Source organism: Fistularia commersonii, chromosome 15 (genome assembly GCF_037954325.1).
Source record: "Fistularia commersonii isolate RoL2024-O1a breed Wild chromosome 15, RoL_Fcom_v1.0, whole genome shotgun sequence".
Taxonomy (NCBI): domain Eukaryota; kingdom Metazoa; phylum Chordata; class Actinopteri; order Syngnathiformes; family Fistulariidae; genus Fistularia; species Fistularia commersonii.
Genome location: NC_141298.1, coordinates 9,887,283 through 10,009,178, shown reverse-complemented (window position 1 = coordinate 10,009,178; position 121,896 = coordinate 9,887,283). Strand labels below are relative to the sequence as shown.

The 121,896-nt window shown below is 47.2% G+C and overlaps 5 protein-coding genes and 1 long non-coding RNA gene across 20 annotated transcripts in view; 3 read left to right on the top strand and 3 right to left on the bottom strand.

Annotated features, from left to right (window-relative positions):
* Positions 1-211: 211 nt before the first annotated feature.
* tspoap1 (TSPO associated protein 1) lies at positions 212-54,429 on the bottom strand. 15 transcript variants are annotated; one of them, XM_086160851.1, is made up of 34 exons: positions 53,466-54,334; positions 30,867-30,974; positions 30,515-30,643; positions 28,563-28,739; positions 27,576-27,731; positions 22,343-22,510; positions 19,452-19,535; positions 19,265-19,354; positions 19,070-19,192; positions 18,855-18,959; positions 18,691-18,741; positions 17,637-17,657; positions 15,823-16,003; positions 15,208-15,297; positions 14,526-14,731; positions 12,186-12,292; positions 11,991-12,100; positions 10,647-11,522; positions 10,306-10,332; positions 9,956-10,107; positions 9,360-9,842; positions 8,899-9,276; positions 8,655-8,810; positions 7,610-8,389; positions 6,709-6,802; positions 5,456-5,598; positions 4,769-4,937; positions 3,517-3,585; positions 2,998-3,030; positions 2,286-2,395; positions 2,136-2,207; positions 1,881-2,003; positions 1,673-1,707; positions 1,271-1,410 (listed from the first exon to the last, which is right to left on the bottom strand). In XM_086160851.1, the coding sequence occupies exons 1-33, from the start codon at positions 54,303-54,305 to the stop codon at positions 1,675-1,677; spliced, it is 6,444 nt and encodes a 2,147-aa protein (XP_086016977.1). In that variant the 5' UTR covers positions 54,306-54,334; the 3' UTR covers positions 1,271-1,410; positions 1,673-1,674. The 15 variants fall into 15 exon arrangements, with proteins under 15 accessions (XP_086016971.1, XP_086016984.1, XP_086016978.1 ...); XM_086160845.1 differs by lacking the exon at positions 1,673-1,707 and having other exon boundaries at positions 212-1,410; positions 53,466-54,429; XM_086160858.1 differs by lacking the exons at positions 1,673-1,707; positions 17,637-17,657 and adding an exon at positions 18,092-18,124 and having other exon boundaries at positions 212-1,410.
* Positions 54,430-69,158: 14,729 nt separating this feature from the next.
* Positions 69,159-81,802, top strand: LOC147226438 (scavenger receptor cysteine-rich domain-containing group B protein). The gene is made up of 11 exons (XM_086161040.1): positions 69,159-69,315; positions 69,391-69,423; positions 70,444-70,482; positions 72,277-72,579; positions 72,649-72,717; positions 74,251-74,565; positions 77,305-77,385; positions 77,567-77,632; positions 79,743-80,057; positions 80,516-80,596; positions 80,673-81,802. The coding sequence occupies exons 1-11, from the start codon at positions 69,198-69,200 to the stop codon at positions 80,987-80,989; spliced, it is 1,737 nt and encodes a 578-aa protein (XP_086017166.1). The 5' UTR covers positions 69,159-69,197; the 3' UTR covers positions 80,990-81,802.
* Positions 81,803-86,960: 5,158 nt separating this feature from the next.
* Positions 86,961-104,631, top strand: ywhag1 (3-monooxygenase/tryptophan 5-monooxygenase activation protein, gamma polypeptide 1). Its single transcript, XM_086161039.1, has 2 exons — positions 86,961-87,298; positions 102,907-104,631. The coding sequence occupies exons 1-2, from the start codon at positions 87,212-87,214 to the stop codon at positions 103,561-103,563; spliced, it is 744 nt and encodes a 247-aa protein (XP_086017165.1). The 5' UTR covers positions 86,961-87,211; the 3' UTR covers positions 103,564-104,631.
* A 7,655-nt stretch (positions 104,632-112,286) lies between these two features.
* On the bottom strand, positions 112,287-115,560 carry hspb1 (heat shock protein family B (small) member 1). The gene is made up of 3 exons (XM_086160842.1): positions 115,003-115,560; positions 114,066-114,129; positions 112,287-112,912 (listed from the first exon to the last, which is right to left on the bottom strand). The coding sequence occupies exons 1-3, from the start codon at positions 115,409-115,411 to the stop codon at positions 112,756-112,758; spliced, it is 630 nt and encodes a 209-aa protein (XP_086016968.1). The 5' UTR covers positions 115,412-115,560; the 3' UTR covers positions 112,287-112,755.
* Positions 115,561-118,391: 2,831 nt separating this feature from the next.
* LOC147226435 (uncharacterized) lies at positions 118,392-119,053 on the top strand. The gene is made up of 3 exons (XR_015107214.1): positions 118,392-118,459; positions 118,637-118,788; positions 118,929-119,053. It is a non-coding gene; the product is annotated as an uncharacterized LOC147226435 (long non-coding RNA).
* Positions 119,054-120,049: 996 nt separating this feature from the next.
* Positions 120,050-121,896, bottom strand: part of srrm3 (serine/arginine repetitive matrix 3) — an 84,729-nt gene continuing 82,882 nt past the window's right edge. Inside the window, exon 14 of the mRNA XM_086160841.1 lies at positions 120,050-120,572. Coding sequence (XP_086016967.1) covers positions 120,305-120,572 — 268 coding nt within the window. The 3' untranslated portion in view covers positions 120,050-120,304. The remainder of the gene's footprint in view (positions 120,573-121,896) is intronic.

Genomic DNA, 121,896 nt, shown 5'->3' with positions numbered 1-121,896 from the left:
CTGTCAGTCCGAGCAGCACAGGTGCTCTCCCTGTTAAATACTGCGAGCGTCCAGACACACACTACTCTGGTCCTCGAACGCAACGTTTCACAATGCTGTAGGGCTCTCTCGCTAACACACTTGTACACACACACACACACACACACACACTGACACAGACACCATATACGTCCTATGCTGCAGTGAGGTCAGTTGTGACAGTTGCAACATCGGGAGTTCCTGCGTTTGTGTCTGAGAAAGGCATCGTTTTTTTCAGTCCCTCCAGTGCACCAACCAACACAAACACACACACACACACACACACACACGCACGCACACACGCGCGCGCTCACACACATAAAACTCCACCCCCGGTTTCTGTTTCGACTGACGTTCTGATCGTTCGCATCCCGGCCACTGACGGCCGGGCCTCGGGCCGTCAATCATTCACCGCAAATGAACGAGATGAAGAAAACCAAACAAAACAAAAAGCTCCTGCCGGTTTTATCATCCTCTCTCGGGGTCTAACGGCGTCCTAAGTGCACCCGAGGGATGCTCACGCTGCGGCATCTCAAGCCAGATGACGCAGCTTCTTTTACTGTCCTGGAATTTTCCTTTTCTCCTCTTGTTACAAGTCGGATTCTAGCTTTAAAAAAAAAAAAAAAAAGACTCTTTTCCTTCCCGAGATGCTATTTGCTAAGCGTTCGCTGAGCTCTTTTGAAGTGCGATGGAAACAAATAGTGGTGCTTCTGTACAAAGCGGTGAATAAATAGTCTTGGAGACGTGTGAGGGACTGATAGTGCATTAGAGTCGGAACCGCTCGCTTCCCTTCAGTAAAGTGGCACCAGTATGTTAGCGTTAAAGCTAATGCTTCGCGGGCGGCGTCAGACCGGGGACGAGGCCTGCGTCACGTGCATCCTATGCTTCGAAGCCTCCCGCCGAGTTGTCTGTGGAGAGTGTGTGTGTGTGTGTGTGTGTGTGTGTGGTTCTGCACGGTCCCACATGCGCGTGGACGTGCTTTGCTGTGGCTGCAAGCGGACTCTTGATTTTAACAGCTGGTTCTAGCGGAGCTCTAAGGCAAATGCTTCGTTACTGGCGGCTAAAACTGCAGTTATTGGACGCGACAGCCGTGTGACCGCGGCGGACGGCGGGGGGAAAAAAAAAAGTGCTTTCGATGTGACAGTTGGGACGTCCGCCGCCTCAGTCTTTCTTGCCGGAGCCGAGCTTTTTGAACAGTTTCTTGCCTTTGGAGAAAAAGCTTTTCTTCTTCTTGGCCTGCGCGGTGCAGTCTGTCGGCGCCGGCGCCGCAGGGCCCGGGGCGGGCGAGGCCGGCGGCGGTCCCGGGTCCCGACGAGGAGATTCTTCCGGCGGTGGCGAAGCCTCCTCCACAGCTGAGGGTCCAGGATCCTCCGTACAAGGAGTTCCGGTTTCCTTCAGGGAGAAAATTAAAAAGGCTTCCAAATGTTCTTCTGGTTCATCTTTAATTCAGCGTTCACTGCATGACAAGCTACTTGGCCGTAGGGAGGAATCACAAGGACAGAAGCGGCATCTAAAGAGGAGGTCCTACACAGTGAGACTATGGTGGAGGTGGAGGTGGAGGTGGAGGTGGGAGGACGTCGACAGGACTGAGGAGGAGAGGGGGGGGGGGAGCTGCCGAACCCCCAACCGAGAACGAAAAAACCCCCCCACTTACGATCAGGTCTCAAAGTGAACGCTTCGTTTCTGCTTCTGCAAACAAAGGCCATGCGGGAGACGGCGGGGCGGAGAGAGGCGATGAGGCACGGTTAAAGAACCAGAGCAGAACAAAACAAGAGCCGTCACTCCAAGAGACGAAGATGCAGGACGTCGGTAACCCGGCGGAGGTGGCGCATGCTGGGAAAGGGGGGGCGTGTGGGGGATACCTGGGATTCTTTCTTGTGCCCCGGGGCGGGCGGCGGAGCGGGGGGAGGTTCTGCCGGAGCCTCTTCGGGCAGAGCCTGCAGGAAGTTGGACGGCACCAAACCTCGGTGTCCGTTCAGGTCTCCCTGGAGCAGAAACACACCCTCGGAACATCTTTTTTTTGTTGTCGTTTTTAAAGGGCCGCAGCGAGAATCTGGAGTAAAGTCGGTGACCCCTCACTGCTGTGTGTGTGTGTGTGTGTGTGTGTGTACACTCACGTAGAAGAAGCCGTCTTCGTCCATGTCGCCCAGCACGTGGATGACGTCTCCGGCGCTGAACGTCAGCTCGGCCTGAGTAAACAAAGGCCCGGTTAGGAAGCAGGCCGAGCGCCCCGGGGGGGGCGGAGCCTGCTCGGGGCGGCGTCTGACCTCTATGTCGGTGTTCGGGGAGCTCTCCCGCGGGTCGTAATCGAAGATGGCGACCATCTTGCGCGCCATCGGGGGAGGCTTTCCCGCAGGGGCGGCGGCCTGGCCGGGATCTGTGGGTCAAACAGTGGGGTGATAAGAGGAGGGGAGTGTGGATCCGGCGCCCGTCGGATCCATCAGCATGCAGCCGGTGGCGTCCGGCGTCCGACTCGCTCGGCCTCATGCGGAGCTGAGGGGGAGTCAAACCGCTGCGGCCGGAAGGCGGGTAGAAAACAAGAAGGGGTTAGCTGCCGGCTAGCTTTTGTCTCCATGGTAATGGTTGCTCTGCCTCATGCTGAGTGTTTAAAGACTGCAAATGTCTAAGGAAGGTATTATCCGGTAAGGAAATAAGAGTTAGGAGACAGGGGACTGCTGGCTGAGGCCTGATGAAGATTTTCGGTCAATGAGACCTCTGTCTTATTGGAAAGGGCGCCCTCTTTTATCCCCAAACTGTGCATTTTCCCCACCGTCAGCCTCAGTGACACAACAGTACCCTGCGGGTCCCGATGAACCTGAAATGCGCTCACGTGTTTGCGAACGGGTGAAAAGGAACGGGACGGATGGAAAGAAAAAAAAAAAAAGAATAAAAGGCATGCTGGCCTCCGACAGCCGGTCGCAGATCGGTCTGGTCATGCAGGGGGGGAGAACAGAAACGTGGTTGGCGTCAGCTACAAACCTGCGCTCTCCTCCAGGACCGCCGCAGACTCCACTGGAGGGGGGAGGGGGATAAAGAAATCATAAACACAGTCACAGGATCCGACGACAATCAAAACCGACGTCCGACCTCCAGGGTCAAAGGATGTTCGACGGCCTGCAGGGGGGCTCACGGAGGCGGAGGTCGGAGGGACGGGCCGTGGAATGGACACGGCAGAGGAGTACGGGACGGTGGATCGTATGAACATCCAATGGGAGCCGCGGGAAGCGACCGGCATGAAAAGTTTGAAGCCGCCGCGACAAATATAATCGTGAGAAATGTTTAAAACCGGAAAAAAAAAAAAACGTCCTCGCGCCGGCGGCGTTCCAACCGGGACGCGGGGAGGTTCTGATCTCGGCCCCCCGCGCTCGCGGAAAAAGCCGGAGTTCCCCGAACGGGACGGGAGCGGGCGGTTCGGACGGGGAGACAGAAAGAGGAGCCAAACCAGAGTGGAGAGCAATGGCGGGGAGGTGGGAGGCTGCCGTCTGCAGCGAGACACACCTTTCTTGGATCGTCTCGGTTTCGGCGGCGGGGCGCAGCGACGGGGGAGCTGTGCGTGTGTGCGAGAGCCTTTATGGAGTTTTGGAGAGGGGGGGGGGGGGAGGGGGGGGCAAAACCAAAATAAATCAATAAAAATAAAAATAAACAAAAAAAAGGAGAGGGGGCGCAGTTTGGAGAGAAGCAGACCAGACAGACAGACAAGACAATGAAAAGCCAAAGGAGAGCAATTTAAAAAATGACATCCAGTGAGCAGCCGGCAGCAGTGAGAACAAGTGGAAGTGAAAAAAAAAAAGGTTAGAACCATCCGCAAATAACAGCCCGCCGGCAGAAAGCAGGAAACACAAGTAAAGTGGCGGCGGCGGCTGGCGGACGCCGGCAGACACTTTGACTTATGTCACCGTGACGCCTGCATGGAGATGCGGAATGCGCTTGACAAATATGCCGATGGTTATGATTTTCCCAAAATAGCAGCACGGCGAACATGACGCGGTTCAAGATAAAATAGTGACTTGGGAGGCCGGATCACCGCTGTCTGCAGACGGAAGGGCCTCGTGCAAGAACCCGGAGCTCGGCAAACTCCCCCCGGGGAAGAATATTTCTGATAAAACCTCTGAACCACCCGGGCTGTTTAGTCGTCTCCATTTTTTATCACTATTGCGAAGAGTATTTAAATAACCGGCTTCTAGAAAAGGACTGAAAATTTGGGGAAACCTTGTTTAAGATTTTTTTATTCAAAGTGAGTGAGCGGACTGTGAACGGGTTCACAGTGTCACGGTGGTGTAATTATTCTTAATATTCGCATTTTTTCAGATTAAAAAAATATGCCACTTTGAGCTAACTGTGATACATTAGACAAAAATAAAGGAGGATTTTGACACATAAAAAAATGTGTCCAGACCTGCTGTGGTGAGATATGTCTATAAATACATTAAATGTAGAACGCGATTATATTATTATTAATATCATGTTATCATTATCTATCAAAAAATAGAAAATACTGCCAATCTCACAAAAAAGCTAGATGTCTGAGTAACTGGATTTTGCAGGAGACCCTCCTTCTCCACAGCTGAAGAACATAATTTATAATTTAAAAGGAAACATGTCCCGCCTGGACACCGATGCTGCTATTTTCACTTACCACTTACACATGAACACAGGTGATATCATGAGCAAAACATTTATATTTCATTTGTTTTAACACATCAGACACACACACACACACACACACACACATGCCAGCAGCACCACATACCTATCTTCTCCATGGAGGCGGCTGTGGACAAGAAGCCCTGCTGCAGCAGCTGCTGCCGCGTCTCCTCGTCCTCCACCTGGATCTCAGACACCATGTTGCAAGGCACAAAGCCCAGACGGCCCGCAGACTCCCCGCGGTAGAAGCCGTCTGCGTCCTTATCTCCGTAAACCTGACACAACAAGAAACAGGTTTAAGGAAAATTTAAAGACTTTTGGGGGGGGGATGCCTTCTCACCGCAAAGTTCATATTTGTATGACATATCAGGCCGATATTATTGATAATCCACTATTTCTCTGACATTCTTTATTTGTATTGGAGTCATTTCCACTGTCACTGTGTGTGTGTGTGTGTGTGTGTGTTTGCTTATGTTTTGGTAACAGCCCTGTTTCTACTGTTGGTGAGTAACTTCTGTATTTTTTTTCCGTGTAGGGTTTATTGCGTTTTTTGTTTTTTTTTTTTTGAAAAATTGAAAAGGGTCCACAAGTACCAGGTGGCGATATTCATTTCTGAAATGCTCTCTGTTGCCAAAATAAAATAAATGTTAAATAACACTGTTGTGTTAAATTGCCAGCAGAGGGAGAACAGGGGAGGCGGCTTAGGTGTGTTTTGTTAATGTTATAGCCACAGTTGCCAGCTGTGTGTGTGTGTGTGTGTGTGTGTGTGTGTGTGTCGGGCTGGAGGACACACTTTGATGATCTGTCCCTCGCTGAAGGGCAGCTCCTCCTCGGCGGCATCGGGATTGGGCGACATGCTGGCGGGGTCGTAGGGGAAGAGAGCTACAAAGATGCGGATGTTGGCGTCTGTTTTCGACTTTGGCGACTCAAAACCACCTGCAGACACACACACACACACACACACACACACACACAAGCAGAACATTGCAGTAATCTGCTACACATCTGGCATACCAGTGATATCGTTAAATGATGCTCCGAAGGGTATTTGTTAGTCTTTAGGGTTTAATTCAGTTTTTAATGTTACTTCTCTAACATCTGAATTTTGGCTCCGGCTGTGCGGGGAACAAACTCCCACGTCCCCGACCGACCGACCGACCGACCGACCGACCCGCCCGACGCGGCACCGCTCACGGCTGTGTCCTTAAACGAGGTAATCGAGCTAAACCACTGATCCTAAGCCGCGTGAGCCATTTGACAAACGCACACTCGTGCATGATCTGCGGCAAACCCAGAGCGACGGGAGGCGGCGTTTTGACCCCTGGTGTTAAAAAAAAAAGATATGTGATATAGACATCCATAACGATAAAAGGAAAACACAAAAAAGAAAAAAAACACGGTCTTTTTTATTAAGATACGCTTTGATACTATGCTGCACCAGAGAGGGGTCTCGCCCCTGCATCCAATTTGACAAAGTGAGAGAAATTTGAAGGGTGGCGGCGACTTAAGCTGTGCTGTAGCGAGCGGCTCGATCTCATTAGGGAGAATCAGCCCATCTGCGTCAGGAGTTACGGGCAGAGAGAGGGAAAGGGGGGAAAAAAAAACAAACAAAAAAAAAAACAACCACTTTCACATCATGAGCGGTCGCTCCCTTCCTCGAGCCGCGCACTTTTGGCGTGGCGTGCGCCAGAAAAGGTGGCGGCGGAGGGGCTGAAAGACAGGGGCCGATGCATTCAAAGACCGCGGGGTGTTTTCTTTGCTGGCTAATCGATGTTACTATTTTTAATGTCTGTCACTTCCTCCTGTCATGACAAGCCACTTTGGGCTAAGCCTGTTCTCAGCTTAGCACGCCGCACTCCCACTTCTCTACTGCGGCTCCAACAGCTCCTACCCAACCCCCCTCCACCCTCCACCCTTAATCTGACTCTCGTCATGTGGGAGAGAGGGAGGAGCCTAACTGACGGAGCACAGGTGCGCTTCCTATGAGTATTTTTAGTTCATAAAGAGGAACGTAAAAGAAAAAAAAACAGAAAACGAGCCGCTGACCTTTGAGCGGCCTGGTCTGCGAGCTCCCCGTTTTAGCCGTGAGATCGGCCTTGGGGCTCCGCGTCGCTCCTGCCTCCGCTATCTGGCCGGACTCCTGCGTGAAACAGAGAAGAGGCAGTGAGAAAACCGCGCGCGACCGAAATCGAGTCAAAAGAAACGACACGCACACCCACGGAGGATTTCACGCCCGAGGAGAAGTGAGCACGGGGATAGAGTGGGTTTGCACGTGGGAGAAGGGAGACGGGGAGCGGACAGGGCCTGCAGGGGGCCTCGCACCAGCACCCCGTTCGGTCCGCACCGAGTGGATTAAACCTGCAGCCGATCGGGTAATCGACACACCTCGCTGCCGACGGGAATCATTTATGCAGGGGTGCAACAGGAATGGGATTAGGGAGCCGCCGACGAACATCTAAAGTAAATAAACTCGCAGCAATCGAGTTACGGGGGCATTTGATCGGGTGACGATTAAAGTGGACTTGTCGACCGGTGACCGAACAGCAGGGACGGAGGGCTGGACGTCTAGGCCTCGGGAGTGCTAACACGGAAAAACAATTTGATTTTTCAACCTGCAGTCTGATATTTATGTTGCGAATAGGTGCTTTTCAGACATCCGAGCCAGAAATCATCTGTTGCTGCTCATGTGTCCTTCGGATTATGCGTTTACGCATTCATTGTCAGACTGTCATGTCTGTTCAGCAAATAAATAGCCGTGGCAAGATTATATCTTGTGTTTTTTTTTGTTTTTTTTTGCCATAAACAAAAATCACACCATCCCTCCGTCGCCTGCAGCCGTGAAGGCCGAGGGTGCTGTCTAAACGCTGGAGGTAATTCACATCCACTAAAAGGGAAAGCAGTCACGCTGGGGGAAATGTAGCTGGGACAAAGCTTCGGGGAGGGTTACCAGAGGATCTGCCTTTGGCCCCCGGCGGTGGGGGGGCCTGCTCTGCTCCGGCGGAGCCTCCTCCGCCCACCACTCGGAGCTCATCTGATCAATCACCGCCCCACCCTGGCCGTACTCCGCCGGCTCCTCGTTGTCGTCCGTGCCGTACTCCACGTCGATCTCCATCGCGCGGCCGACAGGCGACCTGACAGGACGTACTGTTTTGCTGACCGGGTGGGGTCTTGGCGGGGGAGGCCCATAGCCGGGGCCGGCTGCCGAGGCGACAGCCATCTGACTCCTCAGCATGGCCTCCCTCCTAAGGCGGTCCCCTAAACCTCGGAGCAGTACCCTGTCCTTGCGGGCCGGGACCCGCCTGCCGGCCGAACCCTCGTACGGGCCGGCGTCGTCGTCTTCGGGGTAACTGATGGAGTCGATGGGGTCTGCGTAGTGCACCCTGTGCTGCGTCTTAGGCTTGACGGGAAAGGATCCGTGCCTGGACAAAGGCTCTTTGGTTAGAGATCGGATGTCCCTGTTGGAGTGGTGATGCTGGGGGGGCACGTGGGGGTGGGGGTTGGTATGACGGGGGGCGTGGCGGTGGCGTTCCCTGACTCTGGACTGCGGGTGGTCGGGCCTCGGCCGCGGCTGTCCGCGGCGAGGCGGGGGCTCGTCCTGGCTGCTGTCTTCCTCCTCCGTCACCTCCGGGATGCTGAACAGCTGATTGCTGTGATACGCTTGAGGGGGCAGCTTGAGGATCCGCTCAAGGACCTCCTCGTCGCTGTCCGGGGGCTCCACGTTGCGCAACTGAAAGCCCGAGGCATGCAAAGATAGGCCGGCGCAGGCGGCGCGTCGTTGTCGGGAGAGGGATGGAGGGGGGTAAAAGTGCAGAGACAGACAGCGGAACGGGGGCCGAGCCAGTCGTGTGTGGAAGGAAGGAAAGAAAGGAAGAAAAAAATAAAAAAAGAATCACAATCCAGGACGACCAGAGGAAATAAAGGACGATAATCTCCGCCGCGAGAACGTTTCGCTCGGATTTCCCCGTTGCGAAAAAACCCCCGCGGACAGTTACCCTGTTTGCCGCCATGGAGTATCCTCTGGTGTGTGTTTCCCCGAGGTGATCGGAGTAAAGGTCTTCCTCCTCTTCCTCGAGGATGTCGGACAGGTCCGAGCGGCTGTTGTCGGCGTGGTAGTCACTGGACGGCTCCACCAGCCCTCTGCCATAACTCTGTGAACAGAAAAAAAGCTAGTGAATTTGAAAATGCCTGCGGGTCAGATACTTGTTACGCGACACCAGGGGCGTCCGAGGCGCCGACCTGCTGCTTCCTGCCGTACGCCAGGTCCTGGTCCTGTCTCAAGAACTCCTCGATGGAAACCAAGCGCTTGTTCTCCGGCTCGTCCTCGAACTCCGACTCCAGCGGCGGAGTGCTGGGGGGCCGGTGGAGCGGCGCGTCCTGAGCGTTGGGGAGGTCTGCGACGGGGGCTTTGGGCGGCGTGGGGATGCGCTCAGGGGTCCCGAGTTTGGCAGCGGGGTCCTCGATGAAGTCCGTTATGGACGGGAACGGGCGTATGGTCCCGGGGCTGTCGGCGTCTCGACGCTGCTCCGTCACGGCGGCCGGCGGCGTCGCGGGCGCCTGCGCGGCCGCTGCGATCGGTGGAGACCGGGCGGCCGAGGTCTCAGACGTTACATTCACCTAGACGGGAGAAAATCGGGTCAGCCGTCGTCCGGTAACCCCGGAATACCAGCTGCGCGTGTTACAGAGGCGAGGAGGATTACAGTTAGAGGGATGGTGGAGGTGGCAGGCAAAGAGGCCTCACACTGGACCAAGGCAGCGGCAGATGAGGGGTCGGCCCAGGCCTGCACGAGCGAGGCGGAGGAGAGCGGAGCGTCCGAGTGGAGGGCGTGAGGACGGTTGGCAGGAGCCTCCACCATGAGGCCCGCGACGTGACACTGTGACGGCAACGTGCCGGGCAGCATGGAGACTTTGGCAGCGGAGTTCTTGTAAGACGACGGTGAGGGCGGGTTGACCAGGCCGGCGGAGGCCCGGGGCGGCGGCGGCGGCGATGCGACCGGGGCGCCGACCGGCGGGCCGGTCATGATGGCCACCAGCTTGGAGGGCACGTCCACCGGCAGGGAGTCGCAGGACTCCCCGTGGGCAGACGTGGTGCGGACGGTCAGCTCCTGAGCGGCCTGCAGGGACTGGATCTGGGAGGGGCCCAGCAGGGCGCTGCCGGCCGTAGGGGAAGACACCTCCAGCACCTTGGGTTCGAGAACAACGTCACAAAGCTGCTTCAACTCCCCCTCCCAAAAAAAAAAAACAAAAAACAAAAAACAAAACTCAACAACTTTCAAACTTAAAAATGAGCCCTTGCCTTTTTCTTATCGGCATATATTGTGTACCCGGTGACACGGACACCGTTGGAGGTCCCGGCAGCATCGATGGTGACGGGCAGCCAGCTGATGAGGGCGATCCCCGGGGAGGGGCCGTGCTCCAGCTGCACATCCAGAGGAGCATCCGGAGGGCCTGCACACAGTCACACCACATTCAGGGGCGAGAGGGGGAAAAATAAGCCTATGGATGTATAAATATAGAAATAAGGTGACATTTTTTTAACTATGGAATACAAGGGATAAGACAGAATCATCAGGTTACAGACACTATTCTACAAATCAAACTGACATCTAATGTTCCTAAGGGACAATCAAAAATTAAACCATATACCTGTTCTCCCAGACTGCGGGCATGAAACTTAAGGGACATTTGGGAATTTAGAAAAGCACATCTCAAATTTTACAAATCACACTGATCACAAAAAAGAGGCATCTCTTAAAGTTTGTTCATATGGGAGACTCGTTATTTGGAGCCCTTGAGACCGAAATGTTTGATTTTTTTTTTGTCGGATTTTAACGTGACAAAACTGTTCAGGATGAACTCACGCACGCGTCACAGATGTATCTCGATTCAAATTGGACTCCGGAAGAGCTCTTTAATGCCCCGAAGGTTGGATTTTACAAGTTTTCCGATGCGGTTCTCGGTAACCGGACGAGAGGGAGAATCCTGACCTGCCATCAGCGTGCCGAAGGTGACGTTGGCGCTCCTGTGTTCACGCCGCTCCACGGGCAGCTCCCATGGCGTGCGGTGCGGCCGTGCCTCCACTTTAACCGAATACTGCAGGCTGGGCATGAGGTTGTTGAGGCACAGCGAGTAGCAGCCAGCCTTCACCAGCTCACACTCCTCCTCGTTCAAGGACACAATGTGCACATAGTTACTGTTGCTGGGCAGCCAGGTCAGGTTGGCAGAGGTGGCGGTGATCCTCTCGACGCGCAGCTGCGTGGGCGCCACGCACACGTCCCGACCCACCAGCATGCTGCATCGCAGCTGGTCGGAGAGGCCCTTCTCCGTCAGGCTCTGCACCGACACGCGGTAGGCCTTGAGGTTTATGTCCAGCCGCTCCAGCACCGCTTTGGTCTGGGCGCCGAAGGGCACGTTGAGCCGTAGCTCCTGGTCCACGTACACATTGTAGCTCCACACGTTGCCCCACCCGGCCGGCACCAACGGGGGGTCCCAGCCGATTATGATGCTCTTGGCGAGCTGCTTGATGAGGGTGAGCTTGCGTGGGTAAGGCACGGTGTCCACTCCCACCTCCTCCAAATCCAAGTCCAGGCCGTTGGTGAGGGGGGCTGGGACAGCCAAGGCTGACACTGAGTCTGAGGGGGCTGAGGTAGGGCCGGGGGCGGCGCAGGCCTCCGTCCTTTCCGAAGCGCCGGCGCCCGGGTGGAGGTGATGCTGGTGGCTGGCACTGTGCAGGCTGCTGTCGAGCAGGGAGTTGTGGGACGCGTCCGCGGTCTCGGGATGGTGAGCGCTCAAGACGTCGTCGTCGGACACCCGCTCCACGAAGTTAGAGGGGACCAGCCCTCTCCGGCCATCCATCAACTCGCCTGAGAGCGGCCGGAGGACGGGGATAAACGCAGATGAACCGTGACTCGAGAGTGCATCGACTGACGAGATTTCACAGATACATAAATTGTAGCAGTTTGCGAGTTACATTTAGCAAAACGTTGTAGCATCGGGTGTGTAGCAGGTAAGCTAAGTTAAGGGATAGAGCACCAAATGGAGAACTCCTCAACCTCCTCCGCCGGCATCTTCAGCCAATCCCAAGGTAAATACACTTCTTAAAACCAGTTTATTTATTGACTTTTATTGTTAGTCTCTAAACATTGTTAGCTATACTCAAGAATATTTATCTTATTCAAAAACAGGTAACAAAAGCAGGGAGCTGGAAGGGATTAATAGCGCTTCAATGCATTTCGACGGGGAAATTTCATTTGTTATAAGAGCAAATTGAGTTAGAAGCTCAGCCAAAGAATGAATTAAACTACACAGAGCGATGGATCAGTCAGAATTACCTTCATAGAAGCCGTCGTCGTCCATGTCTCCGTACACATAGATGTATTCTCCAGCAGTGAGGGGCAGCTCCACCTCTGGGTTGTCATTAGGGCCGTCGTAAGGGTTGTAGCTGTTTTAAAGTTTGTTCCCCCACGTTACTCCTCATGACAATAATGCACGATAATACACGATCTTTTTTTTTTTTTTGAACGAACCTGTATCGTGCAATAAAAACTTGAAGTTTCGCCGCTCCCCTGCTGGCTGTGTAAGGTGCCGGCGCCGCGTCGATGTCCAGCTCCTCCACCTCACTGGCTGTATCCACCTGTGGATGAGCAGTAACAGTGTGTCTTTTTTTTTTTTTTTAAATGAATATCCAAAGTTTTACTCTACTGCTACCTTGCAATGTCAGAAAACCATAATGCTGCTATTGTACCATATACCATTATGGTATTACTGACTGACCCGTGCACTAAACTGTACAAAAATAACAAAAAAAAAACCTTTGCCGGTACTCTCATGCTGTCAAATATCTGTCATTTTTTCACCTTAACACCAGTTTGTATCTGCGTGCACTTTCACAATGCTCACGGTTTAACGTTATAGTGTACTTTACTGCTAATTGGCACTCTGTTATTATTATTTTGTTAATGTAACGCTTTTCAAAAAGCGGGGCGGTGGGATGCCATACGTGCTTACGGTAAAGTATTAGCTCTATGGTGTAGGTTTTGTTTGCACTGAGCATGCACACACACACACACACACACACACACACACACACACACACACACACACACACACACACGGCACAGAGCAGGAAATATGAAGTGCAGTGAACAAACCCTCGAGAGACAGCGTGGAAAATATCGAACGGGGATGATAAGAAAGGCGACGAGAGATAATGAGACAGGTGAAAGTCACCCGAAAGCTAAGAGGAGGAAATATGACGAAGCGTATGTAGTTACCGTGACTACGATGGGAGACGAGGAGAGACTAAAATTGTTGGCAGTGGATGACATGAAGCCACATAAATCAAGGGGTCACCTAGAGACATTACAACCCTATTACGCTGATAAGACACTTAAGTTTTTTCAGCAAAACCATGCTGAATATGGGCAACAATCATCCCGCTTTGTGAAAGCTACTTCCGAAAACCAGCAAGCATTGTTGTGTTAATAAATGTTAATAAAGTTCTTCTTTGCTGCGAGTTGATCTATATTTCTTTCTTTTTCTTTTGTCGCAAAATAATCGAGAAGCACTGTGTTAATGTCATGTCGATGTAGGATTGTGAGAAACATCTTTTAAATTCCTCTGTATGTCCAGTACATGCGGAGAAATGGACAATAAAGCTGAGTGAGCAACTGTTTCAGGTCTTGAGAGGTGGCTCCCTGTGCTGGGACAGATTTCTCCTCACGGTGTTCTTACACAATACACAAGAGGATGGATATTTATAGCTACCGGGGGAACCTTTTTTTTTTTTTACAACTACTATTCTATAACCCTCATAATCCACAGTGAGCAAGTAGATTATCTCACTAAATATAAGCTTGATTGAATTGCGGCGGAGACGGGTCGGAGGAGGAAGACCGCCGCCCTGTCGAGAAAAGGCGGACCCTCTTCCCATGAGAACTTCTCTCCAGGTCCGCGTGTGACTCAGCTTGTTGGGTTACGGTCTGTGTTTGCGTGAGATGAGCGAGGGAGGCCTTTTTAATCCATTAAATCCACACAATCAATGTGCTCGCGCTCGGTTGTCTTGGTAATCTTGATGAGCGCTCAGCCCGTCTATGTAGAAACAAAGGAGGCATGAGAGCTGCAGGCCGGTGTCCAGCGTAGTTAATCCTGATGAAATTAACCGTGCCGACCCTTAAAAACCCTTAAAAGACAGTCCTTTTTTGAATTTTTTTTTTGGGGGAGAGAGGTTATAAGGCCTGGCCAGTTCTTGGCTTGTCGCCGCTCAAGGCCGCGTTAGCAAATCACCCCCAGATCTCTATTCTTTATAAGGACCCTTTAACTACTCCGCTATCAGTTAGTGCCATGAAAACAGCTGTGGGGAGAGGGTAAATAAAAAATAAATCAATGAAAATGAAAGTTATTTAAAGCTCATTATGACCTTTTTATTACTGTGCAATCAGTCTGGCGGAGAACGACGAAAACAGATGTGTACGCAAACAAAAAAGGAAACTTTTTGAAAATGAAAATATAACAAAGCCAGAATCCTGTGACGGAAGAGCAGAACTTGTTACGTTGAAATTTAGATTGTTAAATAAGCAAACACCAAACTGTTTGCTGACTTTTCAGAACGATGTAGATAAAAATCTGGCCAGAATACGGTGCCAACAAAAAAAAGGGCGTGAGCTTAAAAAAAAGAGAGGAAGTGGTACACGGGCGCAAGAAACGGGTGTTTTCAGTTTCCATGTGAAGATCAGGTGATGTGTAACGGTAGTCTCGGAACATCGTGAAAAATGGGTACGCGCGTGATTGGGCGAGGACCGCGTGGGACGGCAAGGGAAAGGACGAAGAGGCGGTCGCGGGGTTTGTCGGTGTTTCCGGTACCGTACCTCGTGCGTCGGGCTGGACTTGTGCGGGCTGAGGTGGGTGTCGGACTTGGGCGTGAGGTGCGTGGCCTCCGATTTGCCGGAGGAGGAGCCCGACTTGCTGACGCTGATGGTCGGCAGCTCTCGGTGCTTGGTGACAGGCGAGCGCTCCACCCGGGACAGTCCGGCGGCGTGCGGGGTGGCGCCCATCCGGAGCGCGGCGGCCACATCTGGCGGAAAAGACAGACGGGAGGGACGATGATGATGATGATGATGATGATGATGATGAGGCCGCTCTGTGAGCCGTAGCCTTCGCGCGGTGTCGACATGCAGGAGGCTCAAGGTTGAACCTGGCTGATTAAACAGTGGAGAGAAAAAAAAATCCTGCCTCCATCTGTCTGAGGTCAGGGGTCACGCTACCTTGTGGCGGCGTGTGTCACACCAACACCGCTAAGGGGCTTAACTGGCTCCACCGTCCACAGACATTTCTCACCTTGGCCCCACGAGCGGTGACCCCCCCACTCACACCCCTTCCATGCCACAACGTCCACAATCGCTCCGTTACAGTGTCGAACCGTGACGCGTCGGTGAGATGACGGGGTTAAAGAACATGCCGTGCGTTTTTTTTTTTTTTTTTTTTCCGATGATGGCGCCCAACACATATTATGAGCAACAGACACAGACGGAGTGCCAGGCGGATCATTACCCTCGGGGCAGGAGAGAGAGTCACCTCCCTCGAGACTCCAGAAGGCTATTTCGCCCAGAGACACCATATCCCATGAGCCTTCAGTGCAGTCTAGAACACATGGACAGCGTAAGACACAGAGGTTGGATGCATGAAGATGTTCTCGCCGGACTCGGCTGTTCTGCGGGGGCTTTTCGCTAAATGTTCGTCTTGAACAGGAAATAAGTCCGGGGGGATTTTTCTTTTTTCTTTATCTTTGAATTGCACTTATTTGTGCTTGCTGAAGTGATGCAAATTTGGAATCTCTGAATTTATCCGTCTCCCAGCTTTCAGCTCAACCCCGTGTTTTCACCGAGAGAGAAAAACCTTTGGCCTTTGTACATTCTGAAACCACAAATGTGTGTTCAGTGTTTCCCCGAAGCCTTTTTTCTTCCACGTACACTTAAAAACAAACAACACGCAATTAACTCCGGGTGGACGGAAAAATGTCACACACAGAACGGCAACATTACGCCCGGTGTTTTTTTTTGCACCGGTCAGACATTAATGTCCATTTTGGGAGCAAAATGTTGCTATCCGAGGCAGGAACCCCTGTAGAATCAGACTGTTGTGTGTTTTCACAGTGTGACGCTTCACCTCGTTCGGAGCTCAGCCCAACGCCGTTGGTCAGAACAGAGAGGCCGGGGTTGTTGAGGAGGCTGGAGCTCGCCAGGTCCACCTTCGAGGCCTGAAGCCGGAACTTCTCCAGCTCCTGGGACAGCAGGCCGAACTGTTCGCTCTGGCTGCGGCACTTCTCCTCCAGGTCTCGCACCTTCGACTGCATAAGGTTCGCCACAAAAAAAAAAAAAAATGAGCAAGGGAAATCACAAAAAAAAAAAAAAGAAAAAAAAAATCAACCCTCAAACACCTTGATGTAGGAATGTTTTTTAAATAAGTGATGAATTTCAGAGATTAAAAGTGACTTTTGCTTGAAGAGAAATGAGCTTTTTTGAATCGGCGAACGGCCAAACTTCCTCCGAGAGGGTGCTTTAGGGTGGATTTCTGTACAGAGTTTTTATTTACTATTTGTACTGCCACATCACTCACCAGAAGGCATCTCATTCTGTCGGTGAAACTTACCTTTCTTAGAATTTGCTAAAGTCATGCACTTCATGCCCATAGAGCCACGTTATTTCAAATTTGTGTTTGACACGTTAGCCTGCACGTGTGGTGTTAAATAGGTCAGAATGCTTGTAAGCATGAGGTAAGTGCGAAACTGTAAAACGGCAAAAAAGCACAGAGGCGGGCCGAGAGGAACGGGTGGGGGAAGGAAATAAAAGCGGGTGGTTTTCTTTTAAGGTGAGCGAGAATGAGAAGATGAAAAAAAAAAAAAAAAAGTTGCAGTAGACGAGAGGGAGCACATTGTACTTCTGCCCTGCTTGCCAGAGAGTTGTTCTCAGCCACGCCGGCTTTCTGTACGCCTTGGTTTTTTCACTTCAGGTTGCGGCGGGTGTTTCCTGTTAGCCTCTGCACAAAACCAGTCTCGATAACATTTCCTGTGCACTCTCACCTATGCAAAAGCTGCAGTCGGCCGTTATCTAGCGGCGCACGCTCTGCTGAGGTGGCAAACTACCGAAAAAAAAACCCCAAAAAAACGCCTATAAATCCGGTATTGGTGCGTGGCACCACGCAGGGATGCACTGAGGTCGACAGAGGAAACCTCGGAGTAATGAGATTAAATAAACTGGCAGGATAAACAGCGTAACTGTGCTGGGTGCGGCCGCGAGGAACGTGAATGACCTGATTCACATTCACATCGATAAGCTCGGGAGAATCAGCACGGAACGGGACTCTGCGGCCACCGCCATGTTTAAGCTCATTAATCCAGGTCGGTCGCTCCCACTGAATTCAATGACACGACTGTGTAACATCTTTTTTTTTTTTTTTGTGTGTGTGTGTGTGTGTGGTTACGATATAAATAATAGCGCAATAATGCACAATCTATCTGGCCGCAAACGACATCTGCATTCAATCTTTAATCCGACATTTAATCCCGGCCGTCATAGGAAAATGGATTTGCAGCGAGGGGATGCATATGACAATGCAAACAATGTCAAATCTGGCAAGTTTGTTGTTTTTTTTTTAAATGACCTAAAATGAGAATATTTTGAGATACGGCGATAAAAGTGCAGCTTTTTTGTTGGGTTTTTAATACACTGATGTCATTTTTTTTTTTTACTATATATAACAACACAATACTGCAAGCTAACACAGCGTGGAGGGTTTGAAACAGTGTTTGATTCGCCTGCAAACGCGCCAGTCTTCCTTCAAAGACCGAGGGATGTAAATCTCTACCTTTTGCAGAAGCTATAGGGAGGGTTTTATGGCGTGAGATTAATAATCTCGTCCGGGTGGGGGGTTCGGGGTCGGGGGGGGAGTGGGAGATCAAGCAGGCTAAAGGTTAAAAATACCTGCATGCAGTCCAGTGTACTCTGGTTAGCACAACATAGCACGGAGGAGGAAAGAAATACAAAAGTAAATACATGCTTATCAAACGTTGAGCAACTGCTGTTAAAAAAGACACGGCAGGTCAGGAGGAAGAGTAAAATACAACCATCCCGTCGAGGGGGGGGGGGCAGTATCACTAGAACGTCTCTCTCAGCCCTCCGCGCTAACCATCAGCTATATTTTATTCCAATTTTTTTTTTTTTTTTTTTGGAAAAACATGCCGAATCCTTCAATTCTTTCCAAATGGGGCTTTTAGCTGGCCGCACACGCTGGGAGGGAAAGAGACTTTCTCCTGTGATGGTTTTCAGTTTTAGAGAGTGCTAGAAAAGCCAGATAAACAAAAGCAAGAGGAAGGAAGTTGTTCTTTTTCTTTTTTTTTTTTTTTTTTTTTAAAAAAGCAGGGTCAACTATACTCTACCAGCTCCCTCCGCAACACAAGCTGAGTCAACTCCTAAAATAAAATACACATTGCATTTAGACACAGATCCTGAGAAATACAAATGCAAAACACAAACACACACTCTCAAGAGCCGGCGGCTGCTGATTCGGGATCATGGTCCTGCTGCTGCGGGACCCAGTGTGTACTCCTTCAGACCCAGCAGCCAATCAGACAGCTGGGTTGGAGGGTCGTGGGGGGTTCGCTTTAAATTTCAGGTGTGTTAAAACCCACGCTGAGAGCAGACTGCCATCTGTTCGAACAGTTACGTTTTACGGTGCAGCAGGTGTTTAGATAAGAAGACACCTTCGTGCTGGATGCGCATTCATCAGGCGTCTTTGGTCATATCAAATATTTATACTCCTCTGGCTTGGTGTTGGGAGATTGAAACCTACTTTATCAACTATAAATCCAGCAGCGCAGAGAAAGACGGACGAGGGGGAAGTTTCAAAGGGGTGACGGTGGGGGTGGGGGGTGGGGTTTCTAAATGCGGATTTTTATTTCACACAAAAGGGAGCAGCTCTGACCGTTCATTTATCATTTTGACCCCCCCTTGCTTTGGCGGTACGGCACACACTCACCTCCAGCATCTGCACCACGCCTTCATGCTCCCTCTTGGCGAATAACTGAGCCTGACGGTTCGAAAGAGAAGCGGACAAAAATCAGAACGAGCTGGCCGCGACGACTAAACGTCGCCTCCTGCTGGATGTAGGCGTGGGTTCGGGAGCGGGAGGGAAGCTCTTACCCGCTGTAACCGTTTGATTTCATCCTGCTTGAACTTAAGGATAGCCAGTGCCTGCTCATGTTCCAATTCCAGCTGCTGCCTTCGCTCGGCGACCTCTCGCATATGCTGCTCACGGGAAAGAAACACAAACTCACACACTCGACTGGCAAAGAACCAGCCGGGAAAATGTACGTGTGTGTGTGTGTGTGTGTGTGTGTGTGTGAGCCTGGCAGTACCTTTAGGACCTGCTCTAGGTTCTCCAGTTTGGCACGGAGTCTCTGGTTCTCCTCGAGAACTGAATTGCGTTGAGCGGTCACTTCAGAGAGATCTTCCCTCAGCTCCTCATTCTCAGCCCGAGTCTGCGGGAGAAAAATAACGGTCGGCTCGTCGGAGGGGCCCGTTTCAATCCGCCGCTCGTGACGGACACCGACCTGGTCGAGCAGCTGCGCCTTCCTCCTGAGGAGATCTGCCTCCTCCTTTAGTTGCTCATTTTTGCCCCGCTCATCCTCAAGCTGGCTCTCCTGCAACAAAACCCGACGTGACGTTAAAGATCTGCGCGCTCTGCGCTTTCTGGATGCTGACGGGAGAAAAAAAGACATGAAGAAGGGAGCTGCTCACCAAATCCAGACATCTCTTCTGGCGCTTCTTTACCTCATGCTCGAGGTTTTCACATTCTTTTCTCTTCTTGCTCAGCTCGCTTTCCTAGACGGGCGACAAGAGTGACGCAGACGTATACAATTTAATTTGCAGCACGGCCGACCCCGGCTTTAGTTTTCATATCGACCCCTGACATCATAGCAATGAGGTATTATAAAGCTTAGCATCCTTTAATTATTCTAAATGCAGCTTACATGAGGGGCCAGCATAGGAGAAATCAGCTTATTTCAGCAGGGCCATAGCAAGAGTGTGTGTGTGTGTGTGTGAGTCCACACAACGGACAAGCTAATTGCAGACCACCGGCGGTCGACCGCGGGAGCCGCAGCTCTACCGGCGGCATTGACAAAGCGAGACAATAACCATAATTAAACTGGTCTGATTTGCCGGACTGTGTGTATGCGGAGTGTGTGGCTCGGCAGAGAGGTGACGACTCATTTGTTGCTCGCGTTTTAATGGATTATATGTCTGACTACTCTGCCGTCGGGGACAAACATTAGTTTTCCCCCCCCCCCCCTCTACATTTCCTGAAACTGTGATACAGCCTGGAAAAACACACACACACACACACTCCGTGGGACAATCTCATGCTGCTCGCACAGCACAAACTGACAAATCTTGCTTGAGTCGGATGCGGGTCAGTGGACCGTCTTCAGTGACAAACTTCGGGCCGCTCAACGGTCAGTGAAAGATGTACGTCTTCTTTTTAAATTACAATCAGTAAATACAGTCCCAGTTACTACCCACATTATGTTCCGCTGCTATTCTACAATCATTTCCTGCATTTCATTTCTTCTTATATTTTGGATTCTAGTGTATAAATTGTACATGGTCTCTGTTCATGTCGTATCTATATGCAAATTGGCGTATTTTTCCACCCTGTATTGCTGCTGTGACAACTGAATTTCTTCCTGTGGGATCGATAAAGTCTAACTTATCTTAAATGGACACGAGCACGGTTCAGGAAAAATGCACAATGTATCAAAAGTACAGTGGCACCTTAAGATACCAATCACTTAGTATATATATTTTTTAAGATAAGAAGCACGATTTGAGCAAATATGGAAAAAATTTCAATATTTCAGCTTCAAGCATCCCTCAGCCACTTTGCCTGGGTAGTTGGTACAGTACGCAACTCTCATGCTGTGTTCCTATGGCATAAGTTTATATCTTTGTGCTTATTTTGTGTATCCTTTTAATAATCATAATTTTTTCAGGGTTTTTTTCTTTTGGGAGGAGGGAGGGATTGGTATGAATGAATTTGTTTTCTGTTATTCTAAATGGAGAAAATTTATTTAAGCTACAAAAAAAACAAAAAAAGATCAACATACTTCTCCACTTCTGGAACAAACCACTGTACTTGCAGTGAGAGAAGACCCGCTTGTATTTATCGCTTGTAATTGTATCAAATTTGACACTCTTGGATTTTCTGAAAAGGGCGCTTTTCAAATCAAAATGTCATCAGGAAACACACATACAGACATACAGTATCTGTGCGGGGATGATGTCCATGTTAAAACTAGCTGCTATTTGGTCTAAACTCGAAACGGTCTTTATCTCACGGATAAGAAGTTCATATTAGTGTAACTCTGTGCAGTTGAATGTAATTTTGCCGTCGAATTCGGAAACGGTTTCTGTTTCCAGTTGTTTTTCTGCTTCTGTATTCAAGGCATCGAATGACTGTGCAGAAAAATGGCACACGAGGGGGAAGATGTGCACGAGCGGTGACAGGAAACCAGCGTGGAGAACGCTAAACGCCGCTGGCATGTCTGTGACATCGTTTCCTTTTGACAACACTGACGCGGATCTGCTGAGGCCACGTGCAGTGTTTCACCTATCCTTATCTGACTCTTATTTTATGTATTTCGGCCGGTGCGATCTATACGGGAAAAAAACACCACTGCACTGAGTTAGGTGGGGATATGGTCTGTCTAATGTGCAATGCTTCGCTTTCCAGAGGACAAGATCAAAATAATCCTGTCATTACATAACAAATCTGACCGTACTCCTTCTCCACGCGTCCGTCGGAACACAGCCGCCACTGAATCCGGCCTTCGGCCTCACATGGAGCCGAGGAGAAAGTACGGCTGAATATCCGCGATCCAGAAACATATGTAGGCACTGGCGCTGAGCGGAGGGAGGGGGTGAAAGCTTCCAAGACGCGTCTGCATTACACAGCCCTCTCGGTTTATAGCCCTGAGAATACATTTTTCTGGACTCCGCTAAGCCGTTGGGCACCCAAGGTCAAAATGCTTCACTGTGTTAGTGATAATGTGACAAAGGAAAAATTGGCACGTGAAGCCAGTTTGCACTGGTCTGACTGGCGCCATTGAGGGCGAAATCCCATCATTTTGGACGTATTCAAGAGTCAGCGAAACATCCCGGCGAGTGAAAAACAGACCCCGTCTGGATCCTTTCGGTCACCTCCTTCTGCCTTTTGACTGAACGGGCACGGGAAAACACTGCGGCCTGCTGGTCGGGTGTAACATTGTCGTAATCAACTTGGAAAGTGAAAACAGAGAACCTCTCTCTCTCTGTCTCTTCTTTAAGTCAGTGCAGCTCCACCAGCAGTCAATCTCGCTCTCTGACTGTTTCTCTGGCTGCAATCGACTTAAACGCAAAAACAATCCGGCCAGATCATCCAGACAAGATGGTGTTTTCCTGAAAATAATTAAAATGTCAGTGATCTAAATGAGGCGGGCCGACCGGGTTCCGTCAGACGACGAGCGCTTCATTTGCCCGCCACTTTGGCGAGGCAGCTTTAAGAAGCGCAAAGTGCCGTAAATGTCGTATGATCTGACCCCCTGTGGACGTTAACGGCGAGTTGCGTGGGAGTTGCCGCCGCGCAAACTTACCAGAAACTGTAGGCGCTGCTCCTCGGTGCGATCGTCCGGGGAGGAGCGGGTCGGGCTGAGGCCCGGCGGGGGCGTCACTCGCAGCCCCGACTCATTCTCCTCTAAGGGAGTCTCCTCACACCGGGACGGAGCTTCATCTAATGCCACAAAAGGGGTTTCACCAACAACCTGGCGCGAGAGAGGCGAGAGGGAGTCCGAGGTGAATGCCGCTTGCAGCACAAATTATGGTACATATTACTGAAAACATTAGTGTCACAAAGGGCTGCTTTTAAAGGAACACCTCTGGTCTTGGTGGCCGAACTTCAAACCTCTCCTTGCACACGATTAAATCCCCCCCCAAACCCCACCGTGAGCAGGGGATTATCAGCAGGCCTCCTCCCCGGTGGTCCGACCACAATCGATGAATAATCCGGGGGTTATGGAGGCGGGGGAATCCCCGGAACGCCGTGGAATCTGCTCCTCCATAATCGGGCCGGACTTTTTTGGGGCGTCACGGCTTCCTTTTCTGGACTTACTGGGTGATGTCAACTGAGATCCAGGTGGGTACGGGGGTGGGGGGGTCAGCCTGAAACTGGTTAGGGGTTAAGAGTCGGGAATCAGTGTCTAATTTTAGAGCAAGCCTACTTATGCTCAAGAGTAGAACTGTGCTAGTGCAGCCAAGGCCATGACCCAATAACAGGATCAACGGTGCTCAGCCACGTGCTGCAGGAAGGGGGGAGGGGGGGATTGGGAGGGGGATCTCGCCTTCCTCACACTCTCCTTTACATCATTTTAAAAAAGGCAACCGCAGGTGGGCGACGGGATTCCTCAGGAGACGCATCCAGACGCTCTCAAAAAATTCACAAAACAAAAACCTGACGGATAAAAAAAAAAAAAATTCAATCTCGGTGACATTTCCATTTGGGTTTTGCTTTCTGTCACTTCAGGGAGTTTCAAAAAAAAAAAAAAAAAAAAAATCCCCGCATGTCCGTCATGTGGAATTGTGTTTGCTCCTGCCGGTTCTTTTCTTCATTACAATTGTTTGGAAACCGCGGCGATTCAAAATCAATCAGTTAAATATGATCCCTTCAAAATTCATCCTCTTGAAAGGAAGCAGCTCATTATAAAGATATTTTACAGACAGGCTGTAGTGGACTGCGACATCGGGACAACTCAAGTCCAAGGACACCGTTTGGAGGATTTCGTTGCGTGTGTTTCGACGTTTAACTCCATTACATGAGGCCCGAGCGTCATGGCGGACGCCGTCGACCTCCACGCACGGCTGACAGTTCAGCATCAAATCAGTCAAAGGTCTGGGGAGCTAAGCGAGACTATCCTTTATCTTTTGGAGCGCGGAGCAGATGGTGTTAGTAGTGGTGACGAAAGGCCAGCGAGAGGCACTAATTCCATTGGCCCCTGGACAAACGGAGCACGGGGACGGGACTTTTGAATCCGCCGAGCGGCTGATTTTTCTGATCGCCGTCTCTTCTCCGTGGATCGATGCACATAAGACGCTCAGTATAAAGCTGAAGGTAGATATTTCGCACTTAAGTGTGTCCACTTCCTTACGGCGACGAATCAGCCGTGGACTGGGTTGGCGCGTGCGGAGGCCCAAATAATCAACCCTTCCTGAATTCATCCAAAAAAATCCCTGCTTGAAACAAAAACAAACAGAGCTAGATGTGTTTTCCGAACAACACGTGTGATGGCCCGCGTCGGCCCGAGGCCTTTAAATGAGCGGCGCTTCGCGGTACGGCCAGCTCACAATGTCGGGTTCAAAGAATATAATCAGTTTCAGGCGACATGCGATATAATCCTGACATAGTTTTGACAAATGGGCACACAGAGAGTATATTACATAATGTCTCATTTAGACAATGTTATGAGGAATAAAGGAGCCGCCACCAGGAGCGTTAGCCTGGGCCACGCCGGATGACGGCTCGGGCGTCTGCGATGACGAAACAAACCGTGTCAAACTCTGCTGCAATTCACTGCAGCCAAGTGATAGCTGACCTCCAGGAGAGAAATGGAATTGACCTTATTAATTTTTTTTTTTTTTCCCAAACTGACACCCTTCGGAGAAGGTGCGTCGCTCTCGCCCACTTGGCACCACATTTCTCTAATAACTCGGACTCGGAAAGACGCCTATGAACAAGATCTGGAAAACGAGATCCGTGGTTCCAATGGACGATGGAAAAGGAACATTGCGCCGTCGCAGTAAAAATGACTGTTATTTAAGATAAATAATGTGCACATATGGGCCCAAACTGGTCTACCTTGAGTCATTCAGCGATAGAAAAGGACACTTTTTGCTGAGGCTCCACAAGAGGTCTAATGGAATCAGCTGTCAAAGAGTCTAATGGGCCTAATAGCCTGATGTGTTGAGTTAAAGACATCAGTTAGAAGTCTAATAAAGTTAAAGCGCACACTTGGTGGTGGGTGGCTCATCGCAGTGCCAGACGCCGGCATAATTAAATCTGTTTTCCGTCAACACCGTGGGAAAAAAAAAGTTGATTCTGAACCATTCCTGAAGCCTCCTTCCAGGACAAGAACGATCCCGTTCTGAACCTTGTCGCCACATAAGAGCTCCTCTGGTGTTTTTGTCAGGCAAAAGCGGATTTCTGATCATCTTTGAATCCTGCTAGACGTTTTGTTTGGAAACAACAATCAGCTGGCGCGTTCTTGGACACAGGCTAGGCTGAGCGTTTGGTGAATGAGATGTCAAGTCTAATAAGTCCACCCTAGATCCCTGGTGGACTGATGTTCTTCAGAAAATATATGATCTGTTTAACAGCGCTGGACAAATACTGACTTTTTTTTTCATGTAAAATGTTTGAGGGCGTATTAAGAGACACAATTATTAAACCGCTTTTGAGAAAACTGCACAAATAGTCAGATACAGCTATCTGAATTTAAATAAATCAAGTTTGTAATTTGCACACCGACAGCGGGGACGACCAGCCGCTCTCACACACACGCAGGAATATATTTCCCTTCATCAGCAGAGAACTAACCCTTAAACCCTTCCATCACCGCACTGATATGTTTATTTTCATTTCTTAATCACCATGCGTCGACGCTAGCCTCTGACGTTGTTTCGTATACGCGGCGTTTTGTTGTCATGGAGACGAAAGAGGTGAAGGATGACAAGTGATGGGCGCGCGTCTTATTTCGTTTATTGGCTTCATCAGGTTTTTAACAGACGGCGGGGAATTATTTCAACCAAAGTGAATCCCCTCCCGTTTCTGATCCATACTCCTCCGACGTGGGTGTGGGGGATTTATGATCTAAATAAAAGGCTTATCCCGCGATGCCGGCAAAAAAAAACCAGGAGGTTTAAAGTGACTTTTGGCAAAAAAAAAGGGGAAGGACGCGGCTGGCTTCGAAACAACAGGGCGCAATTGATATCGCAGCGAATGTGAGGAGAATATTTAGAATAAAACAGCCGGTGGGGTCGAGGTGCAGGTGTCAACCATCATCGATAAACCCGAGCAGGAGAGGCGGCCATGTTCGGAGTTTGTGCTCACCGGCGTGCGCTTCTGCAACGAGTCCGTGCATACGAGCCCGTATGGACCGAGTCTCCCCCTTGCGCGGCGAGATGCCGGCGTCCGCACTCCTCACTGAGTGGTCCATGTATAATTAAGGATCAAGTACAACCTGGGACCATGCGTACTAAAGTAGGGCCAGATCCCATTCAGCAGGCCCTGAATGCCATAAGCACATTGGTGTAATCCCTGCAGACTACTGAAACAGGTAACTGGATCACTTCTTTTAAAAGCACCTTAATGGATTGGCCCGGCCCTTGATTTTCTTTTTAATACAGAGCATATTGATGTTCAGCGAGCGCGCCGGCGTCCACGACACCGAGTGGCGCCTCCTAAACTCAGTGCCGGGGAAGCATTTGGACTGTTATAAAACAGGGTGTGTGACAGGCTGCCCTTGACTAGGCCTCGTGCATATCACCGTCCCCGGCGTGGAGGAAGTGGTCCGTTCCAGTCGAGGGCGGAATTTAAACCGGGATATTGAAAAAATAAAATAAAATAAAGCTTAGAGAAAAATCCCCTTAGTCGTCAATCATATCATGATGGCAACAGAAGGCTCGCGACATATAAATAATCTTTGCGCGACCGCGTTTACCGAAACACCCGCTTCCCGGAGTTGGTTTTCTCTCCCGTCTGATTCGTCGCAGCCCCCGATACCACCGCGGCTCTGAATCCTGCACGGCACCGGGCTCACATCCCGGGCAGATGCTCGTGAGGTTAGGTAAGGAGACCCGCCGCAGACCACCGACACACACATGCACACATGCGGACGACAAAACCGACAAAGACGACCTACCCCTTCCGTGCAATCTGTGGCAACGTCAAGGCTTCCCCTCGGCCCGCTAGTTATCCAGAGCAGGGCTAGATGGAAAAGTCTTTGGAGCGGCCGGAGTCTTACCTACCACCCAAAACCCTCTCACCGCTGCCACAGCAACAGAGAGCGGATTACTGGACTGTACCATTCTGTTGTTAGAGGGGATTAGAGTTCACACAACATGGCCCCTTTCTGGGTGCGCGCGTGCCACTGCGAGTGCGTGTGTGCGTCCCACAAATGAGAGATTACCACAATCGGCATTCTTATTTGAGCCTCGCCGGCAGAGAATCCACTCGACTTTGCGGGCGGGGGACAGAATATTACAAACCTCGTCGGTGCGGCGCACCGGTTTAAACTCAGATTAATGCACAGAAATAGTGCCTTTTTGACAACGACGCGACAGCGGGAGTGGCGCCTTCCTTTCTGCAGCTGCCGAAGTTCCGACAGGCCTTACGTAACCCTGTCGTACATTGGCGGGGTAATGTGCCTTTGTGCGCGTGAAAGGGGGTGCTTCTAAGAAACGCCGGGCGAGGGGATCAGTATTAAACATGGAGGGGGATCAGAGTGTGCGACTTTGTTATGTTTGATCAGGCCCAAGTTCAAGACAGGGAATCATCTCATTATGGCTTGTGGCAGATTAGTATCAGATCCAATGGCAGGCTGTTATATAACGCGGCAAAACTGAACGCACGCCACCATAAACATACACTCGAGCTTAGGGTGCAGTTTTTTGCATATCCAGGCAACGAGCACTCGCCTCCAACCCGCCATGGGGCTAATACATTAGCTCAGTCTGTTTATAAATAGAATACGCTGCGTTTACTTACAAAAAAAATCATTGCCTTGAAAAATTAACACAACAAATCTGCCGTTTTTGTTTGTTTTTTTTCGACTCTACCTCCGCCTCCTCGGTGGTTCCCTCGGGCTCAGGACTGTGGCCGCGCTGCAGGGTGGACGACGTGACCGACAGCTGCCTCTGCAAACGCAGCACCTCCTTCTGAGATTCCCTGAGGAGCTTCTCAAATTCCAGCCGAGTGGAAGGCACCGGGGAACCCTGGAAGACATGATCGTTTTTAATGACATTTACGGTCAATAGGGCACAGAAAAAGTCAACCACTAATGATTGATATCATTATTCATTTTTCTCTGGAAATCCAAAACACCGTATAGATGTAAAAATATTATATGTATCAGGCCTTTGATGATCACATTACAATACACATGGATGTGTGATATTTAAAGGAAAAAAAAAAAAAACACCTTAAAATGCCTTCTTATTATGACACTGAATATGTAACAACGCAAATACACCCCTATTCATGCGCTGGACTACCTGACTGAGTGTTGAATATCAGACCGGGATTGACATCCTTCATATTTATGACGTCGCAAATCCTGCACGTAAGCCCACCTCTTAAAGTCAGATTTTCAGTGAAGCTTTCGACCGGAAAAAAAAAAAGGAATAAAACATGTTATTGGCCGAGTATCCAATCACAGTGGAGCAGACGCCCCCCCCTCCCTGTCGCTCCACGGTGAAAAATTGTGCCGGCGTCACTTGTCACTAGATCCACATCCACCTCGCAGCTCTTACTTGCAAAAGGGCAGACGTTCACATTGAGGACAATCGACAAATAATCAAAAGCAGGCACTTAGAAAGGCAGCCTGCTCCTGCACTGTCATCCAGACATCAGCAGTGACGCAGCCATTTCTATCAAGGGCTTAGGAGGGTGTGTGTGTGTGTGTGTGGGTGTGTGGAGGGAAGGGGGAGGGAACAGTGCCGGTGGTATCCACTAGAGGGCAGCATTGTGTTGTTATGAATCGAAGCTGTTTGAAGAGACAGTGAAAGTGAGGGATGCAGAGATATGGACGAGATGGACTGAAATACCCTGGCGGTGCCGAGCCGCGCCTCCAGCTCCCGGCACTCCTGTTGCAGGGCGGCGATCTCTTTGTCTTTGGACAGCAGCGCGTCGGCGTGCTGGGCCAGGTCGCGCGCCCGCTGACGGGCGAAGGCCCTCTTGTACTGCTCCACCGAGCCGGGCCTCATCAGCGACGGCGAGTTCACCTGCAACACAAAATGTACGATTTTTTTCGTGAATCCTGAAGCGTGCAACAAGTCAATTGGAGGCTTCTAACCCCTTCGAGTCCCCTCTGAAGCAGGAATCAGTCAGAACTTGAATGACAAAACATCCTTTTTGGAATCTCCTTGTCATGGCAGATGGACTTTCTTGGGAAGTGAGGAGTTTCCAAATATAACCGCCAGGGTTTTGGTCGGGTCGAGGTTACGGCAGCTCATTACGTGAATGGTAGAGTTGATTGGCAGAAACTCGGTCTAAGGGGGTTGTTATGTCATTCGTCGGGGACAAAGGAGCAACTTTTTCGACAAGATTTCGACAAGAAATCACACCGACCCGGATGACAACCTCCACAGATAATGACGAAACATGTATTCCATTCATGTTACACAAGTGTGTTGCTTTTCTGTTATTGTTGGTTTGGGCCTCCAATGCGATTCAAGTTTCTCATATGGGCCCTTGTAATGATTAACTCCCCATCCCTGCTCTCGAGGATAGGTGGAGTAAATAAAATGGATATTTGTCTTCATTCGCGTCCTACTCTTGACCCCTCTCACTTTGATGCAAGGTGCTCAAAACATATATTTATTATTATGCTCTACACCGGTTGATAATCTGTCAGCATTAAACTGGCCATTAATTAGAGAGAGTCCTCAACTTGTGTTGGAATTCTGTTCCTACGGCACAATCTAATGCCATTTTTGCAAGAAGTCACGAGCTTTCTATACAGTCTTGTACATAAGCAGCTATGTTGAAAGGTGCTGGAGACACCAAGGCAGGGGATTCTGGAGAGGCCAATGTAAACATGGCGCTGCAGGATGGCATATTCGCTCACCCCACTTGCCGGTTACTTCCCGCACGAAATTGGTTTGAAAGTCGCAAATGGCATATGTCGGAATAAAAATGTTTCAATAAAGTTATGGGACATGGCGAGGTTGCCATGACACCCCGTAGGTGGAAGACGTTATCAACCGATACAGGCTGTAGTCTTATCGCTTGTTCTCTATTGTATTATAAAGAAATTTCATGGAGAAATGAAAAAGCTTGATTCATCAACATTATAATGAACCATTTACCCGAGCCGCTCATTCTACACTATTTCATTTATGGTAATGTATTTACACAATTACTAATGCAAAATTTGAAAACAAACCTCACTCGTTACATCACAAAGAAGCACATGACATGCTGTTACTCGGTAAAATGAAGAGGCTTGTTTTCCGAGAAACAACAGAGCTTCTGTTTACTGTATCGAAAGATCTGTTTTAAACAGGGAAAAAAAAACAAAAAAACTAAAGAGGTTGTTTTTGAAGACGGTCTAGTAAGCAAAATTAGGATTGTTTTAGAAACAGAAATTGTCGGGTTAAAAAAAAGACCTTTACATTTTGCTGATAAGTGGGCCCTTCTCATTTTTTAAACATGAGATTTAATGGTGCTGGTCTCAGCAGCGAAAACCCAAACACTCCCCGGTGGATTAAAACTGTCCTAAATGTAAGTCGCTCAGACTGCTCTTGCAGTTCGTTCTATGGAGGCGGTGAAGTGCACAGGAGTGACTTGGAATCTTCCAACAAGGCTCGCATTCATCACACCGTGAACAATCGCGAGTCTCTCATTAACGGACGCTGTGCGACGATGCGGCAAAATGAGTGGCGCCGCCGGATAATGAGCCGGTCCCGACGTTCAGGTCAGGGTGGTGGGTGGGTGGGTGGGTGACGCTCGCACCGGCCTGCGGGGCACCAGAGGCCCTCCGTGCGCAGGGGCGTACCACTTTGAGGTTGGCCTCCTGCAGTTTCCGAGCCCTCTCCTCCAGCCTCTTCGCCAGGACAGCCAGCTCAGTGTTCTTCCTCCTCAGCCGCCTGACCTTCTCCTCCGTCTCCGGGGCGCTGCTCTTCCTCTGAACATATGGAGAAGGGGGGAAAAAAATAGCATCACAATGCCGACAGCAGAACTATTCAGAGGAGAAATGCAACAGCAGCAGCCGAGTATCCTATGCCTCTGCAACCGGTTGAAATTAAGAACATTCATGCTTTTATAGCTCATGAACACAAACACACTCAGATGTCGTGGGCTTTCATGCAACCTGGACAATTTTACACCCCTGGTATTTTTAGTCTTACCAGCAGGCCATTTTCCTCCCTCAGCGTTGTGCACGTCCTCTCCAGCTCATCGAGCGCTCGCAGGAGTTCCGAGTTCTGGTGCAGCAGGAACCCGTAATCTGTGCCGTTCTGTGGAGGGTGGACGAAGCGGGGAGGGCAAAAGCACGGTGAGATGAGGGGTTCGATAGTCGCGGCTGAAACGTTATTTTGTGAAAATAGGGTGCGGGTGTTTGTTTGGGGCTGAAAATGAGGGGCTACAAAAAAAAAAAAAAAGGCCTCCGTCTGCTGTAAGCCGGTGTTTACGCAGAGCGATCTAACGCCGGCTGACAGATGACGGCTCGCTGAATAGACTTTTCATTAGACCAGTTCAATCGGCCGACTGGCACTGAACGGCTATTATGCAGCGCTAACTCAGCATCAGAGGAGGCAGAGCGCCGCTCCCCGTCGCCTCGTGGGGGGGGGGGGGAGGCAGGAAAAGCGCCGATTGCTTCTGTAATGATTTGATTCCGGCTATTTTTCTTGCTAACGCTCTACATGCTGGTCATCATCCTCCATCTAACCCTACCAGTGGTCCCCAACCCGGTTGTTGCAATGAACCTGTTCAAATAGGTGTTTTCTATTGAATGCAGCTCTTTTTGCTGGCACTCCAGGACCCTTCTGGTGTCTCTTCTTTCTAAATTAGCTCTCCAACAATGACATTTGCTTGCGGGCCATTTTAGCGAGGGTTAGTTTGGCGACTTATGCTGTAACTTCTCAGTTACAGACTTTAAACTGAGGAGCCTCACTGGAGTCGCAGTGACGTAACAATCAACAACCAATAGATGAGATACGACAAAACCGGAAACCAAACAATCACCAGAGCGGTATGAACGGCACAGGACGTCCCCATCAGTATGGACTGACACTCGAAAACTAAACTCTAAAAAGCACTCTTCAGATGTGAGCCTGTTCTGTATATTTCCTGTGCATCTTGTATTTGCAAGTGTTATTTGCAGTCCTTATGTCCTCTATTGTAAGTCGCTTTGGATAAAAGCGTCTGCCAAATGTAATGTAATGTGAGCAGTTGTGAGATGATAGTTTTCCACCAGTCTTTTCCAAATCTTTTCAAAGTCTCCAGATGTGTCTGTCTCGATATAAGTTGACAAAAACCCTGAGATAAGTGCCCTAGCAAAGGCTGCTGCCGAAAGTGGCAATTTTTCAAAATGAAATACCCGGAAGACGAATGAAAATAAAATAGATTTAATTTTAAATAACTTTATTCCTTCTTTGTGGCCTGGTACCAGTGAATGAGGACCTCCTGCCTGGAAGGTCCAAGCTAAGCGTCCTTCCACCAATACATTCCCTGTCCCATTAGCCAGCTGGCCATATCTGTACAAAAGGCTGAACTCAACCAATGGGTTTGGATTGGCCCATTGCTGCGTTGGACTCTCATGATATCCTGGTTCAGCTCACAGGTCTCTGGCATCTTTTTTGGGGATTTGGCTGCATCTGAGAACCTCCAAAGTAGGTTATCGCTGCAACTGTTCTAAGGTGCCTCTTGTTCTGCTCACTTTTGTAGTTCTACCAAACTGGACAGGAATGGAAAATTCGAAAGTCTCCTTGAGGACTTCTGACAGTGCTGATCTTTTCCCGTTCAAATTGGATTTGATGCTCCGAACACAAATAACAAGCCGTCTCTTTAATCGGCCAACCGAAAACCAGCCGTGGCAGAGAATCGATGGCGTGATCATCAGGGACTTCATCATCCATGAAACTTCTGACTGGTTCATTGATTTTTTTTTTCCTTCGGTCTGCTCTTTACATAGAACTAGAAGAATTCGGCACTGTGTTGCGCTCCACCTCCTGCATACTTTATACATCTCGCATGTAACACAAAACAGATGGCAAGGTGTGCACATCACGGATCAAACAGTTAAAATAATCCAGGTCCTGTAATAATCCCATTAAAGATCACATGACAGCACATAGCGGTCAGTCCACTTCAGACACGGAAATCTCCACTCGCCCTTCTGACATTAATACAAAGGAGAAGAAAAACAGAGGTGAAGGTGATGGGAGGGTTTCCGAGTCACCAAGTCTGATGCCCGGGCGAAAAAAAAAAAAAAGTCGGAAATAAACTTCTGGAGTGGCAGCGTGCTCTCGTCATCTCAATAGTTAAATATAAGGAAGTAATCTGAGCTCCTTATCTTGGGTTTACGACAGTATCACGCGTGTTTGATAGAATGCCAAATCTCTCAATCTTTACGGTGACATAACACAATCAAGAACCAATAGATGGAGATCTAACAAAATTGGAAAAAGGAAACCTGGTAGACAAACAATCGGCAGAGTGTCATCGGCAGCAGGGACGCCCCGATCAGTGTGGCGTGTCCAGACAGAGGAGGGGATGATGGAGCTGTGGGCAGAACAGGCCGGCCCGGACGATGCCAACTCTCTGACATATCACCACTGAGCGGAGAAGGAAAAGAAACAGACTGAAATAGCAGAGGCTCTACAAATACCCGGGGAAAACGTTGCATGGTGGGAAAAAATGCTGAAAGAATCTTGCTTAGTCTTCTAAATAGTGACCATGGAAGATTCACAGTCTTTGTGAAATCTCTAAAAACTAGTCTTTAGATGTGAAAGGTTTTTCCGTGAGTCTTTTCAACGGTCAACGGTCTCCCTGTAGCTCCTGCTTGACGCTCAGCAGGACAAAGTGCACAGACGTCTGTCTCTACAAGTCCATCCAAACTCAGGGGACCTCGTTACTAACCTCGCTTGTAACGACGCAACTATATCAAGCACCCCGATGGCACAGGGCGGTGTGAAAACCATGCGACCGTCGCCTTGCCGGAGCTCGGGTTGCCACGGAAACCAGACGATGGGGTATCCGATGGCTCCGGGGGCGGGGGGGGGGGGGGGGGGGGGGTTATCGCGGACGAGCGTACCTGTTCTAAGCCGGCCCTAATGACCAGCTGTTTAGCGGCCGAGCAGCTGAGGCTCGCCTGTGTTCAACCTCCAGCATCGTCGCAAACACGAAGGCGTCGCTTAGACCCCGACGAACCGGAGCCAAGAAGACCAGATGCTTTCAAGGTCGACGCCGTGCGAACTCGCAGGGACGATATTATGACAAGGGACGCCCGTGAGGGAAAATAAAAGGACGACTCGGAAGCTACTGAGGAGAAAAGCAAAAGGACAATAAAGCGAGTTGAAAGATAAGGTCCAACATTAAATATTCATCAATCGGGAACTTCACTGTGTGAAGTTCTTGATTGCTGAGGGACAAAGCCGAGCCCATGCAGCTATAAATGTAACAGCACATCGTCAGGCGATTCCCACCGTGGCCTCCCAAATTAGCCTGCGTTCTGCTGAATGCCCCGAAGCGCCGCTGTGATTGTGGCCTGCCACTGCCGGCGGAGAAGGAGATGCTTCGCAGACAAAGTTTGCAATCAATGTTGGATTAATGGGAGCAAGTGCTCTAATATGAATTGACTTGTCTTTTTTTCTTTTAATTGCGAGGAAACGGTGGATTTAAAAAGAAAAGCTTCAAAACGACGGCTGCCTCGGTTTGGAACTGCCAGTAACATGGAGATAATTACGGATTTCTCACTTCTATCCCACCCCGGGTATATTAATAGAAACAGCACACACATCTGAAACCCAATACTGCGCTTTGACTTTTTAAGTACAGCAACAGCAAATTCAATTTCAAATCCAAGAGCACATTAGCTCTGCTGCCAATTTCTTTCTTTTTTTTTTTTTTTTTTAAATGTACTGTATCATTTGTGTTCCGTGTGCTCTGATAAAGACATTACCCTTCCCACTTAATTCTGTTTTCAACATGAGAATTTCATCCACACAATGGCTGTCGCGCTTCATTCCCAATTCAACCGAGAACTACAGTATTTATTTCAAACCATTTAGTGTTTCCGCCGCTCCGGTCGTCGCTGCGGACGCCTGTCGACATCGATGCCTCTGACCGTGAAGATAATCTCTTATTAGTTGGGACAAACGGGGACATTGCGGATCAGGGAACATACAAAAATGTTCAGATTAAGACAAAGCAAATAAAATCAGCCGCAGTGTTTAGCATACATCGATTACGCTTTGGCAGCTGGCCACAAGATCCACGTCGGCGGCCAAGTATCGACTCCGTTAATCGCTGTTTGAAACGAGTTTAATCTTTTTTTTAGCCGCGTATCAGCTGCACGGGGTGGATTAATTCGATGGAGCTCTCTCTCCACAGTCGCTTTCGTGAAGCACATCTTTAATGGCTAAAAGACAGGGTCTTCTGGCGACTGCGCGTCCTTGAGCGCTATTTTGCCATCAGCGAGGAGGAGTCTGCTCGTCCGGCCTCTTCCTCACAGGACCGGCGGGCTAAAGCCCGATCAATCACCTCAGAGGAAGCCCGGCCAAAGCAAGCCAGCCTATTCTAATTCTAATGATGTTGGAGTCCGTCCACGTCTCGTTGCGGTTCCCTGGGAATCATATTGAGACGTACCGAATGGTCTCCTCCGGGTATGAGGTAATGCGTGGCCTCTTGCAAACTTGAAAAACCGCGCTGCTCCCACTGCCACAAAGAGGCTGCAGGTGGTGAGCTCCGCTCCGGCATTAGCATTCAGCCGCGTCGCCGCTCCCACAACGGCGGCGTTATCATACGGGCCCGGGCTCAGTGAGCGGGCAGATGGATCTCGGCGGCGGGAGGGCCGGGGGCTCCAGCCGAGCGTCTGCCGGAGGGTGGGGGGGGCAGAATGGAGGCATCTCCCTCTGCTCTGTTTGAAACACTGACGCTGTTTCTGTCGCAGTGAGAACTTCTCGCGTTGATCATTGTTTGCGAACTGAAAGGCTGAGAGGATCGTTTTTGGGAGACGTTTTTCTTTTTTACCGTCCCTCGCCGAAGGCACAATCGGCCTCAGTCCGCACCTCCTGAGCACAGAGCTCTTGTTTGTGATGCCTTTTTATATTTGGGATCAGAGGGATCACAATCAGAGGGAAAATGCAAGCCTTTTGAGAGTGTTTTAGCTTAATAAAAAAAAAAAAAGCCTCCATATCCAGTGTGCAGTCTTGGTGTCCTCGAGTTCTTTCCCAGTAGAAGCATCAAATTTAATCATTCACTCATTATCTATACCACTGGGGTGTCATTGGGCTAGAAGCAGGCTTCACTCTGGATGTTCGACCATTCACCCTCTCCTTCACACATCCGGGCAATTTACAGATTTGTTACGTTATGTTTATGGAGCGTGGGGGGAAACCGGAGAAAGACGCAGGGAGAATGTGCAAAGTCCCCCTGCTGGAATTGAAACCAATTGACCTTCTTGCTAGGAGGCAGGAGTGCTAAGCACTGCACCACCGTGATGCCCAATCTAATTTAAAATAATCACATTCATAGCAAACTACAAATCTTGGTAAAAAATCAGGAAACAAATTTAATGTCAGGCATAGATGAGTTGGATTTTTTTCATTCTTGCGCTATAAGGCGCACTTAAAATCAGTACATTTTCTCAAAAATCAGCTGTGCACCTTATAATCTGATGAACCTTATGTATGAATTCTTGTGCTTACTGACATTCAACCAATTTTATACGGCCCACTGCGTTCAAACATCTGTCAAAATGTTTTAGTGCGACTTCGGAAAGCGGTGAAGCCGCTCCGCTTGATTGATTGTCGGACCGTTCCCACCTGACACGGGGACGTATTAAACTCGGTCCTTGGTCGAATATGGGTTGCAACGTCAGACAACATTAGATAATTAATTATGTAGTGCTGGAATGCAACGTTGTTCCAACTTCAGGTGTCCGCTATTGCTGGAAATGATAAACCAATCAGAAAACAGTATGTAGTACGCTTACCTCCGCCACTTTTTGTAATTGTGGTATGCACTGTGCTTAAACATAATATTACTGTATATCAGTGTGTATGAGGACCCCTGAAATAGCACCTGTTAAAAGACATCCTTATAAAGCAGAATTCAAACTCAAGGCGATCAGTCACGCAGTAGATCATGGGAATGGAGCAGCCGCGGAAGAATTCAACATGAATGAATCAATGGTACGGAAGTGGAGGAAGCAAGCGGATGAACGGCAGCGAGTAAAGAAGACCAAACAAGAGTTTCCAAGGGAACAAAACGAGATGAATGAAGTTCGACTAAACTGACTGTTTTGAATTGCTTTATATATCGTATGTTTTATCACGCGCCTTAATCACACGGTGCACCATATCAACGGAAATAGACCTGTTCATTGATATTGCACCTTATAATGCAAAGCGCCTTATGGTCTGCAAAATAGGAAACTCCATTTTAGTGTTCTTCCGTGTGATCCGTTACTATTTTTGCACTGACTGGTGGGAGTTTCATGTCTTCACTGATCGCCAGTGTCCGGAGAGCAGGTCATCTCTTAAGTAGGATGACTAGTTATTGCAAAGTAGAGCTACTCTTCCACTATCCTTTCACACAAAGTCTCTAACCTACTTTGAGTCTGCTCTGGCAGCCGCTGTGGAAAAGAAAAAAAATGGATGGGAGCGAGTGGCACTGACATCTCTGAATAAGGGGATCGGAGAGGAGGATGAGAAAGGGAGAAAAAAAAAACACATTCCAGTCCTGCACGGTTTCCACTTTCATTACTTTACTTCCTATTGAGCAAAATTTCCCATTAGGGAGACATCATTGCAGCCCCTGTCAATCTCAATGCTGCGGGAATTATAGGTCAAATAAGCAAGACGTTGCTCACAAATATTTACACGCGTCAATGGAGCTATCAATGCGGAGGAAAAAAGAGAAATGCACTAGAAAGGAAAAAGGATGGAGCCGCAGAATTGGGCCTTGAATTCTCCTGGCCTGTGGTGGCTATTACACTCTCAAAAAAAAAAAAAAGGTTATTACTGAATTATTCAGTTGATTTTTCATACAACTAAAAAAAAAGAAGCATGAAATACATCTTGTGTGTGATGTTTAAAACCGTGATGCCTGCAGATTTAGGGATGAAGCGGATACATTTGAAACGACTTCCAAGCAAAAAGGGAAAAAATTAATGCTCAATTTCAAAGCAATGTTTAACGCGAGCGAAACTACTTTAGCTGCCTGTCCACGACCGCGGAAGATAATTAATGGTACGGGGGGGGGGGGCTTTTTCTTTCATATTCATAAGGTCACATGAGCAGATGATCCTTTTGTCTGGCGTCCTCGACATTTGGAAACGCGTTGTCTGATTTCACGGAAAACCGTCGAACGTCAGCATTTCTGGCTGACAGCGAGAAATCCCCGGCGATGAGCCTCTGCGCGGGCGGGGGGGGGGGGGGGGGGGGGGGACAAAGACGGGGACGCGCACAAAAGGCAAACAGACACAAACGCGCCACGGTGCCATTGTTAAGTTCTTTTTCAGACAAGACGATTAAGGCGGGCGTGCGGCGCGGCTTCGCCCACACAGGTTACGGCATAAACAAACGGCTGATTGCACCGTGTTCTGACGGACTCTAAAAACCTTTATATACCCCGGCTCACTTTGTTTTGTTGCAAACAATAAAAAACAACTATAAACAAGCCGAACACCAGTGAGCGGCAGGATGTGGATGGCAATCTTCCACTCTCCGTTTCCCTTCAGGAATCAGGTCACACACTTTTGGGTTTGGATTTTGTGCTCCAGCTCCTCTACGGATTTCACTGAACCAGCGTGGATGAGGAAAACTGCTGAATCTGATGATGTGCCTAAATTAATCCGGGCCTTGTCTGCTCAGGTGGTGGGTGGGGGCCTCCAGCTGTACATACCACTCCTTAAGCACCACTTGTTTGGAGAAAAGACTCCCTAATAAAGATTTAATTGCCAGCGGGGGTGAAAGACCGCCCTCAGCGGATCATAACGGACGCTACGATTTCAGTGGGATATTTCAATCCGGGTCCTGTCGATGATTCTCTTTGTCTCCCGCGCCGAGCGCTCTCCGCTGAGCTAACGCAGCCCGTCTGTTCAAGGGGAAAATGAAAGATCCTCCCAAGCATTTCCTGCAAGATTTCATTGTCTCATTGTCATTCTGCATCTTCCTGGTTTACGTTTTGAGCGTCGGCGTCTGGAAAACAACAACAAAGCAACAGGAAATACGCTAGAAATCCCTCTATAATGAACGAAGAGGGGATTTGAAATGATCTAACCCACATGCTAGGAGGTTTCTGTTTTTTTTTATGATCCTATAGATGCACGCGTTTCTTTGCTCTTCTCTGTTTAAAAAACATGAACAATTTCAAAATTATTCATAAGGAAAGCAGCACAAAGCCCCTGGATAAGCAGTTTTTGTCTGGAGGTGTTTTATGGACAGCGGCTCCTCTCCCTCTACTCATATATAAGTCATGAAGAGGCACTATTAAGTGTCCTCTCAAATCCCCCCTGTATTTATCAGGCCTGGTCTCCCCAGGGGTACCTGACGGTGACAGATTGAGGGGGGGTCTCTCTTATGGCGTTCGAGAACAAAGAAGCGAAACAAGACACCCCCTCCCACCCAGGGGCATCCAGGAATCTACACCCCCACCACCATGCAAACATCCCCCCTGGGTGAGGTTAAAATAGATAAATAAATATAAGATTCAGTCTGGAAAAGCTTGTTAGTGGGTTTTGTTCAGCATCTACAATGGGATGTACTGTACTGTATGTGCACTGAGTTACATTCACACATCTTGTTTGCAGCTGGACTCCATATTGCTTTTGTTTGGTGCAAATTAATGTCAAAGGTCAGATCTGGATTTTTTTATCTTTTTGTTTCTTTTCTTTCAGAAACATTTAACATCCCCGTGAATGTTCCCGTGAGCGCCAGCGGACCCGGAGATAATTGAAGTTTTTAGCCCATTGCGTGAGCAACCGTGAGCCGTGGCCAACACTGAAACCGCACATCTGCTAGCGTTCCGTTGTGGAAGAGGAGGCTCGGGCTTCTTGCTCATACCGCTGCCCCACACGCACCGTAATTAACATTCATACGAGCGTAGCCGCAAATATAAATGTCATATCTCCTAAGGCTCGGGGGGCTTATTACGCCTGTAGACGTGCGCCGAAACATGTGGTGCGTTAAAAGTCAAAAAGACCGGGAGCGGGGAAAATAATTCAGTTTACGGTGGTATCAGCAGAAAACGCGGAGATGGGAGACAAATTGTTATGGAGATGATTTGTTTTTATTCCGCTACCCTCCACGGGCCGAACCCTGACGGCTTCAAAAGAACATAACCCTTAATCCTATCAAAGAAAATTGCATATGCATACTAAACCCCCACCGCCGCTGCCGCCCCGCATCACAGCAACAACTGCATTTGTGGTGTGGACAAAAGACACACTTGGAAAATGGCTTCATTGAAACTGCAAAGACGTTTAAAACCGCATCAGTCAGGATGGCCGCGAGGGCGGGATGACTTTTATTAGGCCTAAGATAGACTATTCTGGAGAGTCACAATGTCCTTTAGAGACGCCGTGTCACTGACATCTTACCATCGCTGCTAAGCAATTGGCTGCAACAGTTGTTCCACACGACATCATATGCAGAAAAACACCACAAACAAAAAAAAAAAAAAACTGACAACAAATAACAACAAGGCTATGAGTGTTGGGAGGCTGTGTCGCCAAGTGACTGGTGAAAAACGAAGCGAGTGATTAACACATTCATCCAGTTCCACTCCGGAGATTGGGCAGACCCCCCGCGAACCCCGCCGTGTACTTCCCCAAATGGAAGTGGCCTTGAATAATTGAAAAAAACGCCCCCGACCAGCCGCGCGGGGACCTCGCCGCCGAAAAGAAACACTCCTCCAAGTCAGTCACTGTCAAGACAGCGGATTTCCACAGCTGGCATCCCATTACCAGGCGCTCGCCAATAAAGGGTTGAAAATCCCCATGGACGCCCCCAAAGAACAGAGGAGTTCACGGTGAGCGGCGGGAATTCCCCCCCGTTCCTCCATCACCTGCCCTCGGGGCAACACTCTAAACCATTTCCAAAATATATTGTCACGTAAATCATATCGACATAAACCGTTTTGATGGGGTTTGATTTCAGGGTGCTTGTAGTAAGTGTCAGTTAACAAGTGATGACTTTTTAAGATTCGAGGTTCAAAGTGTTTATTGTTTGGAAACGTGTTTCCCTGCACGATGAAATTCTTATTTTGCCGTCCGCAGTGAAGCCAGACAGATCGCAACAAAAACACAAATAAGTGTATTATAGTAACAGGAAAATGAAATGGTACTAACTGGATAATGCAAGTTAAAATAAAGCACAAAGTGAAATGCGAACAGTCATGTTCATGGGATTGCAAGTGGAGACAGTGCAGATGGACATCTTGGAAGTTGAGTTCAGCTTTGGGTGTGCAGACTCACCTAGTGCACATTGTGTGCAGGCACTTCGGTAAACTGTAAATCATTAAACGATAGTGTTCATAAAGGGCTACAACTATAGTTATTGTAGATAATATGACATAATATGACGCTACTTTTTTCACACGCTTTGAACAATGCGGCTTAAACCATTTTGGGCTAACTAGCTTCATGCCGCCAAAACATTTAGCTTCATCGCATCCGACCACTGAAATCAACATGAAATTCTGAGGCTGTTCAATTCCAACGCTGAAGAAGACGACTAATGGTTTTAGTGCGCAAAAAAGCATTTCCAGTGCATATCTTTGGGTGTTACCGGTTTTTATTGAATTAAGAGTTAAAAAAAAATGTTTCTGTGTAAATACCTCATGTTACAACATGGACACCTGCAGCTTATAGCGAATTGCAGCCTATATATGTCCAATAGATTTATTTTGTTATTTTTGCCTGTGCGGTTTATATTCAGGTGCGCTCGATAGTCTCGAAATTACAGTAATATATCCTTATAGAGATTAGTTATATTAGCTGTATTTCTGTGTTTTTTTTTTTTTTAATCAAACTTCAACACATATAGCGTTATTCTCAATGTGCACAATAAAAACGGTTAAAAAGTGAGTAACAGCAATAATCGTTATTCTTGCATTCAATATGACCCCTTCAAAAAAAAAAAAAAAAAAACAGCACTAAAAATGTTGATATTGTATATTTCACAGATAAGTTTTACAAGCCCCTTCATATGTAGGATCACACCACTGTTGTTCAATGTATTTTAACTTTAAACCCAGTTCATCTCCGATTTGTTCTGTAAAAATACAGCGTGAACGAGAGAAAAGACACACCGCTCTCTGAAAGCCGGAGGGGTCGGGCGGCAGAGGCCCATCGGCCACCACGGTAAAAGCAAAGGGCGGCTCTTGCTTGTCAGCGGGAGGAGCGTTCATACCGAGAGGAAGGTGATACAATGCAGACTTGAAGGTCGCTCTGCGGAGCCATTAACAGTACGAGCGGTACGGATGGCGGGGGTCAAGATGCTGAGCAGCTGTGATACTATTCAAATGCCACTTTTACTTTAAAAACAGAAAATCTTTACAAGTCGCGGTCAATTAATGTAATGTTGGTTGAGCAGAAAAGGCCCGTGTCACGTTTCTTGACATTCATCCGATCAACAAAATTAAGTCTCTGTTCTCCTTGCAGTGAGACGGTTCCCATCAAAAGGGGGAATGGCAGGGAACTGAAACCTTTCTGTGTCCTGGGAGGAGATCCATGAAACCAAGAAGATCGGCAAGGGAGAACGCGAGTAGGGACAGTCGGAAACTGAAATAATTTCTTCACAATACATCAAGAGTTGATGTCCAAAAGTTCTGCTCAAGGTGTGAATAAAGACCCCTTAAAGTCGACTTAGAATTTTTCTCCTGCAGCCAATGGAAGGAGAGCATGTACGGTTAGAGGATTCCAGCATTAGCGTGTTCATGCTCTAAATTCAATACTAAACTTCCAGTCGTGTATGCATAACCCATGAAAACGCAGTGGTGGTTAAAAATTAGCGCTGTGAACCGATTAGCCTGACCACGTCTGGAAAAGTGGTTGACGAAGCTGGATTGCTTACTTAAAGGGACAATTGCAACAAAAGGTTGTCCTTTGTCTGCTATGTCTGGAGCTCTAGAGGAAAAGAGCGTTGCCTCCTCCTCCCAGGGACCAGCCGATGGTCACCAATTTTCCAGCACAATAAGCAAACAAAACAAAAATGCTTCCGGCCTCCATGGAGCTTTTTGGTGCGACCCTAGAGTCTGGAAGCCCAGACACCTCAGGTAGCAAACTGCAAAGGCATTTACGCCATGATTTAGGCTAACATGTTTTCAGACAAGCTGATATCTCAGCTGTGGCATCCAAATATCCATCAGCAGACGTCGTGGGTTCTTCTAGGGCTCATCCTGCATCAGTCGGAGCTAACGTTCTCATGGCCCGGCAGCTTCTGAGGGACATTGCTGACAAATGACGCCCCTTCAAGTCTGGGCTCTCTGGCTTACAGACAAATAGAAGTACAGAGGTATTTTTAATTTGTTTTTTTTTTTTTCCCCTGGCTGTTTTTATCCTTTAACACTGGTCCCCATTGACCTTCAGGTTACCCGCCTCTCTACCGGCGCAATTCATCCAATGTTATGTATTTTACAAGATGCTCTTTCAGCTCACTAGTCAAGTTCGGTAAAACTAACCATAAAATAAACAAATACTGATAGATCTTTCCGTGTCCCTGATGATATTATTTGCAAAAATTACTTCGTGTTCTCTTTCGTACCATCTGTGAATTCATGTGGAAACGAAACACTAAATAAAGTTGTCAATATCTAGGTCTTTTAGAGACTCATCAGGAGGTATGGCATGTGAATTTGAAAATGATTGGTTGAGGGAGGGCACTAACCTCATGTTTATCAAAGAAACAGAAAACAAATTGACTGTAACTTAATTCATAAATGAATATATATTAGCTTGCTGAGATAACTGATAGAGTAATATCAATATAACAAAAATATCATTTTCGTCCTATTTCTAGATGCTTTTCCGGCCCATCTTCACATTCCACCCTTCTACAATGTTGCTGTGAAAAGGGCCTGATCCGCGGACGTAACGTGCTTTCAACATACTGAGCAATGTGTTGTCTCACAGTGACCTCTGTAACACCCCGTCTCCGCCTCGCCGAAGCCAGACAGCCAGACACCGGTGTTTGGGCTGGGATTCAGTGAGACCAACCCTCCGGAGGCTTCCCTTGTGCTCCTCCAATCAATTATTTACCAGCCGTAACATATTTAGCCAACAAAAGGCGCAGGAAGAACGAAACCCCGTATATAGCGGACGCTGGAATTAGTCTGTTTCTTCTGTGTATTTGAAATCAAAATCCCAAAGTGTTGGTTTATGACTATGTTCACCATCATGTGCTCATGTCTCCGCCATTGCACTGCCCCACTTCCTGCCATCCCGCAGGTACAAACTAGGTCGGCAGTGACATACCATGTCAGAAAAAAAAAAAAAATTGTCACTTCTCACTAACAGATCGTCACTTTCGCGCCTTTCGCTGTCTGTCACCTGACTTACATGTGTTTTTTTTGTTTTTTTTCTCGGGAGGGAACGGAGCCCGGGAACGGTGACTCCACCAGGAGATAGCAATCAGATTTATCTTCTCATACCGGCTGGCCATGACAAATAAACACCTATGCACTTGGAATTTGACTGAAGGTCACTCGTGATTAATTTTACGCCGTGGGAGCCGACCTTTTGACATTTTTGAAGAGACCTGATAGATATATCTGATATTACTGCATGATATTCCCCTGGGCTTAGTCCAACAAAAACCCATTTTAGAAGGGTATGCTTGAGGATGTGCACAAATAGTCAACACGGCTATTTTTCAGAATGTTGTCATAGCAGAGAAAGCCAATGCAAGTGGATCAGACCATGTTTCAGCCCGATAACTTAGTTAAACCCAGAGTTGCTATCAAGCTACCCGACCAAATAAACCGTTTGTGTTGCATGACAATATTTAATACACCAAAAACGACGTTTCGCGAACTCACATGTTTTGACCGTGTGGTCCTTCAAGACCTACCAAGTATTTATAGCGGACGGATCAAATCGCAGACATCCCACTGAGAAACTACAACTGCAATATTTGGGTTTCTTTTTTCAAGCTATTTTTTCTTTGTTTGTTTCATGAGAGGTCCCTGATAATAACCAAGGAAAAATAAACACGTATCTCCAGTAAGTCCAGACTTGGCAGCAGCTCCAGTCTGACGCATGACAGATTCCAAGCGCCGGCAGCTAATGTAAATAAAGCAATGCCATCGCTGCGCTGCTGTAAATCGGGACCGCCCCTGTGAATTCAAAGCGGGCCAAACGTGTTACCGCCGGTGCAACACGGAATGTGAAAGCGCTCGCGAGGGAGGGAGGCCGGAATGTGCCAGCCCGCGATCGCAGCTGAATGCGGGTGCCAATCGGAATATAAATGCGAGCGGGAGCTGGAGGTGCGTGAAACCGGCGATCATTAGAAAGGCGCCCATATGGTCTGCAGACAGGTGTTTGAGAGGCCGGGCCGCTGAGGGACCACACAGTCAACAAGCTCATTAGCCCCAAGGAAAAACACAATGAGGTGGACAGACTGACATTGACAACTGCTTCATGTCATCCATGCTGATGGAATAATATTAGTTTTTTTACGAGGATTCTATTTCAATATTGTCACCAGAGCAGTCTGGTGACAAAACATAATGTTTTCACCAGCTGATCTGATCTCCTAAAACCGGCTCATTTATGACGCAAAACCTTCAGCCAGCCTTAAGGGAGCACAAAATTTCTACAGGTGATAAAATAAATTAAACTCTGACACCCTGTGTAGAGCGACATCACATTACAGCATACAACTAATTCAATTTCCCTCAACTATCCTCTCCATCCCTACTTTCACCTGCTGAGTAAAGACGAACAACTAAGAAATGCAAGAACCAAGCATTGTTTTCTTCATCTTCACGGCCGCCAGTGTGGGGTAAGACAGCCCCACCCTCGCACATCCCTTCACACCTCCTGCCTTCTGGCAGAAGGCACTGAAGTTCCTCACAGCTAGCTTGCAAGATTGCACAAAGGGGGGCAATTTCTTAATATATAACTGCTAATGTAAAGTCAACAAACTAGAGTGGAATCAATCCAATATTTCAGTATATTACGATCCCTTATAACGATACAAAACAATAATATGTGCAAATTTTCTCCAGGAATGACTTCATCCTTTTTTCTACAGCACAACATATGGTACTTTACATACGCAAGAGGTGTGAAATGAGCGACTGAGCTTGTTTTAATTTGTCAGTGTCAACTGTTGGTGCAGTATGTTTACACCTGTACTCTCATCTTCATCTGTCTCTGTCTCTGTCACATAAAACGGTGTTCAAAATCAGCTGTTGAGTTTGTATTAGCAAAAAAAAAAAAAAAACAAACAAAAAAAAAAAAACACCACAAAGTACATAAACAGTGGATAGACCCATCTGACACTCACAGACCACAGTATGAATTATGCTTAAAATTATAATTAGCATTATAAAACCTTTGATTTGTTATGACAAAACCAAAATCTGCATGAAAACAATGTTGCTAACTGATGAATCGCTTGGATTCGAATTGCAGCCTGCCTCCAGTGGCCACGCGGAGACCTGCAGCTGTTGGCTGTTGTGAGTTCGCTGCTTGTCATTTTCACGGCCAAACAAACCAAATGTATCGGCCTTCCGAAGTGGCATCTCTATCTCACACAATGTCATTTTTTTTTTTCTCCACCGACTCCTGTGGGAAACATTGCATTTTTTTCTAACCGCTTAAAGCTAGGTTATGGTGCGGCTTTGCAGAGGCTTATCAGGCGGCGTGGGTTGGAAGTGGGCTAATCAATGAGTGGAAACGCTATAAAAACCATGAAAGCCCAGTGGAGAAAGAGAGTCCACTGCTAATGGGCAGCTCAAGAGGCCGAGTCTGATACATTGACACTATAAACCAATTGCAGCTAATCAAGTTGTAATTTTTAAAACCACCTTGGCAGATTTCTGAGGAGTGCAACTAAATGGTACCCAAACTTTCTATTCCCCGGGCCAAGAGCCATCATGAATTATATAGACGCAGAAAAATCTTTTATGTTCTATTTATAATCCCCGTCTATTCGGGAGGGGGGGGGGGGTTACTGAACATGATGTAACCTTCAAGGTACATTTCCACCCGCTGTCTCTCTCCCTGCTAGGGTGCCACTTTTGTTATAGGTGACTGCACTTTATCAAATTGTTTTAAAACGCATACCGCTGTACAAAAACACACACACACCGAGTCATCAATTATGGGCAGAAGCAGTGATAAGGAAACAAAAGGGCAATCATGCTTCCCCCACTGCAAATAATGCAGTAATCACGAGCAAAAAGCCTGACAGCCCCCCCAGTGGAAAAGAGCGCCGCTAACCCCCTCTGGTCTGAAATGGCCAAATAATCATTTCTAATGCTTCATTTAATTCTCCATCTCGGCATCTGCGGCCACAGATCTTCTGCTGAGCTGTGTTGGCAGTTCATTACCTTTTTTTTTTTTAGACTAAACCTTGATAATAAAGTGGCAGAGGTGGCAGAAATGGTTGCGCCGAGAGCGCTTTCCTGCTGAAATGATTTAATTCTGACTCGACAGGGGTTACCGCTCAGCCCATCAGACAAAGGAAAGACGGTGGAATTATGGACAATTTGAGATGGTTGTAGGGGAAAAATACCACAGAGGTGCTGATGACTACCGCCTGGCATGCCTTCCGCAGAATCTCCTAAATTATTGACTATGGGAACATCCACATCGAATGGTATTTATTTTGTCTTCAACATCCTGAAGACACCTTCAGGAAGTTGTGTTTCTCTTTGGTTCCTCGGATGGAAATGTTGTTGAGCCTGTTTGCCCCCCTGACACCCAGCAGCCCTTTCGACCTGCTTTGCTGCGTTTGAAACACTTCAACCCTTCACAATCAATGAGCTCTTGGAAATGGAAATGCAAAGTAAATATTCAAGTAATGATTCATTTAGGCATGTTTACCAGTTACTAGTTTTTCCTAACGCGATGTCTATCGCTGGACTGGCTGCATGAGAATTCATCAGCAGAAACAATCCCGTGGGAGCCGTATTGATTTACAACTAGCCAACATTAATTGGATCTTCTGTTTTCCTAACGGGATGTAGAAAGACGGTGAAAACAGGAACAAGGTCACCGTAGGTCAGTCTGTCATTCGACAACGCACAGCAGGCATGCTGGACACAAGTCACCGACAGCTACTGCAATGACGGTGTCATAACTGTTGACTACTAGTGCTAATAATAATGGATATAACTTTTAAAACGGGAGTACATGTAGCCCTAAGGCAACTTGATGTTACTGTAAGGGGTATGTGGGGAAATTACCCCAAAAAACAACGTAAATAACTTTCTATATGACACATAAAATAGATATCGTCATTGCCCGTGGCACCATTACAGCCCCCTGTAGACTTCAAGTAGATGAAACGACGTCCCCAAATGTCCAAAGTTGTTCCAGAAAGATCTCAAAACCTAAAAGTTTCACATGCCCTCTTACCTTCCGGACGCCTTCGGCTTCAAAACCATTGAGGTTTGCATAAAGCGAGTGGTGCCTCTTTCCAAACAGGGATGCCGAAGTGACACCGGCGGCCGGGGGCGTTGCATTGTCCGCGGGCCCTTGTTGTTTCTGGCCCTGCTCATGCTCGGGTCTCCTCGCGTCTTGCCGGGTCTGTCCGAGAGCCCCCGGCTCGTGGGGACCCTCCATCTCTTCGCGTGCTGAAGCAGGGTCGGGCTGCTCAGGCCGAGTACACAGGTCATACATCACGCGCTGTCAAAGTTAAACAGTGCAGATGGGATCAATATGACCGAGTAAGGTGCCCCGCCAGTGACCAAGCCATCCCAGGCTCTTTTTATAGGATGCAAGAGAATTACATTTGATCTGGCGGGTTCGCAATGTAACGGATATCTATCTTTTTAAGCACTTTTTAAAAACTGATTTCACAGCCATGCTGACGTGTCCGAATCCCAGCTACAGACGGAACTGACTTGTTCTCGGGCCGACATCGAGGCCCATGAATTTTTTACATCCAAGAAACGCTCAATGGCGCAAAACGGCCTAGGATTTGTTTCTTGTCCAAAAACGCATGAAGCCGTGGTCCGTGTTCCATATCCAAAACAAAGCCTGTTAAAAATGAAGCGGTTGTAAAGTACGTCCTCTCCACGGATGCGCGGCGACGTTTTCCAGAACGAGGACAGTCATTTCCGAAGGGATCTCGCATAGTTTTGGACTTGATTTCTGTTCTGGTGACGATCCAGTGACGACAGCCGTTCGGTTAGCATTCTTGAGCTCACGGTAACCAGTATGCATTACAGGAGATTCGACGGAGCCCGTTTCTTCATGCCTTACCGCGCTGTCATCAGAGGGGGGGGGGGGGGTTGTTTGTTTGCCGGCACTTGTCCGGCAAAGAGAAAACACTGACCTGTCCTCTTCTTGTCTGACGCGGCGTTCGAACTGGAGCAAGGCCGGAACAGAAGGAGGCGAGACGTGCAACGGAGGCAGCGAGAACGCTGCAAAAAAACAGCGATCTAACTAACAGGTCTCCACTCCGGTCCGCGTCCTCTCAGTGTGTCTGAGATGAGCCTGGCGTTTTGACTCTTCCTCTCGTGAGTGTGTGTGTGTGTGTGGCGTAGGAGGGGGTTCGTCTTCACGGATGCTGCTGTGTCTTACTGCATTCATCCCGATGCAACAAAACACGGCAGGCTGCTTAATCCTATCCTGGTTGCAGCGGCATAAAGGTGAGGAAAAAGGACGGCGGGGGGAAAAAAATAAATGTGTGTAAGACGGCGAGTGTCGCCGAGAGGAGGGGGGTAGGGACGGCTGCCTCCGCCGCCCTATCACAAAAAGGCAGGCTCTCAGTCAGGGCCCAATCGCTGCGGCGGCTGGAGCTCGTTTCCATGGAGATGACGCTGGAATGATGTTGGCTCCCTATTGATTGTTGGAGAGGCAGCGCACACTGCAACACAGGGAGGCTGCAGGAGGCAGGCAGAGGAACAAGTGTGTCCAGACTAATTTCGGTGTTTTACTGCAGTTAAACACTAGAGGAGCAAATCACACGTCTGACAAGATAATGGCTGTTCGAGATGCTGCGGTCGCTCCGCCATCCTTTGAAGGGTCTGTTCTTCAGTAAGATCATAAATCGTCTGACGGTGCAGAAGAGCATTATTTATTCACAATTAAATCAGACCTCACGAGAGGACGAGCCCACTAGAAGGAGCGTGAATGTTTTGATGGAGTCACAGAATCTCTCCAAGTCCCTTCCATTTTAGATTTGATTGAGTTATTTGGATTTTTTTTTAAACAGACACAGAAAAAAAAAAAAAACACAAAAGATTTGCGGTTTGGAAGAGAGTCATATTTGGATCTGTCCTTTAAAGCTTCGGCGAGATCTCTTTTTAAAAGGTCCAAGATTATGTGTGCTGGGATGGTGTTTGCTTTAATGAGGCATTTCCTCCCACAAACCCTCAGAGATTTGATATTATATCATTACAGGGACAAATGGAGTAGCTTGTAGCTCGAGCTAGCAGGCGTTTCATTCATGAACTTAACATACAGTACACTGTATTTCTGTGCAGGTATTCACTCTTGTCAGTCTGAACATGACAAGTGGAAACGCTCGACGTTTTTCTTTAATTATGTGAACCTGGTCGCGGTTGTTGTGGTGCCCACGTCTGAAACATCATCAGCTAGACGTTGCAGTTGGAAAGGCAAGGAGTGATGCCCCTGTGAGGGTCAGCATCTGCAGCTCAACACTGTGCTAAACCTCGGTTCTGATCTGGGATGAAAACAATGCACGGCTGCGGATTCTGTTGCAGTGCCAACCCAACACTGCATCTGAGCCTTTCCTGGGGGGTTGTGGGCATCTCTCGTGTCACGTTATATCAACCGTATTCAAAAATATTAGTCTTATAGCCCAAGGCCTACACAGATTATATATCACAACAAAACGATGCAGATTGATTTTCTTCTCGTCTGGACCGCTCAGTTACAGAAACGGAAAAAAAATTCTAATATTTTGACTGCTGCAGTTAGGGCGAGCTCCCGACTGCGGTTGCTTTGATAAACTGCAAACGATCCGCTTTCTACTCCTGTGAAGGTCAGTGAAAAACCCAGTCTGTGTGAGACAAAGCTAAGATCAGACAGCACAGACTTCCCAGCACCAAACACCATGGTCAAAAATGTCACAGAGCCATCACTCACTCTGAAGATATCTTTTAACTGGACAAAGAATCAGGGAACCAGGGAGAAACGGATGGGTTCTGACAGGCAGGTTAAAAAAAAAACAACTGACCAGACAACTCAATCTCTGTTTCTATAGTTCATTCACTGTCAATACGATGAGACCCTGCAAGGCAACCTTCTGATACGACGACAAAACAAAGAAGGAATGAAGGAATGTCGCGAAGCCGTGATGTGGGGTTCAGCTCCATCATGGTCTACTGGTATTGGCATCGGGTCACACTGACCTACTCTGATGGGCTCCCGGTCTGCCTGCCACAATGGAGAGCTGTCGCTAAAAAACAGCTGCCGCTCATGTTCTGGGCTCAACGGGGCTGGGAACGGCCAAGGGAACGTCTGAGATGGGATTAGGAAAATTCACTACAAATTCAAGAGCAGCAGACAGTCTGCAGGACTCAAACCCCACCCTACGTTTTCAAATATTGTCATAAAAAATGCCCGCTGCTGTCTGATATTATAAAGTATATGATATGAAGAGTAGCAAGAAAGTGTGATATAAAAAGAAAGATCCACCTCTTAATCCAGCAGTAATTAAAAGGCCTTGGGAGTTGACCCGCGTGATCTATTATGACTTTATTTCATAACCTGAATGACGAGGATTTAGATAAGACTGATAACCTTGTTAAGTCTAAGATTATGTGAAACGAATAAACCCTCTTTTATCACAGCGGTGACACAGTTAGAAGTATTTGGTCCTCTAACGGTGAGTAGCTGGCCGACACTCAACTAGCCAGCTACAAACATTGGTTTGTTGATATTGTTGCAGAGTGCCCCTCCTGCAAGAGCAGCTGCTCCACCCCGGGGTGGCAGGTCGGACTACAAGAATTCACTATTATTCTGATGATCGCCGCCTCCTTTCTATTGGGCCGACACTGCTCCGAGGATCAGCTGTCACCATGGCAACCTTAAATTCAGTTAACATGTTCCATCTGCTTCGGATTTCCTGTTCTATCTGTTTGGGTCGGCCCATTCTCAGTCCATCCTCCCGCTGCGAGTCCTCCTCGTTCAGGACCTCTGGTTTCTTCATCGGAGTAATCAGTTAGTGGGGTCTTAAATGACAACCATTGATACATTTCCAAACTCCAAAATGTACCTGGAAATGTTTTTCTTTTCTTCATACACACAAAGGCTATTGCTTTTTATCATGTGTTTAGCCTACATTCAGCCCATAACTGCCAAACATTTGAAAAGACGTTAAAAAACGAATCCGAAAAGCGGACGCGAGCCTTAAATGTCCTCCAAAAACACTTTATGTCAGTTGTTGTGGAAACAATACACAGCTGTGTAAAACAAGCACCAGGCCGTGCAGGTATTTCTATTGCAGCTTAGTTCAAGCTTTGTTTATTTATTCATTTTCCTCTAGGAGAAAACATGATTCTAAATTTAAATGAAGCCCACTGACCCACTTCTGCCACTCTACGATGTATTAACATATCAAGACACACACACACACACACACACACACACACACACACACACACACACACACACACACACACACACACACACACACACACACACACAAATACAAACACTGTGATCACATACTGACAGCAACAGATACTGTCAGCGACATTGACACATTTTACAACCAACCGTACCAGTTGTGTCTCTTCCATACTCTGCATGGAGAGCAGCGGCTTTGGCTTCAACTATCTGATAGCGGATTAAACATGCTTTGTTCACATTACTGCAGCTAAATAAGCACAACTGCTGACTTTTTAATGAGGTTATTCTGCGACGTAGGTTTCATCACGTATGCTTTGTCAACAGCCTGGGTTTGGATTTATCGTGTTTCTTTTTTGCAGATTTATTCATAAAAATGAGGATTCCAGGTAGCCGACATTTATGTTGCCGTTCAAATGTTCTAGTGAAGAATATTGCTATGATTTAAAAACGACGCTAATCTTCTTTTGTTAAACACAAGAATGCAGAACTGCAGTCCTTGAAATCACAGGGCAAAGATGTATTTTCTCTTCCTCTCCATTTTCTAAGCTTCATCATCAAACTATTGTATCTTGGAACCTGGGAGACGACCAAGCATTAGACACGCCTCTGCATTCACGTTTGCTCGTCTGCTCACCTGGAAGAGGGTTCGCTAAAAGTGGCTCGAGAGACACGATAATTTGAGATGTGGAGCTAAAAAGCAGCCCGGTTAAATTCTTAGCATAGAAGGGGTAGGGCAGGTCGCAACAAAAATAGATGATAAATAAGGTCAGAATCTGAATCAGTAACAAGCCGCTCTATCTCTGGAGCGGAAAAAGGTGAAATATTGAGGTTGTGAAACACAAAGGTGAAGTTTAGCTCCCAAGCTCCCCAAAGTACGGTTTAAACAACTGTGTTAAGAATCTGTGTGAGCGTGATTCATGCCAACGCATGGCTGTAAATGTCTGCGACACAAACCTGCCGGCAACATCGACAATCAACTTGTTTCCGAAAAGAAGAAGCTGCTCACCTCCATGTTTCTGTCTGTGCATTTGGAGGGCGTTGACTCATCTGACCCAGAAGGGGGCTGGTCGTCCCATCCTCCGAGGGGAGTGTCGCAAGGGTGACAAATTTTTAGCGCACTGCTCCAACAGGTGTCCACGACTGCGGCGGCGGCGGTGCCGGTGCAGGGGTCAGCTGCACCCACGCCCCAGCCTGAAGGCTGCCCCCGCTGACCTGGCTCAGTTTTCTCAGATGAGGCCCGCTGAGATTTATTTAGCACCGAGGATCTAGAGTAGGTCAGCGCGGGCACGTCCTGACAGATGCTCCTGCTTTCTATTTCGCTTTTTTCGACATAACAGCCGGGATGTCCTCCGCTCTGCCTCCCCTTCAGAAGTCTCCCATGGGCTTCTAGCAGGTGACAGAGGAAGATGGCTTTCTCTAGCTCCAGTTCCTGCCTGTGGTGCAATTTATAGACTCCCTGCTCGACATTTATCTTCCCAGACAGTGTCAGCAGCAACTGCTCCAGAATTGTATACGTTTCTCTGCTACACAAACAAAACGCCTCCTTCCGATTGGACTCGCTGACGTTCACCTCCTTCGCCAGCAGACGCCATTGTCGGTTTCCGCTTCTTTGCTTATGGCTCCCACGCTTGGCGGTCAGCTCCCGCAAAGCCTCCTGCAGCTTCCGCTCTGCTTCTTGCCGCAGGCGCCTGAGGTCCACGCAGAGGCGTCTGCGGGCCCGTTCCGTCCGCTTCTTCTCCCCTTCCAAGTCGGCCCGCAGTCTCTCTAGCTCCTGCCCGTAGTCCGTCCGGCCTCGGCAGGGTTTCTTGGAGGACAGTGCCAGAGGGTTATCCCAGTCCCTCCTCATGACGCCAAATTCATTTCACGGCACAACATGCAAAGAGGTGTGAGATGCTGCTAAAGAGAAGAAGTTCAGGTGGCGGTGATGGGTGGTTATCAGACATGCAGCATGCAACTGTCACAAGGGGGGGGTCACTGAAAAATGAGAGCAAAGTGAAGAGGATGCGAGAGTTAGGAGTTAAGACAAAAAAAAAATGTGGTCTGATGTTACTGATGGACAAAGCAAGAAGAAATTCAAAATCCCGGAGCACGGTGGAAAGAGAGATGGTGAAGATTTCTCTGCAAGAGGGATGTGTTCAGAAAGCAGAGAGCAGCATTCTGACAAGTAGCAAATACACAAAATGAAATGATGTGATTATTTAATGATTTCCCGTGGCCATAATTAGCCTCAAAACCTCAGCAAACAAATCGCTGAGCATCCGCCAACCAAGTGGATGTGCCTGCCTGGTTGAACTCCCTATATTTTCCGATTCGCTCGACACTAATCAAACTTGGCATGAACTTGTGCATGGCACATTTAAAACAGGGGGGAGCTGACAACCTCAAAATTCGCTTTGCTCAGCGTACTGTGTGACTGACGGAGCTTTTCAACCCCTAAATGCAACAAGTCAACGGCTAGGCTTTTGGTGAGGATAGCGGGGAGCTACATTAGCCAGTACGCTAATGACCTTAGCTAATTAAGTTTATCATAATTCACATTAGCAGCCCTACAGGTAAACAATACAAGGGGTGGAGTAGGGGGGCACGGCTGAAACAGGGAATCCCCCCCCCCATCCCCCGATAATTAAATAGCAAACTGTCAACTAAAACACGACCTGTTTGCTAAAGATAAATGTAACACCAATTAAAATCTTACTCAGTAACTGTGTCGGAACCCTCTCTGGCAATTAGCCGCGGCGTCAGTTAGCAAACGTTAGCTTAACGGTTTAAGTTTTCCCCGTCGGAACTTACCTCGTCGTGGATATTTAAAGAAACTTTTTCCCCACTCAGACGCCCTTTTCGTGAATGGAAGCAAGTCGCGTTTGTTTTTAAAAGTCCGTTATCTGGCGGCGTGGGCCAGGAAGCGGTCCGCGAAGCCACGCAGGAGGGCGTTTGTTTATCTGTCACACAGCCACCGTCGGTCCGGCGTCATTCTGCCGGACACTCGGGGATCGGTGATGCGTTCATGTCCGGCTCGGAGCTTATCGGGCGTCACCCACCGCTTGTTCAAACAGAGGTTTTCTTCAGCTGTTCACAAATGTCTCCATAAATTAACACAAAACCGGCCACAACTGACTTACACTGTAATAATTTGTAAAAAAATTGTGATATCCCGAGTGTGACTTTCAACAATTTCCACCAAGGGATTAATTACTTAGTGCGATTCTGTTATCTCCGATTATTTGAAGGCAGCACAACTGACCAGTGTGAGTTGGGCGCCCCCTAGTGGCAACAAGCCACCATTGCAGCTTCTAACCAACGCTCGAGAGGGAAAATTCCTGTTGATTTACTGACATTAATCAGAAAGAAAAACATAAGATTATTCTTCAAAAGTACAACATTTCTGTCACCGTTCATAACATCTAAATTCATAGTTTGTTATCATTTTATCTGCTTAACAATTATAAAAAACAATATTAAATACACATGCAATTTAAATAAACAGAGAATCATTTGCAGAGTGACAAATATACAATATAACTCTTTCAACATAAGCATTATTGTCCCGCCTTTGACACCTTTTGCTCATGTTTGTGGTGAAACATCTATCTGTTAAGTAATAGTTCAAAAATGCAATCCGTGTCCAAGGCTAATGTCAATCTACATGTAACTTTTAAGTAAATATTAAGAGAAATGACTCAAGTTTTAAATTGCAATGCAAGTAAATGATTAGTGTTAGCACTGTTATCAGTGTTACTGCCCGCTGAAACGCTGTCAATCAACTTTTCTGTTCAGACACAAGTTGGCCATTCAGTTATTTTGAAAACAAGATGGTGGAGATGAATATCATCGCCGCATTCTTCGTTGCAAACGTGCACTTTGTTGATTGTCTGCTGACCAAACTGCTAAAAAAGAGTTCAATGAAGCTCCCCAGGTTGTCATCTCAAAATAATGATCATTGTTATGGACTTTATTGACCCACAAGGGGCCAATGCACATTACTTGAAAAGGAATAAATACGGCAGTGTGTGTATGTGTGTGTGTGAGCGAGAGAGAGAGAGAGAGAGAGAGAGAGAGAGAGAGAGAGAGAGAGAGAGAGAGAAAGCAATTCTATCCTCAAGAGGTTGAAACAGTCAGATATGGCTAAAAATGCATCCCGGTACAATCGGTGTATCAGTGTGTCCTTGGGCTGCTCCCCTTTTTCATTTCCAGCTCTGTTTTATCCGTGGGAACCACTGGGAAAAGGTGGGAGCGGAGACGATGGGAGGACCAGAATAACAAGGAATAAATACTTAAATCTCTCCTCTTACAGGCAGCGTTTGTTCTAGGGATAAGGAAAGGTATGAAGCGACTGAAACAGCTCCTTCAAACTGTCACAAACTGGACACACCTGTCAATGCATCTGCCCTAATTCAGTCTTTTCTGCAGATTAAAAGCAAACAAACTGTTCAAATCATGTCTTTAAAGATACAAAGAGTGAGTGATTGGTTGGACGTCTCCATATAACATGTGTGTGTGGGTTGCAGCGCACCTTTCTGTGTGGAATCCATATCTATTCATTTGGCTAAACTGAATGAAAAATCAACTCATACAGAATCAATAATTGACTTAAACCAGTTCTAAACCCGCTAAATCCGTATCAAATCTCACCCCAGTGTGTTTGGAGGACGCCGTCCCTCACATTTCTCGAACAAGAAGTGCAAGATCGCCTCCAAGTGTCCACATTCATATTTTTCCAAACAGACCCGTAACATCTAATAACCCCCATCTGGGAAAGTAATACTTGGAAATGCATTTTTGATTTCACATGTTTACATTTCATCCTTTCAAAATTTGCTGTTTTTTTCATTCTTTTATTATCTATACCAGCTGCCCCCAACCTTTTTTGTACCGGGGACCAGTTTCATGCATGAAAATATTTCCTAATCTGAATACAACAGCGACGCTTTATATTAGGCAATTACAATTCTTTTCTATTTCTATTTCTATTTCTATTTATATATATATATATATATATATGTATATATATATACGGAATACATATATTCTGTATATATACTGCTAAAAAAATAAAGGGAACACTTAAACAACACAATGTAACTCAAAGTCAACCACACTTGTGTGAAATCAAACTGTCCACTTAGGAAGGAACACTGATTCATTTTGACTTGTTTTAAGGACATTACATCAAAGTTGGATCAGTCTGCAGTGTGTTTTTACACTTTAACTTTGAGTGTGACTCCAAATCCAGACCTCCATGGGTTAATACATTTGATTTCCATTGATTGTTTTGATGTAAAGAACAAAGTATTCAATAGGAATATTTCATTCATTCAGATCTAGGATGTATTATTTTAGTGCTCCCTTTTATTTTTTTTAGCAGTATATATATATATATATTTATGACATGACATATAGAGACATACAGCCATTCACTCCCTCATTCATGTCACAGAGAGACAAACTTTTCACCCTCTCATTCAAACTTCATGTTGAGCTTCTATATCAGGCATGTTCAAAGTCTGGCCCGCGGGCCACATGTGGCCCGTGTTCGAATGTGCATGGCCCGCAGCCGTGTACAAAAAGCTATTTTATATTTCACCCGAAGAGTAAGACAAAATTTATATGCCCCTCAATGTTTTGCACTTCTGAATAAAATCACCATTGTTGCTATTTTCTGTTCACATGTTTTGAATTCAGAAGTTTATGGTGAGTACTTAACAGTGTATATGTAATGTTTTAAATGAACTTGAATTTGATATTTCTGAGTTTTTGTTTTCCAGACAGACTTTTTCCTTATTTTAAGTGGGATTCAAATATGAAAAACACCGTGATTTGGGTAAAAACTTTAAATTTGTGTTCTGTGTTAAGACATGAAAAGTATGTCATTTGCAATAACAAATTTTGAGATACCTCATTTGCATTTAATGTTAATAGCCGAATGGTCGTCCCTCACATAGTTTCACCTCCTCAAATATGGCCCTCTTTGCAAAAAGGTTGAACATCCCTGTTTTAACACAGCACTTGATATGATACATATAATATGAAGTTGGTCATAATGAATACATTTTTGTGCTAACATCGATAAAGGTCATGCAAACACATACCTGCCTCATTTGGGCTCTTTCGTTCATGCCCAAAGCCCCTCTTTATTCCCCTCTAACTTCTTGTTCTTCAAAAATAGCAGCAACAATCTTGATCACTGCCGCTATTCTCCTTTAATGACATTAACTCATTTTTCTTTTTTCCAATCATTCATTCACAGTCCTTCCGCCCGGCGGTGACATGTTCATGGCGTCACCCAAACTGTGTCAGAGCTTTCAGCACCTCTGACACGGGACGCCGCTCGCATCCTCGACCCACTTACCCACTTTGTCTGCAGACAATGGGTGTCAGGATGTCGCGCCCACGGTGCGTGTCAAGTTCAAATTCTGGTAACCCGAGTGTTCAGGTGACCTGGGTACTCCAGGAACCCGCGGCGGGTTCGACAGGCCCGACTTTGCAAACCCTCTAACTCTGCATTGGTCGTGCACGGTGGCCGGCCCTCGCCGCCTCCATCGAACCACTGAAAATTAGATTGAGGGTTGGAGGCCCGGCGTCTTCCCGTCTTTTCTTCCCCTCGGGCCTTTTCGTTCGCAGTGCCGCCGTTTCCTGTGTTCGTCTTGACCCCCCTTAGCTGTTGCATAAAACCAGCCAAAAGTTACATAACCTAGCCTACAGTGATGTTCTGTGACCTAACCTTACCCATTCATCTTCTTTCCACATAACCACCTCATCTGAGAGCCGGAACCTCGCCATTGCTTGCGCTGCGCCTCGCGGCTAAAAGCTCCCTGGTTTGACTCTGACAGGGTTCTTCCCTGGTTCTTCCCTTTCCTCCAACAATCCAAAAACAAGCATCGAGTTCATTGTAGGCCCCAAGCTGTGACTGTTTTTTTGTCAGTTCACAGTATTTAATCTGAATATAATGATTGACAGATAAATGCGCTTCATTAGCTAGCCGTTCGTCGAAAATAACGCAGAGCTTGCGTATCAACTGTTAGGATGAACTCATAACTTAGGTAGGAATTTCTTTTTGATTTCTTTTTGCTGGCAGTCCACGGTGCTTCTGCAGTTTTACCGCTCTCCAGGTACTTTTGTCTCTGGCTCATTTTTGTCAAGGGCTAGCTTGTGGTAGCCGTTGTGTGAAATGGCGGGGATAGAGTTAAGAGTGGCAGTAAGGCGAAGTTGGAAGCAGTCATTTTTCAAAATAAGATCCAGAAGGTCTGATGAAAAAAAAACTTTTTACCAAGTAAGATTTTCTTTGCGGACACGGCATGTGAACGAGAAGTTGGATGGTTGTATGTCTCTAAATGTGGCCTTTTGATTGACAGGTTCAGGTTAAGCCCCGCCTCTCACCCAATGTCAGCTTGGATGGGCACCTGGTCCACCAGGGCCCCAAGCGCAAGATAAGCGGTACTAACAATGAATGAATGAATGAACGCAGGATGACCCGACAGGACAACAAAGACCGAACGCCACAAAACGGTCAAAGGACGTCCTCTTAAAAGACCAAAAACAAGAAGTTGAGCCTTTTTCGAGTCCCAATGGCGTCACGGATCACGTTAGTCGCCATCTGGGTCAGGCCTAATCGCCGCTGACCATCTCCACCGCCATTGTGTGTCTCAGCTGAGAACCTGGGAACGTGCGCGAAGCCTCCACGAGGAACTCCAGGCACATGAACCTTCCGGCCACAGGGAAGTCACCAAGGGAAATAAAAACCCAGCACGGGTTAAAAAGGAGATGATATGCTTCGCCTCTGTGGGTTCACTGGGCGGGCGCTTCTCTCAGGTCAACTCAAAGTCTTCACTTCAGTGACTAGTTAGTGAGCAAATATGGAGAATCACAAGTCAGATGTTCCACTGAAGTGGTACTTACATCTTCCAGAAGGAAAAAAAAACATTTAGAGATCCGACAGTAACATTAAGGTGTCAATCCTAGGGCCGCCCACGGACACATCAAAATGTTCACCCTCTCATTTGCACCTCTAGATGATTTAGGCTCTTCCATGAAGCTGCTGACTGTTTTGGGACTGTGGGAGCAAGACTAGAGAGAACCCTGGCAGGGGAACATGAAGCTTCTTGCAGTAGAAGAGGAGTGCTAACACTGCAACCCTTATTCTACCAAAGACCCAAAGAAACTCCCTCACAAACATGGACGGTTGGCTAAAAGTTTTGTGCCGGTCCTTCAGTTAGCCTCCTTGATGTGGTTGTAATTCACAAGTTTGAGAGAAGCGCTATGCTAATGCTGCATCCGTCTATCGCACTCTTGCTTCCGATCTCTCTTTCTGCCCCAACCGGTCGAGGCTGAAGGCCGCCCACATTGAGCTGGGTTTCTGGTCATCTTGAGCTGGGTTTCTGGTCATCTCCAAAAGCGTGGTCCAGACCTACTTCACACGGAAAGGGTCATCAGACAACTATGTCGTGATCTGGCGCCATATAAATAACATTTGTCTTGATCGGCTAGCTGTCAAGCTAGCGTTAATCGACAAGCTTGATGTCCCCTGGCGCCGCTAACTGGCTGCCAACTGGATCCTCCATGATGGGTTAAACGCAGAGAAATAACTTCCTGCAAGGGATTGATAAACTATAATAAGAAAAAAAAAATGTCCGGCAGTCAAGTCATTAGCTATCGAGCTCTGTGTCAGCACATCTTCAAGAAAACAGCTAAAACAACCAGATATGCTAACAAGCTCGCTAGCGTTTCACAGCAACATGAAGCTACTCCCCTAACATTAAACCATTGATGCTTTTCTTTTACGTGAAAAAGATAATACGTATGGGAAGCATGTACAGAACGCGCCCACGCAGCTGGAGCTCCACGTGCTGGAGGCCCTCACATGTCAGCCGAGACTCGCAAACCCATTTCCCAGGATTCCCCGCTGGGTTCAGGCGCACAATGACGGGGTAGATGGTTAGCGGTGATTATCTTCTTGTGAGAATCGGACCTCCTTGACATGTATGTTGTGTATTGTAAAGGTTGGGCTAATTCTTCGCTGTCTCCGCGCCGAATTGCACCGCAGTTGTTCGAATGATAATTGTTTAAGTAGCCATTTTTGGAGCCATTAGAATCTTTCCTAATGTTTCTCCCATCCCGGTCGTTTGAGCCTTGAGGAGGCCAAAATGAGAATACGAGAGGAGGCTTCCAGTATTTTGATTGTTTCTTTAAGTGCCGGCCCCAGGGCTACAGGAAGATTAGCTTAGCGTAACTTGATTCTTGTTTTGTTTTGGGATTTATTCTTTTATTTTGGTTGCATCTCCGATTTGGGCGACACCCCAGGAAGGGCCCCCCCCGACCCTCGACGGCCCCGGTAACGGTCGCCAGCGGCTCATGTGTTTCCCCAAGAAGATTACGGCGTTTGGAAGCCGACAGCTGTTTGTTCGCCGAGTTGTTCCGGAAGGCCCCTGGAAATGAGACGCGGAGCTGAATAAGTGTAAGATGCTCCCACCAGTGGAACTGACCATAGTCACATGTGGCCCGTGGAACTTCTTTCATTCATTCATTCATTCATTCATTCATTCATTCATTCATTCATATCCTGCGATCAGGGTCGCTGGGGTGCTGGCGCCAATCCCAGCTGTCATTAGGTGTCATCCTTTACTGGTCAATCAAATGTAGAGATATGCAACTATTCACTTATTCGCACATAATTTTGGGTCTCCGGTGACCCTCCTGCATGTTTTTTGGACTGTTGGAGGAACCTGGAGAACCCGAAGGAACCCGGAGAACCAGGGACCTTCTTGCTGCGAGGCGGCGGACGCGCTAACCACTGCGCCACAGATTCGTAAATGACTGACTTTCGTTCGATTTGGAAATGACACGCGGTGGAATTTTACATTTGAATTAAATGACTGAATCAACTGATGCTGCGTCAAAAAAAAAACGATTCTCAGAAATTTGCAAAAATGTCGCTTTAAACCTCCGAAAAACAGCGTCCGGACTCCGGCTTCATGTTGACACCGACATTCAGGCCAGGTAAAATCAATGCCTTGTGATCACACATACACACACACACACACACACACACACACACACAGGATTGGAGCTCCAGTCCCTCGGCAGCAGAGATGAGCAGATACCTGACACTGGAGATGCAGGAGTACCAATGAAGGGTTAGCTTTCACTGTCTTTGTCTCTCTCTCTCTCCCTCTCTCTTTTTTTTTTTTTTTTGTTGTCGCTGCCCCTCCCGCTCTTTTTAACCTCACACAGGTTGACGGGGCGTCAGTCTATTAGCACACAATGATGCGGTATTTATTGTTTTACGTAATCCCTGCCACCGGGGCCAGGTACTTATAGTCCGACGGGGCGGAGGAAATGAAAGGGGGAAAAAAAAAAAGAGGCTCCCCGTCTCCGTTTGTGTTTTTCTGAGTGACTCCTGGAATTAACCTGCCTTCTGTCTCAGGATAATTTCTATTTTTTTTTCTTCCAGGAAATACATTTGTCTTTTTTTTTTTTTTCCCCCTCTGACGTGAAGATAAGTACTTCCACAAGAGGTACGTATTAAAGAAAAAAAAAAACAAACTTTGACATTTTTAGATGGAAACTTTTCAGTGATGTTTATAGCAATGTTATTGCCACAACTGTTTCTCCTATAACTGCTTACAGAAAAATACATATTTATTATAAATAATGGTTGTTATTGAGCTGTAAGGAGTTAAAGAATTTAATCTCTGACAGCCCCGGTTTGTATCAATAGCACAGATTTCCCTGTTATTTCCCCCCACCAAAACTTAAAGCTAATGTGAGTTAGCACAGAAAGGTCAACGGCGTTGGCTGCTTTCTCGCCAAAATTCAAAGCTGTTTTATTTCTTTTTTCATGCGTCTGTGTGTGTGTGTGTGTGTGTGTGTGTGTGTGTGTTGGGGGGGGAGGGGGGGTCGAAATCTTTCAGCAATTTCTCGGCGCGGGGAAGCGTAGAGGGAGGGGAAGCCGAGGCGACACAAAAGGCGACATTATTCCCCGGCGGATCTGCGCCGCGTCCCGCCATGAATGGCGTATTGAAAAAAACACGACGTCGAGGGGGTGCTAGATTGCTTTTTGGGCGTCTGCAAATGAGTCGGACAGGGTCGCGGGGTGTTTGACCCAGTGGGCTCCTCTGTGACAGGCCCGGCGGAGGTCAACCGGACCCAGGTGAAGTAAACCCGCCGGCCGCCACGCCGCCGTTCGGCCCCCGGATCGCCGCCGGGGAGGCAGCGAGAAAGCGGCTTGAATTCGCCAGAGCCGAAGAAAAGCGCAGGTATACAGCTCAGCGCCTCCTCCTCCTCCTCCTCCTCCTCCTCCTCCTCTTGTCTCCTCTGCCTCCTGCCCTCCAAGGAGACAAGAGGCGCCCCTGTGGTGTCATCGGGTGGCCAAGCGTTGTAGAAGGCTCTAGTGACAGATTGCAGGAAGCGGCGTTGCAGCCCGAGGACGGCGGGCCGCGGCGAGCAGAAATGTCTTTTTGTGCCCCCCGAGCCGGAATGTCCACTATCTCCAGGGGCCAATATCAAATTCTGCCCTCATCATCCCATAATAACACATTCCACTGGAAGGTCAGGGGGGATTCTGGGAGCCCGGGCTGGCAGACCCGGAGGGGCAGGAGCGTCTCCGTGGCAACACAGAGATCACTCCTTTAGCACTGTCACTCCTCTATCACTGTCACACTTCTAGCATCATTTCTCAACTATAAATATCACTCCTCCGCTATCTCTATCACTCTGTTAACACTGTTGCTATAGTTACAGTCACTCTACTTACACTATCACTATTAATATGATCACTCCATTCACTCTGTCACCCTGCTCACTATCACTCTATTAACACTGTCGCTATGGTAACAGTCACTCTACTTCCACGATCACTCTACTAATACTGTCACTCCATTCACACTGTCACCCTACTCACTTTGTGAACACTGTTGCTATAGTAACAGTCACTCTACTTACACGATCATCATTAATACAGTCACTCCGTCAGCATTGTCACCCTACTCACGATCACTCTAACACTACCACTCTACTAATACTATCACTCCATTAACATGTCACTCCTCCAACACTTACTCTGTTAACACTGTTGCTATAGTAACAGTCACTCTACTTACACGATCATCATTAATACAGTCACTCCATTAACACGTCACTCCTCCAACACTATCACTCTGTTAACACTGTCGCTATAGTAACAGTCACTCTACTTCCACGATCACTCTACTAATACTATCACTCCATTCACACTGTCACCCTACTCGCTTATCACTCTGTTAATACTGTCGCTATAGTAACAGTTACTCTACTTACACAATCACTATTAATACGGTCACTCCGTTAACACTGTCACCCTGCTCACGATCACTCTTTTGACACTGTCAATGCAGTGAAGGTTACTCTACAAGCGCGATCACTATTATCACTCCATTCACACTCACCATGCAAAGACTATCAGTCATGATGCTGCCACTGTCACTCAACTAACACTATCACTCTGCTAATACTATCACTCCATCAGTGACGTGCGTTGCGGTTCATGGCCGTTGAGGCACTGACTTCATCACAACCAGATTTACAAGCGTATGAACCCTTACAGAGTAGCTTATAAATGGATGGCTGCACTTGACTCACTAACTCTAGCTTGGCGTCACTGCATTCTGCAGCCGAGGAGTCGCAAGAAGAATCCCTGGATTCATGAGCGCCCCCTACCATGAGGCAGGAGGACTGCGTGCCTCACTTAGAGGCTCTTTGCAGCTGTTTTATGAAGAAACTAGGAACAAACATACAGTTGTTGACAAAAAAAAAACACTATACATTAGAAATGTAGTTCATATAGCAAAAGTGTTTAAACATTTTAATAGCGATGCAGAGAGACAGCAATACGGTCTTAGTATTTGCGCAATCTACCTTGAGGCTCAACAGTTCGCAGCCTCACCACACGTCTTGAAATCCACACGTCACACAGTACATGAAACCTGTCGATTTTGAATTAAAACAATGTAAAACTGGCGACGTTAAATGAAAAATACCTGCAAATCACTGATAAATATAACCACTAAATTCTTTTTGTCATTTTTTTTCTTTCCAAGTGAGGCTCGACTTCTCCTGCCTCGCTTGACTGCACATTACTGCACTCCACTAGCAGTGTTTCTCCAGGAATACTATCACTCTATTAACCTGTCACTCTCTTAACAGTCTCACCCCTTTCCATTACTATCACTCTGTTATCACTCCAACCCCACTTATTACATCACTCTATTAAAACTTCACCAATTCTATCACTCTAACAGTGACCCAACTCACACTGTCACTCTCTTTACACAGTCCCCCTACTCACACTATCACTCCATTAAGAATGTCACTCTATCAACAGTCACCCTAGTAATGCATCACTCTTTTTACACTGTCACTCTATTTACTCTTTAGTTTACAAACATTTTCACTGGTCTGTTACGTTTATCCTCCTCACATCATCACTCCTTTCTCACCTTCTAATTATATGACACTCTTCAAATGTCACCCTCCACAAACACTGGGGCTGTTCTAATACTATCACTCCCGTTTCAATGTCACTCTTCTAACATCATCATTCTTCCTCCATCAGGACCATTCCTACATAAATTACACAAATGTAACCAAATGTAAAATAAATGTAACTCCTCCTTCATGTTAAATAACTGCATTTATTACTCATTCAAATCTAAAATGTTACCTACGCATCATGCGTCACTACCACTCTATCAATTTCACTCTTTTATCACTTCTTCTGTCACAATCCCTCTTCTGGCAATTTCACTCTCATCCCTTTCACTTCTCAATCACTATCACCCTTGAACCTGTCACTCCTCTGTCATCATAACTTCTATCATCACTACTGCAATGATCACTCTTCTAACAGTATCACTCTATCACTTTCACACCTCACAACATTACTCTTCTGTTACTAAGAGTCCTCTCACATTTGGACCTCTCACTTTGCATCATTGTCACTCTGCTACTGTATCACTCTTTTATGGTTCCACAACTTTGGCGTTATCAGTCTTTCATCACAAACCACTCCTTTACCGCCATCGCTCACCTGTGGTGCCACTCCTCGGTCACGATTACCCCTCTCTTAATGCCACTTCCCCGGTCACTCTTTGCCCAAAAGCGAAAAAAAAAAAAAAAAAAAAAAAATCAGCGAGAAAAAATGAAAAATAATTCAACAATAATAATTGCTATTTGTATAATAATTATTATTATACAATTTAAAATTAGAGTAATAATAATGATAATAATAATAACAAGTAGTGCTATTATTGTGTTTATCAATATAAATAAAGGGAATATATTCTAAGTTTAATGTCCACATATTAGAAATATCGGAAATATCTGAGGTGTCATCTTTTTTCAAATAGAAATAGAAATCAAACGAATTATATGCAAATATGTCAAATGAACATGCTTCAAATGTCGCTAAATGGATATCCAGCGACATAATTAGGGCATTTTAAGTGTTTAGAGCTGCTGTATTAACAGATTTGTTTTATAGAGTGATTTTTTTTTTTCAGTCCAGTGCGTGGCTGGGAGGAATGCTGGGTATTGGGTGTCTGCCCGCGGCTCTATCTGCCGCCGATTACTGAGTGACTGTCGGAGGATCACACTATTCTTTGTCCCGAGGAAATCCCCCCGAAATATCGGGAAACCACAACACAGGTGTGCGTGGGTAAGATGAGTCCGGCCTCCGTGCCAGCGGACGGCCATGCAGAGGAACCTGATAAATTAGCTTCCTCTGTTCGCATTATCCTCTCTTTGCTTCTTTTATTTTCCCCCGAGGCCCTTAATATGACGACTTGTTTTGTGACACAGTTTTTACAAGGAGGCGGAGAGCTCAACTCAGACTTAAAGAACTCTTTAGTTTAGACCAGGCACGGGCAAACTACGGCCCGCGGGCCACAATCGGCCCGTCGGGCATTTTAATCCGGCCCACCAAACCTGGATTTTTTTTTGACGATTAAAGCTTGTTTATTTTTACTTTTCCCTGAAATGCTTATGGTTTTCAAAGAACACGACATCGGCCAGAGGCAGCTGTGCGTCCAGGTGGACCAAAGTAGGCAGCGAGGTGGAAAAAGCACCGAAAACCATGACAACCGAGGCAAGGTTTTTGCTGCGATTACAATTAGCGATTAGCCGTGTTTCCAAACCTCTGGAAGGTGGCACATAAGATGACATTCAAGCAGACATTCAGCATCATGAACATACACAAAGCCCGGCTCAGATCAAGACACAGCTCAGAATCACGTCGACAAAACTAACTCCGGACGTTGATGCACCGGCAAGAAAGGGAGATCGACAACTCACTGAAAGTGACTTTTTCTACCGTGTTATGAAATCAATACATTTCGACGGCTGGAATGCAAAACCCCCTATCTGCAAAAAAAACTTTGGTGTTTTCGTTTCATTTGATTATAGCACGGTCTTTGTTCAAGATATTCAAGAATATTCTATTGTTCACAGACTATATATCTATGTTATAATTTAAAGATACATAGCATGTATTTTTACCACTGACAATGCAGATGTTTTTTTTCCTCATTTTTTCTGCTTCATTGTGCACATAGGAGTTTTGTCATGTGACATTTATATCAAAAGAGAGGGCGGGATTATCTTGCAGATAGACTGAAAATGTGGAGTCATCCCCTCTCTCACCGTTCAATGCATAAACCCAAAATTAAAAAAATTTGCAGAAAGGAAGTTTTGCATTCCAGCCATCGATTTGGAAAACAACTTGTGCAATGAGCCTTGCATGTCCATGCATTGCTGAAAGGCTACATCCTTACATGTAATGGCTTTTACATGCACTTCTTTTCTACTCTGTCATTTATGGGTCAAACTTTAGAACCCATCGTTGCATTATACTTTCAGTCGATTATTGCAATTCAGTTACATCATTGGGGCGTTCTCCTTAACTCCACGCAAATATATCACCAGTTCGACATCATTACTAAAGACTCTATGAAAGTATGGGTGAAGAGTTTGGAGAAGCTGATGGGGACTTTAAAATAGGAGGGTTATATGTCCCCCCGGTCCGGGTTGAACCCCACCTCTTGCCGATCGCAGCGGTGGCAGAACCCGGCGCCCCCCGACTGCAGGACGAGCTGCATAAATAATGAATAAATGTTAAAACCTAAAACTGTATCAGAATCGGAATCGTAATACTTTATTGCTCCCAAAGAGGGAAATTGCTTTCTGTTGAAAGCAGCTCCTGCTCACATAGTAACAAGGGAAAGAATAAAATTAGAACTAAAAATAAAAATAAAGAATTAAATAATGTCATAAAATTAAAAAGATCAGACGAAATAAAAATTAAGTTAAAGATATGTAAAAAATCTAAAAATAAATATGTGTAACGTGTATTTTAAAGTACACGTATGTGATTACATGTAGTTCTTATGTGTATAAATCAGGGTTATCATACAGGAAATAACAAACTCGAAGCCAAAGGAATGTTCCTGAACACCGATCGAGCGGACGATCGGTCGGTCGACCCCGCGACCTTTGGGCGCACGTTCGCCTGCGATCGCCACCTCGTCGATGGCGGCGGCGGGAGACACAACAGCTGCAGGCGCCGACGGCGTGGAGACAATCCAATACTATAATTAGGCCTCGCAGAACCAGGCCGGAGCGCCGGGTTGGAAACAGGGAGGCGGCCTGGTTTAATCCATCACTGCGTGGTGACCGCGCATGTGTGTGTGTGTGTGTGTTCAGGAGTCGGGTAGCCATGCGAGGCCAGCGTGCGGCGGAGAGCGAGTGTCGGTGCTGGAACCCGGCCGTCTGGCTCCTGGTGTCACTCCTGGGGTCCCTGGTGTTGGTGGCGGTCAGCGTCCTGCTGCGGCTCGGTGAGCGGGGCTTCGGTTTTGGGCTTCGGCTCTCCAGGCCGGATAACTAACATCCCCTCTCTGGTCGGGTTGCAGGTGACGTGAAGATACACCGACGGGCCGCACCAAGTAAGTGATCTCCCGCCTCCAGGTGGGCGTTGAAGCACAAAGCGTCCCGCTAACGAAGACGCGAACGCCGCGCGACAACGTGATACCGACCCGAAGGCGTCTCGGGGGCGGGAAAAGCCAGTTCGTTGACCCATTTTGAGCGAGATGGTCAGAAAAGAAACCCCCTCCCTTGCCCCCCGTCCTCAAACCCGGCTGAAACCGAAGATGGTAACCTCCAGGGGTGAAACTGTCCCCCTTTTGAGAAAAAAACAAAACAAAAAAACGCACCTGAAGACATCGTTGCGGGTGTCGTCACTGCGGCAACGGCGGCTCGGGGATAGTAGTTTTCATCCAAAAATGTAATAAATGTTGTTTGTTTTTTTTCAAATTTGGGGACCTGATGAATTTCAAGGCGATCGGAAGGTTGTTTGCTCAGTTCCCAACTGGTCCTTTCAAGACACGGGACACACACACTCTTGCATGGCGGCTCCAGCCATCGGTGTGTGTGTGCGTGTGAATGTTATCCAATGTAAAACATTTAGAGTTGTGAGGTCACTTACTGATGGGTACCTATTGAGAAATTCAAGTGATAATTGTAAATATAATTTTTTTTTTTTTTCATTATTATTATTATCCCCAAGAACAGAGGAATATCAGCTCCAAGTTAAAACATCCCCCAAAACAATATTTAACGGTGACTGCAGAAAGCAAAAAAAAATTCATTTAAAAAAATTCCTTCAACGGCAGAAGTTCTGGTTATTATATCTTTATAACTAAATCAAAATAACGGATTTGTTCACACGACGATCAGATGCTACGATTAGGAGTAGAATGGCGGCGCGGGCACGTTTCCGTGCCGGCGCAGTATGCGGTTTTTAAACAAGCCCCCTGTTATGGTTTCAGCCTGAGTCTAGTGTTACAGGAAAACAGATAGATATAGAGTACAGCGACTCTGGAAGGCCAAGATCCACCTTTCAACAAATAATTTGACTCTCTCTCTCCCTCTCTCTTTCTCTCACCGTTCTCCTCCCCCCGTTCCAGCCTCCAGCGTCGAATCCCCGGCGAGGACGCAGTACCAGGGTAAGACGGGAGCTGACGTGTCACCGACAAATAATAATAATAATAATTAAAATAATAATAAGAGCGAGGAGGGCGCGTGGCCGCCTCTTGCGTTTTTTTCAAAACAAGGTCACCATCTTGGCTCTCGGGTTCCCTGAACGCCTCGGTCAGGTATTTGCCGCGTCAGCGCCCGAGGCTCACGTGGTCCTCGCCTCTCGCGACCTCCAGCGAGGACGTCGCCGCGCCGTTCCCTCCGAAAGCGCCCGCCTCACGTCCCGCCTCGACTCACGCTTCTTCGGCGTCCGCCTGCAGCCGCAAAACCAAACCGATTAGAAAGTTTCTGTTTGAGGACTTTATGGCGGTTCAAATGAAATCCAATTCAATCTTCCTCATTTTGCATAAAGTGCTCCTTTCAATATATATTCACCAAACATTACCACAATTTACTTTTTACCTGTATCAGATTGGACCAAAATATACTGCTCAAAAAGATAAAGGGAACACTTGAACAACACAATGTAACTCCAAGTCAATCACACTTGTGTGAAATCATAGTGTCCACTCAGGAAGCAACACAGATTCATTTTGACTTGTTTTAAGGACATTACATCAAAGTTGGATCAGCCTGGAGTTTGTTTTTACGCTTTAATTTTGAGTGTGATTCCTAATCCAGACCTCCATGGGTTGATACAATTGATTTCCATTGATCATTTTTGTGTGATTTTGTTGTCAGCACACTCAACTGTGTAAAGAGCAAAGTATTTCATAAGAATATTTCATTCGTTTAGATCTAGGATGTGTTTTTTAAGTGTTCCCTTTATTTTTTGGAGCAGTGTATATACTGATACTAGATTTTGCCTTAATTATACATAAGATAAGTTAAACTTTATTTATCTCCATGGGGGGAATTTATTTGTCCCAGCAGTGTAACAGTTACAGTGTCAATGAATATGAATACAAATATAAATGGACAATTAGAAAACATAAAAAGGCAGCAGACAGAACAACAACGACAATGGATAACAGTGGAAAAAAGAAAAACAGCAACAAACCAAAACGACGAGAAAGGGGGTTGGAACATAAAGAGAGCGGCAATAAAAATTACAGAAAAAAAAACAAAAATAAGCAGGATGCGAATTGTGCTGAGATCGACAAGAATAAAAATAGACGACGGCGCTAGGGCTGAGTGAACACACCATATACATCCCTGCAATCAGGAGGTGACGGTTCAATTTCCCCCAGCTTTGTCCTCGAGCAAGACACCGAACCCCAAGTTTCTCGCACCACATGCCTCTAATTGGTAGGTTGCAGATTCATTTCCCGTCCACACAGGGGGTTGACCTTGAGCAAGACGCTGACCCCCAAATTTCTCCCGACGGTCCTGGGTTAGAGCCACGCCGCTCTAATCGGAAAGGTTGTTAGTTCAATTCCAAGTCACCCCTATCCGCATTCCTTGAGCACTGAGTGGGTGAATGTAAAGAACTTTACAAGCAGCGACCATTTATGATATATAAACACTCCTTGGGAGCAGTAATCCATGCAGGATATACCATAATTTCCAGACTATAAGTCGCTACTTTTTTCACACGTTTTGAACGCCCCTGCTTAAACAATGATGCGGCTAATTTATGGATTTTTTTTTGGGGGGGGGGGGGGGGGCTATAATGCTTCACGCCGCCAAAACATTTAGCCTCGTCCCATGGGACCAATGAAATAACAGTAAAAATCTGACGCTCTTTATCGGTTTATTAATATATTGATCTCCGGAGGTGTGCGACACGGATGTGATTTGAGGTGTTTTCTCCGCCCCTGCAGTGCAGCTGGTCAACGGGCGTAACCGTTGCGAGGGCCGGGTGGAGGTGCGCTACAACGGCACGTGGGGCACGGTGTGCGACGATGACTGGGACATGGTGGACGCCAAGGTGGTGTGCCGGCAGTTGGGCTGCGGCGTGGCGGTGGCGGTGGGCAGCAGCTCGCAGTTCGGCCAGGGGTCCGGGAACATCCTGCTGGACAACGTGGACTGCAAAGGCAGCGAGGAGGACCTGGGCGAGTGCAGCAGCCTGGGCTGGGGGATACACAACTGCTACCACTACGAGGACGTGGCCGTCACGTGCAGAGGTGTGTGCGTTTCTAAGAAAATGAAACGAGCTTTTGTTTTTGTTTTTTTTAAAACTCTTGATTCTGCAGAGTCCGCCGTGGTCGGGGCGAGAGCCGCAGCGGATTTCACCACGCCTTCCCGCAGGAACGCCGCTGTGGGTAAGCAACTCTGCTTTTATCTAAATGAGCCTGGTCATCTGCCAACCTGGGAGGTCACACAAGAGGGGGGGGGGGGTTCCTTAAAAGCAAATGGCAAAGAGCCATGTTTCAAGCTTGCAGTTAATAATGCACATTCATCCGTTCACTATCAGCACCGCTCGGGGGTCACGAGGGAACAGGAGCCTTCCCGGGTCGTGATTGGACGAAAGGCGTCAATCGCAAGACCACATATAGAGACAACCTTTCACGTCATACAGAGATATATAACCATTTCTACATCATATAGAGGAAAAAAAAACAGTCCTAGTGGGTATGTTCACGAACGTGTCACCGAATCTTGATGGTTAACGACTTGGTTATGAAGGTGTGATTTATTACAGCTAGTCAGCAGGCGACGCGATATTCGATCTGCTGTTCAATGCACGAATCTGGCAGGTATAGCAGTTAAATCTCCACCTGCGCGTGCATGACGGCTTCGTCCGTGGGGAAAGGGAGTCTGACGGCGACGCAAGCGCGAGCCCGTCACTTCATCACAAATTAAAATTAAAAAAAACACCCGGCGAATTTACCGGATGACTCAGTGAGGAGGGAGAGTTTGGGTCTTTTTATTGGCGGTCCAGCAGGCAGGTGGTGTGACAGATGGTACGAGGAGATCCAAAGGCCAGGTTTCATTTTTCTAATGAAAGCCTGCTTATTTTGGACGAGTACGTGCAGAAAAGGCCCTTTGGATGGTTGCAAGCATGCACACACACACACACACACACACACAGGTAAGGTTATTGTCTGAAATATGAAAAAACATGGGTTTTAACATCTGAGACTATGAGGTTGTTTTTGCCAAAAAAAAAAAAAAAAAAAAAAAAAAAAAGTCCTCAAATATGGACGGTGCTTAAAAACAAATAGATTAATACTTTTGGCTGTGTCCCGTCCCTTAGCGGACGTCTGCATCGTGACGCGCTGCTACAGGGCTGGAGTCCAAACATCCCCACCCGGGTGCAATCCTGTTAGCAGCCTCGTCGCGTGTCGCTAGCGGGGGCCAAAACCGTCCCCATACGAGTCAAATAGCCGTAGACTAGTGTTTAACGCGCGATTATAGCGAGGACGACAAAATATCCAGCCCCCCAAAAGGGTTGGAAAGGGTTACAAGTTCATTTTATTTGAGTTTTTTCCAATTCTGGCACACAAATCAGAGGATTTGGGGCCCAGAGGGAGGGAGGGGTTCCTCAGGGAAATGTAAAATATACCTCAAAGGGCTCTTGAATCCCAGGCTTTTTTTTTTTTTTTTTTGTCTGATATCGTCCCCTTTGTTGTCGTCTCTCGTTTTTTTTTTTTTTTTTTTTGCTCTTATTTCCCACGGGGGGGAGCAGGGAGGAATCAGACACAGTTGACACACGACGCCTCGGGTGAACGGCGGACACATGAGAACGTCTCTCGTCCCTCTAGGGGTGTTTTCGTCGGGGCCCGGGTGGAAAGCGACACCTCCATCGCACATCGACTTCCTCGCTTTAAATGGAGCGTCCTCTGTTTGTTTAGGCGACGGCCCCATCCGCCTGGTGGGCGGGGCCACCTCCTGCCAGGGCCGGGTGGAGATCTTCTACCGGGGGAACTGGGGGACGGTTTGCGACGACGACTGGGACCACAGCGACGCCCAGGTGGTGTGTCGGCAGATCGGCTGCGGACACGCCGTCTCGGCTCCGACCAACTCCTACTTCGGTTACGGCACGGGCCTGATTCTCCTGGACAACGTCCACTGCCACGGCAACGAGGGGCAGCTGGCCAAGTGCAACAGCCTTGGCTGGGGGAACCATAACTGCGGTCACCACGAGGACGCCGGGGTCATCTGCACCGGTAGGATCATGGACCATGCATACATCGACCAAAACACGCAATGGTTTTATTGCTATTAGCAACACTAGCAGCTACTGTTAGCTATGGAGATGGAGGTTGGAGTCAGGAGTCAGAAGTGACCACCCAACCCAATAGCCATCTCAGAACCATATACACACATACATTCACTTCATTATCATTTTTTTTGGGGTGGGGGGGGGGCTAAGCGCGATTAGTAGTGCTTGGTGAAGAGGTATGTTTTCAGCGAAAGATTGGCAGAGACCCGGCTGTTTTGACCTTTTTCGTGAGTTCGTTCCACCACCGAGGAGCCAAAACCGAGAACAGCCGAAACCGGTTCGATCGGCAGCCGGGGGCTCTGAGCGATGGGTTGGACGGTCACCCGGAGGTGGCAGATCGGAAGGGACGGGTAGGGAAATGTGGCTTGACCATTCACTTGTCCCATTCACCGCCCGGTAAACGAGCACCAGGGACCTGAACTTGATGCGGGCGGCTACCGGGAGCCAGTGAAGGGACATAAGAAGAGGAGTTGTGTTGGAGAATTTGGGACGGTTGAACATCAGGCGGGCTGCCACTTTCTGAATAAGCTCCAGAGGCCTGATGGTCACCGCTGGGGCACTGGCAAGGAGGGAGTTGCATTAGTCCAAACGAGAGATGACTAGAGCCTGGACGAGTATCTTCGCTGCATCCTCTGTGAGGAATCTGCAAATCTTCCTGATGTTGTAGAGGAGAACTCTGCAGGAACGTGCGACTGCGCGACATTCGCGGAGAATGACAGTTGGTTGTCTGGGACCACACCCGGCTTTCTCGTAGTTGGGGTTGGTATTACCACGGTGTTGTCGATGGTGATGCCAGGTCTCTGTGCAGAATCTCTGTGCGATTCCCTTCCAGGAACTAGCAGCTAGTTAGCGACCACGGTAGGTGCTGGTGGAACTCAAGAGTCTTAACCTTAAACTCAACCAAAAGAAGAAGAGGAAGACAACATGGACAAAATGGAGAGCAAAGCTGCAACAGCATTTATGTTCCTCCTAGCGGGAGTCATAACCATGGACTATCAGAGTGGTTGCATTGTTTTCACCTTCTCCCTGCGCTGCTTCTCCGTACGAAGAACCCCGCCGGCATATCTATTTTGGCCAAAATGTTGATGTTCCTCTGCGAGGCCCTGGGAAGCCCTCTGTGGCTTGGACCTCTCTGGTCCATTTCTTGCTGTTCTTGTCCACAACTGACCAGTGGCCACGATAGTTCTTAAAGAAGGCACTTCGCGGTCCTCAGGAAGTATCCCGTAATGCCTTTCGAACTCTTCCAAACGCCAACTACCGACATCACGTGAGTTCCTACACAACCTGTAAAAGCCTCGGAGTTGAAGCTGAGCTGATTCTAGATAGTGAGGTCCACGGTCACCGATTCCTCCACTGTCCAAACGCAAGAACCAGCAGCTCTGAAAATATTCTAGGAAACGCAAGAAGGTCCGACAGTGCCAAAGGTACTGTAGAGCCATATCCAATGCAGGGAAGAAAGAGAGAGTAGCAGTAACATGAAGTTTATGTATACGTATGAATGGGTCACACAGCGGTTAGACCTTACAAAGCAAGAAGGTCCATGGCTGGTATCCAACTGTCCTTCTCCCATCGTCCAAAACAAGCAGAAGGCTCATTGGGGACCCAAAATTGCCCAGACATGTGAACGGTTGTACGTCCCCGGTGATCGACCAGTCCAGGGTGAACTCCGCCTCGGCACCTCCGCAGCCTTGAGTGCAGGATAGGCCGTATAGATGACGAATGAATGAATGAATGAGCAGGTGACGTTCAATAAAGCGGCTGCTGGCGAGATGGAAAGGTCACAAGCCACCGGCGGGGTGGAGGTACCTTGAACAGGAAGCGGCCGGCGCCGGCTGAAACCTTAACCGGCAGGAAGTGACCGGGTTTGTCCGAGCGCCCCAACGGAACAGGAAGCCGGGAGTCTCGGAACCGAGGGCTCGTCGAGGTCTGACGCTACAGGACGCCTTCAGGCCTACCCTGGCACTTTTGGTTCAGTGAAGACGGGATGTGGGATGATCCTCGGGAGTGAGTCAGCACCCGATTGGCCTCCATTTACAGCGCCGGAGGAAGCAGACGGAGTGTTCCTCGGAAGAGCGTTGTGCAACATCCCGCAGAGCAGAAGGCCCTGCGCACTCATATCGATCCAGAGATACACTCAAAAGAGATGGAGGCTCGCGAGACGAACACCCTCGCTGCTCGGACACGCAGAGCAATATCTCAGAAATAGTCTCGTCGCAGCGTTAAACGTAGAATATTTACAAGGTTGTTATTTTTACAGATCCGTGCCAAATATGCAGTTCAGGCAGCTTTAGAATATACAAATATGTATATATTCGGGGAGGCAACGACAGCTGGGATTGGCTAACCCTTAACCTCGGATAAATAACGGATGAACGGATAAATATTTGGCTGTTAAACACACAGAGCGGAGGAAAATCAGAGCGGGGCTCTGCATGCACTTCTGAATGGAAATATTCACTGAAATGACAGCGAGCTTCAACGTGCACACAAATGAAGTTTTGACGAAAACGCACTTCATTCCCTCTCCTCAAAGGGGTTTGTCCCTCTTAAAACAAAGGCTCTTAAATACTAGCTCCACCTCGCTCTCCACGGTGAAAGCGTAACATTTAACAATCGCGATTATCGTAATTGCAAAATTGTACAAATATTCTTTTTTTTTTTTTTTTATCTCTTATCCCCTCAGGTTCGGGTTCCACCTCGGCGCCTCCTGCAAACACTCCCACCGACAGCCTGAGGTCACTGTGGTCCACGTCCAACACCGCAGGTAGGTTCGCACCCGCCGGGATAAAGCCGTGCACGTTTCGGCACGAGCTCGGGGTGGCGCGACTGAGCGGGACATACGATGTGCCCGACGACGGAGAGGGTGCGCCGTTTTTTTTTTTTTTATCCGATTACACCGCGTTGCTGTTGAGGCCTCGCCTACTCACGTTCTTTCTGCCCCATAGTAACAAACGAGGACGTCACCGTCACCGACGGCACCACCGCCGTGCCCACGACCACCCAGGCCAAAGGTAACAAACTACCGTGTGATCCAGTCTGAACGCCACCTTTAGGCTGCAGGTGCAGGATAGATAACGAACAAACCAACGGATGAGGAAATCTCCATTGGAACACCATTTATGATGATGCATCAAGACCCACGATGCATTCAAAAGTGAAAAAAAAAGCACAACTGTAAACCATAAATTTCGATATTTACACATACGGTGGCCCCTCAATATACAAATGATGCAAATGATGCAAGATGCGAATTTTATCCTTGAAATACGACAAAAAAATTCATGGTGCGAATACGAGAGAAAATTTAAAATTCGCGCCAAGCGAACCCCCGCAACTCGAATACGCTTCACGCCGCCGTCGTCGCATCTTCGAAATTGGCTTCGCATTTTCTAATTAGATGCTTCCAGCATCTCCCGGCCACTTTGTACAGTATGCATATCTTATTTTGTGTATTTTTTTTCAATAATCATCATGGGTCTTAAGAAAGCAAGTGGTGAACCCAGAAAAATGACGCTTTCTATGGAAATTAAGCACGAAATAATAGCGAAGCGCGAACCTGGCGTACGTGTGACCGATATCACGTGAATACAATCGCAATGCATCCACGATATGTACCGTCCTAAAGAAAAAGGACTGTATAAAAGCTATGAGGCTTTCCAAGGACATTGCTATTATGTTGCAAAAACAAACATTTATACACGACGACATAGAAAAATTGCTTCTGACGTTGGTGAAGGAGAAAGAGCTTGCTGGCAATACCAAAATGCAGATAATCATAAGTGAGAAAGCCTGCTCACTAAATATTTATATATATTTATTGTGATTTAAAACGTGTATCGGCAGAGAGGGGAGAAAGTTCTTCTGAACCAACTGCGGCCGTATCTTAAATGAATTTAAGATGCGAGAAGAAAATCAACAGACAAATCCACTTCTGGAATGAATGAAATCTGTATATTAATGGAAAGCTGTATACAATTGTGTTCAAAATAATAGCAGTGTTGTTAAAAATGCGGGTAAAGCTCAAAATCCTTCCAATATTTTTATTTCCATTCACTGAGAACACTGCACATTATGTTTTACATGAAAGCATCAAGAAAAAAAGTAGTTAATATTTGAATTAATTTACAGAAAATGAAGAAAAAGTGGTTGTGGGCTGTTCAAAAAAATTGCAGTGTCTGAATTTTTCATAACAAACTCAAATGTTTACTCAATGAACTGACACAACATTAACATTTATCATTCACGAAACTGATATTTTGGTGCATAACCACTCTTTTTGTGAAAATTCAGACACTTCAATTTTTTTGAACAGCCCACGACCACTTTTTCTTCATTTTCTGTAAATCAATTCAAATATTGCTACTTTTTTCTTGATGTTTTAATGTAAAGTATAATGTGCAGTGTTCCCCGTGAATGGAAATAAAAATATTAGAAGGATTTAGAGCTTTACCAGCATTTTTAACAACACTGCTATTCTTTTGAACACAACTGTATGTATGCAGTTGAAACTGTCAATTTTTTGGCGTTCTGACACGGGTTTAGATCTGAATTAGGAGCAAGCGTTAGGAGGATGAGCGTTCGACATGTCCGCCGCCGTCCGTGAGGTGGTGCTTAAAACGGTCCGACACATTTACGGGGGTTTGGTACAGCAGAGTCGGGAACGAGGAATCGGAAAAGTCGTTTAAAGAAAGTTGGGGACGGTTTGATCTTTTTAAGCCGCGTTCGCTCCGTCACTCGTCGTGAGTGTGAGTGTAGCTTAGCGCTAAAGTTTAGCAAAGAGTGCACATTGTCGCATTAAACGTGTAACGTGATAGAGCAGGAAATGAAAAACTCCCCAAACTTCATCCGCCAACACCGGCATCTTTGTCCAATCTTCAAAGTGTTTATTTCTGCATATTTTTTCATGTATTATTGTTTTCTTAAACATTATTTGTTATTCATAGGGTACCTCTGTCCTTTTTTTTAAATATTTAACCAAAACCACGGGGCGGGAATGAATTAAAAGCCTTTCAAAGCCTTTTAATAGAGTCGTACGTCAAGGTTTCGCTGCTTTGGCGAGAAATGAAAACATTACTTTTTAGGTTGAGGGAATTGCAGTGACCGTGTGCTCGTCCGCTGCAGGGCGGCCGGCCATCCGCGTGGTGAACGGCAACAGCAGCTGCCAGGGCCGCGTCGAGGTGCTGTACAAGGACGCCTGGGGGACGGTGTGCGACGACGACTGGGACATGCCCAACGCCGCCGTGGTGTGCCGCCAGCTGGGCTGCGGCGTGGCCATCGCCGCCAAGTCCAAGGCGTACTTCGGCTACGGCTCCGGTCCCGTGCTGCTGGACAACGTGGAGTGCGACGGCAACGAACCGGAGCTCTCCGAGTGCTCCCACCTGGGATGGGGTCAGCACAACTGCGGCCACCACGAGGACGCGGGAGTCATCTGCGCACGTAAGCCTCCTTCACCTCCGGTTACGCACCGCCTTTCGTAAGCCGCGGACAGCTCACACTTCCTGCGTGTGCAGCCGCGCCGCTCGCCCCGCCGAGCAGTCCTATCACAGCGCATGAGTCAGTGCGCATCCACGTCGCTACACGCCTGCAGGCCAAATGTCTCTTTTCCTTTATTCCACTCTAACCACTTAGCTTAGCACATATCAGTCGCTTTGATAGAATTATATCCTTGAGGTTTTTTTTTTTCCGGGAGCCATAAAGAAGGAAATTAGAGTGCGCACCATTAAAATACCGACGGGGATGTTGAATATTTGCGAGAAGTGGCGCCTGTGTCGCCATCGTCGAGCAGCCCCCCTGGTTACGCATGATCGAGGGAACTTTGCTGGGACTTTTATGAGCTGTGATTTCCGGATGGCGAACGTCAGTAGTTTCTCTTTGTCTTTCTCTGCTCTCCTCAGCGTTTCTGCCCTACAGCGGCTTCGCGAGAGAGCTCAGAGTGACGGAGAGGACGGCCGTCACCACCAGAACCCCCGCCGACGGTAGGTCGGATCCGCACCGCGAGCGCGCCATCCCGGGAGATCTGAAAGTGCTAATATTTGGTGAATGCCCCCCCAGGAACGGTGCGGCTGGTGGGCGGCCAGCACGACTGCGAAGGCCGCGTGGAGATGTTCCTCAACTCGGGTTGGGGCACCGTGTGCGACGACGCCTGGGACGTCCCTGACGCCCAGGTCGTGTGCCGCCAGCTGGGCTGCGGGGAGGCCGTGGCCGCCTGGGGCGAGGCCTTCTTCGGCCCCGGCTCGGGAACCATCCTGCTGGACAATCTGAAGTGCGGCGGCACCGAGGCCTCCCTGCGGGATTGCTCTCATATACCCTGGAACGTGCACAACTGCGACCACTCCGAGGACGCGGGCGTGACCTGCTCGCTGTCGTGATTTCAGAGGAGCCGCGCCTCCGCCTGCCACGGGTCGGGGAGGGGTGTAGCCACCCGGGACTTGTATGATGTAAATAACAGCGTTCACGCCGCTAAAGGAATATTCCAACGATGACAACATAGACAATAACTAATATGATAAAATACTAAAAACCATCTATCTACTAAGCACTTTATAAATAAATGATATAAATTACGATGTACACAATGAAAAACAAAGCTTCTTGCCGCCTGTTTGGCCTGAAATGTTCATCAGTTTCTCACCGTGTTGACGAGCGGGTTCTTACCGACTGGGAAACAGCCTCGACGCGACGGGTTAGAAAAGACGCGGCACGCACGAGAACGCAGGAACTCCATCGCGGCGATATGTCTTGCGGACGAACGGGCTACTTGATGCCGAGTAAATTGTCTTAATATTGAAACGATGCTCGTCAATCAGCGAGGCTCCGCAGCGTTCCTATTTATTTTGTATTTTTATTTAATGTTTCTAACACACCCCCCCGTCTACCCGAACAAGTGTATGTTACGCATTCTTTCCCCCGGGTATTTTGGGGTCTATGAGAGCCTTGGAACGTCTTTTAGCAAAAAAAAGGTGTCCTCATATGGGGACGGTGGGTTTGTTGTAACGTGAAGTAAAGCACACAGAACTAATAAAAGAGTTGATTTCTGCCCTGACCGTGGAAGCCCGCAGGGAGCTTTGTGATTATGGCCACAACACAGGGACTCCCCAATTAGCAACACTAGCTATTTACAATTGCTTTCCAAGACTGAATGTATATCAAATGGCAAATATAAATAAACATAACAAATAAGACTAAAACAGTGAAAGTTCATTCATTCAGGGGCCAGCGGGTGGGGGGGCTGGAGCTTATCCCGGCCGTCATTGGGCAAGAGGTAGGGTTGACCCTGGATATGTCGCCGGTCACAGCAACACAAACGGAGATACGCAATCGTTCACTCGCTCATTCAGACGTCCTGCAGGAACAGACAACCATTCGCTGTTTGTTTCTAACATTTAAGAGCCATTGCTTCAGAAAGCCAATAAAATGTTAATTCATGTGCACATGTAGCTAACTGTACTTTCTGTGAATATTGAAATATAACCCCCAACCACTTTTAGTTATCAGTCAAAAATGTTTTCATTCATTCATCTATACCGCGTATCGCCACACTGGGTTGTGGCCAATCCAAACTGTCATTGGGAAGAGGCGGGGTTCCCTGGACCAATCACAGCGCCACATATAGAGACATACAAACCATTCACACGTCACGTAAAAGCCAAACTGTGCAACCATTCTGTCTCATTCACACATCTGGAAAATTCAGGGTGTCCAATGAAACTCCTGCATGATTTTGGACTGTGAGAGAAAACCGGAGGACCTGGAAGGAAACCTGCCTAGACGCAGGTAACCGTGGCGACCCCACACAGAGAGGACAGAATCCGACCACTAGCCGGTGCGCCACTGCAAGAGTTCATGGGTTTCTTTGTTTGTTTTTTATTTGGGTATAAGACAGTGATGTTTTGCTGGAGAGCGGAGCCACTTTGATTTAATACCGGTTACTGTTTCTCTAGGAACCACCAGGGGGCGTAAAAACTCTCTTTCTGATGTCAAGGATTGAGATCTGATAATGTCCTCGTGCGAGGACTCCGGGACACAAGAATTTGATACAGTGGAAAAACAAAAAACACCTTTTTATTTCAAACCGTAACCAATTAATGTGAAGTCAATCAGACATGTTGGGGGCTTTCTGATACACGCTGTATTGTGTTTTTTTTTTTTTATATCTTGAATCAGAGTAACGGGGGTCTATGTGGGTCAGCTCTATTTCTTTAAGGGACAAATTCAAATTAAAAATGTCCTGACGTTGCTGACAACAGCCAGCACAGTTGCATCGATCTGAGGAGACTGAATTAGCATTTGGTTATAGGAGTCGCACACCTCTTAATGAATTAGTAAACAGTGCGAATGAAGCCGGAGGGCCGGCAGCGAACGCAGAGCTCGTCGAATCCTGAAAGATCCGACGGATAAAAGAACGGCCCTGTGCGGGAGGGTGTGTTCGTTTCGGTGACTCATGGCAAAATGAATCAGCATATCAACGCTGATAGCCCGCCTCAGTCCTTCCATCACCACTATCAAACACACGCGTACAGAAACACAGATCCAAAGGGAACGCTCGCAAAATGATCGGTTCTGTACGAGAACCTGCAATTCACCTCCTGAAATATTACATTCCGATACTGGGACAAAACAACCCCCGAAAAGGAGCTTTCCAGTGAACTCTTTATCTTTAGGGTGATAATTATTCAACGGTTACGCTCGTTTCAGTGGCGGCAGCAGTAAATATTGGGTAACGTTTGCGCTCGCAGGCGTGACTTTTGGCAATCATTTACCGAGTGTCCAGACAGAGGTGAGTCTGAGAGCCCCACGGTGTGTTCAGGTGCATCCTCCCACCGGTGGGATTTAGGGTTCTCAAAAACACATTGAGGAAAATATGTCTTGTACACATGCGACGTCACGTCAACGAAGGTGAAGGGGCATTTTCATGCACAATCCGACATTAATCGCATTTTAATTGGTTCAAATTTTACTTATTTTTTCATTTTATTTTTGCCGATGCTCAGTCAGACAAGTTGAAATCATGATTGGTTGTAACTATGCAGTACATGTACACTCATACACGTTCACGCGCATACACACATTATGTATGAAAGCGAATTTTTTGAGTTATTATTTCGTTTTTTGTTCCTCCAGAGGTGAGTAAGGGGAGCTTGTTTGCAAATCTGCTCTCATGTTTGGAAAGCATTGTTCGGGCGGATTGCGAAACAGGACCCGAGGGCCTCTCGGACAATAAAATGGATCCTTATCACCTCTGCCGGCATTTTATTATGAGTCCGCAATAGCGGCAGTAAATTTGTGTTCTTTGGCTGTGAACTGCATTTGGACGAAAGTATATAAAAGTCTTAAATGTATATGAGAGTAGCAATCTGGGTACCAACAGCTCCTTCCACAAGACAATCTCAATAATAAAGTAGCAGTACCTGCAGAGATCTCACCCCGAGAACATTTATGAAATGCAGTTCTTTAGCTGTTTAGTTTTACTGTTCTTTGCAACAAAGAAAACAGTAAAAAAAAAATCAAAAGAAACTGATAACATGGTGTTGATTTGCACAAACCGAGCCCAAATACATGTGTCCCGCATCTAACTGTTTACGACACCTACCCAACTGGTTCTATTGGTGAAACTCCAACAGGGTAGACACAGTAAATGTATCCAAGTATTTTTGCATACGAAAACTAATCGAATCTGAAAAAACACTCAAAGAAACGCGAAACAGGAAACAGCATCAAGAGATAAAAACTAGCAGGATTATCAAAACAATGATGGCGAACAGCGAAGGACGGAGAGGGCTGGTATAGCGTGCTGTGCTAACAGTTGTGATAGCCAGCCGTATTTGTTTACCCGTCTCTGCCGATAGTTTGATGCCTTCGGCTACCTTCGGTTGGTTTGACGGACCATGTAGCGCGAGATCCCTCATCGGACGTAATCGGTGATGGTCTGATCCCGTGTCTTTCAGTAACAGGGGGGTTCACGTGGTCATGCACGTAACTAGGCGCATCCGTTTTCAAAACCCATGCCAAACTTTACGTTGCCATGGTTGTTAAGCAATACATCAATTACAGGGCGATGCAGCTTTCAGAGTTCACTTCCAAGTTCCAAGTACTGTCTGATACAACAAAAGTGACACAAAAAGAGGCAGTGCAGTAAAGGTCAGTGGTCTGTGCGGCCATTAAACAGATCAGTTTTCTCCTTATTTATACGGTTTTGTGTTGTCTTCTTTGCTTCATTTGCTGGTTGCATATGAGCATACCGCTCGACACTGGGGCCCTCCGAGACTTTCGGTGGTGCGGCTCCATTTGGCCAGCCATCCATAAGCTCCCCGAAAACATGCAGATTTTCACGGGTAACTCCCGTTGTCCACAACTAGCGCAGTAGACGGCGTTGGTCACTGCAGCTATTAGATACATGGCAGCATATAGAAGGAGAATTCTCCTCTCTGGGTACTCCGGTGCCATCTTTTCCTTCACTGTGTTCCCTGAGCATACCTTGCAAGAATTTCTGATACTGCATTGTGGTCAGATACATATCCGCAAACTTTACAGAAAAAAAAAAAAAAAAAAAATGGAATCAAGCAAGAAATGAATGCAAAGGATGGCAGAAGGATCCATCTGTGTGCATATTTAATGGTGAGCATATACAGTAATACCCTGACTTACGAGTTTCACTCCTTTCGTGGCCAAGCTCGTAACTCAGTTTGCTTGTATATCCATTTAAATTTTCCAACTTAAATGAACTGAAACGCTACCAATCTGTTACAGCTGCCAAGTTTTGTTATGTGTTTTCAAATAAGAAAAATGTGCGCTTTAAATAAATAATAATACATATTAAAATAGAATAGAAATAAACAGGTTTTATTAAGTTTATTTAGCTTGAGAATCGCACAAACGGCAGCGGCAGCAGAGGTAGTTTTTCATTTTGTGCTCTAACGCTAAACTGGCTACACAATACTACAATGTGTTACTACATGTAAGTTGCACTCTATGCTATACTTGAGCGCTAAGCTACACTTTAGCACTGAGCTAGTGACAGAGTGACAGTGCAGCTGAAAGTGATCAAACTGTCCCAAAATGTCTTTGAACGACTCTTCCAATGCCTCGTCCATTAATTTTCCTGGCGTCTGCTGCACCAAATCCCTGTAACATCTCCTGCCTTCTCACAGATCAGGCTCTCGGCCACGGTATGTCACCAACAGCAATTTTTCCATCTCTTCATGGAGACATACACACCTCGCTCATGTTCTTCCATGATTTTTTCTTGGAGATAGAATATGGGTGGATGGATGGGCTTTTCCTTGTGTTATTTATTATTAATCTTTTTCATAGGCCGTGTTACAGGCACTGTTTGGAAAACTTTTCAGTATTTGTGGATGTGTGTATTTAATGGATTTATTTTCCCTTTTTCTATTTGTATGCTTTTAATTAAAAGTAAAAAATGTTTCTGTGTAAATATCTCACCTTACAATATGGCTTATAGACAAGTGTGGCCTATATATGTACACATATCATATATCTATTTAGTTATTTTTACACTGCAGCTTATATTCAGGTGCGCTCAACCGTCTGGAAAATATGGTAAATATAGAAGTTCGAGGTGCACGACAGTACTACTTTTATCAGCGGTGGTATGTTTTTCGATGTTAAATAACGGCACTTTCAGAGGATTAAAATGCATCATGCATCTCGTGCTCATTCGTCAATTCATCATCTATGACGCCTATCCTGCACTCAGGGTCGCACTGGGTGCCTGAGCCTATGCCAGCTGTGATTGAAAGCCAGGTTTCACCCTGGATCGATAACAAGGCCATACAGAGGCAAACAACTTTTCACCCTCCCATTCACATACTGGTTTGAGTTTTAAGTCAAGATTCAGCTGGACTAAAAGGCGGAGCGCGGACTAGCCACGCCTACTACCGTATTAAGCACGCCCACTGTTGAACTAACCACGCCCCGCTGCCGACTTAACCACGCCCATTGTCGAGGTAACCACGCCCACTGGCCATAACTGGAGCTGACTGCTGGACTGAGACTGGTAATTCAGGGGGAAAGAAGAGTGAATTTTTGTTCGCCCTCGGGTTGTGTATCAAAGAAATTATGTATGATAAAATAGAGTTTTGTCACATTGTCAGAGGAGAGAGGGCTCTCCCTGTGTCGCACATCAAGTGCTGAGGGTGCTGGAACCGGGTTTGAAGCAACCTAACACGGCGGTCCATGAGGGGCCAGGCTGCGGCGGGCGCCGGCGTCATGTTGCCCGGGCCGCCGGGCTGCCAGTCCCGTTACATCACTCCGGCAGGACACGCCTTTTTGGGTGGCGGCGGGGAGAGAGAGATAGATAGACATTAAGAGAGAGAGAGAGGGGGAGAAAGAGAGAGAGAGAGAGAGCGAGAAAGAGAGGGGAGGGAGGTAAGGGTGTCCCGTCGGCAGGCTCACAGACAGCAAGCAGCAGCTGCAGCGAGAGGAGAGGAGAGCACCGGACGCGTTTGCTGCCGCCCCCCCCCCCGTTTGCCTTTTAAAAAGAATCGTTTAAAATAAGAACAGCAATAACACATTAACGGTTTCCTATCCCGAGACAAGCGCGGACACGAAAACCCACGCCACGTCTGAAAATGGTGGACCGCGAGCAACTGGTGCAGAAAGCCAGGCTGGCCGAGCAGGCTGAGAGATATGATGATATGGCAGCTGCCATGAAGTCGGTAAGTAGCCCCCCTCCTTCCCTCCCTCCCTCCCCTCTCCCCGGCCTCCCCTCGCCCCTCTATCCGAAATGACCGTTTTCTTATCAATAATCATTTTTACATTTTGATATGAAACCCGAAAATGGTGTTGTTAATACCACGGTTTGCGGGTGGAACGGCGGCTAGCTAGCGTAGCATGTTAAGCCGCGGAGGGGCAGCGGCGGTGCCGCCTCGCCGGGACCGGGCGAACCGGACGAAACCGCCGGAAACCGTGTATGAAAGTTATAATCAAAGGCCGCGTTTGGGGTTATAACGCCGTCGTGGGTGCGGCAGGACCCGTTATTCGTGCCGCCCGGGCGGCGGTGTACCGGACTCGGGGGTGGGGGTGGGGAGGTGGGGGTGGGGGTGGGGGGACCGGGAGGCCCGCCCGCAGGGAGCCTGTGTCGGCGTCCGAGCCGCTGTCAGTGCGCTTCAGCCGGCGTCGGAGCACCGGGACGAGCCGGCGGATGTGGGGGCCGTGAGGGCGGCGGTCTGCGGCGGTGTGAAATGCGGTCTGTTTGATGTTGGGGCGGTGCCTTTTTCACCGGCGCCAGAACACGGTCACCGCAAAATAATATTCATAAATATATATTTAAATAATAAGACAAAAAAAAAAAAAAAAAAAGGAATGTACCGGCGGTGTGGTTGGGTAACGGCCGGAGCGGGGCTAGGATGCGCACCGAGGCGGGGCTCGGGGATCCGCGGCCCCGCGATGATGAGAGTAGCACCGCGGGGCGGAAGGTTCCCGGCGTACGTGATGCTCGAAGCGGCGACGGTCTACTTCTCTTCGCGGAGGGAGACGATTTGCGTTTGGCGCAATGTTGGCTGAAGGTTGATCGCAATCGATTTGCGCAGAAGCGGCGCACACAAAAAAAAGAGCCTTTCAGACGTGGGTGTTGGTGGACGGACAGCCTTCCAGAAGGTTCTGTGGATGGCGTAATGCAGCAAATGGTCCTTTTTCTTTTTTACCCCCCCCCCCCACACACACACCCGCCCCCACCCCTCCCCTACCACCTCCTCCCACCCCCCACACCCCCTGCAAACTGTAGCACGATGGGCTGCTGTGTTGATCGATGCTGTCGTAGCAGCCGCATCCAGGCCCCCCTCCACCACCCACCGCCCTCCACCCTCCGACCCCCCCATCCGGCCTCCTCTAGCAGGTTCCCCACACCGAGGCGTGCCGCAGCATCTGCCAACATGCACCACAGGCCCACCCATAGTGCACCATTTCACATGCGGCGGGCGCCGGATGCGTCTCATGGTATCGCCGCCGCCGAGCAGGACAATAGGCTGAAAGAGAAGCGGTCGCATGGACGGGGAAAGCATGGGCCTTTTGTTTGAAAGCTCCCCTCCTTTATCATATTAATGGCCTGTGCGCTTTTTGAGCTCCGCTAACTTAAACCACAACACCGACTCCCTATTTCTCTCTATTTCATTTATTTTTTAAATCACCCCTCCCCCCCCTTCATATCAGCCCCGGCTCTTGTACAGTAAAGTGACAGTGTGACTAAAGGGCCCCTTAATGTCAGAGGGATCCTGGCTCCACCCCTACCCATTTATGCCGAGTCAGAGAGAGAGAGAGAGAGAGAGAGAGAGAGAGAAAGAGAGCGGCCCCTCGCCCAGCCTGGTGCCTCTGCAGCACTGGGCAGTGGGGTGTGTCTGCTGCCTCGCCCATCATCCGAGGGGAATCCCTTGCCACTGCAGACTCGGTAGAGCGGCCCCGGTGCCGGCGAAACCCGATAGCTCCGGGGTCCTTAAAGAAAATAAATAAAATCGTCGGAGGAGGACTGCGTGTTCGGGAAATCGGGCCGGACCCGAGAGCGAAGGCTGCAAACGAGCATCCGCTAGCTTTGTTCACATCACATTACTAGAAACACGAAGACGGGGGGAACGGAGCGTCTCATCCTGAGCTAGTGTTTGGGAGGGAGGGGCAAAATGGAAGTCACGAACCAAAGATAGAGAAACGTCTTATTATTCCGCAACATGACTTGTCTTTTAGGCGGATTCAGCTCCGGATGAATCCATGCATAAAAACCCCCATGTACGTCGTCACTGTCAGCCCTAGCATGTCGCTTCACACTCCTATTTCAGGGCGAACGCAACATCCCATTTTAGCGAGTAGCCTTAAAGCCTGCCCATCATCCTTCCTTGTGTGTGTGTGTGTGTGTGTGTGTGTGTGTGTGTGTGTGTGTGTGTGTGTGTGTGTGTGTGTGTGTGTGTGTGTGTGTGTGTGTGTGTGTGTGTGTGTGTGTGAGACGCAGACTCAGCCGCCCAGCCTAACTGAAGTGAAGGTCCTGCATCTATGAAAATGTCAGGGGTGGAGATGGTTGTGTAGACACATCTGACCAAACATGATGTCCATCAACCCTTTACCAGTCATATACATGCTGTAATTTTATTGTTTTTCTAATATTGATATGTTGGCATATTTTAACTGGTTGGCCACTAAGATAATTCAAGCCCCGCTGTGACCGTTAATCCAAGGTCACGGCAGGACGGCCCACAAACCTGCGAGGTTTGACCTGGTTTTGGATTTGGAAGGCGATGCATGATATTTAATTAAGTGAATGACTGAGTCATTATCATTTGAAAGCTTATTAAGGTGATTATGGGTTGATCACATTTATCCTTTTGTATGCAGGATGTCATTCTTACATTCCAGTGTCAGCCAACATGGCACCTCAAAATTAACAGCTCATGATAGTTTGGATCAGTTTTGATGAATTTATTTTCAGAAAGTCTCCTAACATTAAAAAAAAACCTGTCATTTAAAAATGGAAAAAATAGAACGATAGATAGAAATAATACTTTCAATATCACTTCAATATAATTTTAAATAGTACTTACTTCATATCTTTAACAAAAAGATATGGAATTTTTGATTACCAATACAGGTTTTTTTTTAAACTTTTTTTTTAACTTATATTTTCAACAAATCCCGGTGTTAAAACATTACTATTGTGCCCAGCATATGATTTTTATTTTAAGCTTGAATAGAATTTGATGGAAGTTAATTGTGCATAGATGGTGCACTGTTATAATGAGGCACCATTTCTGGGGAAAAAAAAAACCATATAATCATTACAAAACACAAAAGCGATAATAGATTTTACCCTGCGGCCAAATATTTAGTGTTAAAAACCAGTCAATTAAACAGTGTGAAATGCAATGCTAGGGATTTCTAAGTCACCCAAAGCATTTTATTGCCGCTGTGGTCTATTTGCATTAATATCCGCTAACAGACTTATTAATCTGACCCTAATTTTCGCCCCAATATGTAGGTAAAGTCCCGTTATCATTGATTAAAACCAGCATCTGCGCCTGGAAAAACCATATTAGTCGTTCTACAGTATTATATTCATTTTTATTTTCTGACATAATATTTCACAAGTTTCCACATAAAAAGCTTTCCGTCACCTGCGTTTTTTTTTTTTTTTTTTTGTTTTTTTTTTACAACAGAGCCGTAAGTCGTGAAAGTACTTGGACCATGTATGACGAGTACGTTTTCTGGCTCGCTCGACACGGCTCGTAAATATTCATGTAATAAATAAAGGATCAGAGTACTATGATATGCATATCCCGTGAAAGTATTACATCACCGTATTCACATGGGTGCAGCACCGCAGTCGTCTGATATTTTAAGTGGAAGTATTTGGTAATAACGGCGTGTGGAATAAATCGCTCTGCTCTGCACGTGCCCTCCGCTTTCCAGGGAAATAGTAAGTTTCAGCCTCTTTTTTCATTTATATTTTTTTAAAAGACAACAAATGAGAAAACAGCAGCCACTTAGTTGCCTTGTTGGGCTAGCAGCATTGATGATTATTTTTTATGAGGGGAAAACTCGTCGGAGCAATTAGCAGCTAAAGATCCACTCACCCCCCGCTGGATTGATGGAGGGAATGTGAAATGAGGAGGAATGGAAATAAGCAAATATGACTCTCATAAATGCCTGGCCATGTGTTGGCATAATCGTAATTTAGCATTTGTTTTCTCTTTGTTACCCCATGTCCTCTTATGAGGACGTTGCATTGAGTTCTCCGCTCCTTGCATTTCTCACACATCGAAATGAACACTTGCAAATAAGTTTGTCGTTACTTCCCCCGATATTCCTTCGAGCCTCCTCCTTCTGGAGTGGCCACAGCCAATCATCTTCCTCCGTCTAACCCTCTTTTCTCTCACGCCGACTGACTTCACGTCCTCTACCACGCCATCCATGTATCTTGGTCCTCCTCAAGGCCTCCTGCCTGGCAGTTCCAAATCCCTCGGCCTCATATGAGGACGTCTACTGCTCCACGTAAATGGACAATGATTGACGATTATAATTGTCAAATTACGATTGATCCCGAAAATGTAGTAAAAAAAAAAAACAACAAAACAAAGCTCAATTGCTTTTAAAGCGGATGTTATTCTTGGGTAGCAGAGGGATACTATTGGTTATCAGGAGCTTGGCAGTGATGCTAAACGCTAACCTTGGAAAAGAAGAACAAATGGGAGAATTCACCGTAGTGAACCGCAATGTCTCCGCCGTTAGAGTCACAGGAAAATGAAAAAAAAAAGGGGGGGGTCGCACTTCTTTTAACCATCTTGAGTTTCTGTCATCTGAAGCACACTGCCGTGGCTTTTCCCGCTTGTCATTCAGACGGAGTCGGTGAAATTATTATCGTAATAGTGCCTCCAGTTATTACACTGCTCACACGTTGCACAAGCTATTTGCATCTGATAGCATCTTGCACACTTGTTGAGGTCGCACCCTTCTTGTCTTCTGAGCTCACTCCTCCACCATGCAGCCAGTGGCTATGCCACGTGTGTCAGACGGTCCTTTTTGTCGGGGAGTAGATTCACCATTCGCAACCGATTAACGTTTCTTATTGTAAAACACTCAAATTAATAATTCATTTTAAAGATTTAGATAAAAATGCCCATCAGAATCTGATTTAGCCAACACCACTCGGACATGAGTGTGTTTTACCATCATGTGTTAACAACGTGAACCAAAACTATTTGACAAACGGTTCACATATCCCGTAAAATACAAGACTTCGGCGACTTCTATCTGCGTAATGTCGCCGAGCCTGAATGAGATGCACGGACTCGTAATACTCCCGGGATGTAAATTCGACACCCGCGATGATTTGAATAGTAGCCGCTACAATCATTGTGCTAAATTAGGAAACAGGGTCACGGGGCTAGAAAATGTCTGTCCCGTCTCAGTTTCTATTCCGGGATTTTATCGTCACCGTCTTGCAGCTCGTCAAGGAGCGGGCTCAAACTTCCATGTCTCACGTATAGAATAAAATACTCCTCAACTTCAGTCCGGGGAGAAATGCAACCAAAGTCTCTCCAATGCATTCCGGGATCTCCCCATGTCTTAGTCAGTGATGAGTCACGGAGACATTGGGATAACACGCCCATGCTAGCCACCCACTTTGTTTCTTTTACTGCAAGAGACTTGTGCAGAACCAAGTAAAAAAAAAATGTACTTTGGATCCATTAGCTAATGTCCACATTTGAATTTTGGAAGCAGCTGCAAAACCATGGATAGCAGTAATAGAATGTGCATGTTGAGGCGAGTTGCCTGCCTGTGTTTTTACATTGACTTTAATACCTTTACATTTGCAGTGTAATATTCCAGAGCTTTGCTAAATAACATTTCCAGCGTCATTGTCTCTCCCTTTCCAGGTCTAGTTTGGCGTATTAGGGCCAATGAGATGCCGTGTTCAGATTCCTGAGCTTGCATTTAAGACGTGTCACAACCTGACTCATGACTCTTGAGCTCTTTGGGAAAAAAAAAAAAAAAATCATATGCAAAGTTGTGAATTCCACGAGGGGCAGGGTGTTCACGCGAAATCCTGGTGAACATGGCAACCCCCGGAAATACACGGCTCCCACATTGCACAGCCAAGCCAAAACTGTAATATGAAATGAAAGCTGGAATATCCGATAAGAAATTACAGCACGGGCAAAGTTCGGTCTTCTCTCACCTCTCTTTTTGTTGCGAATCGACCGAAGCTATTTGGCCGATCTTCTCTTTAGACACGAGGATCTATTCAAAGCAAATAACTTTGACTATCAAAGATTTGCACGAGGTTCTTCGGTATATTGCGCTTTAAGACAACCGTATGATGGAGAGGTGACACCCAAAAAAAGCCCCTGCAAAACACGGGTGAACCGGGAGCTACAGAAGCAAACGACCAAACTCGACGGGATTCCTCTCAGCAGCCCACATTGGATTGCTCGGTCCATTGAGCGGGTTTCATTGATCCAGCATGAAGATAGTTGAGTCTTAGTCAGCATCAGCAATGTCCCAAGAAAATCTTAGCCCACCACCAAAGAAAAAAAAAAACATGACACCCCAATGGGGTTTTGCAGAACATTACAAACATCTCTCTCCGACAGTTACAACCCCGACCGAGGAGAGCAAACGCCAATCCCGGGCTTTCATCAATATCCCAGCCGGAGAACGATTCCCAACGGCAAAAAACAAAAACAAAACTGGAGCGCGCCTTGCTGTGGCCACCCGGCCAATTCAGTCTGGCTCTATTACGCGTTACAAGGAGCTATTTTTTCTACGCCAATTTCTATTGGGGGAAAAAAAATCCCTCACACTTTGAACAGATGGAGTAAAACCTATCCTTGAAATATACCATTCTATTTCCAGTGCTGATTCATCCACCGCTTTTTTATCCGTGGCAGGGGAGTGAATATCAGCCACACCTGGAGGGGCCCGAGGTCCAACAAGGAATAACCTGTCAAACATATTCTGGATTTACGCCGCGGGGCCCCGACCACACCCCTGACTGGATCCCAGTCACACACTGCACCTGCAGAACATCCCGCCGGGGCCGCGCTTTACGTATCGGGTCGGCCGACCCCACCCCGCCCTCTGGACGCCTGTATTTACACTGTGAGCTGTCAGTTCTGACGTGGTGTGAATAAATGTTAATCCGTTAAAATAAATTGGAAGAAAATAAAGGTAGCACCAGAAATGTACACAGCTCAAAACGATCCCTCTGTTGATTTTGGAACTACAGAAAGTAAGTGTATGTTGATAGGAAAGACGGACAGCAGCCAAAGAGGAGGAAGGAAAAGAAGCGTAAGTTGACGATCGATCAATTCCTCCACGGAAGGGGTTGAAGCGTCCTCGACCGCGATAGCGATCGAGATTTTAATTGCTCCTGTCGCTGCACTTTTCGCTGAATGAGTGTACGCAAGGGTGATCTGTGATTCCGTCTGGCTCCCCCAGTTCTGATTTGTTTTGATTTCCAGCTTGTTTAGCTAACGATGAATAGGAGAAAGCGCTTCGGTGCTAAATCAGAAGGAATAAAATGACCAGCGCCATTTTCAATTGACAAAGATGAGGGCAAAATCAAAGCCATTGAGAGGCTGGAAAATGCGCATTTATTTCATTAAAATACAAGAGCTGCTTGGTTCGCAATGACTGGGAATAATCCATCTGTTCTAAAAGGACAACGCTCGTACGCACAGGTACAAGATCGACAGTTATAACCGTGGTTGATAGAGATCCAAGAATACCCACTTCAATGTACGTTCAATATAAATAAATACCCAGACTAAGGCCCTCGGGAGGAAAATGTAAGAATTGGGTCACTCACCATGCCCAGTAAGACAGCCTTTACGTCAACTGTGTGCAGGAAATGGCCGGTCTCCAGGGTGTATCCCGCCTTTGCCCGCTGAAATAATAAGCAGTCAAAATAAGTATTTTCGAAAATTTGATGGAGCTAAAATCTCCGCATACAACGTAGGCATTCCCGTGACCCTTCGCCCTTCATAGAAGGGGCCATTAAAACAAAATTCACCCGCGGGCCAGTCGGCTCTTTAAACACCGCCTGAATCATACTGGACCCTGTCGAGAGTCTTGCTTATCCACGTTCCCTATTTCTCCAAGTGAGGTGTTGCCCGTTTTTTTTGTGTAGAGTCCTCAACTCAAGTGGTTTTCCTTCACATCCTGCTTCGTTAATAGAGCTATTGCTTGGTTCCCCCACAGAAGGAGAAAATGCCAACTATGAGGTTGGCAGATGGTTGGATGTTTGCAGGTTCTCTCTATGGTAATAACATGGTAATGAGTGTGTGTGTCATTATGGCCCAGCAGGCATACCATCGTAATGCTTTCCAGGTAAAGCCTAGATGGTCAGCAAAGATTCTAACTCTGGTTCAAATGAGGACATAGTACCGCAATCCCGATACTGGGTTTCAGGAATTTCAGCCTTTATTGAGCTCCGCCGATGCCTCTAGCCAGCGGATGTTTAGTCTCTTCCCTTTTTTAATAACTGGTATGTTTCTCATTGGCCCACTGAAGGAAATATCAATTGGAGCTTCATTTCATGTTTCTAAAAGAACAGTGAGCTTGTTTCACTGTGCTGGCATCGTTGGTGTTAGACTCCCCTGAGTTTGAAGGGTTATTACAAGGATGAAAAGTAGGACTTTGACAAGATGGGAAAGGTTAGATTATCTGGATAAAGGCGCCTCCTTTGTCAAAAATCATAATGAAACAATAGGACTCTGACAGTCTGCTGCAATTTGCTTACTCATTGTCGACATTACGGTGCATGACTCATGCATGCTGATCCCTATGTTGCATCCTCCCGCTCAGCCCAAACAGGACATGCATCAGGGGTATGTCATTGACAAGGAGAGACGACAAAAAAAAAAAAAAAACAAGTAATCCGATCTGATATTGTCAGATACTCGTGAAGAAACAGTCCGACATGAATCAGTTATTCGATAATTATCAGCGTCAGTCATCCGCGTAGACTAGACGAGACGTTACCTGTGAGCGTGAGTCACACCCGACTTATTAAAACACAGTTTGCATTTTCAAAAAAGGGTGGGAGTGTGTGCCCGAGCCGCGGAAGATTTTCGTGCACCTCCGATCCCTAGTGCAGTAGTCTGTGTTGTCGTGATGGTTTGCGACGAATGCAAAAATTCTGCCTCTCGCACTCCTGGAAGCTCTCGGGATCCTTTGCAAGGAAATATCTTGAATTACTTTCTTCTTGTCTGCTTCCATTTTTCCTGCTTGGTGGCTCTTCTGCCGCTCTTTATCGTCCCCCCGCATCGGAGGGGTCGTGAAGGAAACTTGGACGTCTTAGGAAAAGGGATTCTTGGCCTGTTCGCTCACCTATTTATTTTAAAGGTGTTTACATACCAAACATCAATATTTGTGGCGGCTAATTCCTTTTTTACTTTCCACTTCTGGCCAGTAGCTCAGTGTTGTCTACACACACTGGTCCCGGGGATAAACGTGTTATTTGTTGAAGTTGTGGGCTGCACATCGTTCGCAGCCGCAACAAAGGGCTACTTGAAGCCTGCTCTCCAGCGCCATTGCCGAGACGTACGCCGCCTCGCATCCCCCTTCCCTCGGCACCGGCTTCTTTGTGGCTCAACCAACCAGCTCTTTTCAAAGCGCCGGTGACGTCAGGTGGTCCGCGACGCCTTTGTGCTCGGCTGCCTGAGCAGAGAGCGGCGGCGGCGGCGGCGGCGGGGGTAGAGGTGGGGTTGTCACATCAGGTTAGGAGTGACTCGGGGGAAAGAGGAAAGACAGAAGGAAGGCGTGGAGCAAGACTGACCCGTGGCACATGGTGACAATGTGAATAGCGAGAGGCGTCGGACGTTCGGCACCGACGCGGGCTTAACAATCCCCCTGCCTTGTCAGCCGCTCTGTTCCTCCTCTCTGTCCCTCCCGTTCGGTATTAATGAGAGCTGTCAAAGAGGAAGTTATTGATTGTCCTTCCTGGCCTTTGTTTGCTTTGGCGCACACTTGTTTGGAAGTTTTGACCGCCTTGTGCAAGGATGAGTCACGAGAGAGCGGGCGCGATTGATGAGCTTTACACGCAGACAGAGCTCTATTGTCAGCCCTCGCGCCGCGGCTTCCGTCAGGGCTTTCGGCTCGCCCCGCGGCCCTCTGGAAACAAAGGCGGCCATGTTTTTACAGGCAGGTTGTTTAGGCCCCGTTTCGGTTATTTTCCACGACCTCCCCGTCGCTCCAGGATTGAGCCGCTCCGCCGGCCGCACGCGCTGCAGATCAGATACCGCTGTACGCTAAAAGCAATTTGCGCAGATGCAAAGGGCCGTATGGAGCCGAGGCAGTGGGGGTTGGGCAGGGTGACTTTCCGCTGTAAGTGAGCTCATTACGCAACGGATGTCATTTTATTGTTTGCCTGTCTTCGTAGGCTACCGGGACAGAGGTCATTTTTATTTATGGTGGCTGTAAATCTTGCGTGGAAACGCTCCTCGATGAACACACACCCAACGATCGGCTTTACGTCCAACGGACGGCTTCCTGCTTATGGTCCAAAGTGTCCGACGACGCTGAAGCTCACGAAACCGAAGAGACGTGATCGTCGGGAGGGAGAAGGGGTTTACCAATGTCATAAATGAATTCAGAGTTCCAGTAATTTTCCCATAAATTCCTTTTCAACCCCGTTGGCTTTCGCAGCCACCGATGTTTCCCCCTGCTGGCCATTAGAAAGAATGTATGCTTAAGGGACTTTCAAACTGAAAGCTATAAAAACAAGGCAGCAGTCATATTCAAACTTTGACTTACACCTTTTAAGGAAGGACCACTGAGGCCGCAAGAGCGAGAGGGAAATCAGACTGCATTCGAGCTGCGCCACAGCTGACAGACAAGTGCTTTCCATCTGCAAGGCCCTGAGCCCCGAGGCTTACTGTCCTTGTGCAAAGAGAGGGTTCTGTCCCTTCGAGTGGTAGAAAAAGCAAATTCCATACTTTGTGCTTTGTGTCAAAAGACAAAGTACTCCTCGTCCCAAATAGCAATAAGCCTTCCCCAAATTGTGTTACTATTCGCTTAACCTTTTGCCTGCTGCAAGTCTCCGGAACACCAGAGACCAGCTACGTCACGGGAACACCGAGTCAATGTTGGGGGACAATGGTTCGCTTTTCAGATTGTTGACCAGCAGACTGACTAAGGCGGTTCACCTTCGAAACTCCACAAATAATACAAGTAAGCAAAGACTGCTGTTTTTTTATTGGTGACTGTTCAAGTCTGGTAAAATGTTTAGTCCAAATAAATTATCACTTTCTTTAATTCAGACAGACAGCCCTTTTATTGAATTAGTTGGCTGAAATATTTAAAAAAAAAAAAGTCTTAGCTCCTCCATGGCATCCCAACTGTAGAACATGACTTCCAACCCTTATTGTAGCCTAAACTGCCATCGTCCCATGAAACCGTTGTTCGTCATTCCGGTCTTTTTACCCCCGAAGGTGTAAAACATGCCCATTCAAAGCAAAGTACAAGTGTAACTCCCCCCTAAAATTTAAGCCCATTTTGGTTCAGAGACCCTGTGGGGTCCTGGTCGTCTTATCTTAACCGCTTCAGACAGAAATACTCTTGAGCTCAAATCTCCTTCTAGAAACTAGCCTCCTCCAGGGGGCCATTTTAGTTTTGCATTCACAGGGAGTAAGGGCCCGCGGTAGGGCCAAGTGTGACGCAAGTGTCTGCAACGAGCACCTTTAGAGCCCCAACTCAAAAAGAAACTACATTGAAGAGGAAGACGACATGTACAACGTGGAGAGAAAAGGCTGCCACAGCATTCATGTTCTGCATGGCGGGAATAACGACCATGGACTATCGGATGGGTTGTTGGCTCATTTTGGTGAAAATGTTCATGTTCCCTTGCGAGCCCAGGAAAACTCCTCTGTTTAGTAGCAGGCCAGAAGAGCTTGGACCTCTTTGTCAGTCAGTTTCTCCCTGGTTCTGTCTATTCTGTTGCAAGGAAACAGCTGATCAGCTACCGTGATAGTTTTTTAAAATGGCGCTGAGCAGTCTGCAAGAAGTATCTGGTGATGGGCATGGCTGATAAGCTCGCCATATAAGTTCCTACGGAACCTTAAAAAGACCCTGCCTTGGACTAGGAGCTGAAATGGTTGTAAAACCGGAGGTCCACCGGCCCGGGTTCCTTTGCTGGTCAAATGTACCAAGAAACGTCCAAGAACCCATTCTGGGAACTACCACAAGGTTCTACGGTGTGAAAGGGGCCCGAGATGGAAAACTACTATTGTTGCCGCTTTGCTGCTTTTTGCTCCGCATCGATCGTCATCCTTTTAGTTATCATTAAATCCTGCCGAAGACATCACTGTCCAGAAACCACTTGAGGGATCCTGTTGTGCAAGGGAGGACTGTGAACCTATCACCCTGGAATAACAAGTGGTACCATCAATGTTTTGGCTCACCGAAAATGTGATTTGGGCAAGTAGATTTCCTGTTGTTTTTTTTTTTTTTGTATAGTCATTTCTAGATTTGCCGTTCGATCGGCATGTTTTCTGATCATTTGCGAGAAGCCGCGAATACGCCAGTGCAGTCCGACGGATTGTGTGAGTAGGCTGGAAGGTGCAAGATACGGAATGGCGTGTTTGCGCTGGTCCCCGCCCACGCCACTGCAGCCTTCTCCATACCATCAGCCATGTCAGCATCCTCGCTACGAGCAGCTTGTGGCCAGAGTCTCCAGCAGGCGGAGTGTGTGTGTGTGTGTGTGTGTGTGTGTGTGTGCGCGCTCCCAAACAAAGCAGATTCTGCTGTTGCCATGGAAACAGGAGATTGCATCATGAGATTGCCCTCTCACTTCCATTTCTCTCCCTTTTACAGGTAATCTTATTAAAAAGGGATGATCAGCTGAGATTTTTTTTTCCTCTCCTAAATTCATAATTTTTACTGCAGTGAGTGACAAGTTTTGAATTATGGCCAGAGATGCGAATGTAAGAGCTTATTATCGGATGAGCACGACCTAAGTCATACGTGTGTGTGCCAGCGCAGTGTTTTCAACAAAAGAGAAAGTGGATTAGCGTCTCTGCCGGAGGCGAGATGGAGCCGTGACACATGGTCAGCTCATGCGTCACGACTGCAGCGCACCTAAGGAGTCACACCTCGACCATTTCCTTCGTCGCCGTCCTTTTGGAAAGACAACGCGGTTCCGGCACATATCTGGTGACAAGAGGTGGAAAGCAGAGCCAATGCCTCTTAACCTAACCTACTAAATACCCTTTGACCAAGTGCAACACTGATGTCTTGACAAGCTGGAGCATAAATGGAGCGGGAGGGGTTCATGGAATTGAATTTTCGCGATCTTGCAAATGCAAGCCGTAGGCTGATTTCTGACAACGAACACTTCTATGAAGGAAGATTCAACATGATTCGACCCGTCAACTTGGACGCGATCCATTTTGATGACAGACCTAATTTCTTGGGTCGCCAACAAGGCAACAAAATTGTAAACACGCTCGCCGACTAAAGCGTCATCGTCACCATGACGATCACGATATGCGATGCACGTTCGATAACTACTGATGTTACTGTGAGTCAGCTTCCAAACAATGAGCCAGGGAAGGCTAACTCTTGCTAATGCTAAGGACTGACTCAACTGCAAAATAATGAGCCAGTGTCAGGGAAGGCTACTGGCTGACTCAACTGCCCAATAATGAGCCAGTCTCCTGCTAATGCTACTGACTGACTCAGCATTAAATGAATGAGCCAGAGTCAGGATGGCAACCTCTTGCTAATGCTACTGACTGACTCAGCTAATGAGCAAACACATAATAATGAGCTAGAGTCAATGCTATGCTATGCATTGCTATGCAATGCTATCCTTGTTGTATTCAAACTCAGCAACATTGCTGACGACATATGTCAATAACAGCTTTGCAATAACCTAATTTAAATGCTCTGTCAAAAAAGGACTTTGTTTTTTTTGTTTTTTTTTTAAATTAGCAATTGACCCATTCCAGATATACATGGAAGACGAGTCTGGCCCAAATGACAATTTGGCAGGTTTTGGTCTTCAGACCAAAGTTTGTGTGGGTCCCTGTGACATAATTGCTGCTGCCCGCACGTCGTCATCTCGAGTCATTTTAAACTTCATCTCTGAAACTTTGGGGCGGCTGGCAGTCTGGAGTTGGCCAGGGTCACCTGGGGAAAAGCTGCTTTTTTTGGCCCAGTTTGTCTCTGGGCTGCACACGAATTATAAACAGCAACAGCTGTCTGATTTTATAATCTGTGGAGATTTGCAATCTGGGGGTCGCTTAAAACCGAGAGCCTGCTTGACTATCATAATGCGGTCCCATCCTTCTTTGGAGCCACAAGATTGATTTAAAAAAAGAAAAGCAGGCCGGATAAACCGTGGATGAAAGTTAAAAATCCACTTGTTGAAGGAAAAAAAAAAATCTTTGGCGAGTTGCAATTGTTGTTTCTTTCTTCTAGCATTCATTGAAGACAAAAGTAGAATTGAAGTACCATATATGGAAGCTTGGCTTCAGACATCCACGATGAAGGCTTGAGATTGATGATCTACCACCACCTCCTCAACCCGACCACAACCTACTTTAAGTCTCCATCTCAATCTGCCATCATCGGGTCAAAAGTTTAACATGTCCGCCGTTGGTTTATGACCAAAATACCAAACAAATGAGCTTCCTCTCGACCGTGTGTTTAGCTAGGAGCACCATGCCGTGTAAATACGACCCCTATTTTTTACAGTCTTGTTTATCCAGAAAGGGGAAGAAGTACTCATATTCTTGTCCGAGCGAAGAAAGTTGTTTAGAACCTGAAAAACGAATGGAGGAAAACAATTGCCGGGGTAATCTAGCAGCTGAATTTCACCTGGGCTTTTTGGACCACTTAACGCTTTTTGGCGTTGTTTTTTTTTTTTTTTTTTTAAAACAGAAATCCATCTCAATACCTCCAATTAAAGTCCGTTAAATGTACAGCCAGTACCAGAACTGGCCCTCGGTCGTGATCCCACAGTGGAGTTTTGTGCATCGCCGTCAGTGAATGCTTTGTGAAGCGGGGGGTCACGTGATGGGTCGGGGCCCCCCTGCTTTGGTTCTGCTCGCGGAACAGAGAAGAAGGTAACAACAGGCTTTACGCTCAGGAAAAAAAAAAAAAAGGTCTGTAAAGGTGCCTGGGCTGCAGAGTCCCGGCGGGGTGTAAAGGATTAAATCCCCCAGCCAGACACAGGCCTGTCAAAACATGACAAAAACAAGCTTTTCAGAGGCGCCCGCCGCCAATCAGCACTCGGCGTGGAGGATGGTGCCGGTGATGTCAGCTGGGGGCGGCGCTCGTCCAGCCATCTGTGATTTTGGACCTTTTGTCCTGATGTTGACCGTCTTCCTGCGTGCCGGCGTGACCTTCACGTCTAACAGCTGGTGAACTTCCGCTGAATTAAAACGGGTTGTTTGAACCAAAACCACCGAGATTTGACACTTCCAAGCTCTGAATCTGTGAATTTTAAATTTAGGAGTCTGGTGAGGGAAGCTTGACGTTACCATTTCTCTACAAGAGAGAATCATGGTGGTCTGTGAAAGCCTCACCTGTAGAAACAGATGTTTCCAGAATCCTGGCGTGCAGGAGCGTCAGATTGGGGGTCACGATGTTTACGAGAAATCCTTCAAAATAAGAAAACTAATAGACCCTTTTCTTCCCGTCCATCAGCGGTGACCTTTCGTTTTCCATCATGAATCGCGGCAGCGCACCCGCCCATCAGACCGTTTCCTGGAAAATAAGAGGAAGCACGTGGAGATGCCAAACTAAATCCCGCGCGTAATTTTCTCCCGTCTCGTCTCAGGTCACAGAGCTGAACGAGGCGCTATCCAACGAGGAGAGGAACCTCCTCTCCGTCGCCTACAAGAACGTGGTGGGGGCGAGGCGCTCGTCCTGGCGCGTGATCTCCAGCATCGAGCAGAAGACGTCGACCGACGGCAACGAGAAGAAGATCGAGATGGTCCGGGCCTACCGGGAAAAGATCGAGAAGGAGCTGGAGGCCGTCTGCCAGGACGTCCTCAACCTGCTCAACAACTTCCTGATCAAGAATTGCAACGAGACGCAGCACGAGAGCAAAGTCTTCTACCTGAAGATGAAGGGCGACTACTACCGCTACCTGGCCGAGGTGGCCACCGGCGAAAAGCGCGCCTCGGTGGTGGAGTCCTCCGAGAAGTCCTACAGCGAGGCCCACGAGATCAGCAAGGAGCACATGCAGCCCACCCACCCCATCCGCCTGGGCCTGGCCCTCAACTACTCCGTCTTCTACTACGAGATCCAGAACGCCCCGGAGCAGGCGTGCCACCTGGCCAAGACCGCCTTCGACGACGCCATCGCCGAGCTCGACACCCTCAACGAGGATTCGTACAAAGACTCCACTCTCATCATGCAGCTGCTACGAGACAACTTGACGCTGTGGACGAGCGACCAGCAGGACGACGAAGGAGGAGAGGGCAACAACTAGAACCGCAGCAGCAAAGTCCGCAACCTCATTCTGCCAAAAAAAAAAAGAAGAAAAAAAAACAACAACAAATTAAGAAAAAAACAAAAAACAAAAACGACATGCGCGCTCACAAACAAATGATGGCAAAATAATAATAATAATGATAATAATAATAATAATGATAGTTATGGGGGAAAAGTTCTTAGGAATTAAAATTGCTGGGCGGGTGGGGGGAGGGGCGGTGGAACTTCGGCGGCCATTTTAGACAAAAGTACTAACACGGCTGCTGCTCTTTTATTTTTCCACGTATTAAAACAAAATAAGTCGGAAGGGATTTTAGTTTGAGGTATGACTTACAGTAAAAAATAAAATAAATATTAAAAAAAAAAAACAAAAAAAAAAAAAAACGCAGAATGACCCCGTGCCTCCTCGATGAGCCTCCTCGCCATTCGCCGAAATAAAAATTGAAAAGAATAAATAAATAAAGTAACCGACCACTCGCAGAAGCAGTCGCTCGTCGAGACGCCCCTTCCTCCGGCAGAGATTGGTCACGTGACACAAAATGAGGCCGAGGCGTCCATCTGAGCCATCGAGCGAGGGGCGGCGCCGCATTCGGGGGGGGAGGGCGGGCGGGGGGATTTTGAGTTTGACGCTTGAGCTAAAAGCTAAAAAAAAAAAAAAAAAAAAATGGGAGTAACCTTGAATGTCATTGCCTTGTTTCAGTGTGAGGAAGCTGACAGAGACTCTAAGGGGGAGGAAGAGGAGTGGGCGTCGGGCCTTCGCTGACCCGTCACCGGGCGAAAAAAAAGGCAGGTTGTCTCTGTCACGGAGGGTAAACACTCGGAAAGAGAGAGAGAAAGAGGTGTTCTGTTCCTTTCTTCCTTCCCTTCTCTTTGTTTTGTTTCTGTTTGTTACGCTTTGTGTCGGGTGTGTGTCCAGCTCAGTCACACTGTAACTCAGAAAACAGTTAAATTAATAATAAAAAAGAAAAAAAAAAATAAGACAACTCCATCAAGTAAAATTAGTGCAGCTTGTCCCTCTCATGTGCTGATGTGCTTTATTGAATAAATTCACTGTTTTTGGACACCAGATTTTATTGTCCGTATTTGTCGTCACCACCAGGCGTCTAAATCACAGCTTTTTATTTCTTGTTTTTTCTTTTTCTTTTTAAAATCGGTTACCGGGACAATGGCGCAACGCTAGCCGATCACCACAAAGCCCCCCACCGCCCCCCCTTTCCCCACCCTGGGGATCCGATCCAATTCCGGAGCCTGAAATCAATCATCATGTTCCATTTCACTAATTTAATATTGAAAATTAGAATGGAAAAAAAAAAAAAAAAAAAAGAAGTCATTTGTTCTATCGGGGTTCGAAGCAGGGGCGCCGAACGGCGACGGGATTTCAACATAAATGCGTACGCGACCAAGAGCGCGGGTCGTCATCACAACAACCGCGCCTTTCAGGTTAAAGCGTTCCACGACGAAGACCGATGTATACAGAGAACACCTGGAAATCAGGTTAAATTTCTAAAAAAAACTCGCCCAAAACACAATTCTGACCAATTATTAAGTACTGAAATAAGAAGAGCGTCACTTTGTCGCCGGAGTGACGTAGAACGGAAATGGGGAGGGCTCACAATAAGATCACACACTTGCTCTGATTCGAGGTAAACCGTTGGTTACATAATGAAATATTCGGCTTGGATCCACAAGTCTGTTCACCCCTGGTTGCCATAGAAACCTGCACCGATTGTCGCAGGACGTTATTTATTTCCCGAGAACCAACCACCACTGAAAAAAAAACAAAAGCAAACGCCCCGACGGATCTACCGCTCACTCGTCGGCAATGCTAACCCTGTCATCCGGAACCGGTCGGTGCTTGGGGTGTCCCCGGGTTCCCCCTTCCCCCCCCAAAAAAAAGCAGATTTGAGGTTTGCGCAATCTTGACTTTGTCTCCGGGTTTCTTATTGGTCGAGAAGTGCACCTGCCTATTATACTGTTTCTTCAGTGTAAGATGCTCCGATATTCTCCATAATCCAATATTGTGCATGCTGGTGATGTATTTATACAGTAGCTTCAATTTATTAACTTATACTGTAGATGTTATGTATTCATATGACCATGGAATTACTAGACATGAATCGGATTATTTTCTATTTATTTCTTTTCATTGGCGATTGTTAGCTAGGACCTTTCGTTTTTGACATCTGTGTTTTCTTTACTCCGTTCTGCTGAAGTACGCTATACCAAAACAGTGATTGTTATCAATAAATTGATCTCTTACGGACATCGCTATGGTGACATGCAGTTCTTGGTAAGGATGGCGAAGGTCGTTTCTTTTTTGCTGCTAATTTTTTTGAAGAAGATCTCACCCGAATCTAGCTTTTCATCTTTTATAAAATATCTCAAGTTTCTAAATACTTTCCTGATAATCACAAGTTTATACGCACGTATTTCTCAATCTCATCTTTTGCCCTGATAGCTATTGAAATAAAAAATATAAAAAAATAAAAATAAAAAAAATAAAAAATTAATTAAATAAAATATAGATTTTTTTTTTTTACACTGAGATTAATTTTTTATTTTTTTCCATTCTGCTTTTAAAGCGCCAACATTCTTATCACACCTCAACTACAATATACTATGACAACAAATAACTTATTAAAGTCACAGCCCATGTCGCCTATATTTACCTTGACAGAATTAACAAAGATTTGTGAGCATGATCTTCGGGCCTTTTCACTAAAAATAAAAACTATATTATATAATTGCATCCTACTTCAAAAAGTCACTCAGGTCCTATATTTTGAGTTTGAAAATTCCGTGTTTTTTATCTCATAAAATTAGCAAAAGTCTAGATTTTTGACTTAAGGATTTAAACGTAACTAACATAGCATAACACGCTTCCTCCCCACAGCCAGAAGGTCCTCGGTAGGATTCCCAAAGGGGGGCTTTTTCTGTGAAGAGTCTCCATGTTCTCCGAAATCTCCGTTCTCCGGGTTCCTCCCACAGTCCAAAACATACAGGAGGTTCATTGGAGACCCTACGTTGGCTGTTCATTGGAGACCCTACCTGTGAATGAGTGACTGGTCGTAGGTCTCTATAAGACTTATGAATAGCTGCAACCCTAAGATAAGCTGTATAATCAACGCGTTTACACACACATACATACACATTTACAGTAGATGTATTTACAAACAGTCAGACACATAAGGAGAGATTTCTAGCATCATTTTAAATCGAAACGCCAGAGGAGACCCGTTGGAAAAAGTATCAATAATCAGGTGTACTTCTAGCCCGTTCTCTAACAGAGCGCTGTCCTGCACGATCCTTTGACCAGCGTCTCGATTGGACCATTCTTTTCCCCGAGCATCAACAAAACCTGCGGCCGATACCTTTTATGATTTATTTTCCAGCTCCTGACGCAACTCCTACATCATCATCAGACACTCAAAAGTTAATTAACGCCTTTGCTGGAGTTGTAACCTGGCAACAGACCAGGGGGAATATAGAGAACGAAAATGGCGTCGGACTTTTGAAGGTCCCATCGGTGGTTAGCATTTAAGACGGAGATCTAAAATACTGGTTGCAACAAACACACACACCAAAACGTGGACTTAAACAGTGGGTGTAAAAGAGCTGCTGTTCTTCCTCGGGCTGTTCGAATCTCCGCTTGATGGGTAAAATTTAAATAAAAATCCCTGTGTTTAATCTTTCACGGAAGCAGAGACCAGGTTGTCGGCTAGACCTGCGATCGCTCCTGCCACCTGTGACCATGACGACAGGATAAGTGGTGAATATAATGAATGAATGAGTGAATGAATTCATAATTCCAAATTTTTTTGGACTTTTTTTTTTGTTTCTCCGCTCAAAGTCTTGTCCAGGTGATGTAACGTGTGACCCCGATGACACACGAAAAAAATTATAAACATGATGATTCACTGTCCGAGGCCCCGGAGAGGAAGATCAGCTAAAACTAGAGAAGACAATAATATATAAAATATACCCACAACACATTGATAAGAAAGTCTTATCGGAAATGCTGCGGAACATCTATACAAATAAACACTGGTGAAAAACCCTAAAAAGTTTACAGGAAAATAAAAAGTTTTCCAAAAATGAAGTTTTTACAGCAGGCCTTTACAAAACTGCAAAAACAGTAGATTCTTTTGAGAACTCATGCGTTTACTCTCATAATCCGTTTTAACGAAACGGTCTCATTTTCCCAGCTGAAATAACTTGCTCCGAAATTCCGATCAGATTCCGATCGAGGTCGAACCCTGGCCGGCCGTTTCGGTCCGAGGCGCCTCCTGCTGACTCAGCCCTGCTCCTGCACCATGCACGCACACACACACACACAAACTATCGATCGGACAAACCAAACATCGTTGGCCTACGCCTGAAAGCGAGGGGGATGTTGCGGTGTCACATGACGCCCCCCCGCCGCTACCACTTCCACCTCCACCCTGGCGGATGAGAGAGCTGCGGGCTGATGGGGATGGCCATGAATTATTAAACCGGGGAGGAAATGGTGATGCGGAGGAAGAGGCTGAGTGGTTTCTGAGAGATTCTGACGGCCTACACACTCCACCCGGGCCCGCGCACTGCCTGCCACGTGACACGGCTCCCAAGCAACACAGTGTGTGTGTGTGTGTGTCGACAAATACGGTCCGATGTTACTCTGGACTACTGCGGAGTTACTGGGGGAACACAGAGCACCAGCTCGCGTCCGCCATCCCCACCTTTCGCTGTGCTGAACACAACCGGGTTAAAAATAGATCAGACCCCCCCCAACACCACCACCACCACCACCAGCAGCAGCAGCAGCAGCAGCAGCAGTTGCAGTAGCAGCGCCCCCCTCTGCCTGCCCCCGCCGCCACCGCCGCCACCTCCCACCCCCAGCATCTCCGGAGTGGAGTTAGTATGTGCATTAGCCAGCTGACACGCAAATGTGAGGCCAGCGAGGAGGAAGAGGAGGAAGCAGGCGAGGAAGATGCAGCAGCGCCGCTCGGGTGGTATCTTTCATGTCATCCCTCTGTGTGTGTGTGTGTGTGTGTGTGTCTCAGGGGGGCGCCCAGTGGATCTGATGCAAGAGCGGCCTCATAGTTTGCTAAGAATACAGCAGTGATGCCATCTTCGCTGCCCCTCCAACACACACACACACACACACACACACACACATCACGTGTCAGTGTAACAGCCTGCAAACTGCGGAATATCAGCAGAATATCACAAATGCTGAATTACAAATGCCCGGTTTCCAATGCTCCCCCAGATCTTGGCGTCCTGATTGGGTCTGGATCCACAAACACGCCTCGATTTCTCAGGTGAGCGCGGGGCTATAAATATCTGACGACGGGAGGCTTCAGATGTACGACGGCGCTGCCGGTTATGTAACGGCTGACAAAGCACTGTGGCGGCGATTGAATTCAGACTTCCTGCAGACGCTGAAAGAAACGACAGCCATTTCAGTGCCAAAAAAAAAAAGAGGACATTATTATTTGACTAGTTGAAATAGGACATGCATAGTAAGGGGAAAGTGCAGGGTCTGGTGAATACAGATGCATATTACATGTTGAAAATCATACTACTCTGCAGCGCTGACAACCGCCCTTTTACTTCACTCGGTAATAAATCCCTGTTTGACTGCCTTTAAATCACTAGGATGATGAACAGATCCAATGAAAAATTCCATAAAAGATTAAATTATAAGCTGTCTGTGTGTTAGCTGCCTGCCAGGCGTGCTAACATGATGCTAGCAATGAATTTTATGCCCCTGTAGAAGAAAGTAATTTTTTCTATGTCTGCGAACAAATCACATAAGTGGTGGCTCGGGGATGATGGCCAAACAGCGGAACTGCAACAATGTCACTTTTTTTTTTTTTCCTCCATTGAGTCAAAGTTGGAAAGAAGTTCGCTGTTTAACCATGATGACATGGTTGGTCAGATCGGTTAAAATGGATAACCGATCAGCAGAAGGCTGCAGTGGGGTATCGGAAGGAAAACTCAGATACCCGACACAACACAAGGCTAAAACAAAATATCAGCCTGTGATTAAAACAAGACAAAACCCTTGAAACGGGACGAGAGGTCTTGGCCAGGAGTCAGAAACACATCCATTCGTTCACACAATCACATCTCATCTAAAAAGTCATTTGTACAGAAAAGTAATCCATAGAGTTGATTGTGATTCTGTCCATATTCAGCCTTATAGAATGTAATGGAATGTACCGTTGGACTGTTCCATTTTCTTCCACACTGTGTGTTGAAACATGTTTCCTCAACACTGTAACGCCACGATTGTACGTGAAGGCAACAGAACAACTTGTAATCCAGCAGCGGAGGTTTCCTTCTCGGACCTGGCGAGCCCAAACGGTAAAAAACCGACATCCATAGGTTGGATCATTAGATAAAATAATCAACATTCAGACTCAATGTGTGCCCCCCCTGCCTCCGTTTGCGGCGCAGCCGTTTTAAACGTCCTTGTCCATTCGGGGATGGAAAGCAAACCATCAATTATGCATCGGCGCGGACGTGAATAATTCAGTGCGCGTGATGGAATTATACAATTTCGGGCTTTGTGACATTTCAGCGCAGATGAAAAGGTCCGGGTTCTCTGGATAAGAGGGGCTCGTGACATCACATTCAGGAGCTTCTCAGTACCTGACCGACGCCAGGAGAGCGGATTTTTTGCCCCCAACTAACCATGAATGGTTAATCTGGACTCTGAATGAACATTTGTGATTCGTGTTTAATGCTATTACCTTACTTATCGCATTCCATTTTCCTGTTCTAATTCTATTTTTTATAAATTTTATGAGAAATAATGGACAATTTCAATTTTTTTAGAATATGTGGCTGCTTAATTAGGCCGAGGTTTTTTTTTGATTAAACATATTCTGGACAAATGAAGACACAATGCAATTTAATTACAATATGTTGTTTTTCTACATATTCTATGTTCATGTATTTTTAGTCATGTGTGGGGTTTCACAAAGCTGCACAGCAGGAAGGAGTTGAATCCCTCTGACAGTTCAAAGAGTCGGCTAAATAAACTGAAGACCCCAAATTGTCCATTAGAGTGATTGACAGTGTGGTTAGAATTTAATTAAAAATACTTCACCCACGGCATCCATTAATTCTGAGCCCTCAGTTTTCCAAACAATAATAATCATCATCATTTACCTTTAGAAGTGTCACGTCACCTGCATTCTAAGGGTGTAAATATATATGTAAATATACTTCATTGCTCAAGTAAATATGACAGACAGAATAGAAGACTAACCTTTAGAGGAGTCACAGTCTGAAAATGTTGCTGTTTATTCAATTTATTTATTCTTTATGAATGAATTGTCTCATTATCAGTGTAAAGTTCAGAAATGTTTTTCTTCTTTTTATATTCTGTAATTTAAATATGAAATTGAACAAAATGTTGATGTAGACATTTGCCATCCATTTCTGTCAGATTATTTTTGTTTTGTATATTTATTTCTATATGAGTTTATATTTCTTACGTACAAGTTTTGATTAGTTTTTTATTATTTAGAATAATGAATAATTTGTACTGAATGGCAGGTTCATCCCAGAATCTTCAACTAGCATGATGTATTTCAGCTATCTTTTCAATTTTATTTCACTTACAAAACAAAAACAAACAAACACTGATAACATCTAGACTAGATGAAGGAATAAAGAAGGATCTAGTCCTTCAAATTAAATCATACGAGTGCAATATTAACAATAACAATGAAACAGGACAACAAACGTACAATTTAAGGGGCCAATAAAAATAGCATTAAATAAATAAATAAGTAAAAATCGCAAGAGGAGCACAGTGTGTATTTTGCATCATGAATCAAAGGGAATATCATCGATTAAAAAAGCTTTTTGGTTCAAATTCATTTTCAAAAAAAGGAAAATAGATTTTTGTTTGTATTTTCGCATTAAACAAGTAGCATCTTTAGCGCTCCGCTCTGAGCGCTCTCGCGGATTGGCCGACGCACGCACGCACGCGCCGCGATCGCACAGCGTCCGATTGATTTTGACCTCTGACCCGAGCACGGGTTGGCGCGCAGCCGCAGTTGAACAGTTGCGGAGAACGCGGCTTCAAATAAAGCTCGGTGATTGGCTAGAAGGATCAGTGACGTCATCACACGACGGTTTTCGTCAATGCTAACACGACTCGCCGTTTGTCAAGGCGCTAACATACCGTGCGGATGTCCTTCGTCCTCGCTCGACCACACACCGATTCTCCATCGCGGTTGTAGTCCGTGGGGAACCAGCCCCCCACTCAGGTGTAGTCTTTGTTAAAAAATGAAAATAACCAAAAAAAAACTCACTCCATTGCGATGACCGTGTCATACCGCGCAGCTCATTTGAGGGAAAAAAGGCGCGACTTCCGGTCAGCTTCTCCCGCCTTAAAAAGAAAAAAAACTTTCTTCTTCTGTTCGTGTTTAATCGTTTTTATTCGTAAACAGCGCTAATTATCGCGGTGCTGCCTCCTACCGGGCGGATCGGATGCAACGGTAAATGTGGTCGCCATGGTTACCAAGAAATAGGATTTAGATTCATCATTTTGTGTGTCCGTTTATTTGCTGAAGAGGGTGATGTGTTAAAATCAAAATGGAGGAGGAAACAAACAAAAGCTCTGGATGAGAAAGGGTCGGGTGTTGCCATGGCAACAACAAAGGGCCCCATGTTGCGGGTTGAAATTCATACCTCAGGCAGAAATGAAAAGACTCGACATTTTATGTGATTTTTTTTCCACATTTTATTTCACTTTTATTTTCGCTGTTGGATGGAAATGACTCCTAATAAGCTGGCAGGTGATAACATGCACAGAGGTAGGGTGTGCACGTGCTCTCCTGGGGTCTCTGCTCCTCAATTAGCTTTCATGGTCCACTTTCCTTTGTCTTTCGGTGTGTCTGCCCATTTGCTGCAACTGTGCGTGTGTGTGTGTGTGTGTGTGTGTGTGTGTGTGTGTGTGCATGTGTGTGTGTGTGCACGTGTGTTTGACCTCCGCCAGCAGGATGAAGAGTGTAATTACAGCTGGATCAGATGTGTTTACACTGGCTCCTAACCAGTGATGGGAGGTTGGAGGGGGGCACCTGAACAAGGTGGGGCTTCTAGGACGTGAGTAGGTTGGGTGAGCCGCTTTCCTCGCCTTGCTGGAAAGAGTGTGTGTGTGTGTGTGTTTATGTGGGTTTCCCGCCTCCTACTTCTTCACCACGCCACCTTTGTTGTCCATGTTGACGGGGATGGTGGTCTCTGAAGTCTCGATGGCCGGCCGGAGCAGAGGAGCCTCCACCGTCAGGACCCCGTCTGGGGACAGGGAGGAGGTCACCTTCTCCACATTGGCACTGGGTGGGAGGCTGGAGAGGAAGAAGAAGGGGCAAGACACGCCGGTTAGAGATCATTGAATGTGTATACGAAAAATTCCAGAAGAGGGTATCGATGATTTGAGCTGTACACATTGAGACAAAGAAGGACAAAGGAAAATATTGCTGATTCACAGTTAAACAGAAAATAACTAGAAATTCATATGGCTACTATGACATTTAGAAATAATTTAGATAAAGAAGTAATTACAAACAAGGTATGAAGAGATCCTAATAGAAATGATAAGAAAACCAGTACTTGAAGAAGCCTCTCGGATGAGCAGTGAAACGATTACAAGGGAAGAAAATCAAGTTCAGTTGCCGCAAGAAGATTTTGACAAGATTTTACCATGACCTGGATGACTCAGAATTTCCCCGTACAAAATCAGTGCTTCCACGTCTACTAATAAATCAAATGAGCATTAATCAGCAGGAGTGCATTTCATCTTTACCAACCACTAAAACTTGATGACATGGCCTAAATATCTGTGAGAAAGCGAGAAACAGATGTAATGTAATATCTGCTAAATGTGGTTATTTGAGGGGGGGAAAAACAGCCAAATCTGATTCATGTGAATGACAAATGGCGAGAATGTGCTATGAAGCCCCAGCAGCAGCAGCAGCAGCAGGTTGGACTCACTGCAGAGGAAACGCCTTAAAAGGGGTGATTGCGGGAAACGGCCGCTAGGGGGCGCCAGAGCTCCGCTGCGGCGGAGGAGTCCTGGAGATGACCTTTGACCTCTGAGACTCCTTAGGCAGACGGCTGACGTTGCAATACATCTATTTTAATTGTTCATTATTATTATAAGTTAATTGGATATGATTAATACATAATTCACATATATCCACACACTAGTATTTAGTAATAATATAATTAAATAATGATTATATACAAGTTAAAATATTGTGTACCTACAGTTTGTGTTTTCAAGTAATTTTCAAATGTTTATTTTGCTTTTTCATCTGTTATTTAATGGATATGCGTATATTTCTGTTTCAATTTTTTGGTTTCTAATTTACCCTTATAGTTTTAATGAAGTACTTTACAATTGTATTTTTAAAGTGAATGAAGTGGGGTTTTTTTGGATTGTATTAGTAAGAAAAAGGTCTTGTGTGTGTGTGTCTGTGTGATTCCTATTAAGCTTACGTGTACTTCCTGGTGAAGCTCCTTGACACGAAGCCGTGCTCGTCCTTCCTCTCCTCGTGTTTCCCTGCGGACACGAAGCAGACGGCGTAAATACGCGCTCTTAATTTAACAGTATCACAACAGGAAGTGCGGCCAGTGTGGCTTTACTGTCAAAACCACTTCAGTCAGGAGGCGATCACCGATTAAAAAAAACGATTCATCACTGATGGATGAATGAAAGAAAGCTGGCTGCTTCTTTTGCCATTCATGTGCAGCTCCCCAGGTGCCCCCAAGGTGATTCCTCATGTTTATTTATATGTCCTGTACATTCAGGCCTTTTGGGCAGCGAGCCACACCTGACCCTCCCGGTCAGGCATGACGGCCCCCCCATCTCTGCCGCGCCTCCTCGTCACATATTTGTTGTGACGACGGGAACGGGAGCGCTTCCCCTCCTCCCACCTGCCGCTGTGTGAGAGGAGGACTGTCTGGCAGCGTCCACCAGGAGGGGCTTAATTCCACCGGTGACACGCCAGAGCGATGAGGCGCTAATCCGCGCTCTGGGCCCCAATCCCAGGCTTTGTTTACCCTGGGGTGTTTCTGACGGGGCTCTGGACGGCGTCCAAGAGTCCTTTTAGAGCGGCGGTGCTGCGACTGAAATCCCCTTCCTCTTCTAGAATAGCATTGTTTGCAGCTGGCAAAAGTTGAGAAGCAGGAGTGTGCGCGTGTGTGCGATTGTCACCGGACAACGAAACACTTTCATGCCAAGAAGCAAGAACCGGCCGGGTGGAAACGCTGCATTGTTGTCCGTCCCGTGAAGCCCCGCCACCTTCAGCGCCTTCAGCCAGATGTTACGTAACTATGTGTTACACGTCTCATGCAAAGAATGCGCTTTTCCTCCCAGCAACACCCTGACTTTTCCCGACATTTGTTTTGCGTTTCGTGGCGTTCGGCGGCTCACCGGTGATCTCCACCACCCCGTCCTTGGTCTTCACCACCAGCTCCTCCGGCGAGAAGTGATTGACGTCCAGCGACACCTTCCAGCCGTCCTGGGTTTGCTTGATCTCGGAGACGCCGCTGCTGAGCTGGCGGGTGAGCGCGCGGGCCTGCTGGGCCTGCTGGGCCTGCTGGGCCATCATGGCGCCAGGGTACATCATGGAGGCGTGAGGCAGCATGGGGGTCATCTCCGGGGTCAGGATGGACGGGCGGATGTACCCGGGCCAGTGGGAGCCGTGGAAGGAAGCCAGGTCCTCGGGCACCGCCGGCATGCCGAAGGTCTGGTCGAAGACCCGGCTGACCTGGTGCCAGTCGCGGAAGGGGTCCCAGCTGGGGGTCCGCAGCAGCGTGAAGGGGATGCGTCTCTCTGCCATGGTGGTGGCGGCGGCGGCGAGCAAGAGGAAGACGGAGAAGAAGGCCACAAAGAAGAGGAAGCCTCTGGTATCCGCGAGAGCCTGACGTGCTGCGAGCCTCTCAGCCCGGGGTTTTTATACACCGCGCCCGCAGACCCGGCCCCCCTCCACCCAGGAGCCCACCCTCTGCACATTCGTGGAAGATACTGGAATATCTATTTGTGGAAAAGGGAGCAGTGGAATGGAATCCAGTAGGAAGGCTGATATGACAACTGGCTAGTGTGTGTGTGTTTTAGTCTATGTGTGTGTGTCTGTCTGTCTGTTCCCCCCTTCCCCACTCTGGACGCCACAAAAAGCCAGCTAGGTCTCAGGGGAAGAGTGGGTGAGTGTCTGTGTGTGTGTGTGTGTGTGTGTGTGGGGGGGGGGGCACAACAGACCAAGCTGTAACCGGCCAATGGACCTCTGATACCTGGACAATTGCTTGGACACACACACACACGCACACGCACACGCACACGCACACACACACACACACACACACACACACACACACACACACACACACACACACACACACACAGAGTAAAAAAAGGTTCTGCTTGCGTCGCTGCCTCCATTTTTGGCCACTAGATGCCGCAAAAGTCTTCCTTGAAGAATCAACATTAAATTCATGTAAAAACTACACCTGCATTTCTGGACTATTGAGCGCACCTGAATATAAGCCGCACCGGTTAAAAATAACTAAATAAATATATGTGTACATATACAGGCTGCACTTGTCTATAAGCTGCAGATGTGCAAATTGTAACATCGCCAGAACCGTTCTTCTTAATTTAAATCAAATACATACCGGTAACATCGACAAATTCATACCGGAAATGTCTTTTTTCCGTAAATAATAATGAATACCAATTATAATAAATAACACAAGGAAAAGTCCATCCATCGATCCATTTTCTGTCCCGCTTTGTCCTACTCCAGCTGACCACTATCTTGGTCTTTTTCCTGCACACTAAAACCGTTGAAATCGCCTTCTTCGCTGTCGAAATTGAACGGCCTCAGAATTTCACGTTAATATCATTGGTGGGATGTGACAAGGCTAAATGTCGGTGGCACGAAGCTCATTAGCCAAAAAAAAATCACGTAAATTACAGTATCTTTAATTAATACAAAATATCAACACGCGTTTTATGTATTTTTTTCCCCGATTTGATGAGATTTGTCTTTTTTTTTATACAAACGACTGATTTCAGTAATGCGTGAATGAGCGGGTGAATGGTTGTTTACTCTATACGATGTCTGAATAAATGTATGAATGGTTGAATGAATGAATGTTGTGGATTACAGTTTTCGACGCAGTTAGTTGTCGGTATCTAGAGCAGATGTCTTTGTCCAGACTTTTTGGTCGGAGGTCGCCCAGGGGATTATTTTGTGAGAAAATAAAGAAGCTGACAAGATTCTCAGTTTGTTCAACAGACGGCGCGCACAATGGCCGCCGTCTCATCCCGCCGCTCTCCGCCTCAACCTCTCCAGTTATTAATGTCACCAGCGGGGAAATTAATAAGCTGCCGTTCCTCTGAGATGGAGCTTTATTCCCGCCATCGCCGGCTTTTATTGTGTGTCACTGAGGGCGACGGGTGGGGGCACGGCGGGGTTAGCCGGCGGCGTTGCGTCTCCGTCCCGGCCTCCTCGTCTGATTCCAGTATCAAACAACGTCGCAATTTACCCAGATGCAAAGTAATGGTTTGGGTTATTATGTAGTCACTGCGCGCCGGCGGAGCAGCTAACCGCTATCATTTTTGCAAACATGCATCTCCACCGGAGCCAAGCGTGGCCCGGGAAAAAAAAACAAAAAAAAAAACAGGCTTGACAATCCAAGTAACCGTGGCAACAAAAATGAAAGGCAGAAACGAATAAGTTTGGGAATCGTCGGGAGTGTTTTGTGCCGATCGCACACCGGAGGCCTCTCGCTCCGGGGAGAGGTCAACACCAAAAGGTGGGACTCGGAACAGGCCCGCAGAACAAGCACTCACGCTCTCTTAAAACAACATTGCTGTGTTTTGTTCTCGGAGCCGAACCCTTCACTTTGTTTATTTACTGACAGTCTGCACTACTACCAACAACCTCTTCACTTTATTTACTCAGTAAGCCCAAGTGTCGGCCTCCTTGAACGCGGCTCCGCGGCGTCAGGAGTGTTTTGAGTTATTATTATCACCCTCGTCCTGCGAGCGCTGATTAACTGACAGGAAGAAGGGATAAAGGAAAATAAATGGAGGGAAAACAAAGAAGGGAGCAAGCGGGTGTTGATAAAAGAAAGTCGATTAAAACAGGAAGTCCGGAAGTGATTCACAAAAAAAAAGTGGGTTCTTAAAAGAACAGTGGACAAGAAGCTATCAGGGTACATTTTACTCAATGAAATCCAAGGAAATTTCAAAATAAAACGCCTGATTTAAGTATCAAGTTGAACCTTGGCTTGCGAATGTCACGACAAGTCTCGGTATACATAATCAAACAAACTATCTGGCTTTCCACGTTGTAGCGTCGCGACAGTCGTGCGTGCTACTCCTAGCTGTTTACGTCGTTCATCGTTGTGTTCTCCTGCTATAACGCTTTTTTGTGCTTTTTTTCCCATTAAATTATCCCTCATTGTGGCTCATAAAAAAGTCTCTAATAGTGTTGAGTAGAAGTTAAGAATTAGTTGATCTTAAGAAGGAAATAATAGCCAAATGTGATTGCGGCGTTGGTGTTCCAGATCTCGCCAAGACACGGCGAAACAACCATCTGTACAATCGCGAAAAGCAAAGAAGCGCTAAAGGCGGCTGATGATGCTAAATGTCGATGTTGCCGATGTTGCTATGTTAGCAAAGCAAAGGTCTCAGGTCTAAGAAGAAGTAGAAAAGTGATTGTTAGTCTGGATGATTGAAGCTAGCGCTGGAGATAGCGCTAGCGTTAGCAACGAGCGGTAGCAACAAGAAGGCTTTACTTTCTCATTCTGATTTACAGATGGAAACGCCGAACGCGAGTGCTGGCAAGAGGAGAAAGAACAGCAGAAACAGAGCAAGAACTAAGGTTATATTTAATTCCTTCCCGTATTTTTGCCACATGCTAACCTGGAGCTGGAGAACAGATCAGCGGGCTTTACACCGATTTCAACGGGAAACAACGATTCGGTTTGCAAACATTTGCGAACTGATAGAAAGAACAAATTGAGTTCGTAAGCAGAGGTTCCACTGTATTTGCTTACAGACGGTGCCACACGAAAACAGGAAGTGACCCTCCTGTAGTCCGACCTGCCTGTGGGCGGAGCCAAGGAGCGAGCTGTCAATCATCACATGCTCTGGGAGACTCCCATCATCATCATCACGCTTTACTCCTCACAGGATTGAAAGCAAACAAACGTGAGACCTTGTGATTTCTGTTTATTGTCAGGGATAACTTGAACACTACAAAGAATGAGTGGGACCGGGAGGGGGCGGGGTCAGAATAAGTGGGCGGGGCTAAAGTGTCCCGGTTAACTGGTTGGTTTTATTCTTTCCAGGGAAGTGAACACTGCGAGGGCGGCGGCGGATGCGGAGGAAGACTCGAGGGGGGGATCCCTGATTGTTTAGCTGAACGACGACGGCGTCTCCTCTCCCAGCCGCCAACCAGCGGACAGGAGCTCGCCAGGAAGGGGGCGGGGCCAGAATACCTGGAGCTAAAAATTGGGAACATTGGAGGGGGGGGGGAGGGGGATCACGGCGCGCTTCCTGATCGCTGGTCCGACGGCAGAGTCTAACTCCCCCCGCCATTTTCACGACGCTAGGAGCGTGACGCCTGTTCATCTCTGCGAGGGGGACGACCCCAATAACTTAGACAAATAAATAACCCAATAAATAAGTCAAATAAATAATACAGTACATTTACAAAGATATCAAGTGCACGGAGACTTTTGCAGAGTTTTTCCTGGGCGGCCTCAGGTACGGGCAAACACACGCGGGTTAAATAAAGCCCCGCCCCTTTGTCGCAGGAGGGGGCGGGGCTTCCTCACATACTCCCCTCACACACACACACACACACACACACACACTCACCCAAGAGCTAGCTAAGTCAACGTAAAAGTACATTATAAATAAACCCCGTTTTTTTTTGGCCTCCCGTCTGCAGGCGGGTGGGTGGAGGTCAAAGGGGCGGGGCAAAAGGGGAGGAGGCGGGGCTTAGGGGGCGTGGGGGCGGGGCGGACGCACCTTTAATTCTCATTAGCGACTCCTCTCCCACTGATGCATCATGCTAAAAGTTCCAACTATATGGAATATACAGTGCATAGTTTACAAAGCCGGAACTTAAGGAGTGTACATCTATATTTTTAGAGTGTACGTCTATACACACGAGCCTATACAACACCGTTTATATCATTAAATAAATTAGTTAATTTAAAAAAAACAAACATTTTTTTTCTTGTTTTTGCATCCCATTTCTTCGGTCCGCTTTGTTCTGGCATCGGCTGATCGCGGGGGCTCGGGTCGGTCCAAACACACATCCGTGTCTTTTTTTTTTTTCTTTTTTTTCCTTTCGGCGTTTTGTTCCCCCCCCCCCCTTTCCTGTCTTTATCTACTTCTTTATTTTTTGGTTGCGTTGTCGTGGAAGAAAGAGAAAAAAGTGCCAAAGAAAACACGGCCAGACTTTTGTTCTTTGGGCTCGACCCGCTCCGACTCAATACCTTGTACGCGTGTGAGGATATATATTTTTTTTCAGTTCTGTAGCGAGACCTCCTCCTCCTCCTCCTCCTCCTCCTCCTCCTCTTCTTCCCGTCCTGTCGGACACGAAAGGGCGGAGGCGGGAGGAGCTCCGGGGCGCCGGCGCTGTCGAGCCAGGTGTGAAGAGCGAGGCGGGAGCGTCGGTGGAGCGTCGGGGCGGTCGCTAAACCCTCCGCCCCGCTCAGAACCCGGGGGTGTCGTAGCTGCTGCGGCTGTCGTAGCTGTGGTGGCTGCGGGAGCGGCTCCGGCTGCGGCTCCAGCTCGGGCTCCGGCTCCAGCTGCGGCTGCGGCTGCGGCTCCGGCTGCGGCTGCGCTCGTGGCTGCGGCTGCGGCTGCGGCTGTAGCTGCTGTAGCTGCGGCTGCGGCTCCGGCTGGACCTGGACGGGCTGCTGTCGTAGCTGGACGAGGACGGGCTCGGCCGGTAGTACGGGATGGGACGCTTCCTGGCGCTGCGGCGGCGGCGGGAAGGAGGAAGAGGAGTTAGCATCAGGGGAAAAAGATGACGGGATTATTTTTGAGGAAGACTTTATTGAGTGAGAGTGAATCAGTGTTAAGGTTATGATCAGTGCAGGATCTGAAAGAGAGCGGCTATGTGTGTTAACACACACACACACACACACACACACACACGCGTTCGTGCTTCCAGCAGAGAAATGCTTCTTGTTAGTTCAAGCACTTGTTAATAACCACTCTGGAAGTGCTTCCTGTAAGGTAATTAGCCGTTAGCTCCCAGAGAGAAACCGCTGCCCCTCAGCGGAGGCCGAAGCCTCCACGCCCACCCGGGGAAAATCAAGAGCCAGCGGTGCGTTCACAGCCCCCAACGCCATCAAGGTGTCCCCGCCGCCGCCACACTTTTTTTTTTTTTTTTTTTTCTCTATCTCAGCGGCGTTCAGCTATGGCGGAACCTCTCCCTTCCAGCCTTGATAGCGTTTGCCGTCAGTGTGTTGCGTGGCGAGGTCTCCCCCGTGTTACGACATTAGTACGAGCGGAGGCGGAGCTTAATCGGACAGAAGGAGGTGACGGAAGGAGCGAGAGGACAGGAGGGCGAAGGCAGAGAAGAAAAAGCCCAAAAACCAGGAGGAGGCCAGGTTTACTCTGGAGGTCTGCCCATCAGAGGAGCTTCGACTAGCGGGGTCCTGCTGCACGGCAACTGTTACCACGGTAACTAGCCCGCGGCTCTGCTCAGCGGCATCCCGTTGTCTTGGCTTCGGAACCTTGAGGACTGGAGCGAGAGATGACACACACACACACACACACATATTTCACCCGGGTTCGTATGCAATTCTTGTTAAACAGGGTTCAGAGGTCAAACACACACACACACACACACACACACACACACACACACATGAAAAAAATAAATATTCTTCTTCAGCTGCTTTGTGTTTTCGGCGGTGATGGAGACGAGGGAAGGAGAGGGACGATCTGTCGGCTCTTCTCCTAGCGCACACACACACACACACATACATACACACACACACACACACACACACACACACACACACACATCTACTATATCTAAATATCCAGCTGCTTTTATGTCTCTCACTGCATTTTCATTCATTTACCTCTCACGGTTGCACAGCAGGCGCAAATTATTTTAACTTTTGTGTAAAGTTACTGCAAAAAAAATGAAAAAAAGAAAAAGTGACAAAAAATGTGGCTAATGTTGTTTCACGGATGTGCAAATGAGTGGTTGTGTGTGTGTGTGCGTTTGTGTGTGTGTGTATGACAGGTCAATCTTGTTTCTATATGAGCCAACGGTCGGCTCAT

Bases quoted from the DNA above. Each gene is read 5' to 3' on its own strand.
- tspoap1 (XM_086160858.1), bottom strand. From the start codon at position 54,305: ATGAGGAGGGACTGGGATAACCCTCTGGCACTGTCCTCCAAGAAACCC. The intron at 19,536-22,342 runs GTAAGTTTGCGC...TCGCCCGTCTAG, and splicing joins AGCAGCGCCTACAGTTTCTG to GAAAGCGAGCTGAGCAAGAA. The intron at 15,298-15,822 runs GTGAAGCGTCAC...CATGTGTTCTAG, and splicing joins TGGGCTGAGCTCCGAACGAG to ACTGCACTGAAGGCTCATGG.
- LOC147226438 (XM_086161040.1), top strand. From the start codon at position 69,198: ATGCGAGGCCAGCGTGCGGCGGAGAGCGAGTGTCGGTGCTGGAACCCG. The intron at 70,483-72,276 runs GTAAGACGGGAG...CCGCCCCTGCAG, and splicing joins GGCGAGGACGCAGTACCAGG to TGCAGCTGGTCAACGGGCGT. The intron at 72,580-72,648 runs GTGTGTGCGTTT...TTGATTCTGCAG, and splicing joins CGTGGCCGTCACGTGCAGAG to AGTCCGCCGTGGTCGGGGCG.
- ywhag1 (XM_086161039.1), top strand. From the start codon at position 87,212: ATGGTGGACCGCGAGCAACTGGTGCAGAAAGCCAGGCTGGCCGAGCAG. The intron at 87,299-102,906 runs GTAAGTAGCCCC...GTCTCGTCTCAG, and splicing joins TGGCAGCTGCCATGAAGTCG to GTCACAGAGCTGAACGAGGC.
- hspb1 (XM_086160842.1), bottom strand. From the start codon at position 115,411: ATGGCAGAGAGACGCATCCCCTTCACGCTGCTGCGGACCCCCAGCTGG. The intron at 114,130-115,002 runs GTGAGCCGCCGA...TCGTGTCCGCAG, and splicing joins CGGGGTGGTGGAGATCACCG to GGAAACACGAGGAGAGGAAG. The intron at 112,913-114,065 runs GTAAGCTTAATA...CTTCCTCTCCAG, and splicing joins AGCTTCACCAGGAAGTACAC to CCTCCCACCCAGTGCCAATG.